We start from the raw sequence: 144,179 nt of genomic DNA, 5'->3' as shown, positions 1-144,179 counted from the left end.
CCTTTATTTAGCTCCAGCCTCTCTTTATTTTCTGTTTATGGTTGTTTTGCCTGCATGTGTGTGTACACACCACTTGCATGCCTGGTACTCATGGAAGATAGAAGAAAGCATCAGATCTCCTGGAACAGGAGTTATAGACAGTTGTGATGTACTTCATAGGTCCTGGGAACCAAACCCAGATCCTCTGGAAGAGCAGCAAGTGCTCTTAACTGTTGAACTATCTCTCCAACCCAAGTCTGTCTCTATTTTAACAGAGTATAAAGTCTCTAGTCTTGGGCAGGCAAGAGAACTCAGAGGATAAAAGTGCTGACTCCAAGCTTGACAATCTAAGTTCAATGCCCAGTTCCCACATTGTGGGAGGAGGGAACCAACTCCTACAGACTATTCTCTGACCGCCATGTGTATGTCATGACAAAGACATGCCATACACATAAACACTTTTTAAAGACATATAGTAACTTTTGAAAAATAAAAATATATAGCCTGGAGAGGAATAAAGACCTAAAGAAAAAAAATTCATCACTTTGAGCCAATAATAGATTCTGAAAATAAGTTTCCAGACTGACGCCCTAGTGTTAAATGTACCCTTCATCTTACAAGTACCTTGGGTAATGCTCATCAAAATCTGTCCCTGGGCATCAATATGCCTCTAGCCAGATGCTTCATGCCAGAATGGCTCTCGTAGGCCTATTATTAAGTGCTTTGCTTTCTATAAATTTGATTGTATGTACATACCTGGAGATCTGAAGACTGTATTCTATTCTGGCATAATTCTGCTCAACTTCCTATGACCTGTACCAAGAGTAGCAGCACAACCTATCTCCTCTACACTCGTGAATGACAGTTTCATGTCTTCTATACTTGGCAAATTCTTTCAAAACTAGAAAATCAGACCTTGTTTCTCAAGGGGATAAAGTCACACAGCAAAGCAAATATGTACTCTCTCAGTGCAAGAATAAAACAGCAATTGTGTTTGATATCAAGTTAAAGAAAATGAGTGGGGCCTGAGGAGATGACTCAGTAATTTTTTCGCCTTGCAAGCATGAAATCCTGAGTTCAGTACCCCAAATGCATGTAAAAAGATAGGCATGGTAAATGCAAGATTGTAATACTAGTGTTGGGGAGATGCAGACAGGTAGGTCCCTGAGCTCACCATTCAGCCAGTGTAACACCAGACCAATGACAGACCCTGTTTCAAAAACAAGATGATGGCTACTGAATAATGGCAGACAAGATTGCCTTCTGGCCTCCATATGCATGCACAGACATATGCACGTGCAATAAAGAAAGTGAGTTACATCAATCCTCTTGCTCACAAACCCACCAACTGGAAGGTATACCAAATTAGCTGGATGTTGAGGCTATTAGGGGATTTTAAAGCTTCATCTTATATTCTGGAAGACGATAAAGCTTTTAATCCAGAAGCTTCCTTCCCAGAAGTAGATGAGAAAAAAATGTATAGAACTTTGTGCTAGTTGCTTTTATTTCAACTCGACACAGCTGGAATCAGTTTGGAAGAGGGAACTGCACTTGAGAAGACGCCCTCACCAGACTGACCTATTGGCATCCCTATGGTACATTTTCTTGATTTATGATTTATATGGTCTGTCCCAGCTCACTGTGTGTGATGTCAACCACGGGCTTTATAAGAAAGCAGGCTGAGTATGTCATGGGGAGCAAGCCAGTAAGTAGCACTCCCTCCATAGCCTCTGCATCAGCTCCTGCTTCCAGGATCCTGCCCTGACTTTCCTTTGATGAAGGACTGTGTGCAATATGGAAGTTCTAGAAACCCGAAGTAAGACAGACTACAAAATGGGTTTTCGATTCGAGAGTGTAGCCATAGTGTGGTTCAGAAGGCTGATGAAACATACCTGTTGATTTTATTTAAAGATTTTTTTTTAACCTGTGAGTCATCTGTGTGATAAATAAAGAGTCTGTCATTCCCAAACATATCTTTTTAGACTGCTCTGTTATGTGTTATAAAGATCACACAGTAACATTAACTAGAGCTAAGGACAAGATCGGTTCATAGAGTAGTGTTGGGAGAAAGAGGCTCTTGTGGCTCCACCCATTTGCCAAGGGTCTGTGGCAGTCAGTGATTTCTGGGTGTTGGAAGAGAAGTTCTCTTCAGTGGAATATCTACTAGTAAGTGGTTTATATTCTTGAAATAACCCCTCATCCTTGCTTCTGTAGGGAACCCTAATTAAAGCCATTGGTTCAATAAAATATAAGAAATGAAAGTGTGAGGGAGACTGGAGAAAGGTAAGGGATCAACAGGAGGGGCATGGGGATGAGAGGGTAACAAGAATTAAATGTAATGAAAGTACATTATATACACAATACAAGTATGAGTATATCATAATAACACCCATTAGTCTATGGAATTAATATGTGCTATAAAATATTAAGTGTGTGTGTGTGTGTGTGTGTGTGTGCGCGTGTGTGCGTGTGTAGGCCAGAAGTGTTAGGTTCTCTGGTGAGTTACAGGCAGTTGTGTATGGGTGCTGGGAACTGAACCCAAGTCAAATGCAAGAGCAATATATATTCTTCTCTCTCTCTCTCTCTCTCTCGCTCTCGCTCTCGCTCTCGCTCTCGCTCTCGCTCTCGCTCTCGCTCTCGCTCTCGCTCTCTCTCCTTCTCTTTCTTTCTTTCTTTGTTGTTTTTCAAAACAGAATTTCTCTATGTGATCTTGGCTGCCCTGAATCTTGCTCTGTAGACTGGCTCTCAGAGAAATCTGCCTGCCCTTGTCTCCTTGGCTGCAATATGTGCTCTTAACTACAGAGCCACCTCTTTAGCTCCTAATAAAAACATTTAAGAAAAGCATGAGGCAGTTTTATAATGTTTAGTTGTAAATTATGTAAAAACATCTTGTGTATTAGCTTGCTTCTCTGTTGCTATGACAAAACACTGAATAAACACAATTTGATGAGGGCTGGGGATCAGCTTTGCACTTAACTCACAGTCCATCACTTAAGGGAAGTCAGGGCAGAAACTCAAGACAGGAACCTGGAGGCAAGAGCTGATGCAGAGGCCATGGAGGGGTGCTGCTTATTAACTTGCTCCCTATGGCTTGCTCAGCCTGCTTTATTATAGAACCCAGGACCTCCACCCCAGAGGTAGCAGCACACACTTTGGGCTGGGCCTCCTGCATCAATCTTTAATAAAGAAAATACCCCTGCAGACATCCCCACAGTGCAGTCTAATGGAGGTAATTCCTCAACTGAAGTTCCTCTTCCCAGATGATTCAAATATGTGACAGAAAATGGCCAGCATAACTTGTAACATTTTTTGCAAAGAACTGTTTGTATGTTGAATATAAACTTAAACCATTCCATCATTCAATCAAGATGAATGTGAAAAGTGACCATAGGTCTAATATAGTCAATACTACCAACAAATGATTAATATGAAAAAATGGATAGGTGATAATTTTGTTGCATGTTTCTGTATATATTAATATACAGACTTGCTGGATAGTGATTATAATACTAAAACTGATTAAATACAAAGAGGTCATTTTGCAATAAGATCACCTATATAACTTAATCCAAGTAATTAATAATTGAGACTGTTAAAACTTGAACACATACTTGAGTAAGCTTTTAGAACCAGCCACTAATTTGCAGGAAGTACAAAGGACAAGGAAATATATTCAATACTACAAGGATGCTTTCAGCAAAATCAGAATTGAAAAACTGGTGGATAATCCACCTATTTCCTTCAACAAATAAGCTACAAAGAATAGAAATACAGCATAAGAGCATGATTAGTATCCTGATTCAAACATTCCAACAAATATATATATATATGACATAGAAAAAAATTTACATGCTTCATTATATTAAAAATATTTATAGTGCTAGGCTCAAGAGGTGGCTTGGCAATGAAGAGCTCTTACTGTTCAATCAGTGGACCTGATTCAGATCCAGGAATCCACATCAGAGCATCAGATGGCTCACAAAGTGAATTCAATTCCCAGCAACCACATGGTGACTCACAACCATCTGTAATGGGATCTGACGCCCTCTTCTGGTGTGTCTGAAAAGAGCAACTGTGCACTTACATACATAAAATAAATAAATCTTAAAAAAAAAAAAAAAGAATGTGGTAATACTTGCTAAGAAAATGGTCCCATAGGTAAGAGCACATGCTATGCAAGCCAGATGGTTTGAATTCAGATCCTTACTACCCATGTGGCTTCACATACATCTGTAATCCCAGTACCATTGGGGGCAGAGACAGGAAAATCCTGGGAGCTTCTTAGTCAACTAGTCTAGCTGAAAACAAGACACTCCAAGTTCAATGAGAAACTCATAAGGAAATAAGACAAGTAATAAAAGAAAATATACAGCATTCTCTGGCCTCTGCATGTTCACATGCATACACATGTATATATACATATACTACACAAACACACAAAGAATGTCATATAGTTTTAGTATTTTTCATGAGATGCAGTATCATATTTACAAATAACATTATCTACAATATTTTAGCTTGCTTCAAAATACTATAGAAAGTTATCTGTTCTCACTACTGCTACTGAACAGTGTGTTGATGATGATAAATGTAAAAGAATCTTTTAAAGTGGATATATATGACAGTTCATGAATGGAAAAGTTCAACTAGTTTTCCCACTTCTTCTCAGATTAATGTATACTTTCAACACAATTCCAATCAAACATCCCAGTGGGATATTTGGTAGAGATTGATAAACTAAGAGAAAAAATGTATATGAAAGAGTGAAACAGATGGAAATAGCTTTTAAAATTGAAAAAGACACATGAGGTTGGAGGCCAGTATAAAATTTCAAGGTGTTCTATAAAAACAGCAGTAATTAATGGAGGTGTTAGAATAGACGCATAGATCAGTGGAACACCAGGGAATTTAGAAAGAAAAATCACATATATGTGATGAGCGTATCAACTTGTTTATTGGATGCCTGGGAATTTAACACAGTCCTTTGTACACATATGTACTGGCTATGTTTAATTTGTTGTTATTTTCTTTACTTTTGAGACAGAGTTTTGTTAAGTTACCCAAGTTATCTTTGATTTGTTCTGTGTTTATACATGGGATCCTCTTGCCTCAGTCTCTGAAGTAACTAGGAATACATGACTTGGCTCTACTGAATGTTTATGAAAGTACAAAGACAATAATACAGTTAAGAAAGTACAGTATAAGCCAGGCGGTGGTGGCGCACGCCTTTAATTCCAGCACTTGGGAGGCAGAGGCAGGTGGATTTCTGAGTTCGAGGCCAGCCTGGTCTACAAAGTGAGTTCCAGGACAGCCCGGCTATACAGAGAAACCTTGTCTCGAAAAAACCAAAAATAAATAAATAAATAAATAAATAAATAGAAAGTACAGTATATTCTTTTAATAAATAATGTTAGAAAAATTAAACATTCATATGCCTAAGACAAAATGTTGACCTACACTTCACATTGTATGAAGTTAAGATGAATAACTGATAACATAAAAGAAAACTTTATTGACTTGAGGTTCACTAAAGAGCTCTTAGACACAACACAAAAAGCACAAAAAAACACAATTAGTAAAGGAAAAGTGAGGGGCTAGGGAGATTACTCCACCAGTCAAATGCTTGCCACTTATCCCTGATGACTTGCGTTTGATACTCTGCAGTCATGTTATAGTCATGCATGGCACCATGCACCTGTAATCCCAGTGCCAGAGAAGCAGGGGGAAAAGGATCTCTGGGGCTTGGTGAGCAACCAGTGTAGCTGGATCAGCAAGCTCTGTTTCACTGAGAAACTCTGTCTCAAAATGTAAGTTAAAGAGCAATTTAAGAAGACACCCAACATCAGCCCTTGGCCTCCATATATGCCCATACATATATTATACATGCGCATGCGCACATGCACACACACACACACACACACACACACACACACACACACACTGGCATGTGCACACATACATAGATACAATAAAAGAAAAAACAGTGGCTAATTAAGACTTAACAAAGTTTTCAAATTCTAACTTATGAGAGGCACTGGTATGCAAGTGAAACCTTTCCCTCAGGGCTCAGGGAATAATGCAGAAAAGAAGGCCGAAAGATTGTTAAGAGTCAGAAGTGGTGGATGACTCCAAGGAGACAGTGTCTTCTAGACACAAGACTGATGCACATATGAACTCACAGAGACTGTGGCAGCCTTCACAAGACCTGCACAAGACCAAACCAGACAAAATCCCAGCACAGGGGAGGGGAAGTAGGCACATTGTCCCACCATGAGCCAAGAAGTTATTTGCAATTGATAGCTGCTAGGAGCAGGGAAATCGGTTTTCCTCAATGAAGTGACACTGGGTATAGATAGCAATTACACTTCAGAGCAGGTCACATACCTAGGAATTGTTGGCCAATATAATTCAGACTACATAATTTTTTTTACTGTATTTTCATACTGACTTTCTATTTAAGGGCCTGAAAAGAACAGGAAGTCGAGGTATTTTGATAGTACAGACCAGTGTTTAAAATGTTTTAAGAACAATTGCCAGAAGCTGTTAGGCTAAAGAAGGGAAGGATCATAGTATGTTGATCTTCTCTCCAATGTAAATTATAGAAATAACAGAATCTCCCAGACATAATACAAGAAGCTACAGGATGCTCTGTTGTAATCACAAACTCTTAACAAGTGAGAGCAATTGTCTTCTGCACAGTAACAAGATACCAGATACAGGAAACAAGAAACTGGCGATTCCATGAAACAGAAATGCTCCTTGGGTGCTGGATCCCATAGAAACTCCATCTCTAAAGTGAGCAAGCCCACGTATAAGATGTTCAGGTCAGGCCAGTGTGCTGAGGACAAGAGTCCAGCAAAATAAGGACAGCTGAAAGTCACTCAGGCAAAGAGAGAAAACCTGTGGTACAGGACACTTACCACAGAACTGGGGTGGTAACACATTCAAACTGTGGAATGCTTCTACAGATCATGCTTAGAAGTATATATAGTACAGGATACACAGCGCCATATCTACCATTACCTTGAAGAAGTCTAGGCCCCAAAGATATGTCATTGTCTCTAGGCATGAAGGACGGAAAGGCAGAGGTTTATTTTTTAAAGGAAGAAAGAGAGGAGAAGCAAGGAGTTCTCCTTGTTTGTGGAGTGAAATAGAATTCAACCCGCTTCTTCTTTTCTAACACCAGGAGTAGGGTTATGTTCACTAAAGTCCACAGGAGGCAGGAATAAACTATCTACTCAATACTCAAGGACTAAAATCAATCATAATATGAATGCAGCAGAATGGTGAGAATTCTTTGAGTAGGAGAGAAGGAGTTTATTAAAGTCATTCATCAGGCACCACCAGGGCTGGCAAGTAAGAAGTAGCTGAATCTGTTTTCGGGTTTTGTGAGGAAAGTTTTTCTGGGTTCATGTTCTGGCAGGAAGTTTTTTTAAAAACAGGCTCTATAAAGCCAGAAGCCCCGCAGATAGAACCTAAAAGAAAGATAATTCTTTTTTATAATATTTTTTATTATTTTTATTTTTATTTTTTATTTTTTTACACTCCAGATTTTATTTCCCTCCCAGTCCACCCTCTGACTGTTCCACATCCTCCCCACCCCTATCTCCAGGAGGATGTCCCCACCCCCCACCTCACCAGGCCTCTAAACTCCCTGGGGCCTCCAGTCTCTTGAGGGTTAGGTGCATCTTCTCTGACTGAGTCCAGACCCGGCAGTCCTCTGCTGTATATGTGTTGGGGGCCTCATATCAGCTGCTGTATGCTGCCTGGTTGGTGGCTTGGTGTTTCAGAGATCTCAGGGGTCCAGAGTAATTGAGACTGCTGGTCCTCCTACAAGGTCGCCCTCCTCCTCAGCTTCTTCCAGCCTTTCCCTAATTCAACCACAGGATTGAGCAGCTTCTTTCCATTGGTTTTGGTACAAATAACTGCATCTGACTGTTTCAGCTGCTTGTTGGGTCTTTTGGAGCACAGTCATGATAGGGCCCTTTCAGAAAGAAAGAAAGAAAGAAAGAAAGAAAGAAAGAAAGAAAGAAAGAAAGAAAGAAAGAAAGAAAGAAAGAAAGAAAATCCTATACAATAGGCAAAAGACAAGCACTAAACCCAAATGGAGGTGGGGGGAGACTTTTCAAACTTAAAATAATAAATTTAGATGTATTATCAACAAATGTGTCTAGGTCTGGACCTTTTCAAATCACAGACCTCTAAGACAATTTAATGATAGGTGTGTGTGTGTGTGTGTGTGTGTGTGTGTGTGTGTGTGTGTGTGTGTGTCTGTGTGTCTGTGTGTCTGTGTGTGTGTTTTAAGAATACTCTAAGCGAACTGCTGGTGGCTCGGCCCTTAAGGCGCCCGCCCGCAGAGGGTGCGCGTCTCTTGGTGCGCGCGTTCAAATCCCGTCCTCTTCCTCCCGCGTCTTGTGGGAAAAAAAAAAAGAATACTCTAAACCAGTCATAGTGGCATATACTTGTTCTTAGCCTGAAGCTGTAGGATCTCACATTCCAAGCCAGCCTGGGGCTGTATAGGAAGATTCTGTGTCTAAAAGGCAAACAAAAGATTTTCTAAAAAGTATTTTGAGTATCTGTAGCATATGGGTGTATGCACAAATGTGGTTGCAGGTGTGGGTGCTCTACTGCTTTTGGATGCCAGAGGAGAGCACTGAGTGTTCTGCTGGTTTGAGTAAAATATGTATCAGTCTGGACATACTGGTGCATACCTTTGATCTCAGCATTCAGGAGGCAGAGGTAGAAGAATCTCTGTTAGTTTGAGGCCAGCCTGATCTATGTAACAAGTTCCAGGACAGCTGGGACTACATAGAAAGATGCTATTGAAAGAAAAAAGAAAGAAAGAAAGAAAGAAAGAAAGAAAGAAAGAAAGAAAGAAAGAAAGAAAGAAAGAAAGAAAGAAAGAAAGAAAGAGAGGGAGGGAGGGAATTAGCAAAAAGAAAATAAAATTTAAAAATAATTACTAAGAAATATCCCCCACTTGGGTTGGGATGGGGCACATTTGGTCCTTGGTTGGTGATGCTATGTGAGAAAGTTATAAACCTTTAGGAGGTGAAGCCTTGCTAAAGGAAGTACATCATTGGGAACAGGCTTTGAGAGTTTATAGCCTCACACTACATCCAATTCATTCTATCTTCTGCATCTAGTTAAAGCTGTTGTCCTCAGCTTCCTTCTCCTTCCACCATGCTTCATCTGCCATTAAGGGCTCTCCCACTAGAACCATAAACCAAAATAAATTCTCTGTTCCTTACATTGCCTTTAGTCATAGTGATTTATCATAGCAACAAAAAGTTACTAAAACAGGTGTCCTGCTCTATCACCCTCCACTGTCCTCTTTTCAGACAGTGTCTCTCACTAGATCTGGAGTTAGGCTGGTGGAAAGCAAGTCCCAGTGATCCTCCTGTCTCTGCTCGCCACAAAATTAGGGTAACAGGCATGTGTACGACCACACTCACCTTTTTCCCCTGGGTGCTAGGGATTTGAACTCAGAGTCTTGTTCTTGCACAGCAACTGTTCATACCTCCCGAGTCATCTTCTCAGCCCTGAGAAAAAGAAAAAATCTGTTACATGCATAAAAGAAAGCACAATGGAGTACAAACAGAAACGATTTTACAGGTGACATAGTAACATGTGTTTCCTCACTATAAGTATATGTAACAGTATAAGTAGCAATAGCTACTGCTGAGTCCCATAACTACCATAATGTAAAGTCAGTGGTAAGAGGCATGTAGCTCAGTAGGAGAATCCTTGCCTAGTAAGCATGGGGCCCTAGATTCTAACCCCAGCAAGAAGAACAAAGAAAAGGGTTACTGATGTGTATAGAAGGGATTTAGAACCTCTATAACTTCTATCATTTAGTTAATTAAAACATGTTTACTGTTGTCTGTTGCTCATGTTATAGAAGAAAATGGCAAACATCAGAGAAACTAGAGAAAATAAAAAAATAAAAAAATAAAGCAGTTTGTTTCCATACAAGACTAAGACTATAGATCCTGTTATAGTTGGATGTGGAATACCCTCCAAAAGGCTCATGTGTTGAAGACTTGGTCCTTGGCTGGTAGATACAATCATTGAAAGGTGATTAGAAGCCAGACGTGGTATCATGTGCCTGTAATACCAGCACTCAAGAGGTGAGAAATGAAGATTTCAACTTTGGACCAAACTGGCTATATATGGAGACCTTGTCTTGGAGGCGGGCAGCGGAGGGCCTCTGGCCTAATTTGAGGGTTCATTTTTTTTTTTTTAAAGAAGATTTAGTGTGTATAGTTGCATTGCTGGAAGGTGGTAGAAAAACAGGAAGTAAACTTAACTAAAATATGTAAGTCATTGGGGACATGCCCTGGAAAGACACAGCTTGTCACTGGTTCTGTCACAGTGCTCTCTGCTTCCTGGTGAAGGTGAGCAGCCTCTGCCACATATCCCCACTACCATGATATCCTGCCTTGCCTCAGGCCCAGTGCAAAGGACTCAGCTGTGAAAACTCAGAAACCATAAGCCAAAATCAGTCTTTCCTCCTTTCAGGTTGTTTCTCTTGGTAACAACATCAAAAAAAAAAAAATCCTGAGTGAAACAGACCCCTTGCTATAAATGTGCTCCTTATGTGTATGGGCTGGGGCCTGAACTTAAAGACTATGCATGTATCTGTTAGTCTGTGTTCTAAGTGAACCACTAAATGTACCACTTACTCTGACAAAATTCCATATAGGTGGCTTGTTTAGTAGAAAAGAAAATATATATTTCTTACAGGTCTGGATTCTGGGTAGTGCAAATTCAAGGCAGGATATTTTTGTATCTGGGGAGGGCTCATTTCCTGTACTAGATGAAGCTTTCTCCCTAGATCCTCGTGCGGTGCTATAAAAAACAATCCAGCCCTCTGGGGGTCTTCTTTAATTAGAGCACTAATCCTGTTGGTGAGGGTCTATGAGCTAACCATTTCTCAAAGGCCTCACTTCCTAAAACCACTATACTAGTGACAAGGTTTCAATGTATGAATTGTGAGTAAGAGAGAACAAACGTTCAGACCATGGCACCCATAATGCCCTTGTTGGTCTGAACTCCATTCACTTAAAGAAATTAGAGAAGAATAGCTGTATGGTGATAGTCATTAAAACTGGGTCACGTGTTCTTTGCTTTCAGTATGTATGAAATGTTTCATACCAAAAGTACCTTAGGAGTAATTTAAATAAATGCGATTTGATTCTCAGAATTCCTCAAATCTATACATTTATTTATCCATCAAGCACATACTGTTGCCTCTGGCACAATGTATTAAAAATTAAAATGATTAAAGCAAGGCTTTAGTCAGTATAGAACACATACCAAGCCAGAAGAAACAGTAAGGAGGAGTCCAGTACAGTGTAAAGGGAAAGAAAGAGAAAGGTAGGAGGCGCCCAAGAAGCCAAGGAGAAGGCTCCAGACAGAACATGTGGCCAGGTGTTAAGTTCTTGAAAAAGAAAGGAATTAGGCACCTAAGTGGTGTCCTGCCATAGAGAGGGGAGATGGAAAAGTCCATGGGACTGAGCTGACTATAAGTGGAAATAGGGAACTGGAGAAAATTGCTGAAGTCGCCACCAATGACATCTTTTGTAGCCTCCTCCCTCCACAACTACGCCCAGCCCTGTGCGGAAGGATCTGCTCAGTGGTTGTTTCACACTCAAAACTGCACTGAAGAAGACATCATTTAGACAAACAGAAGCAAACAACTTCCAGAACTGAGCTTTGTTTCTGAAGTGTGAGGTTTAAGGCTCATTGTCGATCTCAAAAGCAAAAGAAATCAATCTGAACGTTTATTTTTTAGAATAGGGCCTTTAAAAAAATAGAATATAACTTGGAGCTAATGTAAATCAAATGTCAGGAAGTTGAAATTAACTTTGGTTTGTATTTCATTTCCTCTAGCATTTGCTTAATTTGGAAAAGAGCAATTAGGTTTCAATAACACTGGAAGAGCACAAATTCCCAGGCTAGGACCCTCGAAACACATTTTCTCCCAAACCCAGTCCAGTAATAAGCTGGTAATTCTGGCGCGCTCATAAGGACTGCTCTAATGGTGGGCTGCAGGCCTCTGCTGAAAGCCAGATGCCCACATGCCAAGCTCCTCACTCAGTCAAAAAAAGAAAAAAGAGAAAAGAGAAAAAAGTTGAAAAGAAATGCTATCCAGATTTGGTTTCATCAGGAACGCCTTTGGGAGAGCTTGGCAAACAAACAGAACTTTGTTTCAATGTCTACTAGCTGCAACACCATCTGACTGTCCTGTGACTCTGGTGGCCAGAACACAGTGACTTGTACTCCTCACTCAGTGGCCAAGTGCTTCACTCCCTCCAAGAGTCCCTGCTACATCTGCTAGAACAACTCAATAGTGAGGTGCCCAGTCCCTGTCCACAAAGACACACAATTCAAGGTTGGGAATAGCAATATCTCTAAAACTGCTAATATCTTAGCAACTTTCATTTGAAAAAAAAAATAGAATTCAAAACAATCAGAATTATTTTTCTTAAAAACAAAACTACTTAAGCAGAGGAAACAGCCCCATCTCCTATCAACCCTGAAGTCCTAGATTCAAACAAGAGAACCAACACCCAAAATTGTCCTCTAACCTCTCCAGAAATGTCATGGCACATGTGTATGCATACACACTAAATGTTTGCCATGCTTTAATTTAAAAATTCATTAAAATAAATTGTTAAAGCTGTCTTAATGTCTAAGGTCAGCAGCAAGAAAAGTTGTATTTGCAGTTCTGAGGTTTCAAATCCTTCATGTATTTACAAATTGGCTTAACCTGACCTGGTTAAGAACACAAGCTCAGCTGGACACGGTGGTGCACAGGTTTAATCCCAGCACTAGGAAGGCAGAGGCCAGCAGAGGGAGTTTGAGACTAGCCTGGTCTACAGAGTGGATTCCAGGACAGCCAGGGCTACACAGAGAAACTGTCTTGGAGCTGGGGGAACCAGGTGGTTCTGGTGCACACCTTTAACCCCCCACCCCCATACTCAGAAGAGGCAGGTAGTTAGAAGTCAGTCTTTTCTACATAGTGAGTTACAGTACAGGACAGCCAGTGTTATATAGGGAGACTCTTGTCTTAAGAAAAGGAAAAAGAGCCGGTGGTGGCGCACGCCTTTAATCCCAGCACTTGGGAGGCAGAGGCTGGAGGATTTCTGAGTTCGAGGCCAGCCTGGTCTACAGAGTGAGTTCCAGGACAGCCAGGGCTACACAGAGAAACCCTGTCTCGAAAAAAAAAAGAAAGAAAGAAAGAAAAGAAAAATGAGAAAAGAGAAGAGGGGAGGAAAGGAGAGAAAAGGAAAGAAGAGAGGAGAGGCAATAGGAGAGGAGGGGAGAGAAAAAAGGAGAGGTGATAAGGAAAAGACAAAACAAGAAGATGCTAAGGCAGATGGATTGTAATCGCAAAGCTAAGTTGAGCAATATAGAAAGATTTTGCCTGGAAAGAAAGAAAGTGAAAGTGAGGTGGGGTGTTGTTTCCCTGGAAACAAACTGGTCTTAATTAAAGAGAACACACACACACACACACACACACACACACACACACACTTGCAAGCTTTAAGACCATAGACAAGTTAGCTCCTCTGAAAGTCAGTTTTGTGGTCAATGAATGGGAATAGCCATACCTAGCTATCATAGTATTAGCTTACAAATTCAATGAGATGTTTTGATATAACTCCTCCTATAGCCTTTAGTAACATGGCACCATCCTTCCACTACCCAGTCAGATCCTGAGAGCCTCCTTCCAGAAACATAATCTGGGGAGGCTCTGAGTATCTTCAAGCAAATCCCTCCATATGAGCATAAGGAGCCCAAAGCCAGGGGAGAGGAAAAGGATCACCTGAAAAGCAGTGAAAGGCTAACATTCCCAGGCAAAAGAGAATTTCTCTACTCCAACTAGAAGAGATGAGGTGGACCTGGCAACTGAGATATCAATGAATCAGTGCCCGCCATAATGTTGGCTTCAAGGAGAGCCCCCCAAGAGACTTAGAAGAAGAAAGAGAACGAAGGAAGAGAACACAGAGTAGGAAAGGGGGTAAATGGCAAATGGAAGAGGAAAAGACTAAGAAAGGGGGGTTAAAAGAAAGATAAATAACCCATCCCTCTAGAAATCTCCTATAAGCTATTCATATCAGGACCAAATGCTATGTTCAAACCTAATCTTCAATGTGATGGTATTCATAAGCGGGAGTCTTTGGAAGGTCCTCAGTTCATAAGCAATGAGTCAAATTACTGTCCTTACAGAAGAGGCTCCAAAGACTTCCTTCTCTTCTTCCTTCACGTGATATTATAGCAAGAAGATGCTAGCTCTCTACAGACACTATCCCTGATAGTGACTTTATCTTGGAATTCCCAGCCTTTAGAACTACGAGCAATAAATTTCTTTGTTTATAAACAACTCAATCTGTGGTCTTCTGCTATAGTGGCCTGGGTGGATCATGGAAGAATTCTTCAAATTCAGGCTTCTCTTTCAGCAGACACCAGAAAGAAGTTAAATCTGCATTCCTACATAACTATGAGAACAGTGGGCCAGGAACAAATGTCACCACCACCACCTCTTCCCAAGAGTGCAGTCCCAGGCAGAGCCACTTCTGTTAGTGATACCTAAACTCATACAAGATAAGACAGAAGTCTGGCTCACAGACTTGTCCACTCTTTCAGACCAAAGACCAGGCCAGACACCAAGAGCTGGAGAGCAGACTAAGAAGTTGGGGTGGAAGCATCAGATGATTCTAGCCTACAAAATTTGTTCTGTCATTGCAGAGTCACTGGCTAGACAGACCTGGAGCTTTGTTGTTGTTGTTGTTATTGCTGCTGCTGCTGCTGCTGCTGCTCTTGCTCTTGCTCTTGCTCTTGCTCTTGCTCTTGCTCTTGCTCTTGCTCTTGCTCTTGCTCTTGCTCTTGCTCTTGCTCTTGCTCTTGCTCTTGCTCTTGCTCTTGCTCTTGTTCTGGGGTGTAGGTGACAGAGATAGGTAAATCCTGGAAGTTTGGTGGCCAGCCTGTCTTGCCAAAGCAATGAATTCCAGGTTCAATCAGAGATCCTGTCTCCAAAAACCCAAAAGTACGTAGAAAAGACTAGATGGATGGTGCAGTGGTAAGAGCACTTGCCACTTTTGCAGAAGACCTGAATTGGGTTGCCAGCACCCATATTGGGCAGCTCACAACTACTTGTAACTCCAACCTAGAGAATCTGGTACCCTGTGAGGTTCTAGGTGCACATAAATTCACCTAGTCACAAATATGTACCAGTGAATTTTTTTTAAAAAATGAACAAATACATCTTTTAAAATAATAAGGTGGAGAGTAACAGAGGAAGACACCTAACATTTACCTATCTCGGGCTTCCACAAGTGCTAACATAGGCATATGCACTTGTATGCACACAAGCACACATGTGTACAGCACATGCACACAAAAGAAATACAAGGGATCTACATGCAAATCTCACACTATAAGATGGACATGTGTGGCTGGAGAGAGATGGCTCAGCAGTTAAGACCACTGACTACTCTTCCAGAAGACCTGAGTTTTCAATCCCCAGCAACCAAATGGTGGTTCACAACCATGTAATGGTGATCCAATGCCCTCCTCTGGTGTGTCTGAAGCCAGTGATGGTGTACTCAAGTACATGAAATAAATAAGTAAATCTTTTTTAAAAAATGAACATGTGTAAGCAGAGAGCAGAATTCTCAGAGGAAACCAATCCCATGGACACCTTTGTTTAAAATTTCCACATTTTAGAACTGTGAGAAAATAAATAAATAAATGTAACCCACCTATTCTGTGGTATGTAAAGCGATATCAAAAGACACAGAAGATTATATAGTGATTTCCCCCCAATCCCATTGAAATCAACCAACGATATCAATTTTTATAAATACCCACCCCCAGAGATGCTTAATCCATGTAAAAGCAATATACAATTTGATACAGTCATGGCACATATTAGAAACTGTGGACAACAGGGGAAGTAGACCCTATGAACTATGGGAAAACTGTCAGGCATTTCAGCAACTAAGTGGCATGGCAATGAGGTAGGCATGCCTGACAGCAGGAGGAAGATGAGAGTGATGCCTTCCAGCTGGACCTTGGGTCCAGGACTCCCCTCAGATAGTTTATATAAAACAGTGTAGCATTTTTGTACCACCTATGTACATCCTCCTATATACCTTAAATCATCTCCAGATCATTTATAATACCCATGACAGTGTAAAGACTACACCAATCACTCTTGTAATGTACTATTTAGGAAAGGAGTACAAAAAAAAAAAAAATCTGTACTTGTTCAGTACAGATGCAAGTTTTCCTAATAATTTTGATTTGTGCTTGATTGAATCTCTAGATATAGGAGACTGCCTTTGCATAAGCTATTCTTTTTGCTACTAAGCTCTCCCCTCCCCCCAACTCCTTTGTTTGAATAACTTTTGCTTACTCTTTAGGGCCCGATTTAAGTGTTATCTCCTTGTTTTCTATCACCTTCTTTTCCCACATAACATTTTTATTGGGGGGGGGGAGAGGCAGAAGAGAGACAGGGTCTCCTGTGCCCCAGGCTGCCCTTCAAATTACTGAGTAGCTGATACTGGCCTTGAACTCCTGATCTTCTAGCTACCATATCCCAAAGAAGCAATACAAGTGTGCCCTAGGAATGCACCACCCTCTGTGAATGCCTAGTACTGCAACCACCAGAAACAACAAGCATGATACATTACTTGCTCTTACTGTTTGCAAGTCGCCGGTTTTTCCAAAATTTTTACATTCATTTTTATATTCATACAGATGTAATACACTGCATGAAATATCTAAGATTGTGATAGACTTGGTAGGATATGTCTATGCCCCCAGTGTCCACAGTGGGACTAAAAGCTCAAAGTTGTCGGTTGTAGTGGCACACGCCTTTAATCCTAGCACTTGGGAGGCAGAGGTAGGCGGATCTCTGTGAGTACAAGGCCAGTCTGGTCTACAGAGGGAGTTCCAGGAGAGCCAGGACTACACAGAAAAACCCTGTCTCGAAAAAAACAAAGATGAGAGAGACAGAGAGAGAGGAGAGAAAGAGAAAGCATGTGTGTGTTTAAAATCATCCTCAGCCTCACAATGAGTTTGAGAACAGTCTAAACTACACCAGACTCCTCAAAGACTCCTCACCTCAGAATAATATATATATATATATATAAAATTACAAATACTAACAAATTATTTTCCAAATATTAAAATGTTGGGCTAGAGAGATGACTCAGTGGTTAAGAGCACTGACTGCTCTTCCAGAGGTCCTGAGTTCAGTTCCCAGCAACCACATGGTGGCTCACAACCATCTGTAATGGAATCTGATGCCCTCTTCTGGTGTGTGTGAAGACAGCTACAGTGTACTCATATACATAAAATAAATAAATCTTTTTTTTTAATTTCACCGATATTTGAGTCCATGCAACTGAGAAGTATGTTATTTGTTCCCCTCTGGCCTTGCTGCAGACACACTTCAGACTGAAGCCTCCTAAAGGGTTAAAATTGTTCTTCCATAGTTGCAATTCACTATCTCCTTCCATAAAAGTTGCCTCTCTGCTATCTTCCCTGTTCCCCAGTGAAAAATGTCTGTTGTATCTTAATGATTAACTGTAGATTAAGCTATTCCTGGGAAAATGAGTTAAAAAGACATGAGTCACGAGCCTTCTAATCAGTAGCTTTTTTGTAGGCTTCCAGAACCCAAGGCATCTGGTGATATACAGATAACAGTACCATAATCTGTAAATACCCTAGCACTCACATCCCTCCCCCCACCCAAGAAAGAAATCACCACTACTAACTCTTGCTCTCTTGCTCTGCACCCCCTAGACAAGCTATTCTTTGCTGGTAATAGCTTCCATGTTTTGCTAGTTTCCCAACTTAATGTTTTTCTTCACCATATAATAACTTTCCTCAAATAATTGGCCTGGTTTTTTTGTTTGTTTTTTTGTTTTTTTGTTTTTTTGTTTTTTTGTTTTTTTGTTGTTGTTTTTTTTTTTTTTTTTTTTTTTTTTTTTTTTTTTTTTGAGACAAGGTTCCTCTGTGTAGCTCTAGCTGCCTGGGAACTCACTCTGTGGACCAGGCTGGCCTTGAACTCACAGAGCTCTGCCTGCCTCTGCCTCCTGAGTGCTGGCATTAATGACGAGCACCCACGACACCTGGCATAATTGGCCTTTTCAATTGACAAGTCATTAAGTTGAGTTTGGTAGCAGTAAGAGAAATGGCCTAACTCCATCAGCAGCTTTCTCACTTTTCCTTCTCAACCAATGTGACCAAGATCCCATGCCTAGCCACATGTTCTCTTGGCAACCTCCCCCTCTCTGCTCTAGTGTTTCAGCGATTTTCCCATTTGATTTCTTTGGTGCTGCTAACTGTTGGCTTGGTTTGTTTTCGTGCCGACCTAACACAGGGCTTTTGAGCATTCTAAACACTCTACCCTGAGACCTACACTCTTGGTTCTCCCTTTTCATAGAAAAAGAATTCATTTTTTTCCCTGAAGAACAGAAATGCCAGCCAGTTCCATGAAAAATAGTAAGTGACTTTCAAATCCAATGTTGAGGTGATGGTCCTGGCATTCATGGAGCAGGTTCAACTAGTCCTGGCAACAAGGAAACTGCAGTTCTGTGTATCACGCTCCTTGTTTTCAGAAGTCAGCAATTTGTTGTACAAACTTCCTTGTTTTTTTTTTTTTTTAAAGCTTGGTGGTTACTTTTTGATGTACACCTGGTTAGTCAAATGAATTATATTTACAGACTAGAGATGCCCCATATAACTATTTTGCTTTGTCTTAACTGTTATAGATTTGACTCAGTACTATACCAGGAGTAAAAGTAGCATGCCATCTAGGTATGGTGGCATATACCCTAGAACCCCAGTACTTTATTAGGTTAAGGCAGGATGAGCTTGACCTCTAGACCAGCCTGGGCTACATAGCAAGTTCCAGACCAGCCTAAGCTACACAGTAATATCTTGTCTCAAAAATAAAACAAAAAAACAAAGCCCTAGGTCTGGGGATGGGAATGGACTGGACAGATAATGCAGCAGTTAAAAGCACTGGCTGTTCTTCCTCTGAGAACCCACAAGGCGGCTCACAACCATCTATAACTCCAGTTTCAGAAGATCCAACACCATCTTCTGACCTCTACATGTACTCAATATACAGGCTTACATGGACACAAAATATCCACGCATATAAAATGAAAGCAAATGTTTTAACAACAACAAAATAAAACCTAGGATGAGCATAATGGCACAAACCATTCCAGTACTTAAGAAGCTGAAGCAGGAAACTATGTCCAAGGTCCGACTGAGCTATATAGACCTAGCAAAAAAAAAAACTCAAAAAAGTAAAGAAGTATTTAATAATAATAATAAAGTAAATAAAAGCAGCATATTACAGAGAAACAGAGTCACAAAATTTATATTGTCATATTTATGGATACATATTTTTTTTTATTTTTTGAAAATAAATAGGCTAAGAGATACTGTAACCAAAGCACACTTCTCAAGCCCCCAACCTCCGTTTGAAAGTCCTGAGTCACAGGTTATCTCGCCGTAGGCCATGACCTGCTCTGCTGCCAATGTTTAGCCTCCTTCATCCCAGCAATAAATCCAAGGAAATGACGACCAAACTACAGTCAGCTTAGGAAGGAGCCTTGTTCTGCAGAAAATGAAGTCTACAAAATTTATTCTTAGGCCTTTGAATTTGTTAATAGTTGACTCCTGGCTCTACCTGTTGATTGTAGACACTTTTATTATAATTTCCAATATTGTGCTTTAAAAACCCTTGCTTAAGAACCTGGCCTGAGGCAGGCATGGTAAAGCATGCTTTTAATCCCAGCACTTGGGAGGCAGAGATAGAGGCAGATGGATCCCTGTGGGTTCAAGGCCAGCCTGGTCTACAGAGTGAGTTCCAGGACAGCCAGGGCTACACAGAGAAACCGTCTCAAAAACACAAAAAAAGGAAGGAAGGGAGGAAGAAAGGAGGGAAGGAAGGAAGGAAGGAGGGAGGGAGGGAGGGAGGGAGGAAGGGAGGAAGGGAGGAAGGGAGGAAGGGAGGAAGGGAGGGAAGGAGGAAGGGAGGGAAGGAGGGAGGAAGGGAGAAAGGGAGGAAGGGAGGAAGGGAAGGAGGGAGGGAAGAAGGGAGGGAAGGAGGGAGGGAAGGAGGGAGGGAGGGAGGGAGGGAGGGAGGGAGGGAGGGAAGGAGGGAGGGAAGAAGGGAGGGAAGGAGGGAGGGAAGGAGGGAGGGAGGGAGGGAGGGAGGGAGAAAGGGAGGGACTGAGAGAGGGATAGGGAACCTGGCCTTATATGTTTAAGTTCCCTAATTTAGCAAAACACCACAACCTATATAACTCAATATTCTGCCCCTCCTCCACCAAAAGCAATCCTTAGTGCTTTTTAACTCCACCCACTGCTTATCTCACTATTGGCAGTAAGTCATTTCTGCACTCATTCTTCATCCGTCCATTTCCCTCAGCTGTAACTCTTCTGGTACTGTCTCTGAGTAGCTCCATAATTCATGGACTCTTTCATGATTTATTTTTGGCAATTAGTTTCCTGGAACGTAGTCATTTTCCATAAAAGTCATGTTCATAGCTGTGTCTAGAGAATGCCTTCAGGAAAAAGCATCCATACCTCTATGCCAGCCAGTCCAATGGCTCTCAAAAGTGTGGCTACTTCATTTTCTCTGCCATATAGTTGCCCAAAACAAAGGAGTCATGAGTCCCTTGGAGAAATAACAGAATGACTCATTGCTATGTATCTTTTTGATGTTACTTTACAGTCCATTCTTCTGGGGGACATAGAACAGCCCATGTCACTGCCACTTAGTCTATGAGTTTCAGATTTGAAAACTGATTCCTGTTGAAACTCAAGAAAAAGAATTTGCCCATCTATATTCCTCCTATGGATGTCATAGTTTAGGGTTTTGTTTGGAGGTGTGTGTGTGTGTGTGTGTGTGTGTGTGTGTGTGTGTGTGTGTGTTGAGATGGATGTCTCTCACATAGTTTTGACTGTTCTGAAACTCTCACTCTGTAGACCAGACTGGCCTCAAACTCAGAGATTCACAGGTCTCTGCCTCCCAAGAGATTTAAGGTGGGCCCTACAATGCCCAGCCTCTTTTTATTTTGTTTAATATTTATCTACTTACTTTTGTGGGGTATGAATGTGTGGCTGAGTGTATGCATGAACACCACATACATACACAGAGGTAGAAAGAGGCATTTGACGTCTAAGAACTGATATCACAGATGGTTGTGAGCCACACCATGTGTGTACTGGTCCTCTGCAAGAGCAGGAAATGCTAACTGCTGAGCTGTCTGTAGGCCACCTCTTAACCACCTCTCTGCTCAGTGAGGGCCCTTGCCTGCTGGTCTCTGACACCTTACTACTACTTCTGTCCCCACCTAGAACACCTACTGAGCGATCTGCTCTGCTGCTTTGGTTTTCCCCACCATCCTTTTTTCCTAGTTGTGACAGGTAATCTTGACTGTCAACTTAATTGCAACTGTATTCGGGATGGATCTCTTTCTTTCTTGTCTGTGGGGACAGTTCCATGAAGGATTAACTGTAAGGAGAAAATCCTCTCTCCAACTGGGCAGCGCCTCCCTATAGTGGCCTAGATATAAAGAGGTCCCCAGGGAAAAGAGTGCTGCCTATCTGCCAACCTTCACTTCTCACTGGCAAGCTCGTCTATCACACAGTTGCTCCTGTCACCCTTTGATGCCATCAGGACCCACCTTCTTCAGACTGAAGACCTGGGACTCCTTCAGACTCTCAGTACCATATTGGGACTGCTGACACATCCAGCTGTTTGGTTCTCCACCTCACCACCATTCAGATGGCCACTGTTGAACTACCCAACGAATGTTGTGTAAACTAGACTGATAAATCCTCCTTTTAACATATACCCATTCTATTGGCTCTGTTCCTTTTGAGACCTCTAATACACCAGCTTTGAGCTCACCTCTGTGTTGGTTCCTTTTCTCATCTGTACTGGCCTGAAAGAGAACCACCAAACTGAACTTCTAAATGATGTAACCCCTCTTACTAGTACATTTCTCATGGTGTGGTGAACAGAATGTTCCCATAATCTCTCCACGTGGTATCTGACATCGTATCTCTACTGAAACATTTCTGCCTCCCTGTCCCTCTAGCTCACTGTCAGCCACAGCAGTTCAGGCAAGCATAGTTGCAAGCATAGTTTCCCAGCTTCTGGGATCCATCTTAGCAATGTGAATACTCATCTCAGGTCCTTCATACAGTGTTAGACTCTACTATTCAGGATAACATTCATATTTTATCTATCATATGAGCTCATATTATACTATTTATAAATTATCTTTTATTTTTGAATTTTAACTCTATCCCCCTCTTGGCTCAGCAGTATAAACTTGTTTGTCCGAGCCTAGTTCTCAGATCACCTTGATACTTATTTGTTGACAAGGAGTTGTAGTTTTATCAGAGTTCTGTCTTTTTCTGGTTTTGCTCCCGTATCGTGCCCCTAGTTGTGTTACATTGTGATTTGATCGTGTTATTGGCTTCTTTCAGGAGAACAGTAGGGTGTCTTGTAAGAGACTGGCCTTCTTTACATGGTTTTAAGAGAACAGGATTTGCTAGTTCTTTGAAGGAGGGCCGGGATCACCTCCACAAACTCAGATGGCTCAAAAAAATATATAGGAGCTTCAGGTTTTCAGGCCCTGAAGTTTATACCCTATGGCTCATGGTACTATTCTGTTTCAACAAGATCCCTGAGTCAGAAAGCAGGCCTGCCTTACTCTCCCTCTCCCAAACCACGGCTCCTGTCCTCTGGCTTTTGCTCCTCAGTGGTTTCCATATGCCATTTGTTCTCTCCTCTTTAATCTTTCCTGACCCGGTCCTGACATCATGGACCCTGCCTCTGCCCTCCTATGTGTGCTAGTTTCCATATTAGCTAAGACAAATTTGATCACTAAACATGTTGTTGCTTTTCTGTTAAAGTCATCAATTGATACTATTTTTTTAATTACCATTCGAATGCCGGTTTCTGTGACACACACCTATAGTCTCAGCTACTCACAAGTCTGAGGCAGGGAAATTACTTAAGTCTAGAAGTTCAGGATAACAGGGTGAGATTTTTTAAAAAAAAAAAAAAGGAAGGAAGGAAGGAAAGGAGGGAGAGGGAGGAAGAGAGAGAATGGGGAGAAATGGGGTTGGAGAGAAAGAAAGGTGATTTATATAAATAGAGAGGAAGCAATAGAGAGAAAAAGGAACAAAGGGAGAAGGAATGATCACTATCCCCCCATACTCCTCCAATGACTAAGATATCCCAATAGTATTCCTTTCTACCACTGAAAGGCTGAGTCTGCACTGTGCAGTGAAAGATCTCTAGGTCTAAATTCCATTGCTGTACCTGCTTCCTCAGACCACTCCTGCAAAGTCTGGGCTCCAGGCTGTTTATTAAGACCTATACTTGGAATGGAGACTTATGGGAAGGCAGTGAAGAAAAGACGACTAGACAGGGAAGAAGCTAAGCTATAAGGCAATCACACTAATAGCTTTAGCTCACCCCAGTGGGAGGCTCTAAATGATGGGCTTGTACGGCCCTACATTGATTAGTCATTCATTGGATAGCCCCTGGGCATTGAGTGAGACAGTTTTCTTTAGCAAAGGCAATTCCTACAGATGGTTGATTTTCGGGCTGGAGAGATGGCTCAGCAGTTAAGCACACTGGCTACTCTTCCAGAGAATCTGGATTCAATTCCCAGCACCCACAGGACGGCTTACAGCCATCTGTAACTCCAGTCCCAGTGGATCCAATGACCTCTTCTGGCTGAAGACAACAAGCAGGCAAAATACCCATACACATTTCTTTTCTTTTTTTTAAGGCCTGCACCACCACACCAAGCTAGGAATTAAAGAGGTTTTATTTTTAAAAATATATATATTTATTTAATGCATATGAGCACACCACCATTGCTGTCTTCAGACACACCAGAAGAGGGCACCAGACCCCATTACAGATGGTTGTGAGCCACCATGTGGTTGCTGGGAATTGAACTCAGGACCTTTGGAAGAGCAGTCAGTGCTCTTAACCACTGAGCCATCTCTCCAGCCCATTTTTTTTTTTTTCATTTAAGAGGTGACTGATACCAATGACCATCTTCTAAACATGCTCCCATAAACTGGAGGGAAATCTCTTTTTTTTTTCTTTCTCCTAATAGGTATGGAAAATTACACATTCACTTCAAACAATAACCACAAACATGGCTGTGTTACTAAAGATACATTGGACACAGAAGTCATAACCAGTCAAACCATTTCATTAAAATAGTATTTTTTCATTAGCTGCAATTCACCTACATATTTGGGGGTGGGGGGACTACATTCCTGAATTAAATAGGTATAAGTTGCATTTATTTTTCTACTGCTATCTGGGTGGGTAAAGAAATGTCTGAGGCAGCTACTTGGCTTTTCCTACTACAAATAGCTCTTGCTTTACTGGAGAGTATACCAGTGTAAGGCTTTTGCCAACTTCTCAGGGATCCACATTTAGTTGTATATTTTAGAACCAGGAAAGTGACCTTCAGGAAAAAGCCCATGATAGCCTGCTCTTTGGGCCAACCCACACGTTACCCCTCAAGTTAAAATGGCTGGGTTTCTTTGTTTAAAAGTTACTAATTTGCCTTTTTAACATTAATTATTTTTTATATGTATGAGTGGTTTTTTTCCCTACAGGTAGGAATGTAGTGTTTTTCCTACAGGTTTGTGCACCCTATGAATCCATATGAATGCAGTTCCAGTAGTGGCCAGAAGAGGGCGTCAGAATCCCTGACAATGGCAGTTGTGAGCTGGAAACCAAACTTGGATCCTTTGGAAGACCAGCAATAAGGCTTGGTGTTGGTGGCGCACGCCTTTAGTCCCAGCACTTGGGATGCAGAGGCAGATGGATTTCTGAGTTCGAGGCCAGCCTGGTCTACAGAGAGAGGTCCAGGGCTACACAGAGAAACTTTGTCTTGAAAAACCAAAAAAAAAAAAAAAAAAAAAAAACCAGCAATAAGTGCTCTTAAAAGCTGAACAGAGACTCCAGCTTCTGTAATTAACTAACCAATTAATTATTTCTTTTTATTTAATAATTATATTAGGAATAAGTTTTTGAGTGCAGAAATATTCTACTTCTCTTAAACTTTCTCCAAGTTTTTTTTAGAATTTCATAGCTGAGTATCATATTTTACATCATTTCCACCCCTTCCTATTCTCTGTTTAACTCCTGCCATTTCCTCCGACTCTCCACTGACCACTTGTGATTGGACAATCTATCAGAGTGCTTGTCCCTAAAGACTGATCCTCCCTCTCTTAACAACCAGTAATTACTTGTAGTTCTCCATATAGCCTTTTAAATTTTCCCCCATCCACACTGGCACATCAGCTGGTTTTGTCATTATGCAGGTCATTTTTAGAACAGCATGTCGAGATCCCATTAATGCATTTCCTTGTCATATATAAAACACATCATCTCATGGCAAACTGCCTGGCCCTCTGATTTGAACAATCTTTCTGCCCTCTCTCTGATGATGGTCCCTGAACCTTAAGTGTATGCGTTATAGGCAAAAGGTGGTGGCACAGACTTTTAATTCCAGCACTTAGGAGGCAGAAGCAGGCAGATCTCTGTGAGTTAAAAGCCAGCCTGGTCTACACAACAAGTTTCAGAACAGCCAGGGCTGCATAGAGAAACCCTGTCTAGAAAAAAAAGCCAAAAAGGTGTAGAAGCTATGTTATAGAGGTACCATTTGGGATTGGTCTGGGTTTTTTGGTTTTTTTTTTTTTTTTTTTTTTTTTGCATTTTTTAAAGACTGATTTATTTCCTGAGTCTTCTAACCCCAGAAAATCAATTAACCTGGGCTCATAAGGGCTCCCAGAGACTGAATTGCCAACCAGGGAGCCCCATGGGATGGGCTGACGCCCTTTACACATATGCTACAGTTGTATAGCTTGATCTTCATGTGGGACTCCTAACAGTGGGATCAGGGGCTGTCTCTGACTCTGTTGCCTGCCTTTGGGACACTTCTCCATAACTGGGCTGCCTCAATAGGAGAAGATGCACCTAGTCTTACTGCAACTTGATACTCCATGGCTGGTTAATGTCTACGGGAGGTCTGCCTTTTTCTGAAGAGAAACAGAGGAAGAGTGGATGGAGGCAAGAGGGGAGCAGGGGAAAGAACTGGGAGGAGAGAAGAAAGGGGGAAACTACAGTCAGGATGTAAGAAAAGCCTTTTAAAAATATTGATCTATTTTATGTGTATGCATGAGTTTCTGAGTCTGTGCTTCGTGTTTCTGCAGTACCCACAGAGGCCAGAAGAGGGCATTAGATCCCCCTGGAACTGGAGTTACAGGCAGTTGTCAACTGCTCAACCTGACTGCTGGAAATTGAACCCAGCTCTTCTAGAAAAGCAGCAAGTGCTCTTAAGCACCAAGCCCTCTCTCCAGCCCTGTTCTCTGCATTCTAACAGACGGACACTACTTTCACAGGGTCACTGTACATTCCTGGCTTGTCTGGATCCCACCATGTAGACCAAGTTAGCCTTGAACTTTTGATTCCTGATTCGGCCTTTCAAGTACCAGAATTACAAGCCACCATGCCCGGCTTTCCACTGATTCCTTTTTGTTTCAGTGACATAGATCAAAACACAGCCTGTATACATGCCAGACAAGTACTCTACCAATTAAGCTGTACCCCCCGGACCTACACTTGCTATACCAATTATTGCATTGCCTAATTGTGGTCTTATGTCTTTTTCACTTCTTCTACATTAATTTTATCTCTTCTATAAACCCACCCATTCTCCTGAATGCCTACATGATTTCCAGGCTCACATGGGGGTGACATGCAATTTGCAATGCACTTGATTTTCCTGTATGATTGTGTGTGTTCAATATCAACTGGTCAAGCAGGCAACAGTGTGCTGGCAGCCATTAAAGTTAGCATACTGCATTTCCACTAACTCAGCCAGGAAGAAAACAATTATCCCAAACAGAGTCAGTTCACTGTACAAGCAGTGGCCACAAACTCAGCATGGTATCCTTGGTCACATAGGATGACACTGAGTTAGAGAGGCCCAGTAACAGATGCTGTGAGCAGTGGATTCTTTTTCTGGGGAGTGGCCAACTCTAAGCTCCAGCCAAGTAGTTTATATGCTGTGTGGCCTAGGATATTAAGGAGGTAGGAGGAGCAGTTCAAGGTCACTGGAGCATCATCGTGGAAAGAGCCATTCCCCCTATTCTCACAGCTTAAATGTATGATTCACGAGTGTTAAATCTGTACATAGTATAGCCCTAGTGCCCTAAAAAGTGGTTGCAACATAGTAGTTGCTCAGTAAATGTTTCATTAATTAATAAGTGAATAAATGAATGAATGAGTGAGGGAATGTAATGTGAGTACCTGTGAAGCAAGAACTGTCTGCCACTCCTCTCTTTTCTAACTCAAAATGTGCTGTGTCCTGATTCTTCCTTAGCTTCAGGGCTTCACCCATAGGTAGTGGTAGCTTCACCCATAGCTACCACTGGTCATCCTAGTTGCAGTACTAAAGTCAGATTCGAGGTATTTCTCTTCAGCTCTTCCTGCTTCCTGGATGAACGCTCTTGAGATTTGCCAGAATTGGTCTCTGAGAAAAGCTAGATTGGCTCTTAGGTTGCTGGGTCACTGACCTTTCTGCTAGAGCTATAGCGTGGGTCTCAGCCCTGATTACACATTAAAATTGGCTTTTTTTGTTTGGTTTGGTTTGGTTTGGTTTGGTTTGGTTTGGTTTTTCGAGACAGAGTTTCTCTGTATAGCCCTGGCTGTCCTGGAACTCACTCTGTAGACCAGGCTGGCCTCGAACTCAGAAATCCACCTGCCTCTGCCTCCCAAAAGTGCTGAGATTAAAGGCGTGCGCCACCACTGCCCGGCTAAAATTGGCTTTAAAAAGTCTTTCCCTAGGGCTGGAGATGGTTCAGCGGTTAAGAGCACTGATTGCTCTTCCAGAGGTGCTGAGTTCAATTCCCAGCAACCACATGGTGGCTCACAACCATCTGTAATGGGATCTGATGCCCTCTTCTGGTGTGTCTGAAGACAGCTACAGTGTACTCACACACATAAAATAAATCTTTAAAAAAATCTTTCCCTAGACATTCCCAGAATCTTTAACGTTACTTAGTTGTGGGCAATGGTTTCCTAAATCCTTAAGTGGTATTAATGTACAACTCTGGATCAGAATTACAGGCTAGAATCCAGCCTTGCAGCCCAGCACATCAAGGGCCTTTTTTTTCCAAGAATCATTTATTTTTTTTTTTTATGTATGTGAGTACACTGTTGCTGTCTTCAGACACACCAGAAGAGGGCATCAGATCTCATTACAGATGGTTGTGAGCCACCATGTAATTGCTGGGAATTGAACCCAAGAGTTTCTGGAAGAGCAGCCAGTGCTCTTAACCACTGAGCCTTTTCTCCAGCCCCCAAGGGCCTTTTTGATGTACCTACTTCTAAGGCCTTAAACACCTTCCTTGGGGAACAAAACATTTCCTTCCACAGAAGGAGAACCATAAAAATGCAAATATTCCTAGGAGGGGAATTCAAGCATCTAAAGCCCTAACTGTTTGATCACTGGGCCCCTTAGATGAGCTGGGTGGTAGCACGGAGTGCCATTAATCAGCCATGTGACCTTGGACAATGAACCTTTCTAGCGTGTAAAATCACCTATTACTATGCCTGGCATGAAACAGATCCTCAACATGTGTGTGTGTGTTGACTCTCATTGTGAACCTCTGGGCTTCAACTGGAAATTGAGGGCAATATAGCTGCCTCCCTCCGAGGACTGCTGTGAGTCTAAAAACTAGATAAAGTGCCTGGAGGCCCTCAAGTGCTGAACAGATGGGAGCTATAAACATTGCTTGTCTTTTATGGAAATGGCAAATGTGGATACCACTTTAAGAGAACTTCTCTAGAAAGTTTCATGCCTCCAGCCCTGCCAGCAAATTGAGTGGCACTTGGGCTGACAGGCCAACTGAGACAAGATAGGTTATATAGTTTATGCCAGGCAAAACTAAAAGTGAATTCTTTCTAGGCCCATTAACTCTAGGGCAGCCGTTCTCTTCAGCCAGTGACTGTAAATTCCCTTAAATAACTATGGTGGTCATTTGAGCATAGGTCCAGACTGGGCATGTTCCCTCACTTGATGCATTTACTCAATTCCCCAGGTACAAAGTCAGCCTGTGGCTATACATTGCACTTCGCTTTCTGGTTGCATATCAACTGTTTTCTCTTGTAAGCTACTATCAGTGAGCATGCTTTGACTGCACCCATCAAAACCAAAGAGACCTTCCCAACTCATCGTCTGCACAGTAGCTTCGTGACTGTGCGTATGTCACTTTGAAAATTTCAACACTGAGGGAAAACATGCAATGAACCAGCAACACTAAAGACTAATAGCCACAAGAGGGCAGAGTTTAGCGTTTCGTTTGCTTTATTGTATCATTTAGTTATTCGTTTATTCATTCAAGAATTATCTTTGAGTGAAGTGTGATAGGACACCCCTGCAATCCCAGCACACAGAACTCAAAAGACTGAGGCAGGAAGATCATGAGTTCGGTGACAGCTTGGGCTACATATGGAGACCCTGTGTCAAAAACATGTGAGTGTGAGTGAGGGTGTGTGTGTGTGTGTGTGTGTGTGTGTGTGTTGTATCTAGGGCTTTCCTAGAAGTCAAGAAGAATATAAAAAACATACATGCATGTGTTCCTGGTCCTGATAATCTTGCAGTTGGACAATCTATGAGGCAGAAATGACAAAACTGAGGACATTCGACTGAAAATAAAGTCACTGAAGGAGGTAATTGTATGTGGGTGGCTGGTCCCAGAAACCTCCGTACATATAAAATTGTATTCAAGCTTCAAGGTGCCATTCCAAATAAACTATGAATAATACACAATTTCCTGTCAATTTTAAATCATCTATGTGTTACTTACACAACTTAATGCCAGGACTTAGAAGGCAGATCTGTCAGGAAAGTGCTTGTCAAGAGGCCTTAATTTCAATTCTCAGAACCTATGGGAAAATATCAAGCAAGTGGCGTGCTGTGCTTCTCCCTTCACTGGAGAGACAGAGACAAGCAGAACTCTGGAGCTCAGTGGCTAGCCAACCTAAACTAATCAGTGAGCTATGGGCCAATCAGGCATCTCCCTCCCCCTCTCTCTGGCACACACACACACACACACACACACACACACACACACTGCACCCAACATGGATCTTTGGCTTCCACACACCAACACACGTGCATGCACCTGCTCACACATGAACACCTACACACAAAAGAAAAATAAATAACACAATTCCAATTCTAGTCATCTATTCCAAAACTATTCATCATACTGTACTACTTAATAAATAATAGAAAGGGAACAGGCTCAAGTGCTTTGGGTGACTGTTTCAATTACTTTTTCAATTATTTTCAGCCCATGCTTGGTTGATTGAATTCGATGGTGTAAAATTCAAGGATATGGGGGTTTACTGAACTGACAGGGTATGATTCACAGGCCGAGTGAGTGATACAGATTGTATGTGAGTTTACAATTGGCCAGATATAGAAAAGGGGCAAGAACTGAGATGGAACTTGAAGAAAAGGTAAAATGAAGAAAGAATAAATTATAACCAAAGCAAACAGTATAGATCATGCCACTAAGTCAAAAACACAAGCAATGTGTCCAGGTCAGTGACAGGACTTGCTTATAGTAAGTATTGACTAATATGCTTATAGATTATGGAAATAGACTTACACACAACTGAGAAGGCTGTAAGCCACAGAAACAAGAAAGGTGCCCCCATTTAGTCCAATTACGAAGGCCTAAGAAACCAGAAAAATCAGTAGTGTAAGTTCTGGTCTGAGTCCAATTCCTAAGAACCAGGACCACTAATGCCCAGGAACAAGAGGAGCTATCCAAGTTCGAATAGACTGAATGTGCTTTTTGTCTAAACTCAGGCCCTCACTAGATTAGAGGCTACCTACTCATACCTACTCAGATTGGTGAGGACCATCTACTTTATAGTCAACTCATTCCAATGCCCTCATGGATCCAGAAATAGTGTTTTACCCGTTGTCTAGGCATTCCTTAGCATAGTAAAGATGACACATGAACTTAGCCATCATGTTTTCTATACGCTAAACCCTACACTGAAACCAACACGGGCCTATTACCACAGCACTCAGGAAGCCAAGGCAGGAGAATCATGAGCTGAAGGTCAGCCGAGTGATATCATGGGCTACCTTGGGTTAAATACTGAGACCCAATCTCAAGTAATAAGTAGTAGTAAGTAGTAGTAGTAGTTGTTGTTGTTGTTGTTGTTGTTGTTGTTGTTGTTGTTATTATTTGCCCTATGCCACTCACTGGGAATAGAGGAATAATGTAAGCAAGATAAAGAAAGAGGACTCACAGCTTTGTAAAGAAGATGGTCTAAAAAATAGTTACATGACAAACTAGATGTAGAACGCAGTTGTTGAGGTATACTCCTATAATAACCTCAGCACTTAGAGGCCAAGAGAGAAGGGTCACAAGCTCAAGGCCAGCCTAGCTTAAATAGGGTAGCCCAAGGGATATGAGACTTTGGCTCAAATGGAGTGAATTTGGGGAGGGGAAGTAGGGGGGCGAAGAACTAGGAGGAGAGTAGGGGGTGGAAACTCCTATCAGGATGTAATGTTTACTCATCAAAATAAATAATAAAAAGATGCTTTGCTTAGCCAGGTGGTGGTGGTACACACTTTTAATCCCAGTACTCAAGAGGCAGAGGCAGGTGGATCTCTGTTAGTTTGAGATCAGCCTGGTGGTCTACAGAGCTAGTTTAGGACAACCAGGGTTGTTATACAGAGAAACCCTGTCTTATCTGGGGAGGGGGGCAGGAACGCTTCAGCTCTGAGATCCATCTCTGGGACCAAAAAGGAGGAAGAAGACGAAACCAGATAACTAGACACAACCGCAATTCATTCCAAAGTACAGTGCTTTGCAAAGAGATAAAGCAATGGACTGTCCCAGTCTTGTAGATCAGAGGTTCCCCCCACCCACCCAAGAAAGTGTAAGCGGGACAAAGAACAAGGAAGTAGTTCAGGTAAAGGGAACTGAAGGAAAAATGACTGCAAGATCAGGAGGAGCCCGGCCTGTCGGGGAACTGGAAGGCCACTGTAGCTAGATGTAACACTCCTGGAACTTGTTGATCAAACTTTGTACTTACACCATGATTTTTCAAGTTCTCTCTGTTGTAGTCTGGCCTGAGTAGCTTGGTGAGACATTGCCTCAAAGGAGAACAAGAAAGAACAACTCAGGGTACAGCCTAGTGGTAGGGCACTTCCTTACCATGTACAAAGCCCTGGGTTTGATCTAACACAGCACAGGAAAGAGAAAAACAGGCTGAGAAAAAGACATGCCTTAAGTGTTGAAAAGGAATGAGTGTCTCAAAATGATGAAATTATTGATACTTTGGAGACTACATTATTTAAAGAAAATGGAGGTTTATTTTGACTTTAGTTTTTTCCCTGACGTGCTAGGCAAAGAACCCAGGGTCTCACACTGGTTGGACAAGTACTCTAACATTAAGCTACACCCCAGCCAAGTTTATTGATTTTTGAGGTCAAATGTTCCCTGAAAGGGACTGTGTTTACAGTGCCTTTAAACCCAGCACTTGGGAGGTAACACAGAAATACAAAGTGCCTGAAGCTTATTGGCCAGCCTGGTCTCAAAAAATAATGGTGGAGAACGATCAAGGAAAAAGACTCAAGACTGGGGCTAAAGAAATAGCTCAGTGGTTATGAACACTTACCAGCAGATGACCTGGGTTCAGTTCTTAACGTCCACACAGTGGAACTCCAGTTCCAAGGCATCCAATGGCCTCTCCTGACCTCCACTGTCACTGCACATGCATGGTGCTCCTATGATCACTCAGACACACATACACAAAAAACAATTACCTGTTTTTTTTAATACACCTAACATTGATCTGTCTTCTACGTATAGTTGCACACACAACACGAACACAAGTATATGCAACACACACACACACACCACGTCACATAACACAAAATTTCCCGTATTTTCTTGTTGAATTGCAGCTTTTTAAAATCTGTCTTCGCCCCTTGGCTGTTGTGGTTACTTGAATAGGAACGGGCCCCCATAGACTCATATATTTGAATGCTTGCCCATTAGGAAGCAGCCCGACTTGAGAGGGATTAGGAAGAATGGCCTTGCCGGGTGGCGCACGCCTTTAAGCCCAGCACTCGGAAGGCAGCGGCAGGTGGATTTCTGAGTTCGAGGCCAGCCTGGTCTACAGAGTGAGGTCCAGGACAGCCAGGGCTACACAGAGAAACCCTGTCTCGAAAAACACACACACACACACAAAAAGGAAGAATGGCCTTGTTGGAGGAAGTATTAGTTGGGGTGGGCTTGGGTTTTCATAAGCCCAAGCCACACCCAGTGACTCAAGCTTCCTGTTGCCCTTGGATCAAGATGTAGAACACTCAGCTCCTTCTTCAACGCCCTGTCTGCCTTAGCACTGCCATGTTTCATCATCACCATGATGATGATGGACTAAACCTCTGAAATTGTAAGCCAGCCCCCAATTAAATGTTTACCCTTATAAGAGTTGCCTTGGTCCTGGTGCCTCTTCACAGCAACAGAGCACTAAGACAGCTGTGAACTACATGGAGCAGGGACTATGAATTACCTGTGTTCCTAGCTTAAATAGATATTTACAACTAATGTAGAGTAGATATTTAGAAATTGTTTGGATACCTAGTTAGGCAGGGCTTGGAGAGAGATGTTTCATAATAAGCCCCATAGATTACATGGGCAGTGGGTTTAAAAACTAATATTTGGCTGAATAACTGAATATATAACAGAAAGGAGGACAGCTCATGGCAGAAGAGGGTAGACTCGGGGCAAGGGAAGTGTTGGTATCTTTCTTCACATAAAGAGATTGCCAAGAGACAGAAGAAGATGGAACAAAAGACGGGGAGGGCAAGAGGGAGGACAGAAAGGGAGGAAAGGAGAGAAGGAGAGAGAGAAGGAGAGGAAGGAGAAGAAAGAGAGACAGAGAAGGGGAGGTTAATCTTCATGATAATCTCAAATGCTTGGTAGAGAAACAGTAACGTCCACAGTTGTCTCTGAGCTATTATTAAATCTCTATTGGCTGGGAAGAAGGCTTAGTCAGCAAAATACAAATAGTCCAAGCACAAGGACCTTTGTTTGTGTATTTGTTTTTAAAGCAGGAGTCTCTTTTTTAAAAAACGATTTTTTATGTATGAGTATTTTTGCCTGCATGTATGTATGTATATGTACTACTTCCATGCCTAGTACCCAAAGAGTCCTAAAGAGGTCATCGGATCCCCTGAAACTAAAGTGACAGATGGTTGTGACCTTGGTTCTGGGAAACAAACAAGGATCCGCTGCAAGAGCAGCAAATGTTCTTAACCACCAAGTCATCTCTCCAGTCCCACAACCTGGGCCGAGATGTGTTTATAAAAAGATAAGGAGAGGGGAGATATGTTCTATGTAGGTGTGGTGAGGCATGAGGGGAGGGGATGCCTCAGCGGGACCATGCCAAGGCATTCCTTCCCCTTGAGGGACCAGAATAGAGTTTACTCAAAGCATGGGGAGGGGAGGAGGAGGAAGAGGAGGAGGAAGAGGAAGAGGAAGAGGAGGAGGAGGAGGAGAAAAAGGAGAGTAGATGCTAGCTATGAGCATGTGGAGAGAGAAGGGGAAGAGAATGAGGAAAGAGGGAGGAAAGGGCAAGGAGACAGAGTGGGAGCAAGAAGGGAAGAGCAGGAGAGCGAGGAAGGGGCAAGCAGTTCCTTTTATAGTGGGTCAGGCCTACCTGGCTGTTGCCAGGTAACTATGGGGTGGAGCTTAGACAGACTACTAATAGGCTTACTCCCAAGAACCTACATTTTTCAAAAGCCTAAAATGGTAGTGTGCAATTGTAATCTCGGCCAGGAGAGTAGAAGAAGCAGGAGAGACAAGCAGATCCCTGGAGCTCACTGATCTGAGCAAGGCCTGGGCCAGTGAAAGATTCTTAAAGAACCAAGATAGACAGCTCCTAAGAAATAACATCTAAGGACAACCTCTGGTTTCCACATACATGTGCATGCATGTTGTACCCACACAGATAACATGTGTGTGCACATGCTCACACATGCAAGTATATACCATGCATCCCAAATAGGCAACTGGGGCAAAGAAGAGCGATTTCACTGTGAGGCTTTATGTCACTGCCTCATACATTGTTTGTCCCTTGGACACCTTCCAGAATTTGATGTAGAAGGCCATAGTAGATTTGTAGAAGATTTGCCTAGCGTGGATGGCATGGTCTGGGACCCCACCCCAAGAAATAAAAAACAATTGGTGATAAGGATTACCATATGGCATTTGTATGTTTTAATGGTGTCATGGTAAACCTTAACAAATCCTGTCAGACCCTGACCAAGGAACTTCTCATTCCCCTAAGTCTTGATGAAATCCCCTGCTCCTGTGTTGAAACTGCAGCCCATCCCCCTCCTTCCCCTTGCCTAACTCAACCTCAAATGTTCTGACAGCCAGAGCAAGGCAGTTTCTGAAGATAAATCATCCTTGTCTGGACAAACAACTCCAGGAAGTAGAAACTATAGACTCCTGTGGCTGCATTTAATTTCCATCCTCCAAACCCTCTGTATACACTCCAAGGACCACGTTACCCCTTTTCAGGCAGTCCTGGCCCTGGAGGAGAATGTCTACCCATTGCTGTTCTGAGATCAGCCTGGTCTCATACTTTTTGTCTCTCTACACAGCCCCAGACATCTAACAAATGGCAAGATCACACTTGGCAGAGATTTGGAAGTAAGCAACAGTAACTCCCTTATATTATATGCTGGTTCGCCTGAAAAAGCAGCATAAAATTGTTCCTTGACAGGTGTGGGCTCTGCCAGAGCTCATGGAAATATGTTGGACATGTAAAATCCCAGCATAAATCTGGAATCAACCCTGGAAAGATCACTGTGTGGCCAGGACTCCACATTGGAAGACACTTGATGCATTCGGCAGATAAAAGAGAAAAGACCACCAAAGTCAGAAATAAAGCAAAAGCAACTTTATTCACCCCTGAAAAATGCTTCTAACAGGTTTAGGGTCGAGATCAGGCAGGCAGCTGACAGCAACAACCTTGAAAGGTCGAGGGCAGTCTCCTTTTGAAGCACAAACCCAGGAGCAGATGTTCAAGGGATAATAAAGAAGGAATTCGCAAGTGGAGGGTTAATTCTTGAGCTCAGGGTGTGGCAGAGAGCAGGAAGGTGGTTGAGGCTCAAGGGCATTCTAAGGCAGAGGTCTTATCTCAACTTTTATGGGGCTCTTGCAGACCAGATGGCTTTACAGCAACAGAAAAGAATGTAGCAGGGCCTGGGGACATGCCGGATGGAGCAGCAGACCAATGCCTGGAATTACTCTGGGCTCTTTCTCCTTTTCATTTGATGCTGAGTCTCGAAAATTCCATGTCAGTCCTGTCAATATATAGCTTACCTGCTCAGTTTGAATCACTATGAGCACGCAATGCTTCCATTTCCCTTCCTTTAAACTCAAGCAGAAAAAAAGAACCCTCTTAGTAAAGTAGCTTCCAACTCTTTGTTTCATATTACTTTTTAATTTTTTCATATTTTAATAAAAGTGTGTGTGTGCACATGTGGAGGTCAAAGGGCATCTTCTAGGAGTCAGTCTTCGAATTCTAATTGAAGCCAGGCGGTGGTGGCGCATGCCTTTAATCCTAGCACTTGGGAGGCAGAGACAGGCAGATTTCTGAGTTCGAGGCCAGCCTGGTCTACCGAGTGAGTTCCAGGACAGCCAGGACTACACAGAGAAACCCTGTCTTGAAAAACCCAAAAAAAAAAAAAAAAAAAAAAAAGAATTCTAATTGAAGTCATCAAGTTTGATCTGGAAGCACTTCCTTCCTTTCTTTCTTTCTTTCTGTTTTTTTGTTTTTGTGTTTTTGTTTTGTATTTTGTTTTGTTTTTCAAGTCAGGGTTTCTCTGTGTAACAACCCTGGCTGGCCTGGACTTGCTTTGTAGCTGGCCTCCAACTCACAGAAATCCTATCTGCCTGCCTTTGCTTTTCTGCCTCAGCCTCTTAAGGTCTAGGATTGAAGGCGTGTGCAAGGACTTGCAGCAGAGATAGGTGGAAAGCACTTTCACCCACAAATCGCCTCTCCTCTCTCCTTCCCTCTCCTTGCTCCCACCCTGACTCTTTTTTATGTATCCCTTGAAAAGTTTGGTTCCACACTCTCCACAAACCACTATTCTTAGCATTCTGACTAAACTCCACCCCCACAGTTACCTGGCAATAGCCAGGTAAGCCTGGCCCACTATAAAAGGGGCTGCTTGCCCCCCACCCCTTGTTCTCTTGCCTCTTTCTTTTCCTTGTCCCCTCGCCTCTTCTCTTCCCCCTCTCTCTACGTGCTCATGGCTGGCCTCTACTTCTCTACTCTCTCCCTCTCTTTGCCTCTACTACCCTCTTAACTCCCCTCCCCATGCCCTGAAAAACTCAATTCTATACTATACCGTCCTGTGGTTGGTCCTTCAGGGGAAAGAGATGCCTCTGCATGGGCCCACTGAGACATCCCCTTCCCCCATACACACACACACACCTCACCACACACACCCACAGAACATATTCTCATTCTCTTTATCTTTTTATAAACACATTAACTAACAATCGATTATGGGTGTTCATAGAGTCAGCCCTACATATAAATGATTCCATATCCATATAGCCAACCAAGAATTTAAAAATCCTTGAAAAAAAAAAGGCTGTCTGAGGACCAAGTGTAGTGGGGCACACTTTTAATACTAGCGTTTGGAAAAACAGTGCAGTGGCACATGCCTTTAATCCCAGCACTTGGGAGGCAGAGGCAGGTGGATTTCTGAGTTCGAGGCCAGCCTGGTCTACAGAGTGAGTTCCAGGACAGCCAGGGCTACACAGAGAAACCCTGTCTCAAAAAACCAAAAAAAAAAAAAAAAAAAAAAGAATTCCAGAAGTGGTTATGACATCTTGTCAAAAGCTTTTTGAAGTTATTTTAAATTATAGCTACCAAATGCTTTAACTGTGTTCCTTTGAATACTTCAAAGACATCCATGAATCAGGCGAGCATCATGAAGCTCACCACGACTCCTCTATTAGCCTCTTGTCTTTGTCATGACATACACATAACAGTCAAACATCCTAATTCTTGAGTGACCTCCTTGTTATATGAATGAAAATGTTTAATTATGACTTTTTTCCCTTTGAGATGGGGTCTCACTATGTAGCCCTGGCTGAACTCAAATGCCCTGTCTCTGCCTCCCAACTATTGGGATTAAAGGTTTACAGCACCATGCCAACCTCCAATTACAGGTATTTTCTAAAACATACATTGAGACATAGAGAGTAGTATGAAGTTCAAAGTATCCATGAGACATCTTCAGTGATTACATCCTGCCAATCTAATCACTGCTATTTCTTTTGGCAGAACTAGGCTGAACCCAGGGCCTTGCACACATTAGTTACCCAGGCCCACAGCATGAGGCCTTGCCCCCAATCTTCTCTGGAAATGTTAGCACTCTCTGTCTCTCTGTCTCTCTGTCTGTCTGTCTCTCTCTGTCTCTCTGTCTCTCTGTCTCTCTGTCTCTCTGTCTCTCTGTCTCTCTCTCTCTCTCTCTCTCTCTCTCACACACACACACACACACACACACACACTTTACTAATCACCTAGAGGCTTCTCAGTACCATCAAGTTTAATTATCACAGACACTTGAGTTCAAAGTTTTAAAGCAAAGCTATGCATGTGCACTGGATCTTATGCAAAGGAAATGAGAAAAACAAGGCTTGGGCCTGATTTCACCAGTACTGCATGCTGAACTGTTGGCACCATGCCACCAGTGATGCCGTCCAGAGCACAATATGAAGCAAGCAATTTTGTTCCTTAGAAATAAGAACCAAACCTGGTTCTGAGCAAACAGCAGTCTCAGCCTGGTGGTGGCCTTGACCTTGTAGTCCTTTTAGTTGAATGATAAGTCTGACTTACAGAAAGTGGAAAAGTAGAGGTTGGAGATTTAGCTCAGTGGTAGAGCACTTGCCTAGCAAGCACAAGGCCCTGGGTTCAGTCCTCAGCTAAAAAAAAAAAAAAAAAAAAAAAAAAAAAAAAAAAAAAAAAAACGAAATAGAAAGTAGAAAAGTTTAACAAATCAAAATTCAAGAAAACTAATCCTCTTTTTCCAAGTTGACTTCGAACTCACTGAAATCCTCCTGCCTCTGCCTCCTAACTGCTAGGATCGGATCAAAGGTGTATACTACTATTGCCAGGCTGAAAACTAATCCTTAAAAAAAGAAAAAGAAGGAAAGAAAGAAGGAAGGAAGGAAGGAAGGTAAGACAGAAGGAAAGAGAGAGAGAGAGAGAGAGAGAGAGAGAGAGAGAGAGAGAGAGAGAGAGAAAGAAAGCAAGCAAAAAAGAAAAACAAAATTCATCTGGCAAAGAAATTATCCAGCATAGTGTGTTGAAAGATTATAAAACGAGGATTTCCTCTTCAGATGAAACTTCAATACTGATTGAGAGTCTTGGTTTTAGGGTTGTTTTGTAAACTGTGTGTTTGTTAATTTTCAGCACTCAGTGGTGGCATCTCACCTATCCAACCTGGCTAAGAGCTCAGCAGTAGACAATGTGTCCTAAAGCTGTTTCAACTTCCCACTGGTGTGGAGACTCCCTCCACTCATTTGAATCTACAAAGGAAACTTCAATTGCTGAGATCTTCATGAGACTGCTCCTTGAGATGATCTGCATTGCTAATATTAGCATTTAATTACATATAATCGCACACCCAGAAAAATAAGAATCAACACTCAGGGCCTTTGCAGAAATGAATACAGTCCAGTTGGACAGTAAAATTGATCATCCTTGTTCCCTGTCAAATAGTGTGCTACCAGCAAAGAAGAGAAAGGACACTGCTGGCCATAGAAGGTTATAGAATGAGGAACATTTTTCCTAGCCATCTCTGGGAATGAGTCCAGTTTAGTAAAAACTATGAGAAAGCATTGGAAATGAATAGATGAAAATTGAATTTACTGGCCCAGCTCCATTCAACACAAATGTAAGTAGATATTTGGCAAAAATAACCCAGTACCTAATTCAAATTAGAAAATTTTCACTGTGGTGGAGGACAGCTGGTCCTTTGAGTAAGAAGATCAAAAAAAAAAAAAAAAAAAAGGAAAGGCCCTTAATGCAGAGCAAAAAGACAAAGCACTCTTCTAGGGCCTGCTGCAGACAAACCAGGCTTGTGTAGAATAAGTGCAGGACACAGACAGAACCACTCGTCTTTGCCTTGTAAACAGGACTGAACACTGAATGTCTTTAGCTCAAACATACCCCCCCCCCCTAAAAAGAAAAGCAAGGTTCATCAGGAATATGGCCCCCAGATTAAGATACTACAGCCAGAATAATAATATCTTGTAATCTAGGTGTCATTATAAGACTTCTTGAACTTTTCATTGTACTTAAGGCATTGCCAGTCACCACTCAAATGTTTTTTGTTTTCAGGAATTCAAGCCCAAGTCACTTCTCAGTGTTACCCAAACCAAATCTGGAACATTGTGAATAACTATAAGGCTGGACTTAACTTTTAATCCCTCTATCTTGGCCTCCCTGGTGATGACATTACAACTGTGACTGAACAGCAGCACCAGCTACAAGAGAGCACTTCAGGAAACTAGGCATTTATTGGGGGATTCTGTAGTCCTAATTTAACCGGAGTCTACACTCAGCTCTGCATTTATTGGGTAGTCCTTTGAAAGCAAACCTTATCCTGTACCGAGCTTGATTCTCCATCTGTATTTCTAACATTCATTAACTCCACAAATATTTGCCTATTGCATACTGGGACTGTGTGCTAGCAATACAGGGTGGAATACTTAGAACCAACATTTACTGAACACTAGGGGAGTTATGTACACTGTGAGATAGGCACTATGGTGATATTTTCCAAACACAACGAAGGAAGGAACAGCGGCAGCGTGAAAATAAAGTCACTTCTTCGGGATACCAAAGGACTTGGCTAAAGTTTAGATCGAGACTAGGTTATGCGGCTTCAAAACCTACCACCCTTGTAACCACAGCCAATTTTTGCTCGCTAAAGCGATGACAATTTCAATGACTTGCATTTTAGTTCCAGGCCAGGAATACTGGGAGGAACACCCTCGTGTCACCACAAGGGTACCAACACATTGGAGTGGGTTAGAGAAATGATCCAGAAATCTACATCAGGTAGGCAGCAACTCTCTTTCGTACTCAGGCAGTTTCCCCGCCCAGTAGGCAAAACGAGGAAAAGCGGGTGGGCGGGCCTAACAGACTCGCGTGGCATCTCATTGGGTACAGCTGAGCGTGCCGGTTACGTCAGGTCTGAATTACGCACGGCGCGGGGGCGGACCCTTTCCGCATCTCGCGGAGCCCGTCCCTTACCCCGTACCCCGCTCCCGCCCCGCCCCCGGCCCGCCCCCACTCTCGTCAGCTTCCTGTGTTCTACGTCATTAATGAAACCAACGAGAGGACACCGCCTGCGTCTAGAGCAGCTTGGTCGAGAGCATAACTGAGTGGGCCTTGGACGTGAGAGGAAAGCCGCATAAGGCAGCGCTTTCCTGCCCTGGAGCCATTCTAGATGCGGTGAGTGCCAAAATTTCGGCCCCCACTTCAAGCACAACCCAGGGTTACTGTTCCTCTCCCTCCCCTGGGAAGGCCTAGGCCCTAGCCTGGGCCCTAGCCCATTCCCAACATGCTCCGCTAGTGATGCCTTGGCAGGTGCGGCGGGAGGACCCAGAGGGAGTGGGGGAAAGCAGCCTTCCTAAAGATTCTCCCTTGGCCCTTCAATGGGACACTTAAATCCATCCTGGTACCCAGTCTACATTTTGATCTCCATCTACTTTCTCCTTCTAAAAAAAAAAAAGAAAGAAAGTTTGTCTCAAAAACATACTTTCTGCTTTCTCTTGTGTGTGCAGTTTAAGTTCCCTTCTCTGTACAAAAATATCCTATCAGGCGGATTGTTGGTGTTACATTTTTTTTTTTATTCCTCAGGGGAGAAAAAAACTGTTAGGATAATTTCTACAAATAATTTTGTGTAGAATTTGTAGACGTTTTTGAGTTTTAATATTTTTGCCGTTAGGAGGAAAATTTTGACACAAAATCAAATGAAGGTACTTGTCTGATTGTTGTGTACTGACCAGAAATAATGATCATGTGATAAGAGCTGCAATTACAACAATTAATATAAAGTGAACTTTACAATACTATTTTGAGGCATAGCTTTTCTGTTGTTTCTCCTTTCCTATGGGAAATGTTTACTGACCAAGTTCTCTGGATTATATAGGAAACTACCATCTTGCCTTTCCCCACCCACTTCCCCAAACAGTCTCAGAAATTGCACCTGTCCTTCAGACAGCTGTCTTTGTGGTAGAAGTCAAAGTTCATTTCTTTTCTAAGAAAACAGGAGGAGCGAGAAGTGGTGCCACACACAAGTAATACAAGCACGTGGGCAAATGAAATTCGAGGATCACAAGTTCAAGACCAGCTGGAGCTACATAGTAAGACCCTATCTTAGAAAAGGAGAGAGAAAAAGAGAGAAAGAAAGAGAGAGAGAGAACACTCAGAAAAGGAGGGGAGGGAGGGAAGGAGAGATAGAATGAGAGAAAGAGAGAACTGTCAGTGTAGTATCCTTGTAGCATTATAGCAAAATGTAACGCAAGCATCAATTATGTTTACTAGATCCACATGTCTCATTTATAGGTCACTTCTTCCCACTGATAGCCTTTGTGACTTTAGGTCAGTTACTTAACCTTTATGGTCCTCCATTTCCCCCATTTAAAAGAAATATGTGTGTGGCACTAGAGCGAATCACAGCATTGAGTATTAAGGACAGATAAGGGCAGGCTTTAGGTAGTCTGCTCTATCACTCTCCCCTTTATTCTTCCTGAACCAGGAAATATGCTAAAGGCCAGCAGGCCCCAATAATCTCCTGTCTCCAACCCCATAGTGCTGGGATTAGACATGGCTTCCGCCCTTGCCCAGCTTTTTATTTGGGCACTGGGTCTGGAACTCAGGTCTTCAAGCACTCATATCCTCTGAATCATCTTTCCAGCCCCATTTTTTTTTTTAAATTGGCACATAACTGGGCATATTCTTTAAATGAGAGAAATGACCTCAGGTAGCTTCTCGGATCCTTTTCAGCCATAAGAGACAAAGTGGAAGTCGGAGCACAGTGGAACTTTGAAGAGTTGCAACCATAACAGTTTCCAGCTATTTTATTGACATTGGCTTTCCTTTTACTTTCTAATTGAAGTTAAAACACAGGAGGTCCCCCTTCCCCCCCCCCCTTTTTTACCTTCTCAAGGAATTATCTTTTTGAGGAGATAAAGATAGTCACAAATACTCCCCCAAATATGTCTATATTGACTTCTTTCTCCAACTTTCCATTGTGGGCTTTTATTACATCAATAGTTGATATACTATATAGTAAAACATTTAGTCTTAGGGGCATAATATTAATTAATATCTTATCTTAATATTAACTAATTAATATTAAGATACGATACTAGCCACAAGAAATCTGTTTTAGATTGCTTAAAATACCTAAGGACATTAACTACCAGTTAAATCAAGCAGTAGGTTGAAAGAGAAATTTGAGACTGATGGTGGTGGTGGTGGTGGTCATGGTGGAGGAGGTGGAGGTGGTGGTGGTGGCAGCGGTGGTGGTGGCAGTGGTGGCAGCATCGCGGCAAAAGTTGTGGTGGCTGTAGCTGAGGTGTGGTGGGAAACCTTTAATCCCAGCACCCAGGAGGCAGAGGCAAGTGGATCTCTGAGTTCAAGGCCAGCCAGGGCTACACAAAGAAACCATGTCTTGAAAAAAAAAAAAACAAAAGAAAGAAAGAAAAGAAAAAGAAAGAAAGAAAGAAAAAAAAGGAAGAAAGGAAGAAAGAAAATGAAGAAAGAAAAGAGAAATTTGAGTTTAAATTGAGTTCAACTTAAAAGTCTTGATCTAGAAGCTCTTTTATATATAATAGCCAGAAGTATGTACTAACTGCAAATTTGTCATACGAAATTTTTAGAGAATGATGGAAAAACAATGTTTATCACATTAGTGTCTAAGCTAATGCTTTGACTTGTCACTTGATTAAGTAAATGATGTACAAAATTACTCCTCTACACACACACACACTGCAAATTCCACTCCGTGAATGAGTTTCTATAATGTTGCAGTTTCTACCTAATGGTGACCCAATGCCAGTGGAAGGATACTGAGAGTCCTTGTCACAGTATGCTTCTCACCTGGTTTCAAGCATGTGGACCTTTGGTTTTTAAACATGAAGAACAAATGTAAGTATATAAGAAATAACCAAGTAAAATTATTAGACTATGTATTTGAAAAGTCTTTTTCTTTGCAGGAAAAATGCTTTCAGAAAGCAGTTCATTTTTGAAGGGTGTGATGCTTGGAAGCATCTTCTGTGCCTTGATCACTATGCTAGGCCACATTAGGATTGGAAACAGAATGCACCACCATGAGCATCACCATCTGCAAGCCCCTAACAAAGACGATATCTTGAAAATTTCAGAGGCCGAACGCATGGAGCTCAGTAAGAGTTTCCGGGTATACTGTATAGTTCTTGTAAAACCTAAAGATGTGAGTCTTTGGGCTGCAGTGAAGGAGACTTGGACCAAACACTGTGACAAAGCAGAATTCTTCAGTTCTGAAAATGTTAAAGTGTTTGAGTCAATTAATTTGGACACAAATGACATGTGGTTGATGATGAGGAAAGCTTACAAATATGCTTATGATAAATACAGGGACCAATACAACTGGTTCTTCCTTGCACGCCCCACTACTTTTGCTGTTATTGAAAACCTCAAATATTTTTTGTTAAAAAAGGATCCATCACAACCTTTCTATCTAGGACACACTATAAAATCTGGAGACCTTGAATATGTGAGTGTGGATGGAGGAATTGTCTTAAGCATAGAATCAATGAAAAGACTCAACAGCCTTCTCAGTGTTCCTGAAAAGTGTCCCGAACAAGGAGGAATGATTTGGAAGATATCTGAAGATAAGCAGCTAGCAGTCTGCCTGAAATATGCTGGAGTATTTGCAGAAAATGCAGAAGACGCCGATGGGAAAGATGTGTTTAATACCAAATCTGTTGGCCTTTTCATTAAAGAGGCAATGACTAACCAACCAAACCAGGTAGTAGAAGGATGTTGCTCTGATATGGCTGTTACTTTCAATGGACTGACTCCTAATCAGATGCATGTGATGATGTATGGGGTATACCGGCTTAGGGCATTTGGACATGTTTTCAATGATGCATTGGTTTTCTTACCTCCAAATGGTTCTGAGAATGACTGACAGAAAGCAAGAGCATGTGTTTAGTAACTACATTAAGATATGATATCAGATCTAACACATTAGTGTGTTTCTTTTTCTTATCTGGTTACACTGGCATAATCACACATTGAAGTCTACTTGTACAGTGTCAAATAGAATGCTGTTTTCCCCGTATCATTCATGAGAAATTTAAATGTATTAAAAATAAATGTTTTAAGAATAGTAATTTTCAAATACGTATTTATAAATATTATATTTATGTGATAAAGGCTAAATTATAGACATTAAAATCTGTGGTATTTCTTTGCTTATTGGTTTTAAACTCATGTATCATTTTAGCTTTCTAATATGTGCAAATGAGAACTCTAGGGAATTTGTGATTAAAGAATACTTGTAGCTCTGTGTTTCCTTTACTTTTCTGTGGGAGCCTGGGTGCTTGAGAAAGGTAGGAACAGGATCTCACTGTGTAATTCAAGCTGGTCTAGAACTGGCAGTTCTTCTTAGCCTCCCGAGTGCTAGTGTTAATGCTGTGTGCCACTGTGTGCAATTGTTTCCTTTACTTCTGATGCAGATTTATACTCTGTTAGGCATACCAGTGCCAGTGGATTTGCTCTCCCAAAATCTATAACCAAGCAATTAAGAAAGTGTTCCTTAACACTGTTAAGACTTCAGTTGTTTCCTTGAGAGGAAGTACAGTTTATTTACGTAGGTTAAGCAATATTCCTGAAAGTTAATTAAGTAGCATTTCTTAGCATTTACAGTTTCTATTAACTCTGTACTTCAGCATTCAGATCTTGCATTTGAAATGTGACTATAAAAAAATGTCATTTAACTGGTTTCCCCCTTAAGCTCTGAGCTGTACCTTGGATTACATATATAATGTATTCATGCCTACTGGACAGTCAGTTCTGTGCACATCACCTTTGAAAAACTTGGTTTTGTTTATCTGGGTGATTCAGTTTCCTAAGCTAAATGTGGAAGTGGTTGTTGTTTTAGTTTCGGTTACTTGTGAACATTCTAATGTTTTTTTTTTTTTTTTTTTTTTTTTCTCCAGAATCATGATTGTATCATACATGACTGGTTTGGTTTTGTTTCTGTTTATGGTGGGTAGGCATTAACCTCACCATCCATGTTGGATTACCATATCATCTGCTTAATTTCAAGTGGATACCTAAAATGCCTGTCTTGTAGATATAGCTATTTCTGCCCTCCTAAATGTGTAATATGCTTGGTTCTGGCATGTCCTATAATATTCGCTCATAAATTTGATCCATAAGCCCCTTTAGGACATGAGACTATTTTTAAATATAGTATTCCTTGTACTTGGCCTCATGACTCTAATATCGTCTTCAGATGTAGCAAAGCAGTATGCATTTCCTCAGGAAGGCACTGCATTTCACATTATTGATCCTTAAGGTAGTATGTCAAGCCTTTGTTTTAAATACCCTCTGACCTTCTTCCTTGGGATTTTTGCTCAAGCTGAAGCATTATTAATTTCAAAGAATCATAAATCCTATTTAATAAGCACTATATTATGTGGTTGCAGGTGCAATTTCTACAGATCAAGTCATGTTCCTGTGTGAGTATAGTGATTAAAAAAAACTCTGAATGACTCATTATCCCTAACGCTAATGTTTAATTATTTTATTACATTTATTTTATTGAGGGGAGCGGTGCTATGCAAGCCACAGTGCACATGTAGAAGTCAGAGGGCAACTTATGAGAGTTAGTTTTCTCCTTTCACCATGTGGAATCTGGGGATCAAATTTCTATTGTCAAGTTTCACAACAAGTGCCTTTACCTATTAAGCCATCTGGCTTTTGTTGTTGGTTTTTTTGTTTGTTTGTTTTTGTTTTTGTTTTTCGAGACAGGGTTTCTCTGTATAGCCCTGGCTATCCTGGAACTCACTCTGTAGACCAGGCTGGCCTCGAACTCAGAAATCCACCTGCCTCTGCCTCCCAAGTGCTGGGATTAAAGGCATGTGCCACCACTGCCCGGCTGGCTTTTTTTTTTTTTTTTTTTAATTTTCTATTTTAGGGAACCAGAAAAATGTCTCATGGTCTAGAGAACTCAAGTTCAGTTCCCAGTACCCATATTATGTAGCTGACAACTTCCTTTAACACAGGGATTCATTACCTTGTGGCCTTCACAGACACCTGCATACTCGTAACATAGAAACACACATACATGTAAAACATAATTATTTCTATTTTTGTTGTGTCACCTTGCCAGCACCCAGGTATTTACATTTTTTCAACTTTAATTACATTAGCTTATCAAGATACTGGAATTGCCACCACCTAGCATTCAGGAGACAGAAGCAGGGGGATCACTGTGAGTTAAAAGGTCAGCCTTGTCTACGTATGGAGTTCTGGAACAGGCAGGGAGCTACATAAAGTAATCTTGTTGCAAAAATATTGGGAAACTTGTCAGTCAGTAGATGACAAGGTAAATATGGGCATTTAAAATCAAATTCATGCTCAATTAAGTTTTTACACATGGTATTGGATTATAAAATGTCTCCAGTAGTATGTTGCCTTTTTGAAATTATGTATATCCAGGTTTGTAGATTTTAAAAGTCACTAATAAAATGGTAATATACTGTGGTTTTAGATACAGATATACTTTTTATACATGTCAGGTGACTACATGTGGAAAATACACATTTAGTAGCTAGAAGCTAACCCTGGGCACATTCTGAAATTAGGGAGTGAGGTGAGGAAAAGTGGAGGTCCAATGCAAATTGATCATGAATGTGAATAGCTGTGTTAGTCATATGGCTAATAACTAACAGAATAGATCCACCAGTTTAAACAAGCACTTGTAATTGAGACACCTCATTCAGCCATAGCTAAGACGTAAATGTCTTCTAAAAATTGAAATTGTATTTATTTTTCTGCTTAAGAAGACACTGGAACATAGCTTTAGCAAACCTCAGGCCATTTCCTTATGTGAGCTGAATCCTCAAAATGAAAACATGTCTACAATAAAAAAGAAATTACACTCCTTGGCTTTCTCTTTTTGATGTGGCAAAAATGTTACTGTGTATCAAATCTGGCTTATGAGACAGAGTTTTCTGGAGTGCATTTAAATAAACCTATCAGGTTTTCTTAAAGCAGAACATACCTACATTAGAAAATTTGTAAACAGTGGAGTCTAGTGATGTGCTATCATTCATTTCTGCTTCCTCCGTTAAGTGTTTTTTGTTTGCAAAATTCAGTGCATGCAATGCATGCATGAGTGGTTATATGTAAGTGAGAGCAGGTGCCTTGGGAGGCCAGAAAAGAATATCCAGTCCCTTGGAACTGGAGTTCCAGGCAGTTGTGAGCCACCCAATGTTTGTGCTGGGAATGCTGGTCCTGGTTCTCTCAAAGAACAGTACATACTCTTAAACTCGAAGCCATCTCTCCAGGCACTTTGGGGAGTTGTACTGTTTTCATCACGTTTATTTTATGTGAGTTGATGTACAGGTACTTGGCCACAGCACATGTGTGGAGGTCAGAGAAAACTTGAAAGAGCCAGTTCTCTCCTTCCACCATATGAGTTCCTGGGATCATGCTCTGGTCTTCAGGCTTAGCAGCAAGCACCTTTACCTGCTCAACCATCTATTCACCAGCATTGTTTGTTTCTTTGTTTTTTAAACTGTTGTTTTATTTTTAAACATAGGCTTTCTTTGGATGACATCAAACTCAAGGGAATTGTCCTACCCCAAACTCCTAAGTGTTGAAATTATAGGCAGGAGCCACAATGCCTGGACTTTTTTTTTTTCCTTTTGGTTTTTCGAGAAAGCCTGGACTTTTAAAAGAATTTTTTATTAAGAGTCTAAAATAACAGGAATGTATCATTATACTTGCTTATATTCACCTTCCCAGTATACTTTCTTATGCATCCTGTTCTTTCCTTCTTCCCTCAAATAGCCCCTCTGCTTTCATGAAACACGAAATTCCAGATAGGAGAAAAACGTGTGATATTTTTGTCATCCTCCAACCTACTCTGTTGTACCTCCCCCTCCCTTTAGATTCCTTGACCCTGGACAGTCTCTAGTAGAAAGGAGTTTTCCTTTAGCATGGGAACAGTTCTTAAGAGTTAACTTACTTTCCTAAAAATAATTCTTCCAGATTTTAAAATTAATCATTGTATCAGGGTTTAGTCCACACCTATAATCCCAGCTGAAGGGCTGAGGCAGGAAGATCTCAAGTTAAAATTAAGCCTATACTACACAGTGAAATCCTTTTTTCAAACAAATTTAATAATCATGGGCTAGCAAGATGGCTTACTGGCTAAAGGTTCTTGACATGCCACCAAGCCTTGTGACAAATTCAATTCCCTGGACTCAAAGGGAACTAAAATCTGCCCATAGAGGTTAGGATTTTTTTTTTGTTGTTTTGTTTTTTTGAGACAGGATTTCTCTGTGTCGAAAAACCAAAAATAAATAGATAGATAGATAAATAAAATCAGCTAAATGTTGTGGTACAATCCTTTAATCTGAGCATCTAGGAAGCAGGGGCAGGCAGATCTTTGTGAGTTTGAGTTCAGCCTCAAGTTCAGGGCTACATAGTGGGACCCTATCTAAAAAAACCAAAAACAATCACATTCAACATGCATCATCATCAAAATTAAACACAATAAAATGTCTGATGGGTGGTGGGGAAATGACTTGTTTGGAAAATATAACATGATATGTGTCTGGGAGTCCAGTCTTTCATTTTACTTTTTTTTCCCCATGAGACTCGGGCAGAGTCACACGGGGAAAGCGGGATTCGAACCTGGAAAGAGAGAGCAAAGGGCGAGGGCTTGCCTAAGCCGCTGCGCCACCGCTGGCTTGCTCAGTCTTTCATTTTACAAAAACAAAAATTTTAATTGTATTATTGTGGCATCTTTACAAATTGTTCTTACACATACCAAACATTTTTGAGCTGAACACTAGGCCTAGTGCCTTGTGGAATGCATTAAGAATCCAAAGTTATGATTCATTACAAGGATTCAATCTATTTGTGTGAGATTCTCATGGGAGTAAAACAAGCCATTGTTTATATTGTATAACACTATCCTCTGTGCATGCCATGGCCATTACCTCTTAGCAGCTGTGATTACCCTCAGAAGTCCCAGACAAGATTTAGTTCATTAATTCTATCACAAGGAGAGAAGCTCATGACATCCCATCTATTCCTAAAGATATGTAGGTAGTTAATAGTTGCTTACTGGGACCAACTCACAAGGCCCCACTCTTCCCTGAGAATATATTGGTAGTTAACAGTTGCTGAGAGTAGGATTCAGGAGGACCATACTCTCAAAGAAAGACAGGCAGTTAACAGTTGCTGAGCATGGGACTCAGGAGCTCCTCCCTAACCAAGGATAGGCAAGCATTCAAGAGAATGGGGCTCCTGGGAGGATACCCCTCCACAACCAAGGATAGGCCATTAAGAGTTGAGGTAGAGTCATGAGTCCCCACCCCTCCTAGATAATAGGCAGTCAGTAGTTTAACCAGGCATAAAATTGCCCATGTTCCTATAAATAACTCCCATTAAGCTCATTGGTTCACCAAGCTAGACGAAATCTTTTCTTTGGTCTGTAGTTGGTGTACTATATGAGGTAAATAGGTATTTGTTCATCTTCCTAGGAAGTCTCACAAAAATTAGAATATGGTAGTCCTTTTGCCTTAAAAATCCTGGATTTTGAGAGATGCTATTTCTTTAAATTGGCATAATAGCCATGTCTTTGGAATTTTTTTTTAGTGATTCCACACAAGAATAGTCATATCATTTATGCCATCGCATTATATCATTGGCAAAAGTTCTGGCAGGAAGAGCAGGACTTAAAGTTTTGGGGTTTGTTTTGTTTTATTCTTGGATCAGGGTAGAAGAGGTGTCAGTGGTTAAGACCACTGACTGCTCTTGCAAAGGACCCAGGTTCAGTTTCCAACACCCACATGGTGGCTCACAACCTCCTATAACTCCAGTTCCAAGGAATCAAATGTCTTCTGGCCTCTGCAGGCACTAGGCATGCGGTACAGGTGCATGGACATGCATGCAAGCAAAACACCCATACATGTAAAATATATATTTTAAAAAAGTCTTGGATCTGATAAGACACATGTAGGTACCCAAAATACTAAATAAATGAGAACTGTCAGAATAGGAGTTGAGTACTACCTGAGGAAGAAGGGACGAATGGACTGGCCAACTGGTACTGATCATTTTTCTTCCTGTATTTCTCTAAAGTACATGGGAGGAAGCTTAAAGAAACATTGCGTTTTCATGAGCCCATTGCTGTGTATATATTAAACATGAGCTCGAAAAAAAAAAAAAACATGAGCACCACATATACAGTTTTAAATTTTTACTAACCACATTAAAGAGCAAAAAGACATAGGGAAAGTTACTTTTCAGTATTGTTTTATTAACCCAAATATATCTAAAGTACTGTCATTTCACTGTGTAATCCACAAGAATAATTACAGTTAACATTCTTTGAAATGCAGTGTGTGTTTGACAGTTATAACAGAATAATTCATTTACCACATTTCCAGTGCTCAGTAGCACATACGGCCAGAGACCACCATACTATTTAGCAAGGGCTAAACAGTTAGAGAAATGTGCCAGACAGGTTTAAATGTGAATGGGAGAAAACATCCAAAAGTCCTGTTTGGGGTTGTGTTGAATGAAATGGAAACTTTAAATTGGCTGCAGTGGTGCACACCCTTAATGCCAACATGAAGGAGGCAGAGGCAGGTGGATCTCTGAGTTCAAAGCCAGCCCAGTCTACAAACTAAGACCAGGACAGTCAGGGTGATGTTACACAGAGAAACCCTGTCTCAAAACAAAAATGGAAACTGGAACCTTTTAGTAGGCTCTAGGCCACTACCTTGCATGAGTTCAATCCCAGGGCCATCCCCTTCAAATGAAATCATTGTATTTGTAGCAAAACATTAATTAGACATCTCAACTTTTCCCCGTATATAAATGAACCCAAACTATCCATTAACTTTCATCATCAGTAATATTTTCTCCCAGCTATCTTCAAAGCAATTGTTAGGCCTGCCCTTGCAGGTTGCACACTTCTCTAATTATCATGCTTTAAAAAAAAAAAAAGACAGTAGTGAATAGCTTGGGCTAGCCTCAGAAAGATCCTCCACTCTCTGGAGGAGAGGCAGTCTCCTAAGTATTGGAATTACTCCCACATAACTAGCTATTCCCTTGGATCTGTTTTAAAGGACCCAGCAAAAGCTTCCTAGATGCATAACCTCTAAATTACAATAAATTTACCAGTGCCATAAATCACCTGGTTTCAAGGTGACTGAGAAGTAGGAATAGCTCAACTCTTAGAACTGAGCTCAATTTCAAAGAATTCTCCTAGAATATCTATTGAAGAGGAAAAGAGCATCCCTTCGGCAGCATAAACGACTGTGTACCCACGTACCTCAAACAAACCCTACCCACTGTTAGCCAACTGTGAAACAGAAGATTATCAGTGTACACTCTCATGACCCACAGTGATTTAACTGTGGGCTGAGATTAACATGTTATGAAATGTTATAGGAGCATATACAGGCTTTGTAGTTGGGTAGACTTAGGTTCAGATTCCATTCCTGCCATTTACTAGCTATGTATCTTTGGGGAATTTAAATATTCTCTGAGCAGAACATTAGTGTCCTCATTTGTAAAAATCAAACTCAAAAGCTACCCGCATGGAATCATAAAGATTAATAAAAATATGTAATGTAAGGAGAGCTTGTGCATAGTGAACACCTAGGGGAATGCTATTTCCCATTTTCTCTAATTTGCACACATTTAGTACTATAAATAATTATGTACCAATCCTTTGCATTAAATATCTTTTTATTTATTTAAATATTTTATGTATATGGGTTCTTTGCACATACATGTACACACCAGAAGATAGTATCAAGCAGTTGTGAGTTGCCATGTAGGTGCTGGGACTTGAACTCAAGACCATTAGAAGACTAGTGAGTGGTCTTAACCACTAAGCCATCTCTCCATCCCCTGCATTAAATATCTTGATGGTAAAAATATTAAACTACTGATATGAGTAACAGCTGCTATTGCATATTCAAACTAACAGGGAAACTAATAGTTTTAAGATAATATCTGTATACTTAATCTGTATAAAATAGCTTTGCCTGAGTTTTTAAACAAGTATTTTTAGCATTAAGCCATAAGTTACCATTTAAAACATAAGCTTAGATTATGTTTTCCATTCACAATAAATTAGATACTGCTGAAGTCTAAATTGCTTTAATTGATGTGGTTCTTATTTTCCACACTTTAATCAAGAGGTTTCTGTTCATATTGGAGAAAATCCTGCATAAATGAGACCCCTCCCTCTTTGTAAATGCTCTTAAGTGGCTGGTACTTGGGAGAGGATGTGACACCAGGAAAAGGGCACTAACGCCATGGGCCTCTCCTCAGACCTCATTCATATATATATATATATATAGATATAGATATAGATATAGATATATAGATATATATGTAGATATATATATGTAGATATATATACTTTAACCTTATAAAATACAACATAAATACAAGTACCTCAGTTTCTAATATATTTTATCTTGTATTATTTTTAAAACAATAAGGCAATATTTGAAAAAGCTACTTACTAGATATGTTAAATATAGCTATTATACTAAATGAAGCTATTTTAAGTCTGTATTCAAATTTATTTAAAGAAAACCAATATTCTTTAAGTTGAATTTTGTCTAAATGCTTATACCAGCAAACTTACAAAAATCTTTAGGGACTGGGATGTAGCTTAATTAGTATAGTGCCTGCCTAGTATGCAGGAAACTTGGAGTTTGTTCCCCAGCACTGTGTTAGAGCTGGCCCTAGTGGTGCACACCTATAGTCTCAGAACTTAAGATGTGGAGGCCAGAGTTTGAGGTCACACTCTACTACACAGGTCTAACCCTACTACACAGAGTTAACTTCCATGATAACTTAAGCCTAAGCTTCACTGAAGCAGCTTCATTAAAAAAGAAATGAAGGGAAGAAAGGGAAGAACATAATCATGAATTGTGCCCTAATTCTCAATAGCTTAACTTTAAGAAAGCTGTACAGGACAAAAAATACTCTTCACCCTGACCAATTAAGGTCAGATACATTATGTGAAGTGAATTTGTACTTTAAAATTTAAATTTTAATAGAACGGCATTTCCAAATCATCTTTTTTTTTTAATTTACTTCTTTAATGTGTGCATGGGGTGGTCAAAGAACAACTAAAGTCATTTTCCTCCTTCCACCATGTGGGTCCTGGGGACTAAACTCAGATTGTCAGTCTTGGCAGCAAGTACCCTGACCTGCTGAGCCATCTTCCCAAGTCCCTGGAGCACCAATTGAGTGGGTAAAAACCATTATACATAGAAAATGTTTCATATCATGACAAACTTTAGAATGTCAATATACAAACAGAAGGTTTAAGCCTTAAATAATAAATAAGCAAAATTAAACAAACACATTTTTTACAAGTCACGTTGGGCAAGGTGCCTCCAGACTCTTATTCTAAATTCTGTAGGCAACAGGTTTATAAAACCAAGGCTAGCCTAGGCTATAAAGCCGCCCTACCACTACCAGTTGCCTAGGGCTAGGGATGAATCTGAAACAAAGTGCCTACCATGAGTGAGGCCCTAGTTGAGACCCTAGGTTTGATCCTCAACACCAGGGAAAAGTTTTCTAATTTAAGGGCTCAAAGACTATTAATGCACACTGCCCTTCAAGCATGCAGTTGCATCGTAACATCATTTTACTGGTTTGCAAGTTTCCAGGCATCAGGGCATCAGTATAAGGCACCTTCAATCTTGGGGGACAAAAAGGAAATACCCACTTTCAAGATAGAAACTGGTAAGAAAAATGGGCTGCCAGATCTTAGAAGATGTCCCAGTAGGTTTCATCTGACCAACAAGGAAACTGAATTTGTGTTTAAGGCTTATGTTAAAATGGCACTTTCTCCAAACAATACCTTAGTTCCAACCAATATTGCTGAAAAGCAAGCCCCTTGCTTTCATGCTTGTATAAGCCAGAAGCTACTTACTACACTACCAAAAATTAATAACTAATTACAATTATCACTGACAAGCTGTATGATTAAAGATTAAAATAGGAAAAGGTACAGCTTTGTATCTTGTAAATCTAGATGGTTTTCCTATGGTAGAATTCTAAGAATACTTAAGTGAACTTGAAGGGAGTAAATAATTTATTATGCCCTATCAGTTATTGTTTCCCATTCACCCTGGCTGGAATTAAACTATTTGAAAAGCTTGACATGGTGCTACACACTGGTAATCCAGGTACTCAGGGGGCTAAGGCAGGAGGATCAGGAGTTCAGGGCAGCTTGGACTATATACATAGCAAAACCTTTCCTCAAGGGGAAAAGAGGAATCCTGAAAATGTTTGGATGGTCTGATGTTGGTTTTGCCTAAAGAAAAGCCAATGTAATGCACGTTGATATTAAGATATGTGCAGTGGGTTAGAGACATAGCTTAATGGTTGAAAGCAACTGTTGCTCTTGTAAAAGAATCAGAGTTTGTTCTTGGAACCCACAAGGTGGCTCACAAAGATCTTAACTCCAATTTCAGGGTATCTGATGCCTTCTTCTGACCTGTCCAGACACAAGCACATATGTGGTACATATACATGCAGGCAAAACACTCATATAAGATTTTTAAAAATAAGTTGCTACACATTGAACTAGTCTTCCACATAAAACTGATGCCTATACTTCTATTTTTAATTAACTACTTCTGATGGTTAACACACCTTTTCTTCTTCTAATCAAGTTTTTTTTTTAATCAATTTGAGGCATCAAGTTTTATTACTACTTGTACTTGCTGCATTTCCCACAGTAACTGACAAAACTATGTAACTATAATCGAACATTAGTAGGGAGGCACATCATTCTAACTAGGATTCTAAGTGAAAATTATTTTTACTACTTTTTGTCTTTTATTTCTTGGAATATTCAAGGACAAAATTTAGTGTTCTTCAATTGTTACTGTAAAGCAAATGTTAATACCCTCCATGTGACTTTTTTGTTTCAGGGTTTTATTGTTGGAAATAGCATCTATGTATTGCAGGCTGGCCTAGAACTCACATTCATCTGGGGTTAATGAACTGTTTACAATATCAGAAGAAATTCCTGAGAGTTTCTTCCTTAGTCCATTCTAAGTTTTATTCAGTAAAAGGTTAGCTTTATAGACAATGTAAAATAAGCTGGTTTCCAAGCCATACTCTGCCTTCTCCTGCCTTCTGAGTACAGGGATTATAGGCAATTGTACAGGTGCATTACCATATCTGGCTTGTTTTTTTGTTTTTCAGACAGGGCTGGCTTTGAATCAGTGGCAGTCCTACCTAGGTCTCCCAAGTGCTGGCTGGGACTTGCGGCATGTACCACTACAGTCAATGTCCTACTTCTAATGTTGAATTTAAAATTGACCCTCAGTTTTAAAATTGACCCTTCTGATCTGGTGTCATTGTAGTCCTTTATTAGGAATTAATTGGTTTTAATACAGTACTAAGCAATTGATGTTATAGTTGGTAAATCTCACTTTTCTTGCCATAGAAAGTTTACAAAAAATAGATGGAAAGCATAAAATATAAAAATATATATCATTCAGTTACATGCATCAGTCTTCACAGAGACCGGTATGGCTTCATTGCAAACTGCTATAAGACTATGATATTACAAGTAGTTACATTTGATCTAATTTTTGCTGGGCTAAAATGATGGAACGTATTTAATATATATGCTTTACAGTTTCCACAAAATATTTTAATGGCCTACCCTTAAAGCAACTTGCTGAATGCTTGAGACCTCAGAAGTGATAGTTAAATTGACATGGGATTTATGTCTCTTTTTCTTTCATTACAAATCAGCTTCAGTAGATACTCCTTTAGAAACTGCAATCATTTTGAGTTTCCTGAAGAACACTAAAAGAGATGTTCTCAGTATTAAGCAACCTAGGTAAACAAAATTAAAATGTTTACCACATTTTGTTTGGGTATACATTCATTTCATATTTCCATTAATACATAATCGCTGTGTTTGTTACCGTGACCAACAAAAAGAATGAAATACCTCTGTAAATTAGTTTTTGTTTGTTTGTTTTCTTTTTTGAGACAGGGTTTCTCTGTATAGCTCTGGCTGTCCTGGAACTCACTCTGTAGACCAGGCTGGCCTCGAACTTAGAAATCCACCTGCCTCTGCCTCCCAAGTGCTGGGATTAAAGGCGTGCGCCACCACTGCCGGTCTTCCTCTGTAAATTAGTAAATTGCTATTTTATCTTCTTCTGAAGCACTTTATCTAGGAATAGTGAGTGTATCCTCAGTTATAATGTATATAGATGGGTAACTTGCTTGTATAGAATTATTATTCAACAAATATATGACCTATATTTGAGAAATACCAAATCTCTCAATTTGGAAATGTTCATGACTACCCATGAGATAAATCCATCTGGTTTTGTTTAAAATTGATAATGCTTTTTTTTTTGATAATGCTTTTTAATGAAAAGAGGACATGGTGGTGTATCCCATAATCCTAGCTTCTTGGGAGGCTGAAGCAGAAGGAACATAGGTTCAAAACTGTTGGGTTATATAGTGAGTTCAAGGCCAGCTTAGGTAACTTAATGAGACCCTGTCTCAAAATAAAAAGACTATAGCCCAGTGTAAGAGCACTTGCTTAGCACATACAAAGTCTTCGGTTCAACCTCAACTACCCAGAGTAGGGTAGCTACTAACAAAACTTCAAAATATGAATCTGCTAAAATCAGACTGATTACTCAAGCTTTAAGCCACTGAATGTGAAACAACCATCTAACTTGGAATGGTGAAAATTACAACTCTTTAAGGCATATGTGTTAAAATAATTGGTTTCTGTCTATTGTGTGTATAGGTATTTTGCATGCCTGTAGGTCTATGTACCACATATATGCTGGGTACCCATGGAGGATTTTCTGGATGCCCTGGAACTAGTTAGAGAGTTGTGAGCCACAACTGAGCCACAATGTAGTTTCTGGGAACTTTACCCAAGTCCTCTGCAATAGCACCCTGTGCTCTTAACCACGGAGTTATCTTTCTAGCCCTACATTTGGATTTTTATTTTATTTTATTCTTTAGTTTTTCGAGACAGGGTTTCTCTGTGTAGTCTGGGCTGTCCTGGAACTCTCTGTAGACCAGGCAGGTCTCAAACTCAAAAATCCACCTGCCTCTACCTCCCAAGTGCTGGGATTAAAGGCGTGCACCACCACTGCCCGGCTGGATTTTTTAAAAACTTCATACTGAATACAATATAAGGGATTCTTTTATAGTTAGTCTATATGTAATCTGTAATATTTGAGACAGGGTCTCACTCTGTAGCCCTGACCAACCTGGAATCTGCGAATATATCTGTGTCTGCCTCCAAAGTGCTAGGAGCTACCATGCCTAACACAAATTTGCAAAATTCTGATGACTAAAATTGGAAAAAGTATTATAATTAATACTAACTTTATAAATTGGTCTTGGGGCAATCACTGCTGCCTATTTTTTCTTCAAGAAAATTTCTATATCCACTACACTAGAAACCCTTCAATTGCAAGAGTTTTTTGTGTATTTTCTCCTTTGTGCCATTCCATATACCTATTGAGATACCTATTGAGCTCAACTGACTTAAGCTGAGGAAAAGCCAATTACATGAGAATAGTTGGAATGTAAATTGTTTGACACAGATTTAATTTTGAAACTTAAAACTAGTTTCACACTGCTTGAAAGGTAACGTGCGCTCTCTTCTATTACTGTCAGGAATATGGGTAAAGTTTCCTTCAACCATGCTGCACAATGTGGCTTATCTTTCTGGTAGTTTAGCATCTCGCTGGGCTTCCATACATGGCCTAATGTTTACAAGCTGAAAAGGCCCACACAAGTAGAGTGGTACCCCTTAAAACTGATGAGACGAAGCCTCAAATTCAGGAGAGGCAAGCAACATACAGGCATAGATAATAATGTTGAATATTTTAAAAGTGTTCTCTATGCCCACTGTTAACAGTGGTTAGGTATAAGAATATTCTAGAAACTTGGCAACAAAAAGCATTAAGTTCTCCAATCTACATTCCTGTGTGCCATGGTCTTCATTGCTGGCACCACAGAGACAGTCAACTAAAATTACTTTAGCAGCAAAAATAGAAGTTCAAAGTTTGGTTTTGGTACAAGTGGCACATACATTATTTTTAATAGGCATCAATATGAGTGCTTCTATCTCAAAGTTGGAGACATAAGAATTTGAAATCATAAGTCAGCATAAATGAAGGCTTTTTGATATAGGATCTCACTTTGCAGACTTACTTGACTGGCCTCAAACTCACAGAGCCTCCTGCCTGAGTCCTGGGATAAAAGGAATGCACCACCACACCCAGCAAGACTTTTTTTTTTTTTTAAAGAAACCTTCCTTGAAAAATGATTTCTAAACTGATGAGAAAATTTACACTTTTATCCACAGGATTAAGTATGAACATCAAGCAATATAAAATACAATTGTTACTATAAGAGGAAAATATTAGCCATAGAACTTGAAAAAGGATGTAGAAAATAAAATATCAGAACACCTCTACAGGCTAGGAAAGACAAGATTTTGGTGGTGATAAGCATTCTAATTCAGGAAGAAGCAGGACAAATTCCCCAAGCCTTACTCCAGCCCAGATGGAATATTACTATCCCAACTTATCAACTGTTCCTTGGTCTTTATATTTACCAAGAAACTTCTTGTTTATTAGTCATGTACTCTATGTAGGCCAATTATACAAGTTAATATATTTATATTGTAATTGTGAAATCTCTAAGTCTTACAAGGTCCATCAGTCCCCATTGATGGTTTGCCAATCTGAGGATCAGATCTTATATCTGTATTCATCTATGTTATGTCCTGGGGGGGGGGGGGAAGCCCAGCTGGAACAGCCAGCTGAATGATTTGTGTGTGTGTGTGTGTGTGTGTGTGTGTGTGTTTCTCTCCTATCTACCCTCACCATTCTCTCCAACTTCTAACTGTAACATGGGTCACCACAATCTTGTAAATATCTAAATGTCTGTATCCATCTGAAAAATAAAATCACATGTCAGGATTGGTAAACAACCAAGAAAGATGGCTGAGACACTAGCATAGCAAGGTCACTGGGAAGACAAGTTAACTCCAAAACAGATTACTGTTCTTTCTAAAGGATAGGAGACATAAATTTTGAAAGGAATATAGTGGAACCCAAATCTGAAAATATCTTATGGTATGATTTGACTTAAGGTACTATAAATGAACCTTATCTGATAAAACCTGTTTTTCACAGGATTATATACTGTATATTGCTGTATACAAGGGGCAGTGATAAAATGAAAAAATAGAATATATCAACTTCATAAGATAAAACTACATTTCTTAAATTATTTAAAATATAAAGGAAACAAATTTTTTAATTAAGATGCAAATAACTAGCAAGTACAATATAAGGATCTTATCTGACCCCTAACTCAAAGAAAACTTAACAGTTTATAAAACTTGAAAAGAGACAACTGAAGGAATCCTACAAGTTTTCATAGTTGATCATATTAGAAAATAACTTTTTAAGTATTTTCAGAGTATTGTAGCTGTACTTTTTAAAGACTATTTTTTTTTCTTCTTAAAGACACATATTAAAGTAGTTAAAGGTAAAATAATAGACTAACCTTTGTTTCACAGAACTGGGGAATAGGGATGAAAGCTGAGGTATAGGTAAAAAGGAGTACTCATAGAGCAAAGGAGGGTGATGGAGGAAGGCTAGTCTATTATACTATACCCAGACTTCATACTATGTCTGAGACATTCCATAGTGGAATTTAAAACAACAAACACACATTCACACATACACACAGAGGGAATGCTTCTGGGTGCTCTGAATAGTGGAATAAAATTCTAAATCTAGCTTCTGGTCCCATAACTAGACAAACTATCTAGGAGTCCACCATAAAGTGGCAAACATGTTTACCAAGCCATCTTATATCATTAGCCTAAATAGGACATTTGGGTTGTCTGTTGAGTTACTTACCAGATACCTTTTAATAGCTAAATTTGCTACCTAATCGTAATTTGTGTTTTAGTAAAGTTAAAATAATTTCTGAAACTAGCAGAATTTTAGCATTCGCAGAATTTTTATTCAGCATAACCATAGAGGCATTGTCTTCATGCTGTCACACAGACACAGACACAGCACAGTATCCATCTTCATGCTGTCACACAGACACAGATACAGCACAGTATCCATAGTTAGCCCAAGCACATTTCTTTTGAGGCTCATTTATATGTCTTCATATGCCACAGCCCATCATTTAGATAATGGATATTTTCAATGCCAATTCCTTTGTTGACTTTCTCACTATAGAAGGAAAAAACACAGAAACATGCTTTATGAATTTTATAGGTTTATACATTGATGATAAACACAATCTAAAGTATCTTGATACTTCATAATCATTGAGCAACACGTAGGAAATTTATTGTCATTATATTATTGCCTACATTAAAGTACAGACTCTGTGGCAGTTTGTGGGGTTTGGATATTTGCTTGGTCTAATACCTCTTTTAGTTGGCTATTTGTTTCTTTTTTGTGGTACCAGGGCCTCATACCTGCTACACAAGCATTTCACCATTAAGCCATATAACCACCTCTGAAATTCATAGTCACAGTGATTCTAAAGCTGAGTTGCAGCACAGATCTGTAATCCCAACACTGGAGGCAGAATAGGAATTCAAGGTCAACTTGGGCTACAAGAGACCTATCTCAAAAACCCAAAAATTAGCCAGGCAGTGATAGCAAATTTTTCTAATCAGAGCACTTGGGAAAGCAGAAGCTGGTAGATCTCTGTGAGTTCAGGAGCAGCCTGCTCTACTGAGCTAGCGCCATGACAGCCAAGGCTTCACAAAGAAACCTGTCTAGAAAAACCAAAACAAACCAAATTAAATTAAAATACTAATTTTAGCAGTCTAGAAAACAAAATAATACCAACAGCACAGGCAAATATCAACATACTAAATCTTGAAACAAATACAATTTTAGTTGTATATGTTGGAAACATGCTACATTTCTTCTATCAGCAGATCAGAATGTAAAATAGTATATAATCCTGAACTGTATCATTATTTGTTTTGGAGACAGTCTCATTTTACAATCTCAGGTACACACAATCTCCTGCCTCCACCTCCCAAGTGCTAGGATTATAGTCATGTGCTACTATATCAGCTATATGTGTGTTTTAAAAACTATCAGTAAAACACACACCCCTCTATTACCAATTTAAATCTAGATATTAAAGAGAAAATCCTAAAGCACCATATACATAGGTATAAAATACTTGTTTTAGCATGTTTTCTTTCAAAATGCTTAAGAATGTAACCCTGAAGACAAAGGGCTTAAGTGCTAGGAAAAAAAAAATAAGAAATGAGCTACTCAGCATAGGTACTTGTAAGATGTGGCATGAATGACATCAAATTCCACCTGTAACAGATGCTTCCTGAACTACCACTCATGTCAGTTAAAGGAGCTTAAAGTGAAACTTACATATCTTCTGCAGACATCTTCATAACACCCACACATAAAGCATGTTGTTTTCCTTCTGCCATGATTGCCTGAAAACAAGCTAAGAAAACTATTTCTCAATTTGGGGAAGAGAAGTGTGAGAAACAATGATCCTTTTGCCATTTGAACTAATCTTTTGTCCTCTCCTAGGCCAGTGACTCCTTAGGAGCAGGAACCTGTGAGTCTGTGGGTACAATGTAAATATCCAAGAAGTCCTAAATGAATCAGTCCCTTTAGTTTCAAGCCAAATATCAGTACTGCACCTTCATATGTGCCAAACCAGGAATCAGGCAAAAAGATAAAAATTATTGTGGACAAATACTAAAATCTGTGAAATATATAGCAACTGTTTTAGCTGTTTTAGTAATTTCCACTGCCAAATGGTGGCTTTATAATAAATAACACTTAAGATAAAGATAATAATGATATTCCCAGCTGGGCAAGGTACAACCTGATAATCACCACACTCAGAAAGTTGGAGAAGAAAAACCATAAATTTCAGGAAAGCCTGGGCTGCATAGCTAGTTTAAGGCCAGCTCCATGTTATATAGCAAGACACTGTCTGAGAAAAAAAATTTCCATTCTGTTTAGAAGAGCCCCTTATAACGTTTCAACCTGTATACAAAGAAAACAATGATCATTTAAAGTTTCTATGTTTCATGCTGTAATGTTTGTTTTATAATTCAGATATATACAAACTATCTCGCTATAATTTTTTATAATTCCTCTAAATCTGTTATTTCAAATGAGTAAAAAAAAATGCATCTCTGAAAGAGGATAGGGGGTGATGATAAAGTTTAATACTAGGAAGATCTTCCAGTCAAGAAAAACTCCAGAATTAAAAACATACCACTGTTTAAATCTATAAACATAAAAGATAAGCTTGTCCTCATAGAATACTTTTTTTTTTTGGCTTTCCAGTGGTCTATTCAGTGTAGCAAAAATATTTGAGTACCTAGTATGTGACTAGCATCTATGTCAATACAACGTGTGTCTAACATACATAACTTATTCTATCCTTAAGCTATAAATATCACAAAAGGAGGCATTTTGAGCACAAGGCACAGAATATAGCTTTTCTTTTTTTTTTTTTTTTTTTTTTGGTAGTGTCACACTATGTACCATTCACAAAGATCCTCCTGAGTGCTAGGACTAAAAGCATGTATCTACCAGTACACCTTGATATTTTTGTCATTGACTACATAACTCAAGCTGGCCTCAAACTAACAGCAGTCTTCCTGTCTCAGCCTTTCAAATGCTGGGATTACAGGCTTAAACCACCACATCCAGTTAAGACATACCTTTAAACACATTCTAAAATACTAGGTTTTTTTTTAACCCCATAGTGATTTCCTTGTTCCCACCAATTACTATTCCTTTTCTCAACTTAAGGCAAATGATTGCTCTGGGTATGACAAAGCAGAAAAACCTATTTAATAGATAATATAAATGGACTATTGCTGCAAAATAGAAATGATACAGAATCACTTAGTCCTATCCATGGTATAAATACACCCTATAAACTGCATGGAGCAGAGTTGCAGTGGTGTACCTCTGTAATAGCAGTACCTGGGAGGCTGGGCAAGAATTGGAAACTCAAAACCCTGAAAGGGGTTGGGGGGCAGACCTGGTGGCTCACACTTGTAATCCAGCAGTTAGACAGTAGAGGCAGGAAGATTAAATGGGTTTCAGGCCAGCCTGGGATACATGAGACCGTGTTTCAAAAACAAACAAGAGAAAAAAGTGGGAGTGGGTTTCTTCCCTAGCAGTCCCAAAACAAAGCGGAGAATAGGAATAATGTGATCATGGCTTAAAAGACCAGCATAACCAAATGTGGTGGTGCACACCTTTACTTCCAGTGCTTAGGAGGCAGAAGCAAGAAGATCTCCAAGTTTGAGGCTAGCCTGGTCTACATAGCAACTTCTATGCCAGCCAAGGGTATATAGTGAAACCCTATCTCAAAAGAATAAAAAGTCCAACATAACAAGTTGTGCTATACAGGAAGACTATTTTGATTTGAAGCTGTCTCCGTTACTAGTTCTTCTATTTCTGGTTTGTTTATTTTTGAGATAAAGTCTCATGTACTGGCCTTGAACTCCTGGTACTTGTCCTATCTCAGCTTCCCAGGTGGTGGGAATAGAGGCGTATACCACTACTTACAGGTCCTTGTGCCTTTCTTTAAAAAGAGTTGAATAAGATATACTGTTTTTCACTCCTGTAATTATTTCTTATGTAGGTTTCTCTTGTTCCTTATTGTTTGAATCTACATTACAGTGTCTTTAAATGCATTTATTTGACCTATTACATTCATTATTAATATATGCTGCCTTTTTTCTTCTGAGACCTGTAATCATGCAAACTAAGATAGTTGAGCTTAGTCAAGCATATTTTAAAATGCATCCTTAGCCTTTAATCCCAGCAGTTGGGAGGCAGAGGCAGGAGGATACCTGTGAGGTAAGCCTGGTTCCTGTATGAGGTTCAGGACAACCAGAACCTCGTGAAAGAGGCCCTGATTCAAAACAGAACAAAAAGTCCCAGCCATGCATGGTAGCTCATGCCTGTGATCCAGTATTTGAGAGCTGATATAAGCATATCACCAAGAATTCAAAACTCTTTCTCAAAAAAATGGTTATTCAAATATTTTTAAGTTGGATATATTAAAAATGTTAAAACATTTTCTAAATATGCACATGTCCATGCATGCATGTGTGTTCAAGTATGTTTGGGAATCAGGAGTGGTGGTGCTCACCAGGAATCCCAGCACTTGGGAAGTTGAACTAGGAGAATCACCATGAGTTCAAAGCTAACTTGTGCTGCATATCAAAACTGTCTTCAAAAATAAAATACACATTTGTCTTAGAGAAAATGTTCTCAAGTCCAAACCACCACCAAAAAGTGAATTTTTAGACTGAGTATAAATGCATGCTGCCCAGCACTGGGAGGTTGAGACAGGAAGATTCACTGCCACCCTGGGCTACATAGTGAGTTCCAGACTAATCCAGGCTACACAGCACAAGATTCACCTCCACCCACCTCTCTCTCTTTCTCTCTCAAGCACACACAATTTAAATTTTTTTGAGAGAGAGAGTTTCTCTGTGTAGCCCTGGCTGTCCTGGAACTCTCAGAGATCCACCTGCCTCTGCCTCCTGAGTGCTGGAATTAAAGGCGTGCGCCACCATCACCAGATAGTAAAAGTGAATTTTTAAAACAAATGTTGAGCACTTTTGGTATTTCTCCTAATACAGAGTTGCTTGAGGTATAAGCATCCATACCTGCTGCCTCAATTCACTTCCCTCTTGAACGCTTTTATTCCACTGTATCTGGATAATCAAACTAAACATTAAAGCGACAAGTTCATGTGCAAAAGAGGGTCCACTCATATCACTTATAACCTATTCAGAATCAAGTTTCAGACTGCTTCCTGAGTCTGATAATAGGGTGTAAATAGGCTGCAGTGACACAGGAACTCCTTCATAACTTTTCAATTAGCTTCTATAATTAATCCTTGTAAAATAAAACATAATTTATCATTAAGAAATTAAAAGGGAGGGCATAGTTTAGAAGGTAGAAGTGTTTTCAGACACAGGCCTGACAACCTGAGTTCTAAGAAACTAGAGTAGAAAGAGAGAATTGACTCCTAAAAGTTGTCCTTTTAGGTACACACACACACACACACACACACACACACACACACACACACACAATTAATTTTTTAAAAGAAATAAAAAAGAAATCAGGCATGATAATATATGCCAGTAACCCAATGACCCATAAGGAGTTCAAGACTAATGCTGGCTATATCATATATTCAAGGCCAGTTTAAGATATATAACACTGTTGAAGGAAGAAGGGAAGGGAAGGGAGGAAGGGAGGAAGGGAGGAAGGGAGGAAGGAAGGAAGGAAGGAAAGCAGGCAGGCAGGCAGGCAGGCAAGAGGGGAACTGGGTATAGTAGTACACACCTGTAATTTCAGAACTCAAAAAGCTGTGGCAGGATTGTAGAGAAGACAAGGATAGCCTGGGCTACACAGTAAAATCTAAGCCAGCCAGGCATGCGCATATATATATATATATATATATATATATATATATATATAATATAGTGAGATATATATTAAAAAAGAAGAAGAAAGAAAAGATAGATGAGTATTATGGCACATACCTTTAAACCCAGGACTCAGGAGGCAGAGGCAGTCAGACCTTAGTTTAAGGCCATCCAAGGCTATATAGTGAGACTCTGTCTCAAAAGAAAAAAAAAAAAAGTTACCAAAACAACAACAAAACCAGAATATAACTGGGGCTTAGAAGAAGTGAATAAGATTAGAATACATTGTATACGGGTAAAACATGGTAAAAGAACCTTACTTGCTAAAAAAGGATTTTAAAAAGGGAGCCAAGGCCGGGCAGTAGTGGCACATGTCTTTAATCCCAGCACTTGGGAGGCAGAGGCAAGCAGATCTCTGAGTTCGAGGCCAGCCTGGTCTGCAGAGTGAGTTCCAGGACAGCCAGGATGAAACAGAGGCAGCCAGGGCTACACAGGGAAACCCTGTCTTGAAAAAAACAAAAACAAAAAAGGGAGCCAGGCATGGTGGCACATGACTGTAATTACAGAACATGGAAGGTAGAGGCAGGAATGTTACTTCTAGAGCATCCTTGGCCACCCACATCTTCTCATGGCCAAGAAAGACTTTAGTCCAGCATGGTGATACACACCTATAATCCCAGCATTCAGGAGGCAGAGGTAGGAGAATTGCTGTTAACCTGAGACCAATTTATGATAGATAAGTGGTACATTTTAAACCAACCTGGACCACATACTGAGTCTGAGGCCATCCAAGGCTACATAATAAGACTTGTCTCAAATAAAATGAAAAGAAAAAAAAAAAAAAAACAGTTGGTTTGAGTTTATCTGTCATTTCTCTTTGGCCAAAATTAAAAAGTTCCCTTCAACTGGGTGTGGTAGCACATGACTGATCCCAGCAGCTGGAAGACTGGGGTATCAATCACAAGTTCAAGACTAGCCTTGTCTTGTCTCTGAAAAAAATAATAACATAAATTAAAAGCACATGTAATATTCTCTTGGATAATAGGTCTTTCAGTAGTGAAAAGAATACAATGAATGGTTTTCAGCAGTTAAACCCTGGAAAGGATACAACAATAGTATCTACTGCAGCAGGATAAAGCTTAGCTCCAGGAGAAGTTAAGCCAGGACACATGATATTTGCTCCACTGAGTACAAATTTGATGGCTCCTTTATCAACCTGCTGATGTGGCAAGATAAAAGGATCTACAAGAAAAGAAATCAATTATATAAATTAATATGACTGAAGACTCAAGATAAAGGCAAAGAACATAAACAAGTATTTTCCAAAATTACAGTACTCTGATGATTGCAAAATAAAAGCCAAACCACTCTTCTTTACTGACAAAGTTGATAAATATTTTCAAGAAAAGAGTGTAGCAATAAGCATCCTCATAGACTGCTGCAAGGCTTGTAACTGGGTATGGGCCTCCTTCAGGATGACTTAGCAGCATACATTGAAAGCACTGAAAAAAGATCCACTCTTTGACCCAGTAACTCTAGTTCTATGAGACTATCCTAAAGAAAATGGATGGATATGCAGTATATTGAATAGAAAGATATTTGTTTCAGCACTAACATGTAAAACAGAAGTAAACTGAGATAGAGATCACAATGTCCAACAAATGAGATAAAATATAAACAACTTAAGGTGTATCAATGTAATGATATACCTTATATACTCTCTCTCTATATACATATAGAGTAATGTAACTATAGTAAACTGTGCTTTTAGAGAATACTTAATGCCTGGAAAATGTTTATAATATAACATTTGAATGAAAAAAGCAGAAATAAAATACTCTCAAAAAGAGAAGTGGTCATTTAGAAGAAAGAGGAGGGGTGACCAGGTAAACCAACAGGTATCTCTAAAGAAGTAAATTTATTCTATATGACATTAAATGGCAGACACTTGACATTTTGGGTCTAGCAATGCCTATATAAAAAGAACTTTTATGACTAATAATGTTATAAATAGTGGTTCACTAACTGTAAATTCGTATTAACTTATCAATGCAAAATCTTAATAGAGAAAATTAAGTAGCAGAGAGGATAATTTTAAAATAACAAAAAGGTTGTACTTAGCAGTATAGTGATATATACCTAGCATGCATGGGGTCCTGAATTCAATCTCGAGCACAAAATAAACAAAACAAAATGGAAGAGAGTATACCAATGCACTAAATATACTTAACGTTGATTATAGGAATTCATGTGCTCATTAGTTTCCTATTCCTGTGATAGCCCAGATTTATGTGCATATATTCTTTTTAAATCTGAAACAAAGTATCCCTGTGTGTATACCAGTATCTTATAAACCAATGATTAAAGAATCTCTAGGGCTAGAGAGATGGCTCAGAGGTTAAGAACACTGACTACTCTTCCAGAGGTTCTGAGTTTAATTCCCAGCAACCCCATGGTGACTTATAGCCATCTGTAATAAGATCCAATGCCCTCTTCTGGTGTGTCTGAAGACAGCTACAGTGTATTCATCTACACAAAATAAATAAATCTTAAAAAAAGGAATTTTTAGAGGCTTTCACAGGATGACTAGAAAAGTTTTGTTTGCTTGTTTTTATTTCTGAGATTTATTTAGGTATGTATTTAACCAGTGTTTTGTCTGCATATATACCCACCAGAAGAGGGAATTGGATCCCATGCGACTACAGTCAGACAGTTGTGAGCCACCATATAGATGCTGAGAATTGAACTCTGGAAGAGCAGTCAGTGCTCTTAATCACTAAGCCATCAATCCAGCCCCTAGAGAAGGAGTTTTTAAGCTTTTTAAGGTCCCTAGAAATAATGACAGTAGCCAGGTATGGTAACACAACTTTATAATCCCAGCACCTGGGAGGTGGGAGCAGGATTATTAGAAATAGAAAACCAGTCTTGGCTACCTAGTGTCTGTCTTAAGAAACAATAATAAACAAACAAAAACAAAACAAAAAATTATTCCCATTGTATCAGGATTTAATTTCTTTTTTATACATATTTAAAAATTTATATACATATATTATGTATATGACAGTCTTCCTGCATGTATGCCTGAAGGCCAGAAGAGGGTACCAGATCTCACTATAGATAGTTGTGAGCCACCATGTGGTTGCTGGGAATTGAACTCAGGACTTCTGGAAGAGCAGTCTGTGCTTTTAATCTCTAAGCCATCTCTCCAGCCCCCAGGATTTAATTTCTATCGGGTCTTAATCTGAAAAAAAAAATCAATGTTTAATTGAATAATTAGTTACTTAGTTTTATTAATATTAAAATATTTCACCTGCTTAAAAATTTGCCTAATAGTTTTGCTAGTCCTGACCTCTGTAACACTAGGCAATTAAAAATTTATCTCCTTGTTATTGAATGATTGGGGATTTTACAAGGAGATGAATTCACTCAATCACCAGTACCCATCATCAGTAGCACCTATAAGCCACTACCTTTCCTTCTGTTTCTTGGCAACAATACCAAACTGAAAAGGAATTATTTGTTTCCATTTGAAAAGGTCTTGCTCGTTGGAATTATATCCTCCTTCAACTTTTTGTAATATACTCTAACGATCTGTAAATGTACATATGAAATAACATTAGTTTCAAGACATCTATACTCAATTAGTAATATATAGTATTTCCATATTTACCCAATGCAGAGATAATTACAGAACTCTAGTAACAAACTTAAATGAAAATGTTCCAAGCCCTTTTTGGTTTATGTATATGTTCACAAATACATACTGGTCTATTCTTCCAACTACAATAAGGACAGGAAACTATGTCTGTCTTTGCTTACAACTGTACTTAGTAAGTAGCCCAGTGCCTACCACATAGAAAGTTCACTAAATAATTATTGGATTAATATTTCTGGGGTCTTTGTTTGGGGGAAAGGCATCACCCTGTACCCGAGTCTGGCCTCAAAATTGTATCAATCTCTTGTCTCAGCTTCCAAAGCTCTGTGATTACATCTGTGAGCCACCACTCACAGAGTAATAAAAAGGCTTTTATTGAATGGATGAAATGAATGCTTCCTCATGTATGGGGGGGCGCTTTCTTTAATGCATAAAAGAATTTGCATTTTTCAGACTTACCACAAGATGAGAAACCACTTTACCTTTATATCCTTATTACTTGGCACTAATAATAAATAATCAGAAGTCACTTTCCATTCCAATGGTTTTCAACTCCTTTTGTATATTTTTATATTCCAAAATGTGTATTTCTACCAAGACTTACATTTATGAAGTAATCTTAAGGTTGGATAAAAAGGCCCTTCTCTTTGTCTAAAAAACAGTAATTCTCCATTTACTGTAAGGATTTCTATGTGTTCATGGCTGTAAGACAAATGTCACAGAGAACCAAGTTAGATATCTTCTTTCAAAAATGAATATAAGTCAAACATCCTATAAAAATTATAACATGAAATATACCATACAAAGATATATTAAGCTTATTTTCCAATAAATAGTCTGACCAAAAAGTACCTGTCCAGTACAGAAAAAAGAGAGGAAATATGACCTGCTACAGCCAATTTCATTCCACAATTTATTATTGTAATTCCACTGTCAAGTATAAAATAAATCTCAAGAGCACACTGAAATAAATCCACTTATAAATAAAAACAAGTCTTTGATAAAACAGTACACAAAGTGACATTTTCATATGCATAGATAAGATTTGCAAATAGAAATACAACTTTTAGAGTTAATTCTGTCTATTCTCATCATTGGTCTACTGATAATAATTCCATTTATAATGAAAACAATCTAGCCTTTGATATTCAGCTACTCTAATCTTTACATGGAGAAAAATAAGGACTTACCATCGGACAATTTTCACAGGATCTTTCTTAGGCATGATTTGATTAAGCCATGGTTCAATACCTGGAAATTGCTCTAGCAATTGATTTTTAATACCCTTAATAACCGAGGTTTTCAACTGGATGCAGTTGGACACATTTTCTTTTTCATCAAATCTGGCAAATGATTTTTTCGAGGGAAAAAAAAAAGGGCATTGCTAAGCAGAAGAATTAGAACATCTAAAAGTAAGGTTCTAATTAATGATCTATTCCCAAGCAAGTACTCATGGTTAAAATAATTGTGAAATAGTTTTTAAAATACCAATTTCCATTTGTCTTATACAATACAAAACCAACATTTTAAAGACAGTATTACAATAAACTGTCATACATATTGCAATTAATGGGGGCAGAGCAATTATTATGCTAGAATCTGTTATCAGCTAACGAAAATGCCTTTTACTGAAAATTTCTGCTCAAAGGAAAACATACTCCCATCCACAATAAAAATCTATTTTTTTTAATCTAAAAGAACCTCACACATTAAAATACAAAAGACCAACCGAAGCAGAACAAAAGGATGAGCCCCAACTGGCTATGTAGTCTGTTGATTTTTTTTTTTTAAAGAAATAGTGGGATAATTTTAAGATCCCTGTCCAGATCTGCTCAAAATTTCATGCACAAAACCCACCTTCCTTTGCCCATGTTCCCCCCTTTTCCTTTTTCGTCTATCAAATCTGGAAGATAAACCCACTGGGTAGGTTTCCAAGGAGTTTAGTCTTCCTTACACTGACTAGCACACAGGGCTACCACGTTGTTCTCAAGACAAGGTTAATCTAGCAGCTAAGCAATAGGCTTGACAGGCCAGCCGCTTGCTTCCTGTCACCCAGACTCCTTCACTGCCATGACCCAGGAAGTCAAGCCTTCCCTTTTTCAGTTCATAACTAATAAACATATGGCAGAGATTGCAGGACTCTCCTCTCAGCTAAGGAGGATGTGCCCCTAAATCACAGTGCAAAGATGTGATTGGTAGAAAACTAGGAATGGAGATAGCACTGCTGCAGGGGGCAGAACAGGGATAAGGAGAAAGAAAATGGGAGCGGGAAAGCCAAACCCCGATTGAGGATTAAGGATGGAAAGCATAAAGAAGTGTTCCAAGTCCAGAGTGAGAGCATAGTAGTATATTTACAAAACCTTAGGAAGTCAGGATGGCAGGGGCGGGGGGAGAGAGAAAGAGGACCTTTGCTCTCTCCCTCTTCCCCACCCCCACCCCACCGCCGTTGTGAGCAGCCGATGGAGGCCACACCGTGTCCTTACTTCTTGAACATGATCCAAGGTGAAAGGGGCGACGATAGGGAAGGGCCCGGAATGGGAAGGAAATTGAATTAGGAAGGGTCCGGCACGAGGAAGGCCGGCACTGACAGTCGGAGCTGCTGTCGTTAATCCGGAAGGTGAAAACACTATCCGCTTTACGGCCCTCAGCGAAATCTGACTACTTCCGCTCCTCTCGACTCCACGTTGACGCTTTTGTCGGCTCTTTTTCAGTAACAGCTTAGTCTCCATTGGGGGTAGCTGAAGGGGCGGGGCTTCAGAAGGAAGACGTGATCAAGCAATTCTTTCTGGTTGCTGGAAGAGAATGGAGGAGGGAGGGAATCAAAGCAGAAATTGTGGCAGTCAGTTACGGGTTCCTCAAAGGGTCAGGATTCTTCAGTCTTTGCTGTCACCTACTACTATGCTAAATAGTTCGTAAAGATAATAGGCTTTGTTTCCTATCTGAAGCAACCGAGTGAATTGTTGCTTATCAAGCAGCTTGAACCTAGGCGAGCTTCATAGCTTCATGTTAAAGTAATGTCAAAATTGTCAGGTTCAGCAAATAAAATGACAAGATACCTAGTTAAATTTGAATTTCAATTAATGTGAACACCTTTCCGTGCAAGTATACTTCATCTACATTTTGAGCTTGTTTATGCTAAGAACTACTTGTATTTCTGAATTTAGTTGAACACCCTATTTTTTTAATCTGGTAGCCCTAATCGTTGAACAGTGAAGTGCTCTCACAGTATCATCAAATACGTCATCAGGTTGTTGTCTCCTGCTTCACTCTGTTAGTTAAAAACTAAACTATACATCAAGAGTGTAACAGGGCATGGTGGCACAAGCCATACCAGCACAGGGATGGCAGTTGGGGGCAGGAGGGGCAGGACAGGCTGATCTCTGACTTCAAAGCCAGCCTGGTCTACAAAACTAGTTCCAGGACAGCTAGAACTACATAGAGACCCTGTCTTGAAAGAGAAACAAAACAAATAAAATTAATTTCTTGAACACAAACAAAATGTAATTTCCTTCCAGTCATGATAAATTAAGCCCTAATCACAGCATTTGAAGGGTTGGAGAAGGCTTGAGACCCTATCCAAAAAGAAAAGAAAAAAAGTAAAATAAGGTAATTTCCTTAAAGACCACTGGTCCAGTAATAGTCACCATTTAAATGAAAAGATGAAATACATTTTGGTTATGTGGGAACCTCACATGAGCACACCACATGGTGCATATGTGGGCAGAAGGAAGCTTGTAGGAATTGGATCTCTCCTTGTACCATTGGGACCTGGAAATCAAACTCATATGGTTAGGCTTTTCTTAAGCATCTTTGCCTCTTTCACCATCTTGCTGACCCAGGACTCATCTTTAAATAAATCATTGCTATAATAACACAATGCCATAGAAGATATATTTCAAAATTATCCTCTTCAAAAATTAAAACTTAGCGCCGGGCGGTGGTGGCACATGCCTTTAATCCCAGCACTTGGTAGGTAGAGGCAGGCGGATTTCTGAGTTCGAGGCCAGCCTGGTCTACAGAGTGAGTTCCAGGACAGCCAGGGTTATACAGAGAAACCCTGTCTTGAAAAACAAAACAAAACAAAAATTAAAACGAGCCAGGTAGTGGTGGCTCACACCTTTAATCTCAGCACTCTGGAGGCAGAGACGGGTAGCTTGCTCTCTGAGTTTGAGGCCAGCCTGGTCTATAGAGGGAGTTCCAGGACAGCCAAGGTTACACAGAGAAACACTGTCTTGGGGGGAAAACTTGAAGTAATGATGACTCATCCCTGTAAGCTCGACACTGGAGAGGTAGAAGGAGGAGTCAGAAGGCTAAGGCTAGCCTAAGCTAAATGAGACTGTCTCAAAAAATACAAAAATAAAAATAAAAATGAAACTGGAGCTTCCAGGCCAGGTTGGGTGGTGTAGGTCTGAAACCCAGCACTCAGAAGATGAGGCCTTTCAAGTTTAAGGCCAGTCTAGGCAATATAGTGAGGGTATCTTAACCAAGAAAAAAAGTAGGTTTCATTTATTCATGTCATAAACAGTTATAAAGTATTTTATGCTTTTGATATACATGATTTCTGTCCTACAGTTTGTAGATAAATATTCCCTGAATCTTAGTTTACAAGAATCCAAGTGTCCACTAAGGCAGGATATAATTCCCAAGCCAATCATGTATTTTACTAAAAGTTGTAATAAGCATTTAACATGTCACAGTTTGTGTTTGCCCACTAAGAATTTTCAAAGTGTTTTACAAAATCATCATGATGTAAGGCTCTAAAGTGCAACCCAGGATAGCACTTCACAAGCAATAAGACCAGCACCCAAACCCTTTACAGGATCTAAGAAAGAAAGGTTTCCTTAGGAGATAGATAGGGCACAAGTTTGAACATTGGAGAAGCTGCTTTTACTACAAGGGAGAATTGGGCAACTGCCAGACCCTTGCTGGACCGCCTGTCTCCCAGAATCTATAGACTGTGAAGTCTCCCACAAACTGCCCACCCCCAGCCTTCTACTTTCGAGGCAGCTGCAGCCTGCCTTTCTATCCCCTACTAGATCAAAACATACCTAAGACTCCCAATAGTCCCCCTGTGCCCCCCACCAACTCTGAAAAGCTTAAGGGAGAAAGTGTATTAGTATATCTTATCCAGATACTCCTATACCAAGCAATATATGTAAAGTAAGTGAGATAAACAACTCCCACCTGCAGTCTCAAACACTCCATTTGGAGACCTGAGAGAGTGCCTATCTATTAGAAGACTATCGGGACTCACCAAACAGCCAGACTGGTGATAAGTCAAACTCCTGTGCCTCATTCACACCCCTGCTGTCTTCTATCATTGCCAGACATGAAGGCACCCAGTTTGACTGTGAGCATGCTGCTCCCTTGCCCTCTTTTAGAGGATTTCACACAATGCATTTTGATCATATTCACTCCCAAGCCCTCCCCCACACTCTTCCCAGATTCATAACTCTCTCCCTTTCTACCCACCCCCCACCACTTTCCAGTCCTCTTTTGTTTTTTTTAATAATTAGTTAACTCTAATTTGTGCTTCCTGTACTCTCGTGGGTGTGGGGCCATCCAATGGAGCATGGTTGATGTATCAGAGGTCACACCCATAAAGAAAGCTGGCTCTTTCTCTCTCAGAAGCTATCAACTGTTAATAGGCCTCAGTTAGGGATGAATCAATTACAGATGATGTGAGTTCCAGAATTCAGTAGTTCTGTCAGGTACAGAAGACATGGTTTTGCTCCAGTCCTTCCCAACCTCTGGTTCTTACAATCTTTCTGCCCCTTCTTCCATTATGTTCACTGAGCCTTCTAGAAAGGGGTCTAATATATATGTCCCATTTGTAGCTGAGCACGCCACTGATGTGTATTCTCTACACAGACCAGTTGTGAGTTTCTGTGTTAACCAGTGTTCAATGCACAAAGAAACATCATGGATGAGATCTAAGAGCTACATTCTTCTATGGGTTAAAAAATGAATTTAGGGAGCAGTTTGATACTCTGTCCATTTAGCAGGTTCACTTCTAGGGCTTGTAAGGTCCCCAAATGTTGTGTCTTGAATGATGGGGGTGATTATCTAGAGGCACAGGTAAATTCAACCTATGGGATGAACAAAGAATTGTATGTCCTAAAAAGAAGATTTACTTAGGCAAGAAAGTGAAGGGGCAGTTGGAGAAGGGCCACTGGAAGAGAGTGACATCTAGAAATCTGAGGAGTGGGAACAGCTTTAATCTCAAGAGGGAAGAGGGTGGGGTAACCCTCAAAGCCAGAGGCAGCCTGTTTTCTTACAATACCCAGGACCACCAGCCTAGTGGTGGCCCCACCCACAATGGGATGGCTTACCATTCACGAAAATGCCCTATAGGCTTGCCTACAGTCAGTTTCAATGAGGTATTTCTCAGTTGATTACTCTCCTGTCAGATGACTCTAGCTTAGGTCACTTTGACGTAAAACTAGCCAGCACATCAGATAAGGTAAACACTCTCCACGTCTGGTTTTCTGTATCTGTCCCCATCTGCTGCAGAAGGAAGCTTCTCTGATGATGACTGAATAAGAGCTGATCTATGACTATAGCAGAATATTATTAGGAGTCATTTTATCACATTTTCCCCCTCTTTTAGAGCAGTAGTAGTATTTGGTTTTACCCTAGCTATCTAGTCTCAGGTTCTTGGTCACCCACGTGTCAGGAATGGGTTCCATCTCATGAGCCTTAGGTGAAACCAGTTACTGCTTGTTTACCCCCACAAGTTCTGTGCCATCATTGCTCTAGCATGTCTTGCAGGCAGGACAGACAGATTGTAGGTCAAAGGTTTTTGGGCTGGGTTGGTGTTTCCGTTTCTCTTTTGGTAGCCTGCAGAGTGCCTTCCCACACCAAAGACACTAGAACATAGGAGTGAATGTTCTATGTAGGTACTAGCCATTTCTCCATGTTCAATGAGTTGTGGTGGGTTTTGCAGTAGGGCCCCATTGTCAGTTTTTGGAGAGCAACTAACCCATTGTCTTGGCAACAACCTGGGTTGTTTGGGCCTATCCATGGACACCCTCTCCTCCCTTAGTCAATAACTCAATTGCATGCAACCTAGTCTCAGTACAGGAAGCTTCCTTTGGAGAAGATGCTAGGAGAACTGTGAAGGGTTGATGTACAGGAGATAAGAAGGAAGAAGGAAGTTTGGGGGAGCTGGACAGATGGCTCAAGTGGTTAAGAGCACTGGCTGCTGTCTCAGCACCCATATGTCAGCTCACAAGTGTCTGTAACTCCATTTCCGGGGGACCTGACGCCGTCACACAGACACAAATGCAGGTAAAACACAAAACACCAATGCACATAAAATAAAAATAATTTTAAAAAAGAAGGATGTTCATTTTAGGCATGTTTTTTTCAAGACAGGGTTTCTCTGTGTAGCCCTGGCTGTCCTGGAACTCACTCTGTAGACCAAGCTGGCCTCTCTCAAATTTATAGAGATCTGCCTTCCTCTGCCTGTGGAGTGCTGGGATTAAAAGCACGTGCTACCACTGACTGCCCTGTTATTTTAGGCAGAGTTAAGCACAGATTCCTGGTGATAATTAACTCAATCCCATGTACACAACAAAGCTTAAAACATGACTACCTTGAAACTCTTAGTAAAATACAAGTTACATATTTCATAAAGGTTAGTTCCATAGATTAACGGAGAAAGCAGGCTCAAGATAAACAAGCACATGATAAGGGTCTGGGGGAGGCTAATGTTATAGATTGACTGAGACAAACAAACTCAAGATAAAGGCCCCAGGAATCCAGGGAGGCCTGGCCACATGGATAGCGCAAAGGTCACCAGGCTTCTGGGAAGAAAACAGGTTTTACAACTCTCTCTTTGAAGAGACAGCCCTGCATGCTTAACATTCCTGGTTCCCTAGTGCTTGTCAGTGAGCACAAGGACCTCCATGCCTCCTACAGAGGACTAAAGAAGACACTTCATATGATGTGGTGTTGTAGAGTGAAAAATTATAAAGGCCATCTTATGAAATATGTGTAAATTTTTCGCCTTAGACCTTGGGCAGAAAAGCACCTGCCAGCAGGTTTGGGTCCATCTAATTAGTTACAGAGGAGGGGGGAGTTACAGTACAAAGGCCTGTTAAGAACATCCCAGAAACTGACTGGCCAAGGGAAGAACTACACCCTGCCCCATGGTACGGCCTACTAGTGTTCAAAAAAGGTAAAACAACCAATCCTGTGCACCCGCTCGAAAGTTCGATTTTTCCCTACCCCGCCCATATATAAGCGCTATGCCCCTGAGCCACGAGGTCAGTCCCTCTATCCCCTATGTGAGATATGGGGATATGGGCTGGCCCAGAGCTCTGATTTAATAAACCACCTCATGTGCTTTACAGCAAGACGGTCTCTCGTGTGTCCTTTGGGTGCGTGCTATCCTGTGACTTAAGTGGACCCCTTTCTGGGGAGTCCCGGACCTTTCAGTGTTAGTTGAGCATTTGTTCCTCTTCTTCCATGTTCTCTCTTCCCCATCATTGCTCTGTGCTTCTCTTCTTGTACTTGACTCCTACTTCTACCTTCACTGCCAAAAGCTTCTGTTAGACTGCAAAGGGAATTCGGTGTTAGAGCATTTGGCTAGCACACAGAAAGCCCTGTGTTCAATGTTTAGTACCACATTATTTTTAAAGATGCATACATTCCTGTAATGTGTCAGCACTTGAGAGGTAGAGGCAGAGGCAGGAGGGTTACAGGATTGATGGCAACAAAGAGATGTCATTAGTGTCCTAAATACAAAATGCATACATACATACATACATACATACATACATACATACATACACTTCCACACACCCCCATTTCTGTCCTTCTCCCTAATGGTACTTATCCTACACTTCTCCTTATTCTCCAAAACTCTACCTCTTCAACTGCCCCAAATAACTTATCGCTTGAAACTGAGATGGAAATCTCTAGATGGAAAATTCAACTCCTTCTATAAAGCTAGAAATATACATCTACACACAGCCACCTGTCCCTACTGCTGAAATGAAAACTATTCCCCCTTGCAGACTGGGTGAGTCAGGGGTAGGTCTCAGCAGCATTCTTCAACTCACTAGTACTTCTCTTTTGTATTTTAGTTTTCTTTGCTTTTTTTTGAAGCAGGGTCTGGCTGTATAACCCTGGCTGGCTTCAAAGTCACAGAAATTCTCCTGCCTCTACCTTCCAAGTACTGGGGTTACGTGCAACTTCCACCATACATATGCTACTGCACCCTCTCTCTGTCATATTTTCTTTCTTTTTTTCATTATTTTTTATACTTTAAAGTTATTCATTTGTGGGTTCTGGATGTGTGAAAGTGTGTGTATGTATGTGGGTATAGACTGCCATGGTGTGTGAGTGGGGCTTAGAGGACATGTAGGCGTCAGTTCTTCCTAAACATGAGGCCCTTGGATTAAACTCGTCCATGTTACCAGGCTAGGTCACAGGCACCTTTGCAGACTGAGCCATCTTACTGGCTCTTCTAATTGTTTTTTAAATCCCTCTACTGGATTTTTTTTCTTTTGCATTTTTCAAAGAAAATTATAGCTATTTTCATATTACAAACACAAAAGTATAATGACAATAATAATAGCTCACATCTCTGGCTGGAGATGTGGCTTAGTAATACAGCACTTGCTTAAAATGTACAAAGCCCTGGGTTGTATGTATGCTCCATGCTCCAAACCAAAAACCAAACCAAACAGCAAGTGTTTTTGTAGGAGCTTCCCTAAGTGAGGCACTTTTGTTCCAAGTTATTTCATGTGTTAACTCACTTAATCCGCAGAGTAGATATTATCATTTTCACTTTGTGGGTAAAGAAAGAGAAGAAATGGAGGTTAAGAGGCTTGGCTCAATTTTCCCCAGCAAGGAATTCCCAGAACCTAGCTTTGAACACAAGTAGCTATAGTTTGATCCTATCTAAATTATATTGAAACCATACTGGCACATTCCATCCATGCACTGACTCGTAAAGCATAGTTGTAATCCTACCAGTCCAAAGACTGAAGCAGGAGGGTTGTAAATTCTAGGCCAACCTGGTTTATATAATTAGACTCTGTCTCAAAAAGAAAGAGAAACAAACAAAAAACACACAAATGAAAGTTTTGAGATTATAATATAATTTACATCATTTCCCCCTACATTTACTCCTTCCAAATTTTCCTTTAAATATACATATGTATGTGTAAGTATATTTCCTAAATATATAATATATAATGTACAAACTGCTCAGGCTGTATAAGATCACTTTGTATGCATGTGTTTTCAGGGCTGACCACTTAGTATTGGATAACTAATGGGTGCCCTTTGTCCTGGAGAAGACTACTTCTCCTGGTCTCAGCATTCCTTAGTTGCCTGTTGTCCTTTCTGTAGGGTTTTGGCCTCAGAAGATTTACTCCCATCCATATTAGCATGTCCTTTGTTGTTGTTTTTGTCCAGCTCAGGTTTAAGCAGCTATGTTGGTAAGACTTCATGAGTGTAGCTTTGGATAACTCTAAAAAACATACTCTCACAGCAAACTCTGTGCTCCTCTTGCTCTTACAGTCTTTCCTCCCCCTCCCTCTTCCCCAGTGATCCCTGAGCCTTAGATATAGAAGTTGTGTTATAGATGTATCAGTTGGGACTGTATTCAACAACTCAGAAAAAAATGAAGTTTTCAGGAAAATGAAGAAACTAGAAAAGATCATTGAGTGAAGTAACCCAGACCTAGAAAAACAAACATATGTTTTCTCTCCTCTCAGGTTCCTAGCTCCTAATCTTCAAATGTGAGGATACAACCTGAACAGATTGAAAACGAACCTGCAAGAAACAGGAAAGTAAAATGGGGTTGTGGGGGTGGTGGCAATAGAGGGGGAATAGCAGGATACAAGTGATTTGAAGGGGGGAAATGGAAAATGGGGGGTGCTGATTAAGGAAGAAGAGGAAAATAAACACAGAAGAAAGGTGATAAGATAGCCATAAGGAACCATACAATTAACTATCTACCTTAAAAACATAATGCACATGAGTCTGTGTATAAATATACATATGTAGTTTAAATAAAGACCTTCGCCGGGCAGTGGTGGCGCACACCTTTAATCCCAGCACTTGGGAGGCAGAGGCAGGTGGATCTTTGAGTTCGAGGCCAGCCTGGTCTACAGAGTGAGTTCCAGGACAGCCAGGACTACACAGAGAAACCCTGTCTCGAAAAACCAAAAAAAAAAAAAAAAAAAAGACCTTCTAACAAAAACCCCAACCGCAGGTATGAGAAGGCTACTTTTGAGTTGTTGGTTAGGGTTGTCAATCAGATTTCCCAAATATTTTAGGTTATTGTTATTTTGTTTTTTCACTCCATGGGTAAAATTCATCTTGGAGATTTCTTTTCATGTCAGATAAGAGAAAGATAGGGAAAACAAATGGGTAAGATTTCATTGCTTTGGGTGGCTAGAGGGCATTCCATAATATGTGTGACACGATATTTAACCAGTTCTCCCACTTTCATTGTTGTCTCCCTCCTCCTCCTCCCATTTAACTCCTCCTTCCTCTTCTTACCCCTCTTCCTCTGCTTCCTCCTCTTCCTCTGATTTTTTTTTTTTTTTTTTTTTTTTTTAGGTTTTTCGAGACAGGGTTTCTCTGTGTAGCTCTGGCTGTCCTGGAACTTACTCTGTAGACCAGTCTGGCCTCGAACTCAGAAATCCGCCTGCCTCTGCCTCCCAAGTACATGCACCACCACTGCCCAGCTCTTCCTCTGGTTCTTATTTTGAGTTGTTTGCTTGGTTGTTTTGAGATAGGGTCTAATGTATCTCAGGCTGGCCTTGAATTTACAATGTTGCCAACAAAGACCTTGAACTCTTGATATCTTCCTGCATCCACCTCCCCACTACAGAGATGGTAGGCATGTGCTACCATACCCAGTGTACGGGCAGCTAGAGATTCAGCCAAAAGCTTGGAGCTGGTTTAGCACTCTGCCAACTGTGCCAAACCCCAGCCATACCCAGTGTCCTTATATCAGCAGTTATTCAAGTCCCTCCAAGACTGGTAGGCACAATGAAGCCACAAAACTCCAGCACTCCTGGAGTAGCTTTTCAAATTCTGGAGTCAGAGCCCTATGCTCTGACACCCACATTACTTTCGAAGTCCTCACCTATACCAGCTGGAGCATCATCAGTGTATACACCACAGTCAATCCTATCCATAGAGGGGCAAGCTCAGGAAGAAACTTATGTGTGGAAGCGAAAAGCACACTTATTTCACAGCAGTTTTCTCCCTTCTCCAACTCTTTTTTTTGTTTTTTTCGAGACAGGGTTTCTCGGTGTAGCCCTGGCTGTCCTGGACCTCACTCTGTAGACCAGCTTGCCTCTGCCTCCCAAGTGCTGGGATTAAAGGCATGCGCCACCACTGCCCAGCCACCTTCTCCAACTCTTATATTGTTCTTGCTCTTTCTTCCAGGATTTCCCCTGAGCCTTGCAGAAAAGGGATGACAAGGATGATAAAGCCTCCCCATTAAGACTAAGCATACATAGCCACTTACTCTCAGCCCTTTAAAAAGAGAGAGAGAGAGAGCTCATGAATTTCAGAGGAGAGAGTAGGGGTAGAGTGGGGAAGGAAGGGAGAGTGGATGAGATCCAAATATATTAGTGCATGTATGAATACTAAGTATTTCTTTTAAAAAGCTTTGCTGATCAAGTTTGAAAGCAGCCCAGTTCCATGGGTGTAAATATAAATATTTAGCACCCATGCATGGAGAAGCAGCACTAATTGGATTCACTGGGAGATTTCAAAGAAAGAAGACATCAAGTTGGGATGGGAAACTCATGGGGGACAGTTTGGGGGAAGAGGGTGGGGGATAATAAGAGGTAAACATGATCCTGATGCATTTGTATGCATACATATATGAAATTCTCAAAGAGTAAAAATCCCCACACTTACCTGAAGTTCACCCTTCTGTTAACATCAGCCATGAGGAGACCCATGCACCTCAAGTATTGTGTCAGAGCAGAACAACTACCAAACTTCATCAACTATTTCCCCCCTAAACAAAGAGTGTTGTCCCAAACACTCTTTGCTCCCTATAGCCTCACCATCACTGTCTGCCTTGACTCAGTCAGGAACCATTCTCCTTAGAACATCAGTTTTATGGAAGTGGAAGAGGGACTATTTGTGGAAAGAAAGGAGGCCAGCCAGAGGGGGACAGGGGAACAGGAGAGGGTAATGTGGGGTGAGTGTGAGGACCGTGTTATACAAAATGTCGTAAGGATCTGGTCACTTTGTACACTGAATAAAAGAAGTAGAAAGTAAATAAAGAATGAGTAAAAAGAACAGCTGTCTCCATTTAAGTTAGTCAACATAAGAAGCCCTAGACTCCAAGGCCACCCAACATGTAGCCTCCATTCATCTCCATTTGACTGTCTCCATCCTCCACTCTGTCTCCGTCTCCCATGATTCCCTAATTACTGAAATTAATTTTCACTATATCTTCTGGAATTCATATCCATCATGTACAAAACCCATATTCTCAGTCTCGTTTCCCTGTGCTCCCTTCATCTTAGTCTTCAAGACTCCTACATCCTTCCTGAAGTCAAGGCTTTCTCTGCAGCTTTCAAATTATGGTTGTTTTTTCTCCCTCAGGACGTAGGGCTTTGGGACATAGGTTTCATCCTGTTCCTTACTAAAACTTACACAACATTCCTCATGTCACATATGTTAATGACATTTAATATCTTCTAATGCATTTACATGTTCCTAATATTAGAAGATATTAAAGGTCAGATGAGGTCTTTAGAGCTGGTCCCTCATGATGTAAACCCTTAGTGGCTTTACAAAAGGAAGAAAGGAAGAGTCAAGGTAGCAAGGTTAGTGTCTCATAGTGTAATGCTTTCTGCCAGATCATCACCCAACAGAAAGTCTCTCAGCAGATGCTTGCATCCTGCTCTTGCACTTCCTGGACCATGGGCTAAATAAACTTCCTTTATCCATAAAGTACACAGTTTATGGTATTTAGTTATAGCAAGAGAAAATGGACTAAGTAGCCACGAGTAAAGAAAAAAACTACTTATATTTACTTTCTAACAATTAACTGGATCTTTGAAATTAATTCCTTAGTAATATTAGCTTAAAGTCACATCTGGCTAGTGGCTATGTGATTAGACAATGTATCCTAGACAAGCATCTGTACTGATAAACTCTGTCTGTTCTCTTGTTGATATATATGTGTGTGTATGAGTATCATATGTATGTACACACACACACACACACACACACACACACACATACAAAATCAGTGGTTCTCAAGGTGTGATCTGAGGACCACAGAATGTTCATGAGGCTGATATCTGTCTTCATCCATTTGTGCTATTATAACCTAATATCTGGATCCATCCACGATCCACCATGTGAATAAACCAGTTTTGGAACCCCCCCCCCCCAAAAAAAAAAATAACCTAATATCTGAGGCATGGTAGTTTTTTACTGGAGAGGAACTCACTTCTCATTTATTTATCATTGATGGTTTGTTTATTATTGGTAAGTGAAAGTCTATTTGTTTGCGCTGATAATCCCACAAACTGGTAAGTTGTAAGAAAAGAGGCTTAATTTGACTCACAGCCTTAAAGGTCCCAAGACAATAGGATGCGTCTGGTGAAGGCAAAGTACTGCAGGTTATCACATGACAAGAAACAAGAGTCTCCCCTTGTAGCCCAGGCTGGCCTGAAAGTCATTGTCCTCTTGTCTCAACCTCCCAAGTGCTGAGACTTATAGGGATGAACCCTCTTGTAGGACACACAGAAGGTCTTGTGCTCACAGATAAATACTAGGGAAACTAGGAATGTTAAACACACAGCAGGGTTGTCTCTACAGAAGGAAAGAAGTATAACCTGTTTTCTGCCCAGAAGGCTGAGGACAGAGACGGTTAATGGCCTGGTGACCTCTGTACTATCTGTATGTCCAGGCCACACTGGATTTGTCAGACTTCTTGAGACACGTTTGTCTCAGTCAGTCCATAGTGCTATTCTACTCAAGACTTTTATGAACAGTGTTTGCCCTAAACCTGCTTCTTTAGTTAATTTATAGAACCTACCTTTATGGAGGATATTCCTTGTACTTTTCAAGACTTTTGATGTAGCTGGGTGCTAGTGGCGCACAACTTTAATCCCAGCGCTTGGGAGGCAGACGCAGGCAGATCTCTGAATTCAAGGCCAGCCTGGTCTACAGCATGAGTATGAATTCCAGGATAGCCAAGGATATACAGAGAAACCCTGTCTCAAAAACAAAACAAAAAGATGTAATCGTGCCTTAAGCTTTGTTGTACACATGGGATTGAGTTAATTATCACCGGGAAACTTTTTTTTTTCTTCAAATTGTGCTGTGCTTTAAAATGCCTGAAATAAAATGCCAAGTGTCAGACTTTCAACCAACATCAGCTGCTGAGTAGTGCTAAACAGGGCTTCCTTCTTGCCTCATACAGATATACACTCTGCTGGCTACCCCTTTCTCTCTCTTTTTTTAAAAAATTCTTTTATTATTCTTTTTTAACAAAGGGCCCCAGGGATAGGGGAGTGGGGAAGAGAAGAGGGGAAGTGAGACTCCAGACCCACGACCCCTCCCCACCCTCCCCTTTCCCCTTATATATTTATAATCTATATACAAGCCCCGGGGATGGGAGTCAAGGGGAACTCCCTCAGCGGGGTGGGGGCAATCCAGGCTCCTTCTCCCCCCCCCCCGGGACCCAGGCTCCTCTGCTCTTCGGGGAGGCCCTTCTCGAGAAGGTGGCCCTGCCCGTTCCCAAGGCTTCGGCATCCAGCGCAGGGCATCTGGTGGGGAAGCCTGCTGGTAGAGGTCAATGCGCTGAGTTCGGAATACTCCACTGTAGGTGGAAGGTGGGGCCTTGAGACGGGAATTGAGACCAGAGAAAGGCCTTTCAGATGGGGGAGTCCATGATGACCCAGGACCCCCCGAGGTTGCTGCTCAGCTTTCGGTAATCCTGGAAAGGCTTTAGTTCTACTGGGTGCAGCTCTGCTCGCCCCAAGCTAGGGGGGAAGGGCCTGACGGGTGAAGGTAAGACCCGAGCAGCAGGAGCAGGTGGGGGCCGCACAGCTAGGTTGGGGGGCTGGAGAGCAGGACCCACAGGTAACAGAGAAAGAGGGGGTGGAGCAGGGGGTGGTGCTGGTGGCAGGGAGCCAAAGTTCACCACTGGCAGCTGTGAGTCTACCACAGGTAGAAGCATCTACTGAGCAGGGGCTCCCGAAGGAAGGAAACCACTCTGGCCACCAGGCTGTAGAGGAGTAGAGTAAAAATCTGAAGGGGATGGCAGATCCTGGCATACCTGAAGCAAGGGTGGGTCAGGCAAAGGGCTGGGGCAGAAAGCTGCAGTACCCCTTTCTCTTTATGAAAACACATAAGACAAAAGCAAGTTCTACAAATACCTCAACAGACTCAGTAAAACTGTCAAAACCCATCAACATTGAACCTGTACTATTCTAGTCAACCACTACTCACTTACTGACCTGTTTGGCTTCACTTTAGGTTAAGGTGAGTAATCGCAGAAGAGACAGAAAATCTGAATGGACCTTCCCTTCATTTCTTGTATACCAACAGCAGAGAACTTTGATGTCTTTCTCTTCTGTCTGATCAAAATGGCATTATTTTACCCTACACCTTTTTTAGGTCCAGATTATAGAGTTCTGTTTTGTTTTATGTACCCTCTGCCCTGGCCTGGTTTTTTTTTTTTTACATTTTATTAGCTACTATACTATAGATCCTGGAACTGCCTCCTTCTCTCCCCTCCCTTCCTCCTATCATGGGGTCAAACCTACCCAGAAGCCACTGTCTTTACTGACTGGACCCCCCACCCCGAAGTCTTACTGCAACTGAGGACTGTGTTCCCTCCGTTGCTCTGACTGCCATTCGATGTCCCAAAGCTAGGATTCATAGTGCTTAATTTCTGCTGTGATATTGCCTAGCCCTGTCCCCACGTGGCTGGAATCTCCCCTGGCTCCTCTCTGACAACCATGGGACCCAGAAGTTTAAAAACCACGTTGGATCCATCTAGCAAGGCCAGTTCCTCCTTCATGATATTCTTTCCTATTAACTGTGTCTCAAGCTTTGGCCTTCCTGACCTACTTATTAGGTCACTGGGAACTTATCAACCCTGAACTTACTCTGGCCAGCCTGGGACTCTCTATGCTGAATTCACAGAAGTCTGCCTGCCTCTGCTTCTGGAGCTCTGGAATTCAAGACATGCACCACCTTTTGTGGCCATAGTTCTGTTTTTGTTTTTTAATGCATGTGCTCACATGTTTGTATTGGGGTATGTGTGGCATGTGCACAGGTGTGCATATGTGTCTGGAGACCAGAGGACAACCTTAACTGTCTCTCCTCAAAAATATCATCCATCTCCTCTGAGATGGCCTCTTTCATTGGCCTGAAGCTTACCAATTCTCCTTCAACTGGATGTCCAGAGAGTCCTGTGGATCCTCCTGTCTCCACTCCTGGCACTGGGATTATGGGCTCATGCATCACTACATACATAAAGCATTCTTATGTCAGTTCTGAGGCCCAAACTCAAGACTTTGTATATGTGAAGGCAACCACCATATCGACTGAGCCATCTACCTAGCCCCTGTTTGTGTCCTTCTAGGCTACTGCACTCATACTAGTCACATTTGGAAGCAAGCACTTCCCTTTTGTTACTGTTAACTGTAGGTTTTAGCTTCAGAGAAGCTTGAGGAGAGGATTGACAGGTTGGGTGGTAACAGAGGTCACCAACTGACTTTTGTTTCTGAATAGAATTTGTTTTTTTTAATGTTCTGTATGCATAATAATAGATGTCATTATGCTATTTTTATTTGGGTATACAATGTATTTTGAGCATATTCATCCTCCACTACCCTCTCTTGTTCTACTCCTGCTTAACCCCATCCTCTTCTCAGCTGGTCCCTCTACTTCCAGGTGTGTTTTTTTTTTATTTTTCTATTTTGTTTGGTGAACCAATGAGTATAATTAATCTTATTTACAAGACCTAGACCATGGGTAAGGAGTTCTTTACAGGATCACAATCAACTTACCAGTGGCTATGCCACTAAAGACAATCTCTCCTCATTCTCCAGCAGCCATTAACTGCTTATAGATCCTCAGGGAGGGTTGGGCTAGTGAGCCCACTCCCACGGGCAACTGTTAACTATAAATCCTTAGAAAGGGATGGAGCTTTGTGAGCTCCCCACCCCCATGAAGGAATGGTGACAAATCCAGTCTTATGTAGATCTTATTCAGGTCATCACATTTGCTGGGAGATAAAGAGTCCTGGGCAGAAGGTAGAGATCCAGAGTTTCCCAGCCCTTCCTCTTTCTGGTTCTTAAATTGTTTCTTCCTCCTGAGACAGACCCCGAGCCTTGCAGGAGAGAATAGATGTCTCATTTAGGGCTGACTAAAAGAAATTATTTAATTATATGCAGGTATCTCTTGCTCTTTGTGGTCATTCATTCTGAGATTTTATTTTATCTCAATTTGGTCAAACAATTTCCTCTTGTAGGTTTTTATTTACTTATTGGTTTTTTTGAAACAGGATCTCACTATGTAACTCTAGTTGTCCTGGAGCTCTATATGTAGACCAGGCTGGCCTTGAATTCACACAGACTCACCCACCTCTACTTTCCTAGTACTACTGGGTCTAAAGGCTTCTTGCTAGTTTTACACTGGGTTCTTCATTCTCTCTTATCAATATTATTGGTATTTTTGGGCTGTTAACACCTTTCTCTCTCCCTCCCTCCCTCCTTCCCTGCCTCCCTCCCTTCCTCACTCCCTCCAAATCATTGAAATAAGGTCTCATCATTCTTTACCTCAAGCTTCTTGGAACTTACTATGTGGCCCAAGCTGGACTAAAACTCACAGAGATCAACCTACCTCTGCGCTTATGTGCTGGAACTAAAGTATGTGCTACCATGCCTGGTTCGTTATCACTTTTTACACAGTTAAACTAATTATCTGTTACTGTCTTTTTCCCCTAGAGCCCTCTGTCCTTCTACGTGAATACACTGAGTCAGAGTGTCTACTTCCTGGATACCATATCTTCCTCTTTCTTGTTTTAGTCTCTAAGTTTAGTGGAGTATGTCCTCTGGTTACTTCCTGAGAATGTGTGTTAGAGAAAACACATTTATTCTACAATAACATTCAATCCATATATTGGATAAATACAGAATTCTATGTTGGAAATTACAGTTACTATGAATTTTAAGGCATGGATCCATTGTCTTTCCTCTTTACTGACTTTTGTTTTTTACAAGTTCAAGGTTGAGCTTACTCCAGCCTGATCTTTTATATGAAAGCTCATACACCTTCTCCCTTTAGAAACATTTGAAGGTCTTTTACTTAACTCTAGGATTCTGAAATTTAACAGTGTTATAACTTTATGGAAGCATTTCAATTAATCTATGAGTAGACACATATAAATTTAGAGAAAGTTTAAAACTATGTCTATTTTGCAGAATAACAGTAGGTTATCCTCTGGCATCTGTGAGCTTCCTAAACATGGATTCTTGACTAGGTTACAGTACCACAAATGTGTTTCCTTAAGGAATGCTCTTAAATCCAATCAGAAAGGATCTGGTTACTGTTATAACAACTGTGCTACTATTTCAACCATGGGTATGGACAAGATGCTTTATTTAGTTATATTAGTTGTTTTTCTAAAATAGTCCTGTAATCCAGAGAATAATATTTAGCATGTGTGTGTGTGTGTGTCTGTGTGTGTTCATATGTGTGTGTATGTGGGTACACATGTGTGTGCATGTGTAAGCCAAGAGTCTATATGTTGTCTAGTTTTCTGTCAACATGGCATGAGCCAGAGTTATCAGGAAAGAGGAACCTCAAATGAGAAAATGCCTCCATCCAGACTTGCCATAGTAAAGTCATTTTCTTGATTAATGATTGATGTTGGTTGGCCTAGTCCATGGGGAGTGGTTGGGGATGGTGCGATATAGTGCCACCCTTAGTAAGGTAGTCCTAGGTTGTATAAAAAGCCAGCTAAGCAAGTTAAACAAGCCATTGGGGAGCAAGCCAGTGAGCAGCAATCCTCCATGGCTTCTGCTTTAGTTCCCACTTCCAGGTTTCTGCCTTGAGTTCCTGCTCTGATTCCCTCAGTGACAGACTGTTACCTGGAAATGGAAGGTGAAATAAACACTTTATTCCCCAAGTTGCTTTTGGTCATAGTTTTTATCATAGCAACAGAAACCCTATTGGGACTAAAGGCCTGTACCACTACCACTCTGCCCATAAGGCACTTTTATTCATGGCATTTTACCACAAGAATGAAAAGTAATTCATATAAAATATTAATAGGTTCCACTATGGTATTTTCCTACATTACTATGTAATATACTTTGATTGTGTCCACTCCCTTATCTCCTATTCATTCCTTCCCATTCCTACTGATCCCCCTTCTCTTTCCAACTAAGCATTCCCTCATCTATGTTCATGTCTTTTTTGTTTGTTTGGCTGGTTGGTTTTTGTTTTGTTTTTGAGACAGGGTCTCACTGTATAGCTCTGGCTGTCTTGGAGCTTACAATATAGACCAGGGTAGCCTCAAACTCAGAGAGATTTGCCTGCCTCGGCCTGTTCCTCCTAGATGGTGGGATTAAAGGTGTGTGCAGTATGCCCAGTCTTATGTCTTTTTTATGACTCAGACCTAGTAAGTTTAATGAGGATTGCTTACAAGGGCATGAGTGATAGGTTATTCACAGGAGCATGAGCAGCTTACAAATTGCTATACCACTGAAGAAAATCTCTCTCCCAGTGCATAGTAACTGTCAATGGCTACACAGGGAAAGATGAAAGGAACCTCATGAACCCTTCTCCAATATTCACATATTTGCTTTTTAGTCTATTTTAAAACTTTTGATAAATAACATGAAGAAATGAACAAATGATAAATGTTCTGTTCAATTAATTTTTACAAACAAGATCAGTTGTATAATGAGCATTCAAATGTCTCTGGCTCAGTTTCTACAAGTAATAAACTGCTTTTGCTGGAACAATATACATAAAGCATTCAGGGGCCTGGAACTTGGGAGGCAGAGATCAGCATATCTCTGTGAGTTTGAGGCCAGTTTGGTCTATAGAGTAAATTCCAGGACAGCCAAGGATACATAGAGAAACCCTGTCTCGAAAGACCAAAACCAACCAACCAACCAACCAACCAACCAACCAAAAACAAAAAACAAAAAAACCAACCCCAAACACTCAAGTAGTCAGCAGCTATGATGAATGCTTTACTGGTGGTGCTAGCTAATCTCATTATGTCACCTAACTTTATAAATAGTGCTTTAATTTTAGAGTTGTCTCCTGCTTTCATGGAAACCAGTCTTCCCATTTTCCATTTATTTATGTTTATTAATTTGTTTTCCAAAACTGGATTTCACTATGTAGTTTAGCTGCAAGCTCAATCAGAAGTGTCAGCCTCCAAATACTAGAATAATAAGCATAAACCATAATAATAATAAGCATGAATAATAGGGAACTTTTTCCTTGTGGTTTTGGGTGTGGTTTTTGTATTTCATAGCCTTGTCCTAATATTGAGCCATAACTCCAGTTTAAATTTTAAAGTAAAACAAAACAATGCTCTGAGTAGAATGGAAACAAAAATTTGTTTGTTTTAATTTTTCAGGCCAGGGTTTCTCTGTATAGTCCTGGCTGTCCTTGACTTGCCTTGTAGACCAGGCTGGCCTCGAACTTACAGAGATATACCTGCCTCTGCCTCTGCCTCCTGTATGCCAGAATTAAAGGCATGCACCACTACTGCCTGGCTAGAAAGGAATTTTTTTTTTTTTGGTTTTTTGAGACAGGGTTTTTCTGTGTAGTCCTGGCTGCCTTGGAACTCACTCTGTAGACCAGGCTGGCCTCGAACTCAGAAATCCGCCTGCCTCTGCCTCCCAAGTGCTGAGATTAAAGTGTGCCACACTTTAAGGTTGTTTAATGTTGTGGTAGCTCACAACTCTCTCTTAACTCCAGCTCCATAGGATTTGACACCTTCACATAGATACCTTCATAAGACATTCACAGCTACATATAGACAAAACACCAATGCACATACAATAAATAAGTAAAAAATTTAAAAACGAGTAAGTGAACAATAGCATTTCCCCGAATTAGCAGTGGTGGTACATGCTTATAATTACAGTCAGGAGGCTGAGGCTGAGCCAGGAATATCACAAGTTCAAGGATAGCAAAACTGGAAAAAAGAAAAAGATACCAAAAAAGAAAAAGTTGTTTCCCTTAAAATCCAGGAAGAAGAGTGACAGAGATTGATGTGCACTAAGAAAATAAAATGAAATAAACTATTCACACATTTAAAAGAATGAAGAATCCAGGCAGGGTGGTGCACACTTTTGATGCCAGCACTCAGGAGGCAGAGGCAGGCAAATCCACAAGAATTCATGGCCAGCCTGGTCTACAAGTCACAGTCCAGGACAGCTAAAGCTACATAGAACAGGTCTGTAAACAAACAGCAATAATAATAATAAATAAAAGAACGAGGAAGGAAAAGGTACTTATTTGCAGTGATAGTATATGCATTTAAAATCTTTTTTTTTTGGGGGGGGGTGTTTCGAGACAGGGTTTCTCTGTGTAGCCCTGGCTGTCCTGGAACTCACTCTGTAGACCAGGCTGGCCTAGAACTCAGAAATCTGCCTGCCTCTGCCTCCCAAGTGCTGTGATTAAAGGTGTGCGCCACCACCACCACCCAGCTGCATTTAAAATCTTAACAAGTGCAATTTAAATTTTTAAAGTTAACAGTTCAAAATCTGCTCAGGCAGGCAATTTGCTCACCCTACACCTCACAGCAAGGCAGCTATCCCAGGATGGACTAGCCACAGTATTAAACATAGTATTAAATGCTGTTAGGCACCTTGGGCACTAGTGGTGATACATACCATTAGTTCCAGCACTTCGGAGGCAGAGGTAGGTGGATCTCTGAGTTTGAGGCTAGCCTGGTCTACAGAACTAGTTGCACAACAGCCAGGGCTACACAGAGAAACTGTGTCTCTAAAAACCAAAAACTAAACCAAACCGAACCAAACAACAAGCAAAATGCTGTTAAACCTAGTAGCAACTTCAAGGGATAGAGATGAGACCCAAGCTAGAGATATAACTTTGCATTTTTGTAAATCAGAACAGAAAAGTCCTTTTGTCTTGTGTTTGAATTTCTTTTGTTCCCTTTGAAAGGAGGTGTTGTGTAGTCCCCCTGTGTAGCCAAGGCTGACCTTGAACTGCAGCTCCTCCCATGTCAGCTTCCCACATTCTGGCATGCATAATCACACCAGCCTTTTTCTTCAGCTTCTGATCTGTAAATTTGGACCTAATGGCTGCCTGAAACCCAGCTGTATCTACCATAAAGGACTCCTAGAGAATAAAGCTATATAGAGAGAAGCTGAGATGAAAGATAAAGAAAGAGGGTAAGAAACAAGATAGTACTTGAGTTCCTGGCTGGGATTGAGGTTTGCCCTGTCTGGATATAGAAACCAATCGACTTCATGTTTTTCTTAAGTTTATTCAAATCAGGGTCCTAACACTTGACAAAACAGTCTCAACAAGTTAGATGTGGGCTACAAGTTAGACATGAGATGAACAGAATCTCATGACTGTCGCGCCCCCCCACACACACTTTAAAGTATATATGTATATATGGAAACATTAGACACGCTCCACTAGTAGATGAGCTGGAGGGTCCTAGCTTCCCATTCGTGAAAGTCTGAGCTCCCAGCTACGTCTTCCTCCATTTTAGCTCTCTTCAGAGACCCTGTTAAGGAGTCTGATTTCCAGTTCCCTCTAGCCTAGTGTTATATCAATAGAGACCTAGCAGGGAGTGAAAACTTTTATTATTCTTCCAATGCTAACAGAGGCCACCCTTCATCTCATCTGTCAGTTTAGGAACGTGAAATCACAGAACTTCTTAGTATCCTGGAGATATTCCTGTTGGAGCAATTTTGGGACTATACCAAATTATCACATTGTGCTGAGAGTTTTTATGTGTGCTGGTTTTTTTTTTTTTTTTTTTTTTTTTGGTTTGGTTTTTTTTTTTTTGTTTGTTTGTTTTTTCGAGACAGGGTTTCTCTGTGTAGCCCTGGCTGTCCTGGAACTCACTCTGTAGACCAGGCTGGCCTCGAACTCAGAAATCCGCCTGCCTCTGCCTCCCAAGTGCTGGGATTAAAAGGCGTGCGCCACCACCGCCCGGCTTGGTTTGGTTTTTGAGACAAGGAGTATGTGTAGCTGGTGTAGTGCACGTAGTCTGGCCTCAAACTCAACAGCCTTGGGCCACAGCATAGGGAGGCTTTCTCGGGCATCAACTTCCCCATGAATGCTGGGATATAGCCTTGCGCATTCAGCAAGGCGACCAGCTTCAGTTTGATTGGCTATGACATCACCCAAGTCCTTTGTTGTTCAGCATCGTGGTCCTGTAGGATTGGTCAGATCTGCTGTCAGTTATCTGAAAGTTCTTACTGTTGGTGGGTGGGGTTAGAAATAAAGTGACTCTGGTGTTATCAGTGAGGTGAGGACAGACATCTTCGAGAAGGTCTCTGTGATCCTCAAGGTTTGAGAGCTCCGTTGAGTGTTAGAGCAAAGTTTCTGTTGATCCTCCGGTGACTGTAAGTTAAAAGATCTTCTTGAAAGAGTGAAAAATGTTTCCTTTATAAATTAGAAAGGTGGGCCAGATTCGGGGACTCTTTAGAAAGGTGGGCCAGATTTGGGGCCTCTTTAGAAAGGTGGGCCAGATTTGGGGCCTCTTTAGAAAGCTGGGCCAGATTTAGGTCCTCTTTAGTGGATCCTAATTTTGAGGTAACTCTTTAGTCTCACTTTGTACTAAATATCACCAAATGTTTTAAAGGGGTATGTTAGAAGTCATAGTCTTATAGGTGATGTGAAGAAGTTAAGGCAAAACTTGTTAGAATCAGTTAACACAGAAAGACCCTCAAGTACAGCAGTGTCTTGGTACAGTCAAAAACCCCTTGTGGAAGCTTGAGGTATTAGAAAAAAGCCGCCATCAGGAAAGTAGTTTTGGTTTCAGTTTCGGTTTCAGTTTCTTTCTTTTTTTCTTTCTTTTTTTTTTTTTTTTTTTTTTTTTTTTTTTTTTTTTTTTTTTTTTTTTTTTTTTTTTTTTTTGTTGTTGTTGTTGTTGTTTTTCAAGACAGGGTTTCTCTGTATAGCCCTGGCTGTCCTGGAACTCACTCTGTAGACCAGGCTGGCCTCAAACTCAGAAATCCACCTGCCTCTGCCTCCCAAGTGCTGGGATTAAAAGGCGTGCACCACCACCGCCCGGCTCGGTTTCAGTTTCTATAAACCCGAACGGGAGAATCTGAGTTTGGATTCTTGTTCCCTAAACTCTTCCTTTGGGAAGGTGGAGACAAGAGGATCCCTGGAGCTTCCTAGGCAGCTGGTTGTCTAGCCTAATAAGTGAGCTCCAAGTCAGTGAGTAACCCTGTCAGAATAGTAGGGACCTCCCTGAATCTCTCTCAATGCCTTCCATTTATTCCTGACCTGTCCCCATTTCCAGGGCCGCCTCCTACCCCCTCCTTCCTTTCTCCCTCCCTTTCTCCCACCATTTCCTGTGCCCTCATCCTCCCCACCTCTCGACTTCAACCCTTTCCCCGCTTCACCTCTTCTTTTGATTTTCTACCTCATAACCTGCACACCTACACCCACTCCTGGCCTAATCTTCCTCCTCCTCCCCTTCTCCATATTCCCCCATCCCTGTCCCAGACCCTCCTCCCTGTCTACTCCCTTGTCACACTGGTACTCTATTTCTCCCCTCCTTCTTCCTCCCTCCTCCACCTCCCTTCTTCCTCTCCTTTCCCCTCCTTATCCTTACCATTCCTTCCAATCCCCTCCTTCAATCATCCTCCCATCACCCTTCTCCCTCACCCCTAGCTCAGTCCTCCACCCCCTTCATTCTCATCCTCATACCCCTCCTCCCTGCCCTCCCTTCATCCCTCCAACAACCTTCATCCCCACCTTCTTACTTCCCCCCTCCCCCTCAGTCACCCTCATTTCCCCTCCTCCCACCAACTTTCTCTTTGCCCCTCCTTCATTGCCATCCTCTTCCACTGCCCATTATCCTCTCTGTCTATCTCGAGCTCCCTCATGCTCATCCCTATTTTTCTCCCTGCCCTTCTCCAATCCACCTCCTCCCTCAACCCCTCCTCTTCTTTACTCTTCCCAGTCCACCTCTCTCACCCTCCTCTCCATCTCCTTTCCTCATACTCCTCCCTCAATTCCTCTCCTTCCTCCCTAAATCTCCCTCTTTTCTCACCCTTCTTAATAACCTTCATCCGTACCCTCTTCCCTCAATATTCCCTCCTCCCTCACCCTCCTGAATTCTCCTCAGTACATTCCTCCCTCACCATTCTCCTTAATTCCCTTCCTCAGTCTCCTTCCTCCTTTACCCTTCTTAATCCCCCTCTTTCTTCTCTTCTTCCCTCAATCTCTCTCCCCCTCTTCCTTATCCCCCCTCCCTACTCTCCTCCATAATCATCCTCCTCCTTACTCTCCTCCCTCAATCCCCCTCCTCCCTACCCTCCCTCAATCCCCCTCCTCCCTACCCTCCCTCAATCCCCCTCCTCCCTCAATCTTCCTCCTCCCTAGTTTCCATTCTCCCTTCTCTTCTCCTTCCCTCACACTCCTATTATTGTTCTTCACCCTCCCTCACACTTGTCTTTCCATTCCCTCTCTCCTCTTATCATCCTCTCTCACCCATCTACCCCTCCTTTCTCCCAGCCATCTTCCTTTTTTCTTTCTCCCTTTCCTTTTCTTCCTTTGTCTTCTTCCTCCCTCTCTCCCATACATTTCCTCTTCTTTACTCTCCTCTCTTCTTCCTACCCTCTCTCCTTCTCTGCCCTCCCTTGCCTTCTTAGTAGTCCCACACCCTCTATATTTCTCACTACATCCTCCCCTTCCTCTCTTCATTTCCCTCCTATCCTCTTGTTCCTTAGTCTATCACAGGGAAACATAATTATCAGACCCTAGAGATAGATGATTTGTGGGGAGGTGTTATTTAATTTAAGTTATTTATTTTTAGCATTCCAGTCAGGAGGTGCTCAAAGCACTGCATGCTAGATTTGTGCTTCCAATTTCAGATAGTTAAAAATCAAACATGTTTTATTCTTCAAATTAGCTTTAAATAGGCAAAGAAAATTAAGTATATGAATAGTAATGTAGGAGTTCCTGAGGTTCATCCCCAACATTTAAGAAAAGGCAGTAAAGGGGACAGTGTGATTAGTCCATCACACTTTGAGGATCTTCTTCAAACTGTCTTACAAGTGAGTTTTCTATTTTTTTCACAGCCAGCAAAGAGAGGATGTCACGTTCAACTAGGTCTAGAGAAAGAAGAGAGAATGACGCCAACTCAGAAGATAACAGTGAGTGAACTAGCAAAACCTAGTCTCAGCTACATGATGTACCCATGTGTCTAAACAGTGAATGATTAAGATAACAAAAGAGCATTTCCCAGAGGGACCTGGGATTATGGGAGAACAATCAAGAGGACACTTACGCAGTAGTTATTTTATACTGAGAATTAATTCACATAACATTTTGGAACTTTAAAGTTTGCATTGGTATGGGTGTGGGCCAATCAGCAATTCTCAGAAGATGGAGTCATATACCAACATATAACTGAAGGGTTATATGATAATCTCACAAATTTAAATATACTTTTCATTTGACCAGATTCAATTGCAAATATATCCTGCAGAATGTTCACTATAGACTGTTTTAGTTGTTATGCAGTGTTGAAAACAAATGTGCTTAGATAAGCTCTGCTCTTCTCCAGGTTAAATACAATATAACATTTGTTTTGAGAAAGGGGCTTGTTCTACATCTCAGGCTGGCCTCAATGCCTGCTATCCTCCTACCTCTGCTTCTCAGATATGTGTTTATTCTCCTAAAGTTTTAGGTGTTTATTATGGATATACACAGCCCTTAAAAGGATCCATCCCTAATGCAAAAAAAAAAAAAAATCCTCAGCGTGCTTTAAATCACCTTCTCTTTTGTCGTACAACCAAATAGTTTTCAAATCTATTTTTAGCTCTTAGTATATTCAAGTGCCAGGATCAGTATTTTTAATCTCAAGTTACTAGATATGATTTAGGCTCTGTGTGCCATATGGTCTCTGTCACAAATATGAACCCTGTTTTAACACAAATACAACTACGGAGAATATGTAACGGAATGAGTATAACCATGATCCTACAAAATTTTATTTACACAGACAGGCAAAGAGCTGGAATTGGCCTATTGGTCATAGTTTTCCAAAAGTTGGTTTTGTTGATCTGAATTCCTGATACATTAATAGCACAGCATTCTGCTTTTTTTTTTTTTTTTTTTTTTTTTTTTTTTTTTTTTTTGGTTTTTCGAGACAGGGTTTCTCTGTGTAGCCCTGGCTGTCCTGGAACTCACTCTGTAGACCAGGCTGGCCTCGAACTCAGAAATCCGCCTGCGTCTGCCTCCCAAGTGCTGGGATTACAGCATTCTGCTTCTAACAGGTCCACTTATTTTCGATGTCTTTATCCTTTTCCTGCTTTGCAGTTCTCAGCTTGATTCCTAAACCACTGGACTCAAGTAAGGCCACAGCTTCAACAGAAAGTAGGATTTATGACTAAGAGTTAGTGCTAATGTTGTATTCTAAAGATCTAATAACACGAGACACACTCCCCCAGAGATACTCAGGAACAGGATGCACTGTAATAACGTGAGGTTTATTGATGAATCGATAATAGCCGGTACCAGGGTTCTCTTGTATGAAGGCAAGAAGAACCCTGAGCCAAAATTGAAGGCAGTATTTATACCATATTCACGGGGCTCATAAAGGCAGTTATATAATTACTTCTTAAATATTAACCATAAAGGCCAAACTCCAACCACCGTTCTCAGGCTCAGTTTCCCTCCTCAGGCCTGGTTGCTAAGTCTGTTTACCCAGGTTTTATTGTGCTAAGGCCTAACTCTTATCTTGGGTCTTTCTTCCTCTGGAATGCTTCTGAAATGTGCTTCTCTCAGGATGTGTCCCTGGGGGAAGTTAATATTTGAGTTTAAAACCAAAATCAGAGCTTTTTACTAATTTTAAGTTTCTACACTAATAGACCCACGAATTGCTTAGACTGGTGACAGATGTGGCCTTGTTTCCCCTCTTTTGCTCTCCAGACTCTAGTTAGGATGGAAAGCTGTGTCCTACTAACTTCTCATATTTTGACCCTGTTGTATCTTGTGTTCTGTGGGTTTAAATGTGTTCCCTATATTCTTCCTTGATAGTTTCTGCTTCTTTTCATTCTTGCTGTCTAGCTGCTAGGCTTTCAATTTCTCATCTTTGACTCCTTTCTCCACTTCCTCTCTCTCACCAGTCTCTATGTCCGTCTTAGGCATGGCTAGGTGTCTCTAGCACAGCACCTCTCATGACTGCCCAGGAGTAATTGGCTCTTTCACCTACTAGGCCAATGGAGAACAGTTTGAGAGCAAGGGTTGTTTTTGTGTACTCTCTGACCATATCCTAATGGGTTCTCAGGCATGGTTGGTTTGCTTAGAATTTATCTAGATTTTTCCAGGAGATGGAAGAGGAGCTGGAGCTGATTTCTATCTCCCTCTGGTTGAAGGTCCAATCAGGGAATTAGCTGATTCTCTAGACTCAAATACCACACTCTACAGCTGATATGTTGATATGTCTATTTCTAGCTATATTCAAATCTTCTTCACGGGGGCCTGAACTGAACTGAACTACATGAAAGCTTGGTCTGTATATTAGTTAGTCACTCTTCTCATTGCTGTGACAACACACACACACACACACACACACACACACACACACACACAGAGAGAGAGAGAGAGAGAGAGAGACAAAAGTAGCTTGGTTCAGTCTGAGGTATAGTCCATCATGCCAGAGCATTTCTTTTGTGCTAGTAGGGATAAAACCTAGGGCTTCATACATGCTAGGCAAGTGCTCTACCAGCCCAAGACTTAAAAAATAAAAACAAAAACAAACCTCCCTAGGTGATCCTTTTGTGAAGTCAGAGTAATAGCTGATTTCAATTTAAACTGGCCTTGTTTGTGAGACAAAACCACTGAACCCATTATAAGAGCAAACATTAAAGCAGGGGGTGGAGGATTGTGAGAATCATTGATGAAGTGAGCAGAAGTATAAATGGGGCCCAGCAACTCCATAGTAAACACGTGTTTGGCTTCATCATAGGGAAAATTAACCTTTGACTAGTCTATCCCCAACATCAAATCCTCAGGTAGAATGGCCTGGTTCTTTCAGTTCCTAAATCTACATTTCCAGTGGTCCTCAGCTACGACTGAGTTGAGTGACTAAAGGTTCAAATATTTGAAGTACACAGTCCTTGTTTTTATGTATTACATTTATCTTCTTAAGAGCTTTATCTGAAATAGTGGATTGTGGTCGTTAATTATGTAATTTTTATTCTTATTGGTTTTTTGAGATAAGGTTTCTCTGTTTAATAGCCTTATCTGTGCTGGAGCTTATTCTGTAGGCCAGGCTGGCCTCTAACTCACAGAGATCCACTTGCCTCTGCTTCCTGAGTTGGGACTAAAGTCATGCCCCACCACGATTGGCTTTGTGCTTTTGATTCTTATGGTTCTAGGTTTCTTTTAGGGCAGAGTATCACATAGCCTAAGCTGACTTGAAATTTTCTATATTGCTGAGGCTGGCTGTGGACTCCCTGATCCTTCTGCCTCTGATTTGAAAATCTAGAGCTTCAAGTGTTCCTTCATCTCTACACTATGCTTCTTGAGCTGGGGGACCTGCTTAGCCTAGACTGGCCTCAATCGCAAGATCCTCCTGCAATTTGGGGTAGAAATTTATATTTGAATGTTTATAATCACAAAACATCAACTTCAAAATGTGTACTCTTCTATCTCTCATAGAGTTTCTATCCAGCTGTCTTGCAGAAGAAGTTAGCTGCATGTGTACTGTTACCATGCAAGCCCTTGAACTTTAGGGTAACAAGGTGTCTACCAAGCTGGGTAACTTAAAGGGACAGCATACAAACATTTGGCATGAGTCCTTGGTTACAATCCCTATCATTCAGCTTGACTCTGAATTCTTAAGCCTGAAACTGGAAGTGCAGGAGAAGACATCAATGCAACTCACCATAGTAATTCCTAACTTTAAACACTTTTCTGTATCTCACATATTCTTAATACTTGCTTTAGGGACATTCTGCTTTCTCCAGCACATGCAGCCTCCTATTTTCAAGGATAATCCCACATGCACTGTAACAAAACTAGAACTGTCTGTCTAATAGCAAAATCTGCTATGATTTGTCTGAAGAGGGTGTAAAACCAAGTATCCTGGAGAACCTCTATAATCAAAAAAGGGAGACATCCAGGGGTAGTGGCTATAATCCCAGCTGCAGGAGGCTGAGGCTGGCTAATGGCTCTGAATTCAAGACTAACCTGGTTTACAAAGTGAGACCATCTTATTTCACAAAAACCAACAAACCTAACAAAAAAACAAACAAAATTATATATATATTTACATAATGTATGTACTACATAGAATTACATAATACAAGAATAGAAATAAATAAGGGAATGAACAAGAGAAAAAAACTAGTTTTTCTTTTCTTTTTTTTTTTTTTTTTTTGAGACAGGGTTTTTCTGTGTAGCCCTGGCTGCCCTGGAACTCACTCTGTAGACCAGGCTGGCCTCGAACTCAGAAATCCGCCTGACTCTGCCTCCCAAGTGCTGGGATTAAAAGTATGCACCACCACTGCCTGGCTTAGTTTTTCTTTATATTTTCCTGTATGCATATATTTGTTTTTATAAATGAAAGTTGCTTAAAAAAAACTACCCATAATAATTGTGCCTCATCTGACAACACTGTAAAGTACAGTGGAGATTCCTGAGGTAATGAGTTGAACTCCCAAGATACAAGGTTCTATATGTGGAACATGTTTTCAAGTGCCCAAACTGGTTTTGTTTAATATTATTGGCCATACTTCTTTTTTCCTCCTCCTCTTCTTCTTCTTCCTCCCCCCCCTTTGCTTTTTTTTTTTTGTTTTTGTTTTTGGTTTTTTTTGAGACAAGGTTTCTCTGTGTGGTATTGGCTGTTCTGGAATTTGCTTTGTAAACCAGGCTGGCCTCAAACTCAGAGATCTGCCTGCCTCTGCCTCCTGAGTGTTGGGACTAAAGGTGTGCGCCACCACTGCCCAGCATTTGTATGTTTTTCTGTGTTACACATCTTGACTACTGTGAGTTCAGTGAATTCAACCTTAAAATGTATTTTAGGGGGATGGAGAGATGGCCCAGAGAATTAAGAGTACCTAAGTTAGATTCCCTAGCACCTACATGAAGGCTCCACATGTAACTACAGTCCCAGGGGATTTGATGGCCTCTTCTAATATCAGCAGGCTCTTGCACACACACATGTGTTACCCATAAATACATACATACACTCAGGTGCATATACATACTGATAAATATTCTTTTAAAAACCTATTTGGGGCGTATCAAGCCATGATATTCAGAGTCCTAAGAGTAGGGAGGGGCTGTAGAGAGCCACAGGGTAGACCATCCTGGTTTCCTCATAACTAAAAACAAAATGTAGAAGTTCATGTTAATGCCTGCTGTATATATGTCCCTGGCTAGCCTAGAATTTGCTGTATAGATCAGGCTGGTCTTGATCTCATAGAGTTGGAGCTGCCTCTGCCTCCTGAGATCTTCAAATAAAAGGTGCACTCCTTAGTGAGAAATGTATTATTTATTTTATTTATTTATTTAGTTAGTTAGTTTTTCAAGACAAGGTTTTTCTTTATAGATCTGACTGTCATGGAACTCACTCTGTAGACCAGGCTGGCCTCGAACTCAGAAATCTGTCTGCCTCTGCCTCCCAAGTGCTGGGATTAAAGGCATGCACCACCACTGCCAGGTGAAAATGTATTTTAATGTTGAGAATGTGTTTAATTCTGGTTGGCAAGTGTTTTGAGTGTGTAGAAATATTTTAGCTATCCCCAGTTAGTTGAGTTTTGATACAAAAGACACTTCATAAGGCATATTTTTTTCTCTTTGGTCTGAGGGTCTAATAACAAAATTCAGCCCTTTCATGACACAGTGCTATTTAAGTTGTGCAACAAAATGTACACTTAAGAAAAAATTAACATTTGAAATGTAAATAAAAGAAAATATCCAATTTTTTCAAAAAATAAAAATTATTAAAATTCCATATCCTTATTAAAATATGCTAAATATATAAGGGTTGACCTGGCACAAAATTAGGTTATGTCAAAAGAAAGATAATTATTAGTCATTTTAAGGAAAAGGTTATTTTTGCCCTAAACCTCAGGAATAATTCTTGGAGAATTTCCACAAGCACGTCATTCAATGAGTAAGCTGGCTTGGAAGCCTGAGGCAGAATTGCAATACAGTCCACCTGAGCTACCAAATAAGTTCAAATCTGGCCAGAGACACTTAACCACACCCAGTCCACAGCTGCTGGGGGTGGGGCTCCTGGGATTCCTCAACTCCCTCGAGGTCCTGCTGGCAGTTTATCCTTTCTGGGGAAAGGGTGACCTTTAACAAACCCTGCAGGATGTATTGAAACACAAATTCTTTCCCCAGGTCACCTCTCTGGCCTACTGTTTTTCTTCTTTTCATGGTTGTTTTTCTTCCTCATGGCCCAGTAGCTTAAATTCTTTAGAGCTTTTTGGCATGAGGGTCAACTACCAGGACAAAGGTGTGGAATAGTTTTTATTTTTCGAGATAGGGTCTCTTGAGTCTATTCTGGCTTTGAACTCAAGGCAATCCTCCTGACTCAGCCTCTTAAGTGCTGGGATTACAAGTGTGAGCCAACGTGTCCAGTTTAAAATGGCAACTTTCCAGGAAAATTTGCACGTTAAGGGCTTTTTAGGACATAGAGGAGTAGTCGCTAGAAATGTGATTTATTTGCAAAGTTCTTATTTCTTTACTTTACAAAGCTGCTTTTATTCTATCCACAACCTGTCAATTATCTGACTACAAAAGCCTAGCTTGCTTAGTCTTGCGATCTACCATTTCTTACATAGTAGACTTAAAAGTTTGGTGTAACAAACATTTTTATAGGGTCTTGTTATGTAGCCTAGGCTGGTCTCGAACTCAAACTGGCAATCCTTCTGTCTCTCCTTCCAAAATACTGGGATTACAAGCATATAGAATCACAAGGCACTTTTGAAGCGTTATTTTCCATACTTCTAACCTGACATCCTATCTGCTAGTCTTACTGCACTTTACATAAAAAAATTAGATAAAAACCTTGCACAGCGGAGGACTGTACTGTCTCCTCACTCCTCCCATTTGTTGAGGATATATATTGTGTTTATCTTACCCTGACTTTCTCATTTGTGCATTTCTCCACAGACATTTCTAGGCTTAAACAAGAATATTAGGGAAATTGGTTTTGAGGGTTTTTATCCCTCGATGCCTTTTCAGAGGTCGTTATCTGGGGTGGTATCCGGCGTGCACACTCTTTCCACACAAGCTGTTTACTGTGTCTGCAGTTACAATTGAGCAGTATGTTGGTACTGTAGTTTTGAGTTTGTCTCTCCTGCTGAGAATGTCCTAAGATTAATTTTTTTTGTTGTTTTTGAGTGTGTGCAGCACAGCCTGGCCTCAAACTAGCTCTACTCCAGCCTTAGCCTCCAGAGCACTGGAATGACAGGTATTTGCCAGTGCTCTGTCTAAAAAAACATCCCGAAGGTTAAGTTTAAAAAAAAAAAAAAAGACTTTACAGAGTTTATTGCTAAAATTTAACTAAATTCCGAGTTATTTTTTTTATCAATAGTCATATGTAAAACTTGGTCTCATGGAACACACTGGTAGGGAAACAGACTTTTGCCAACAGTGTCTCTAAACTGAGAGTTGGTAAATGAAGTGGGTCTTAGCTTTGTTTGGTTTCTGACTGATAGGGTGGGAGGAGGAGTGGACCCTGAAATTGGGCTGGATGGGGCTACTTGGCCTTCGAATGTACCTCTACTTTTGCCAGTAATCTTAGAAAATGCTCTTGGTAGAAAGGTAACAGAATTTACAGCTGTTATTATTGAGGCAATCAAAATGCGGGCCCTGTGGGATGTTGTGTTACAGACAAAACTGAGAGATTGTGTTGCTGCACTGAGTAAAAAACTCCTAGCTAAGCCTTCTCCGCTCCCTGAACGTAGTGATAGTCCTCTCTAGCAGTGGGCATGCTTAGGTTTTCCTCTTATTTAGGCTTCCTCCCTTGGCCTTGCAACTTCCTCATTAGTCCTTCATCTCTTTAAAGTTTCCCTTCCTCTTACTTTTTCTTCCCACCCTCCTCTTTTCCCTAGATAGCTTACCCCGCCCCTAGCCCGCACCACCTACTCTGCCTCACCGGCGGCTTCCCGCTTCTTCTCCCGCCCCCCCCCAACCCTATCTCCCCGCCCTCCGCAGGTTCAGAAACCTCCAATCAAGAGCGCCGAAGGTGTCGCCAAGGCCCGCCCCGCCCTCCCTATCCACCTCTTTTACCCCCCGTGTTCCCTCCCCCAGCCCCCCCACCTCAAGTCCGGCGGACCCGGGGGCTTCAGGATCTGGGAGCTATGAAAAGTGTCTGCCCAGGTACTTCCGGTAAGAGCAATGTGGCGCGAAGCTCCCCGCGGGACCCTTAAGGAACGGGTGGCTGACGGTGAGGGAGCCCGGTGGGGACGGTGCCGGCAGGGAAGGGGTGCGGGAACGGGAGCCCTAGCGAGCTGCCCTGAGCGAGCGTTCCGGGCGCTTCAAGCCGCCCCACGGTGAGTCTGCGCCCCCGCCTCCCAGGCCGCTCGGGTCCTCCTCTCCACCCCCCACTCCGCGAGGGTGACGCCGCCTCTCCACGGGCGCCGCGTGACCGGAAGTGGCGCCATCTTTAGCCTCTTGTGCTATTGACAATAACAAGCTTTGGCTCACTCCCCCTCCCCCCTCCAGCCCTGCAGCTCCCCTCCCTGAGAGAGGGAGAAAAGGAGGAGGAGCTGCAAGCTTCTTCCTCTCCCTGAGTCGCTCCTGCAGAAAGTGGGGAAGAGAGGACGAAAAGCAGGGGAGGGGGACGGCAGGGCTGTTTACCTGTCTGCCTCCTTCGCCACCCCCAACCCGTTCTGTTCACTGCCTGTGTCAGCCTATCCGCCTTCCCAAGCCCTCCCATTCCCCCGGCGTGCCCCCCCCCCACTTTCCTTTTCGTCCTCTGTGTTTCTCCTCTTTCTTCCCTTCCCCCTCCAGCATTGCCACCTCTCCTACAAGCAGGCAGGCACATAAACGTAGGCTTTTGATGCTCCTCTGCCTGTTGACCCCGCTATTTTCATGTTTCCAACAGGTTTTTCTTCCCCCAATCCCTCTGCTGCTTCTGCTGCTGCTCAGGAGGTCAGATCTGCCACTGATGGTAATACCAGCACCACTCCGCCCACCTCTGCCAAGAAGAGAAAGTTAAACAGCAGCAGCAGTAGCAGCAGTAACAGTAGTAACGAGAGAGAAGACTTTGATTCCACCTCTTCCTCTTCCACCCCTCCACAACCCAGAGATTCAGCATCCCCTTCAACCTCGTCCTTCTGCCTCGGGGTTCCAGTGGCCAGTTCCAGCCACGTACCTATACAGAAGAAGCTGCGTTTTGAAGACACCCTGGAGTTGGTAGGGTTTGATACGAAAATGGCTGAGGAATCTTCATCTTCATCATCGCCAACTGCTGCAACCTCACAGCAGCAGCAGCAACTTAAAACTAAGAGTATGTTAATTTCTTCTGTGGCATCAGTGCACCATGCAAACGGCCTGGCTAAATCTTCTACCACCACGGTCTCTAGCTTTGCTAACAGCAAGCCTGGCTCAGCTAAGAAGTTAGTGATCAAGAACTTTAAAGGTAACCAAGGCCCAAATCCATAATCACCTACTAAGAATTTGACACTTGAGCAGTCACATGTGTGCTGTTAATGTTAATATATTGAACAGTATAGAGGTCGCCTGATGTTTAATGTGTGATCAATGAGTGGAAGGGAGGTCCTATTTTTGGTGGAGGGTTCTTTTAGTTTGTTCCTGAGGTGTTTGTGTCCTTGCTGTGAAGCATACTCTTGAGTGTTTCCATGCAATGTTTTTGAGGTCTGTCCCATTCTATCTGATTGCTGATCTTACCACATGACAGTATGGTTGATACAGATTTTACTGGTGAGAAACTTGTTTTCTAATGAGGTCCATCTCAGATGCATAGTGAGCCTTGGCACGACTGAGATTTTTATTTTTATACGCCACATACTTCAGTCCCTAAAAATGCAGGTAGCATGGGTGACAGGTTCATGTTTAAATGAGATTTATGGTTAGATTCTTAGTGTAGAGTACTGTATTTGTGACACTAGCAGTGTTTGGTGAAACATCTTCTGGGTTTCTGCAATTCATTCCAAAGGTAAGGTCTGAAAATCAAAACTGCTGTGTTTATACAGAGAAGTAGTGACTCTATCACTAGTCTAAAGATAGAAACAGTTAACTCCATCTTTCCTCACTAAAATGGGCTCTCAAGTATTGACCTGCAGATATTAGGAAATTTATGCATACTGTTGTGTTTGAAATTACTGATTGGGAGTGTGATGTATGCGTCAGTGAAAATAGAAATTCAGCATTTAAAATTATTTTGAGTTAAGTTCGTATCTGTTGAATGTGTTTCTGTTTTTCTGATTTTTTTTACCCTCAGCTTTTGCAGGTAATTAGATGCTAGTGAATGAATGAACTTAAGGCAGGCTTATCATATGAGTGCCTTGTTTTATTAGCATGCAGAGAATTGATTACTCTGTGCTTGCAATTGATATGTTGATGTGAAAAAGAGCAATGTGCTACCTGTCTCAAGCAGGGGGTTATAGTATTGTTTATTTTTAACCCTTTCTTTTTTATATGACCCTCTTTTCATACTCATGCTCTCAAAAGTGTTACATCCTTTTTGATTCATTAGTACAGCTTTCTAAAGTGAATATGAACTGTATTTACAGATTTATTCATTCATTGTTTCATTTAAAGATAACCAATGTAATAGAGAAGGGTTTTTCAAAAAATATTGATTTCAGAGACTTTATTTTTCTTTCTCCTGAAGGCATTAAGGCCTTTGAAATCTTTAATTTGTTTAATTTATGGATGATGAGTGAAGTTTAAAGTCTAGATTAAGATTTCTTTCCATTCTGAAAATGCTGCATAGATTCTGGAGTCATTTAGGTGTTAGTTCATTTTTGTTTTGTTTTGTTTTAAATTTTATTCTGTTCCTTTAAAACTAAGAACTGTTCTCTGTTTCTGTGATTGCTGCATACATTAGGGAGTCAAACAGACCTGAATTGGAATCCCAGCTTTGGGATTGACTAGTTATGGTGACCTTGGGCAAGCTTACCAAATGAGTTCCAGGCTCAGTTTCTTTAATTGTAAAGTAGGGTTGCTAATATTCCCTGTGGTTAAGACAATTTCTATGAAGTTTTTAAAATACTTTTCACATAGTGGATACTCAGTATTTTAAATCTTTCCTACAAGATTCATGTCAGCTTCTGTTTTACACGTGATAAAACACAATCAGAACTGCTATTTTTATGTCATTCCCGAATTTTTATTTTTGAAGCAATACAATCTATAGGAGAGTAAAACTTACCTTCAATTTTTATAGGTGTGTCAAAGTGACGTAACAGTATTTTGGCATTTTAAAATTTGTTTATATTGAACTTTTAAATACCATGGTTACTTTAACATTTAGGTATTAAAAAGATCCTAAAATAGTACTGTTTTATTTTATAGTTCTTTAGTTACTATATCCTTAATATTTTTCTATGTTTTTTCATATTATTTAGATAAGCCTAAATTACCAGAAAACTATACAGATGAGACATGGCAAAAGCTAAAAGAAGCAGTGGAAGCCATTCAGAATAGTACTTCAATTAAGTACAATTTAGAAGAACTCTACCAGGTATGTAAAACCACATTTTACTAACATAAGTCGAGATGGAATATATTCGTATTTTGCTTTCTTTAACGATTGACTTTTTTGTGTGTCTGTGTGTGTGCATGCACACACTTGTACACATATATGAGTGCAAGTGTCCTTGGAGACCAGAGGCTTCAGTTCCCTCTATAGCTGGAATTATAGGCAGTTTTGAGCTGTTTGACATGGGTGCTAGGAATCAAATTTGGGTCATAAGAGGCTGGAGAGATGGCTCAGTGGTTAAGAGCACTGGCTGCTATTCTGGAGAGAGGTCCTGAGTTCAATTCCCAGCAACCACACGGTAGCTCACAACCATCTGTAATGGGATCTGATGCCCTCTTCTGGTGTGTCCAAAGATAGCAACAGTGTACTCACATAAAATAAACATCTTACTAAAAAAAATATCCTTTTAAAAAATGGGTCATGAAAGAGTTCTCTTAACTGCTTATCCGTTTCCAGCCCCCTGTGGTTTAACTCTCTGAAATACATTCTTTAGTAGACTTTTTGGTCACTTACGAGTTAAATGGTGCCTTCTATTTTATGATCACAGCACATAGTATTACTTGAACTGGGGATACATAATTGGACAGTTCTGATAAGGCCTTATTAATATTTTGGTATAGTAGCAGTATGACCTAGACTGGAATGTTACAGCATAGATCCTAAAAATGTTTTCTGTGGGATGTCATTTCTGTTGTGGCAATTCTTGTTTAGTTCTATCACCCACCTATAGGAAAGGCCTCAAGACATGCAGCTCTTTACATTCTTGCATCCTTTTTTTCTGCCTTATTTTTTTTTAATTACGTTTATTTGTTCTGTGTGTGGGTAAGCCATGTGTGGAGGTCAGAGGACAATTTATCTGAGTCCGTTCTTTCCTCCTACCTTTTGGGTACCAGGGATTGAACACAAGTTATTAGGCTCGACGGTAAGTATCTTTACCTGCTGACCCATCTTGGCCACCATCCCCTCCTTTAAATAACTTAATTTTAAAAATTTTCATGTGTGCTTATGAAAGAGAGGGGAGAGAAAACAGTGTGTGTGTTTTCACATCTGTGTTGCAGCACACATGTGGAAGTCAGAGGACAAATGCAGAAATTGGCCTCTTTTTCTACCTTGTATGTCCCAAGATCAGACTCACATAGTGATGTTTGTTGCCAAGCACCTTTTCCTAATGAGCCTTCTTGTTGGCCCTGCCTCATTCTTTTCTTCTTTTTCCTCTGGATACATGGTTTCTCTGTGTAGTCATGGCTGTCTTGAAACTTACTATGTAGACCAGGCTGGCCTCGAACTATCAGAGATAACTTACTGTGTGTGCCACCAAAGTGATAGGATTAAAGATATGCACCACCATCACCCTGCACCTGACTCATTTTTAATTTATTTTAATTTCATTTTTTTAATTTAAAAGCATCTGTACAAAGGAAGCTTTTTTAAAAAAAAGATTTATTTATTTAGTTTAGTATATGAGTACACTCTTGCTGTCTCCAGACACACCAGAAGAGGGCATCGGATTCCATTACAGATGGTTGTGAGCCACCATGTGGTTGCTGGGAATTGAACTCAGGACCTCTGGAAGAGAAGTCAGTGCTCATAACCGCTGAGATATCTCTCTAGCCCTGTTTTATGTTTTTAATTCTTGTTTTGTAAATGTTCCTTGATTTCAAAAAGACTATTTTGCTATAAGTTTAATTTCTGAAGAAGAGCACACTACTGCCATTGTGTTTTCAGTAAGCATGTATTGTTTTTATTAATTACATTTTTTTGAGATGGTTCCTTTATATAGCCCTGGTTGTCCTGGAATTCACAATTATATTGTATTATATTATAATTAGAGTAGGTTGGCCTCAAAATCACAAGACATCTGTCTGGCTTTGTGTATGCACCCCCCCCCAGTGCTGGGATTAAAGGTATGTATGTACCCCACCACATTCGGCTGTCTTTTAATTATTATTATTTTTCTTTTTGGTTTTTCGAGACAGGGTTTCTCTGTGTAGCCCTGGCTGTCCTGGAACTCTCTCTGTAGACCAGGCTGGCCTCGAACTCAGAAATCCGCCTGCCTCTGCCTCCCAAGTGCTGGGGTTAAAGGTGTGCACCACCACTGCCTGACCTTATTTTTTAAGTTTATTTTTATTTTATTTCTGAGATAGGGGGTATCATTGTATATATCTAGCTGTCCTCGAACTCATGTAGACCAGACTGGCCTCACTGAAATCTATCTGCCTCTGCCTTCCAAGTACTGGGATTAACATGTCTTTTTAAAACAGTACTTTAAATGATAATTGTTCTTGAGTTTTAAAATTTCCTTTCTGAAGAGCCTTAAAATCTTTTAAAATGAGGCTGTGTATCTCTCTCAGTAAGTAGATGATCATTGTAAATTGTGATTACTTAAGCAGTCTGGTTATAGCAGAACAAATAAAATTTTTAGCAGTTTTGATAACTAGCTATTAGTGTCTCAAAATTTAACTGCTGTCACCTGTTCATGTTTATTTTGTAGTATTTTAAGATTTGTTTTAATTACAATTTATATTTATATAAATTTTATTAAATTTATATATGTAATATTTATAATTATATTTATATAATTTAATATATTTGGGTATTTTGTCTGCATGTTTATCTGTGTACTACATGTGTACAATGTCCTTAGACTCCAGAAGCAAGCATTAGATCCCCTTGGAACTGTAATTATAGATAGTAGTCTTCTGAATGCTCCAAATGAAACCTGGGTCCTGTGCAAGAATAAGAAGTACATCTCTCCAGCCCTGTTTTGATTTTTGAAATTTGATTTTTTTGAGATACCCAGGCTGGCATAGAACTCTCATGGTCTTGAACTCATGAAAGCCTTCTTGTTTCAATGTAGGATTACAGGCATGAGCACACTTTTTTTTGTTAATGAAACATTTACATTCCTTTTAGTATTTATATTTTTCCAAATAAGTTGTTAGGGCATGTTGTTTTGTGTTTTTAATGTGATAAATGGGTTTTGGAGGGTAGGACCTGGGATTTGGAGGAATAAGGGTTAAAAGCTTGCTAAATGTTTGTATTTTATGCCTGTCTTGAAAAGCTTTAAGACCCTGTGTTTACACTCCATCTTTTAGGTTGTTAGGTGTGAACCCAGGGCCTCATACATGCTAAGCAAACAGTATGCCACTGAGCTCTTAGTCCTAGCCCACTTGAAAAGTCCTCTACCATCTTCCAGCTAAGCATAAATGAGGATATGTGTAAAACTCAGCTTTGTTTTCAGTTTCTTACTATTCTCATTAGTATTCTATCCATTTCTCTCTGGGTCTTTGGGAGACTTGGAGACTTTTCCTAACTTCCCTCTCCTAAAGGCTATGGTAGGGAGCTTTATCTCTCTGATTATGACCATAAAAACACTTAGTTCATACTCTAGTTTTCTGATCATGTTTCTCATTCTACTATGCAGGGTGTAATGTAATATCACATACACACAGACTTTAAAACTCAAAGTATTAAAAAATAATGACTATATGATCACTCTGTCATTAAGCAAAATCAAGGAGACCAGATACACATAAAAAGTAAGAGTATTGATACCGTGACAAGTCAGTGAGGTGTGATGGGTGGGAGCATTAGGCAAATTTGACCATGAAAGGAGTTAACCTTATTTGGAAGAAGTGGTACCCAGTTGAAGAGTAACAGAAAATGTGTTATCTTGTGGGAGAAGATAATAGATGTGTCAAGAACTGTTTTATGAGATAAAGGAGAACACAGAAAGAAGTAGGATAAATAAGATTTATTGGAGAATAAGAAGTAGGGAAAGTAAAAAAGATGAAGTGTGTATTATGTCATTGACAACCTAAGCAGGAAATGAGAAGTGCTTGAGAACATGAGTCAGCCATACAGAAAGAACAAGATACAGTAAAAAGAAGTGCCATAAGGGAAGAGGACACCCCATCTAGGATCAATATGAATAGAGGAGCACATGAAATAAATCAGTGCATCCTTAGGCATTTGTGACCTAAGTTCAGGTCACATGGACTGTATTTTTCCATAGCTGTTAAATCTGAGGGATCTGTTCTTTTCTGTTGAGGATTGATGGTTTTCCTTTTAAACTTTATTTAAAAAAAAAAAAAGTAAACTTACATTCTAGCAATGTGACTTCGAGCTTCATGTTTAAAAAATTCCACCTAGACCAGCAGAGTTTGGACTCTCCCAGTCCTTTTTAATGGGATTTTGTCTTCCATTTTGAGTTGAGAGAGGTATTATACTTTAGCCGTTACCAATTGTGATTAACATTAGAGTGACCATACATGTTGTTTTAAACTTGAAAGGCTTTTGATACCCATAATAAGAAACACAAAATCTGAACTTGTTAAGATTTGAGGATGAATTCAAGTATTCTAATGAAGTAAAAATATATTCATTTTGTTGTATGGATTGTGGGGCTTCAAGCTGGTTAGGCAAGTATTCTACCACTAAGCCCAATTTGCAATCCCTATTTCAACTGTTTATAAACTGAAAAATTAGAGAAAATGTCATGGTATTTATTTATATCATACTGATTTAAATACTGCTAGCAATAGTTTCTTGTATTCAGGAATATCCAAGGAACTATAAGCTTTAATTGAGTTATAGTAGTCATTTCTGGCCCATCTCATAATACAAAACAGGTGAATTATTTTTAAATTTAATGGCATTCTGCTTATGAAAATTATTTGTAACAAAGCTTTTGTATGTAGTAGTTGCTCTGAATTGGATTATCTTCACGGGGAAAAACTTCGCATGATTCCCTTCAGCCTTTACTTTTAATGTAGTCATCATAAACATACAAATGTGGACTTAAATTTTGTTTTTCACCCACATTGGTTTATTTTCGTGTGTGTGTGTGTGTGTGTGTGTGTGTAAATGTGTAAATAAAGTTTTCTAGGCTAGCCCAAAATCCCTAATACTCCTGCATCAGCATCCTGGGTTGATGCCATGCTTTTGTTTTTTAAAATTGACAAATACTTTTATTTTCAATGAGCTGATACAGTGTATAACAAAATAATGACTTCATGTGATCATTGAGACCCCTACTGCAACTCTATCTTGTCCTAACAAATTACCTATTTCATCTTGCAGGCTGTAGAAAATCTTTGTTCTTACAAGATATCTGCGAATTTATATAAGCAGCTGAGGCAGATCTGTGAAGATCACATCAAAGCACAGATTCATCAGTTCAGAGAATATCCTTTTCAAAACAAAATGTCACATTTATGTATGTATTTTATGTATGTTCTACTTAACATGTGTGCCTGCATGACGGAAGAGGGCATCAGAAAGAAAAGATAGTAGTAGACTCCATTGTTGTGATGGTTGTGAGCCATCATGTGGTTGCTAGAAATTTAACTAAGGCCCTCTGGAAGAGCAGCCAGTACTCCTAACTGCTGAACCATCTCTCCAGCCCCTCAAGACAACAAAGTATCTTAATTTTTTTCATTACTCATTACCTCTCACTGCTTACTTAGCTCAGTTTGAAATGGAATGCTTGTGCTGGTAGATTTATTTTTGTCCTGGTATCTCTAAAGGAAAGAACAAAGTTTTAAAACATTTTACTGTTAGAGTCAAAATCTACATGTCTGTTATTTATTTAAGTAAAAACTTCCTGTCATTAACCTTCTGTCCTGGCAGATTTCCATTTAAGGGAAATCTTACGTAGAAAACATAATGCTCAGTTATGTTGAAGACTAGTTTTAAAGATAGGCTAAGGGGGGTCAAATTTGTTTCTGCAGCTTAAAAAATAGAATTATGTTTTAGAATTTGTATTTACTTAATATCAGTTAGTATATGGGGTATTCTATATTTAAGACAAATAACGTTTTTATATTAAGCATAGTACTTATATGAAATATTTTAAAATATCCTTAACATCTGTCTCATGGATTCATTGGATAGTGTTCTTTTTCTAAAAAAGATCGATAGATGCTGGCAAAATCATTGTAGGCAAATGGTAAGTTGGAAATAGCACTACATACTTTATTTCAAAACCATTCAGGTGCTAGAATGTTTTGATAGCTTTGTTGGAAGAATTGGGATATAGCTGAGTGGTAAAATCTGGTATTCTTTATATGAATGCAAATAGAAATTTTGAACTCTACTTCTCACCTCTGAAGTACCATGGGTACAAGTTTAAGATAGCTTTACCCCCTAGCACTGCTGCTAAGGAAGACTAAGTGTACCTTAGATTCCCTCTTTTTTTTTCTGAGACAAGATCTCATTGTGTAGTACAGGTTGGCCTGAAATTCAAGATCTTTCTGTCTTAGCCTCTTGAGTGCTGGGATTATAGGCATACACCCTATGCCTACCTCCAGTTTTTCTTTTCAGTTATTTAAGTAGCAAAGATGTCAGAGGACCATCTTAATTCTCTGTTCTTTAGAAACCACAAGAAGGATTAATAGACTAGTTTAAAGATAAATATATGGGACATAGTCTCAGTTAGATGTATTTATTTGCAAGTTGGATCCTAGTAGTCTATTTAATGTAAAATCTTCCAAATTCTCATTTTATTAAGAGCTACTACTGCAGTTTCAAATTTACAAAAATTGCTTATTTTTTTCTTTTGACAGATAATGATCAGGAGCATTTTTTTGTTTCTGGATAGAACTTATGTTCTTCAGAATTCAATGCTACCCTCCATTTGGTAAGGATGCCAGAAGATTATTATGAAAAATTTTGTTAAATATTGTACGTAGTCTTAATTATTATAACAAGAGAACAAGCTGTATTCAGAATATTCTCCTAAAAATTAACATTTGGATTCTAACATTTTTGGGGTTTTTGTTTCGCCTACTCTAATACAGCAGATAGCTAACTTTCCCTCATAGTATATGAAGAAATTTCTTCATTAGGTATGGAGATTAAAGTTTACTCTAGAATTTCTGTCTCTGAATCTTATTGCTGCTGATCATTAACGTTTTGCTCTTTTATTTTTCTTGTGACATTATACTAAAAGTCTTGTTTGTTTATGAAAATAAGATAGCATAATGTCTTGGTCCTTCAGCAGGTGCTTAGCATATACCTACAGTAATCACTGTAATGTACTGATTTAGAGTTTTGAAGCCATTTATGAAGGACTAAATAAGCTGCTCAATGCCAGTATAGTGGAAAGTATTTTTTCTTTGAACTAATTTTATTTCTGATTTCACTAAGGTCACCACCAGAGGAAATGAGACACTAAAACCTAGTTATAGAGAAAGCCAGGAATTCAGCTTCAGTTCTCATTTAACACAAAATGGATTTCCTATATGCTTTAATCTAATAATGTTACTCAAAATTAAATGTGGATTTTATCCTTTTTATAATTACTGCTTCAAAGTCTGGGGTCCCAGTTAACATGTGATAAGTTAACTCAGCCTGTTTCTATATGGTATTACCAGTTCAGATAATACTTTTTTGTTTTTAATTTTAGGGACATGGGATTAGAGTTATTTAGGGCTCATATTATAAGTGACCAAAAAGTCCAGACAAAAACAATTGATGGCATCCTTCTCTTGATTGAGAGAGAGCGGAATGGTGAAGCAATTGATAGAAGTTTACTTCGAAGCCTTTTAAGTATGCTATCTGATTTGCAGGTAAGTTGCACTTAACACTCACTTCACTACCTACAAATCTGATTACTGTTCATAGGTTGATGTCTGAAATACACAGAATGTTGTTCAAATAGAGTTCTGAAGTCGTTAAGTAAATAGTTAATGAATAAGCAAATACTTTTGTTTTTTTTTCCCTCTCCTAGATTTACCAAGACTCTTTTGAACAACGATTTTTGCAAGAAACTAATCGGCTTTATGCAGCTGAAGGTCAGAAGTTAATGCAAGAAAGAGAGGTATTTTAAAATGATTAATGAATCCACTGTCTCTTACAATAGACATTACATTGTAGAACACAAACTTCCCTTTGTATTTATATTCCCAACATTGTAATGCTCTTCTCTCACTTAGGTGCTCCTTTTTCTTCTCTCTCCTTAAAGGCCAGAATTCTGGATCATAAACTCTACCTCTAATTTTACATATGATTCTACCCTGTCACATTTGATGGGGCTCTTCCCTGGATCTTTTGGACTTGACATTTTCTGAATGATTTAAGGGGAGGAAAACAATAATATAAAAAACTATCTTTGTAGGTTCCTGAGTATCTTCATCATGTTAATAAACGCCTAGAAGAAGAAGCAGACAGACTTATTACTTACTTAGATCAGACCACCCAGTAAGTATTACATGCTCAGCCTAATAGTCTTAAAACTGTTGATAAAGCACTTTAGGCATCTTAAACTTGTAACAATTTTCAGGTATGATTGAGTCTTTAACAGTTGTTTTCATAATGTGAACTTCAAGTTATTATCTTTCCTGGCTAATTAGATTTAATCAAGGATTTGATTATTGGTTTGGTGTGTGTTTAGTGTTTAATTTTAAAATAGTATTAAAGGTTGATGGGATCTTTAAAAGTTGGTGTTTTTCAGTCAGAGTTTCACTAAAACCCAACTTGCCCTGGAACTCGTGGTCCTCCCAAGTTCTGGGATTATAGGCATGCATCACCATGCCCGGCTTTTAAAATCCTTAGACTGATTAAAATTCAGGGAGTGGGTGTTCAGAGAGAAACTGCTTCTGTATTTTCTAAATCTCAGCAACCAAGTGGTTCAATTAAGCAGCATAACTGTTTCACTTCAGTAAAAAGCAGAGAAACTTGGGAAAAAATCCTAGGCTCAGCAAGACCATGGAGATTATTACTTTGAACAAATTCTGAAATATATTATTTTTCTTCCTTTAGGCATAATGTAAAATATTTTGACATACATCATAGAAATGGCAAAATTAATGTAAAATGACATTTTTGCTTTTTTTCTAGAAGCTTTAAATTTTCAAGGTCAAGTCTCAATAATTCTGTTTTTCTCCCTTTTAGGAAGTCACTAATTGCTTCTGTTGAAAAACAACTTCTAGGTGAACACTTAACAGCAATTCTTCAGAAAGGTAATTTGTAATTTGTAAATAACAGGTTACTAGGGCTGGAGAAATGGCTCAGTAGTTAAGGGTAGTTGTTGCTTTTGCAGAGGACTCAAATTTAATTCCCAGTGCCCACATGGCAAGTCACAACCATTAGGAATTGCAGTTTCAGGGGATATAATACTCTTCTTCTATCTTCTCTGTGCACCAGGCATGTACACAGTGTACATACATGCAGGATAAACACTCATACATGTTGTTGCTGTTTTATTTTTAGCATGTAGAACCAAGAACTTCTAGGCATTAGTGATATTACAGGATACTCTGAATTTACTCACATAAATTCTAGTTATAGTTCAGACCAGTATCACAATAGTAATTTCAACTTAACATTTTATTGAAGTGCATGTCAATTTTATTTACTTTTTGATTCTCATATTTTAATACCAAAATATTTCAAACCAGGTTTAAATAGCCTCCTTGATGAAAACCGAATTCAAGATTTGTGTCTCCTGTATCAGCTTTTCAGTAGAGTTCGGGGTGGAGTTCAGGTTCTCTTACAGCAGTGGATTGAGTATATCAAGGTATAAACAGTTTGCTTGTTGACTTTTCTCTTGACTGTTTTATAATCTATGTACGAAGATTATCAGAAAGCTTTTCTTGTTAGATGGGAGTTTCTTTTAAGAGTGAAAAAATTAAAACGCCAGTCGGAGAATGGCAGCTGTGTGGTATATCAGCAATAAAACTTGAGTGATACTTAATATGGGAATATGGGAAATTAAAAAATTGAGTTCTGAAGCCATTTGGTTAAGATAAAGTGTAAGATCTGTTCTTACAAGTTTAAACCACAAATCCTTCCTTCTCTCTTCCTCCCTCCCTCTACCTTCCTCCCTGACCACATTCCTATTTTCAAAAGTACAGATCTAACTTACTTAAGAATGAAAAAACGGTTCTAGAGTCTTCTAATACTGTCCTAGTAGGATATCGTATACCCAATGATAGCTTGTTGTTTTGTTTATAAGTGAATATTATCTGTTCAGGTTTCTCATTTCTTCAGAGACAGGTGTACCTTTTATGACTGTTAAGTACATGTGACAACTTAGAATATGACTTGCTGAATATTTTCACTGTAGAAAAGTCAATTACCATAAAATTACACCATTTTCATTCTCAGGCTTTTGGAAGTACCATTGTTATTAATCCTGAAAAGGATAAAACTATGGTTCAAGAATTATTGGACTTTAAAGATAAAGTTGACTATATAATTGATACCTGCTTTCTGAAAAATGAAAAATTTATCAATGCCATGAAAGAAGCATTTGAAACATTCATTAATAAAAGACCAAATAAGCCAGCTGAACTGATAGGTATGTTTCACATTCTTTTCTGGTTGTGTGATGTTCTTTTATTGATAAACTCTGGGGTAAAATCATATTGTACCCATTCCTGGTTGGTTTGATGTTGCTTAGTCAGTAATACTAAGTCTGAGAAGTGTCTCTAAGGATATGGATGCAAGAACGAGTCTGTCAAGCTGAACAGCGTATCATAGTCTTCATGTCAAACATGCTATAAGCTCTTTGTGAAGTAGAACATTGGACCCCATTTACTTTTAGTAAGTAAGCTTGATTCTGTGCTTTCCAAGCCTATAGTGATTTAGACATTCAACAGAGTGCTATTATCCAAAATCTCCAGTTACAGCTACAGGAAAAGCGCAGCATGAAATTCCAATGCAAATGAATAAAAAGTCTAGGATGAAAAAAAATCTAATGATACAGTCTCACTTGAGAGTATACAGGTGTGTTACAGTGTTTCTCAAGTATATGCACTCACTGATGTTAGGTGTATATGTGCCCTAGAAAACTAGGTCCTCTGAAAGGATGGAGTTGGATTTGGTTAAAGTCAAATTTTATTTAAATTTAAACATTTTATAAATTGTGCCTTCTGCTCTGTTGTTTCTGGTTATTCAAATACAAAAGTAATGTGTAAGAATGCTAACCATCTGTGTAAAATAGAAACTTTAGAGAATACCCGTGTTTTCTGGTGACTTTGTTTCCCTCCACACAGGGCTACTTGAAGTCTCTTCCACCATGAGCTGTCTCTATGTCATTTTAATTTTTTTCTTTTTTCTTTTTTTTTAACTGTGAAAATAAGGGTTTGAACCTAGAGACCTGCACATGGTAGGCAGGAACTCTATGTAGCCTTTGCATTTATACTAGAAAGTATACTCACTCTGGAGTTCAATCTAATGCATTTGGGTTGTGGTATTAGCCCTGTGACATTGACAAGTTAACTTGATCTCCCTTTTGTTGGAGGCCCTAAAATGCATGTACATATAGCAGAAATACTGAAAGAGTATTTTATTTTTCTTTTTGGGTATTTGTTGTGGTCAGTACCTTTCAGACACCCATGTTCATTAAACTACAATTTTTCTCCATTTTAGCTAAGTATGTGGATTCAAAACTTCGTGCAGGTAACAAAGAAGCTACAGATGAAGAGCTTGAGAAAATGTTGGATAAGATAATGATTATATTTAGATTTATCTATGGTGAGTGTTTATTACTGCTTTCATGTTTTTCTTTTAAAACAAAGCACTCTGAGCCATGCATAGTGATAGACACCTACAATCCAGAATTCAGGAGGCTGAGGCAGTATTGCTGTGTAGGTCGTCACATAGTATCAGACCAGCTAGGGCAACATAACAAGGCCCTGTCCCAAAACAAACAGAAAACAAAACAAATAAAGCATTCCTATAGGAACTAAAACTTTTATATAACCCAGAGAGACTGAGAACTACAGGTTATATTTCATTTATTGCATATTTTAGATCCTTAAAAATAGTTGAGGAATGTAACTAAATTGTCTTGTGTTTTGACCTTTCCACTATTAAGAACCTGGGAATTTACTGCTTGTTTTAATCTCTTTGAGTTTTGGTGCTAACAGTACCAATGTACTAAAGATTTTTTTTTTTTTTTTGAAAAATAGTTAATACAGTCTTAATTTTTTTGTAGTAAAGAACTTTGAAATGTCTGGCACAGACATGGACCTCCAGTGTTCTTGAGTTTAATAAACTTGGATAAAATGTATAAAATTAAGTAACTTGGCGTGTTGTAATACACTTTTTAAAGCCATTTTTTTTTTTACAGCTTTACTTCTTGGCATATCATGAATGTTATCTTTTTTATTTAATACAGGCAAAGATGTTTTTGAGGCATTCTATAAGAAAGATTTAGCCAAACGCCTATTAGTTGGCAAGAGTGCATCAGTAGATGCTGAAAAATCAATGCTGTCCAAACTGAAACATGGTATGTTCGTCATTCTTTATTTTTTTTAATATTGGTTTTTCATTTTTTATTATTTGAGGGAAATAATGGCTTAATTATACTATTTTCATTGATTGCTTCCTTGGTCAATCACTTTCTGTGCACATGATGAAAACATAAGTTGAAGAGATGGGGAGGATGGCTCAGAGGGTACAGAGGTCTTTGTGCACAAGCATGAGGACGTGAGTTTGAATCTCTAACACCCATATAAAAAAGTCATATGTATAAGTCCAGTGGCTAGGGTGGGGTAGGGGTAGGGAACAGGAAAATCTTTGGGGATTCCTGGACACCAGCCTAGCTCTGGGTTCAAAGGAGTAAGGTACACTGTGGTAGAGCAGTACAGCCAGTAACCTCTGACTTGAACGTGCATGGTGTCCATACCTGTGCGCACTTACCCCAACACATACACACAAATTAAGTGAGGTATGAGGGTCATAGCCTCTTGCTGATAGCCATAATTATTGGCTTGTTTTAAAGATAAAGAATTATTTTGTTTATTTGTATAAAATATTCCCAACTATTCTATACCTGGATTAAAGAGTTTACCTCTGAATTACTAGGGCATGCTGAGAGGTAAGACTTTGCATTTCATTCTTACAAGTGGTTACAGATCATATTTTATGCCCAAGTTAAGTTTTCTGTTTTATTTTCTGATTTTACGTTTTTGTTTGTTGTACTACCTTGAAATATACTTATTTAAACATCTTTAACAGAATGTGGAGCTGCTTTTACCAGCAAGCTTGAAGGAATGTTTAAAGACATGGAGCTTTCTAAAGACATCATGATTCAGTTCAAACAGGTAAAAGTGAGTTAACCTCTTACTTAGTTCCTTAAACTCAAGGATACTTAAGTTATGTCCTTGCAGCAGTTTGTATTGAAGAAGATAGAAACCCATATATTTTTTTACAAATACTTCTTGGCAACTTAAACAGTACAGTATAGGGAAAAGATAATCAATGAATTTAAAGTATATTTAGCTTACTTCAGGATTTAGTCATAATTAACATCCAGAATAAGACAGAAACATAAGTAAAATGTATTAGACTAAAGTTAGTATTAGAAGAATTGGACAGTAAGAGCAGGGCTTTTCTAATCAGTTGGAGTATTTGCCTATTAGGAGCTTGTAATGGGGATAGAAGGGAGGTGATCAAGGATGAGGGTGGTATATGCTATCTCTATTGACATTTGGGATGAGAATTTGGATCTATAGTTTTAAAGACATAAATAGAAGGTGGTTTTAAAATATTGGAAAAACATAAACAACCAGATGTAGTTTGTGTATTTTCAGTCCCAGCTGCATAAGATGCTGAAATAATATGTGGGCAATATAGTGAGACCCTGCCTCAAACAGCAGCAGCAGTAACGATTAGGCAGTAGTGATGGCAAATTAGATTTTATTCCTCAAGGATTCAATAATGACTTCTTGACTACTATATTGAAGGTGTTAAAGGAACCCAAAGACTCAAAGTTCATAATCATGGATCTTACAGTAGCCACAGAATAGGATTTATTTGCCTTGCCCTTTCCCCTTTTTTCCTTTCCCACTTCAAACAGGGAATGGAGCAATTGAAAAACCAGAGACTTAGGCTGGCTGGTAGGGTGAGGAATGGGAGTTGCTACAAGGTGTTCTAATCCATGTAGGGTCTCTAAAGGTGGGGATTAAAGGTAGCATTGGGGGAAAAGAATGGAGAAGAGATGCTATAACAGCATAACTATGTGTGAGAGAAGTTGAGTTGTTAATACCTAGGAAGTTTTCGTGGGATTTTTGTATGCTGCTATATCAAAATGGCCACCTGTGTATTTTTTCACTGCATTTTGTGTAGCCTTCATTTCAAGTCTTAATAATTGTTTTTATTTGTAGGATGGTCAGTATCCACATATATTTTTAGAAAAAGGAAATTCTTAATTTAGTCGATATTATGGTATAAGATATATATAATCTCTGTATGTGTTGATCTTATAGTATATGCAGAACCAGAATGTACCTGGCAATATTGAATTAACTGTAAATATCCTGACAATGGGTTACTGGCCAACATACGTGCCTATGGAAGTCCATTTGCCACCAGAGGTAAGATAAACTTTCAGAACTAAGCTATAGGCATAGAAACCATATTTTTTCTGTTTTTCATTTTAAAATATGTGAGTTTTAAAGGGTTATGTCAACAAATAGAGCAACAAAATATGACTGTTAATATTTCATTCTTTTACTTCATTTTCAACTAAGTTTCTAAATTGAGTCCTATTTTCCCCAATTATTCTGTTTCTTAGCTTATGACCCCTTAGTCTTCCCAGCTGTAAAAATGTTGCCCATATTTCACCTGAAGGCGGGATTGGTGGATGTGATGGACACATGACTTATCCCTTCATGCCTTGGAAACTGTCTTATTCAGGACCAAAACCTAGAATGTTGAATAAAGATACAGAGAGTCTGTGGAAAGAGTCATGGGTGCCCAAAAGAGTAGATTTTCCTCAATAAGGGAAGAATATGGTGAAGAAGAAGGGAAAGGCCAAAGCTTCAACTTTAGAAAAGAGTCACATTTAGCAGATGGTAAAAAGAGGAACCTGTAAAAGAAATGTAGGCAGAAGCAGCAGTGAGAGAAAGGCGTCAGTACAGTGTAGAAGCCCAAATCACCAGAGTGAAGGAATGATTGAATAACAGGGCAGAGAAGATGAAAGAGTGTGAAGTTCAAGGGCTGTTAGATCCGGTAGTCAGATTTTTGCTTTACATTAAAGGGATTGATACCTACTGATATAGTCATGAAAAGTATCAAAAGCTATTCCAGGTGGTGGTAAAGGATTGAGAGGGAGATCATTGATGTGGCCCAGGAGTCAAGGCACCTGCCACCAAGCTTGACCTCCTAGTTCAACCCCTGACCCCACATAGTGGAAAGAGGTAACTGACCCCCGAAAGTTGTCCTCTGACCTTCATTATTAGCACACGATGCATTTATACCCCACGTCATACATTCAATACGTAGTTAACAAAAACAGTGCTAAAGGTGGCATTGCATATGCAGCTTAAAGAAACACTTATTTTATTTGCTTTAGATGGTAAAGCTTCAGGAAATTTTCAAGACATTTTACTTAGGCAAGCACAGTGGCAGGAAACTCCAGTGGCAGTCAACCTTGGGACACTGTGTGCTAAAAGCTGAATTTAAAGAGGTAAGTGGATATTTCCAAATCTTAAGTTCTGTCTTCATCTTTAATATGGCTTATCCGTTGGTTTGAAGGTTCAAGCTGCTGTTTTATGAGTGTATCCTTGACACCTGCATAGCGACAGTGATAGGCTATTACAGCTTTGTGTGTATTTTAAGATGGTTACCTTTTCAGCAGTTGAGTTAGTCCTTGTCTAAAATTAAAAGCCTCCCTCTGTCTTTCTCTTTCCCTGTGGATGCAGAGTTTATACTATCTTATCAGAAATCATTTGGCTAGAAGCTAAAGAACAGAGTGGGAGATATAGGCAAACAGTATCCATTGGAAAAGGATCTGTATCTGTTATGAATGATCTGAATCAAGTAAAAATATATTTGAAAGTGGGGCATAGTGACACAGGACTATAATCCTACCACTTGGGAGACAGAGGCAGGAAGATTGGAGTTCAAGAACATATTTGGCTACAAAAGGAAGTCTGGATTGGGCTGCGAGAAACCCTGTCAAAAAAATGCATTTGGAATAGTAATTTCTTGCTGCTTATGGTGAATGATACATAGGGCTGACTTATTTTCATTACTTTGTTCTGTTTTAATGAGGATTATAGAAGACATTAATAGGCTAACTAATCCTTCACCCCATTTTCTGTAGACTCACACGTAAATCTCACACACATATTGCCATCTAAAGAAGCACTGTGGATACTGTTAATCGTCTAATGTTAATCATCTGTGCTTAACTCACTAATTAAAAGTGGGTTTCCTGTGAGAGATTATTACTTTTTGATTAATTTTTCATGTGTTTTAAAAAACAGGCAAAAAACCTCTGCTTTTTCTCCAACAGGGCAAAAAAGAACTTCAGGTCTCTCTTTTTCAAACCCTGGTGCTGCTAATGTTTAATGAAGGAGAGGAGTTCAGTTTAGAAGAGATCAAGCAAGCTACTGGGATAGGTTTGTACTGTGTCTGTCTAGTAGCAAGCGATTAATCTTAGTTCTTTATTCTTTGTAGTCACTGTGATCAGAGCTCTGAACATATAAGTTAATGATTCTCTCCTGTACTTTTAAAAAAAGATTTATTTCTTTGTGTGTAGCCTTTGTGTATACCACACATGTGCAGGAATCTGTGGGGTCCAGAAGGGGGCATTGTATCCCCTGGAACTTGAGTTTTAGGTGTTTGTGAGTCATCGTGTTAGGTGCTGGGAACTGTCTTCTGGTCCTCTGAAAGACCAGACAATAGACTTCAATGGTAAGATGTCTCTCCAGTCCCCTCCTCTGTATTCTTAATATTTCAAAACTAGTAAGTACCAGTATGTAGTGCTAACAAGAATTGTGGTAAGAGTAAAGTGAAGTGAGTAATGATTGTGGAAGGAAGTAGGACTTGAATTGGGCCTTCAAATTTTGATTGGAGAGATGGCATATGAAATAAAGGAAGTAGTGGGAGAAAAGATTTGAAAATAGGAGTGGCTAGTGTAGGTAGCAAGCCTGAAATGTGTGGTTGTAGCTTTGAATGGTGAGCTGTAAAATTCAATGTGAGAAGATTCTAGTCTAGAAGCTACGAAGATAACTCTGACATAAAGTCCTAAAAGAGGCTTCTGGTAGAATGTTTCCAACAGCAATGGAATTACTAGAGGTACAGCACAATGGAGAATGAAGACTTAAAAGATGATTCTGGGCTTTTCATAGGATTAGGTTAGAGTTAACCATCATTAGCAATGGAGCAGAGGGTTAATGGAGAACATATATATATAGTAAACATATATAGTAAACAGCCAAGTTGAGTGTCCTTTTAGTGACTGACTTGAGAGAAGGGAAATGTTGCATCAGAGGTTTTGGTACTTGTTTGCATGGATAATAATAGTTGCTTTTAGAAGACAAGTGGGAAAATGTTACTGGATAGCACAAAGAGCAGATGTTGGTGACAGTAGGGAAAACAAAGCAGTTTAGTAGAGAATGTCAGAGTTAGAGTGACACTGAATGTGGTGCTCATGCTAATAAGCTATGAACAAATAACTAACCATTATTTCTTTTTCAGAGGATGGAGAATTAAGAAGAACGCTGCAATCACTAGCTTGTGGCAAAGCTAGAGTTCTGGCTAAAAATCCAAAGGGCAAAGATATCGAAGATGGTGACAAATTTATTTGTAATGACGATTTCAAACACAAACTATTCAGGATAAAGATCAATCAAATCCAGATGAAAGAAACGGTAAACTTTTTGCTTTCTCCTAGTCCTACTATATAGGGTTAAATGTATTTATAGTAGAAATTTACAAATTAAAAGATACATATGCTTGAGTGTTTTAGCTGCTTGTACATTGCATCAGGGCTGGGACCCACATGTAAGAAGGGGGCATTGGATCCATTGGGACTGAAATTGCATGTGAACAGCCATATGGATGCTGGGATTCTAACTCATGTCCTCTTTGGCTGCTAAGCCATCTTTCCAGCTTCAAAATTTACAGTTTATTTTCTCAATGCTACCATTTCATGTAACATTTTCTGTGCCTATATCTGGCCTAATACATTTCAGTATTTGATATATTTCTTTTTGTCAAAAAGTAAACATAATATGGTTCACAGTCAATGTAGTTTTGTTCTGTTTGTTTTGCTTGGTTGGATTTTTTTTCTTGCATTGCCAGGGATGGGGAATGCAGGACCATGTTTGTTCTTCCATTGAGCTATTTCTGTATCCCATCAGTATAATTTCGTTTTTTCTTCCTGATTAATTTCCCTACATGTAGTGTTTCTTGCTCATATTCAGTTCCTCATTGTCCTGTACCACCATCACTTGCTGGTCTCCTTTCTCCCAAATAGTTGTCTTGCTTTAACATGTCTGTCTCTTGCACAAGTACACATGCACACATAATGCATATATAATCAAACCCAGATTTTATATGAGAGACATTGAGCTAGTTTGCATTTTTCTTTCTCCTTCAGTACTGATTTCTACTTTAATGTCGTGTGTGTGTGTGTGTGTGTGTGTGTGTGTGTGTGTGTGTGTGTGTGTGATATACATACATACATAAATACATACATATTTAAATCTGGATTTCACTTATCAAGCAAAATGTGATACTTGTCTTAAATCTGGCTTATTTTGCTTACCAAGATATCATTCATGATCCTACAGATTGTATCATTTTATTCTTTATGGCTGAGTAAATTTCTGTAGATTTCATCTGTTGATAGATATTTAGAATGATTGCATATGTTTATTCTTTTTTTTAAATAAGAGTGTCATTCCTGTAATCTCAGTGATAGGAAATGGAAGTCAGAGTAAAGTATATCCTTGGAGGCTCATGGAACAGGTAGCCTAGGCTATAGGGCAAAGTTCCAAGCTTATAAAGAAACCCTGTCTCAAACAGAAAATGAAAGGCACCTGAGCTTCAATGTCCAAGGTTGTCTTCTGATGTCCCCAACCAGACCCACATAATAGGAGGATACCCCCCCTACATACACATTAAAAAGAATCAACAGAATGGGCTAAATAGTTATATAATATTCTTGAACATACCTAAATCTTAATCTCTGATCTTTCTCTTAAAATGGCTTCCTGGGGGATGGAGAGATGGCGCAACAAGATTAAGAGCACTGCCTCCTGTTCCAGAGGATCCAGGTTCCTAGTACCCACATAGCAGCTCACAACTATCTGTAACTTCAGTTCTAGAAGATCTGTTACTCTCACATAGATAGACATATATGCAAGCAAAAGACCAGTGCACATGAAATAAAAATAGACATTTTTAAAAAGATGAATTTATGGAAGTAAATTTTTGGATCACTGAGTATAAACATTTTAAATTTTAGGGAAGGCCAGTAGACAACCTCCAATGTTATTCCTTTGGAGCTATCTACCCTTTTTCTTGACATGGTCTCTTACTTGCCTAGAACTCACTAATTAGCTAGACTGGCAGGCTGTCCATCAGGTACTAGGAATCCTGTTTTTACATGAATTCACAAAAAATCTAAATTTAAAAAATAGGTCCTCATGTTTGTAGGGAAAGCACTTGACCAACTGAATCTACCTCCCAGTGCTCAGAGGTGGTATTTTTCTCTTCTATATTGCATTACTTTGGTACAGAGCAGTAATGACAACAGAAAGGAACCATGTTTGTCAAGTTTTTTTTTTTTCTCATTTAGATAAGTCAGGTTCTTTAGAACAATAACATTGTTGTGATGTTCCTAATATACGGTTTGTGTTCCTAATTAAGTTTGACTTTATTTGAAAACTTGTTTTAGGTTGAAGAACAAGCAAGCACTACAGAAAGAGTATTTCAAGATAGACAGTACCAAATTGATGCTGCGATTGTCCGAATTATGAAGATGAGAAAAACACTTAGCCACAATCTTCTTGTTTCAGAAGTCTACAATCAGCTAAAATTTCCAGTAAAAGTAGGTGTTTCTGTGTCTCCATACTAAACGTGTTAATAGGTGAAATTTTTAGACACTAATCTTGCAAATATAGATGAAAGGCTTAAAGCCATTTGGAACAACATGTATTCATTTCCTATATTTGTATATGGGATTCACAAAAGAACTTTGTTTAGCAAAAGTGAGAACTGGTTTCCAAATCTACTCTCTGTACTTGCAAGTTTAATGAGTAAATATGATTGAAAATTTCAAAGTTACTATATATCTTTTGAATGTTACTTCTTTTCTGGAGATATCTTGACATTTGACAGATTTGGTTATTAGACTGAGTTATATCTTATACTTGGTTACCTATATAAATATTTACTGAAATCTGTTACAGAGGCTTCTGACTATATCTTAGTGGTAAAACACTTTTTGTGTCTTTTGAAAATGTCTAGCAGTGGGTCTAGTAAACTCGAATTGGTTAATATATGGGCACGATCCAATCCAAATGTCCAGTAGCAAAGGTGCTTAGATAATGAGGTGTTATACTAGACTGTTGTTCAAATTTTAAAATATTTTAAAACGTCTGTAATAAACATTTGATAGAGGTTGCCTAGACTCCTGGCTGTTAGGATTCCTGGCAGCTTTGGACTTTGATAAGTCACTTAATTTTGCTGAGCTGTTTGGAATTGATGGATATACTTACCTCCTAGTATTATTAATCATTTTATTTGTTTACATTTTAAATGATATCTCTCCCCCCCCCCCCCGCTTTCCAGGTTCCCCTTCACAGACCCCCCCCATCCCATCACTCCTAGTATTATTTTGAGGCTTATTGAAATAGGAAGTATAAAACACTTGATAGTGAGTTTAGTATGTATAGAGGTTTACTTGCAGTAGCTGTTACTTCTACTATTATAAAGTAGGATGCTGTTTCAAACTGCCTCTTCGTTACTACACCTGTACACATGCTCACTTAATCATTTCACCTACAGCAAGATTGTTTACTAATGCTAGAACATAGGAAATAACTAGAACTTTGATCATAACTAAAACCAATTTGATACTTAAACCTGGGGTTATTAGATGGAATTTTACTTCCTTTGTTTTCCGGTTTGGTTTGGATTGATTTTGGGATAGGGTCTTGCTGTTTTCCAAGGCTGACTTCACAATCAGTCCTTCATTTTTATCGATTCCATATCTGTGAATTCAACAAGCCAAAAGTTGAAAATGTCCTTTAAGAATGCAGTAGCTGGCCGGGCGGTGGGCAGAGGCAGGTGGATTTCTGAGTTCGAGGCCAGCCTGGTCTACAGAGTGAGTTCCAGGACAGCCAGGGCTATACAGAGAAACCCTGTGTCGAAAAACCAAAAAACAAAAAAACAAAAAATAATGCAGTAGCTGACTGGGAAGAAGACGAAGGCAGATACCTTGTAAATTGTAGGTTAACCTGGTCTACATAGTAAATACCAGGACAGCCAGGACTACAAAGAGAGACCCTGTCTCAAACACCCACGTCCATGCACACATACACTCACACATACTCTCTCCAGACACACTCCAAACAGATGCAGTAGCTGTGTAAGGCCATGTATTCCTAGCTACCAGCTGAGGCAGCAGCAATATTACTTGAGCTTCTCATCCTAACAAGAAATTGCATCTGTATTGAATATTCAATTTCTTTTCCTTTCTATCTCAGGTATTTTAAGTGATGTAGAGATATGTTTATGTCAGGGTCATTCATTCAAGAGAGAAGTGTAATTATCAACACAAGACTATTTATAGCTGGGCGGTGGTGGCGCACGGCTTTAATCCCAGCACTTGGGAGGCAGAGACAGGCGGATTTCTGAGTTCGAGGCCAGCCTGGTCTACAGAATGAGTTCCAGGACAGCCAGGACTACACAGAGAAACCCTGTCTCGAAAAAACAAACAAACAAAAAAGACTATTTATAAAAAAGATTGTATTTCTAATTATGTGTCTCTGGGGCATTTCCATGTGTGGACAGTTCTATTCAGTTCCACCTGGAGCTGGAGGTCCACGCAGTTGTGAACCACCTGACATCAGTGCCAGAGCCGAACTCCTCCTCTTCAACAGCAGTACACGCTAAGAGCCACCTCTCCAGCACTGAGACTTTGTTGCTGTTGTTTGTGACAATGTCTAATATATCCCAGGCTGGCCTTCAGTTCCCTTTGTAGCCGTGTCTGAATATAGGCATGTTCTACCATGCCCAGTTCTAAATTGTCATAATGAAATTTTAACTACAAGATTCAGAGATCCAAATCGCTTCTATAAATCGTTAAAATTCATAGTAAACCAGAAACATACAGGTATGAATTAATGTGATACTTTTCAAATTTCCTGTAGTTTTGTGAATGTGTGTTATTGAGGAATAGCACCTAGGCCCCTTCCATATGCTAGTAAAAGCCTTAACTGCCCCAACCCTTTTGTTTGTTTTTTTTTTTTTGCCAACTTTCATGAACTGACTATTGCCATTCCTCAAGTTCCCCAGGTAGCAAGGATTATGTAGACGTATGCCAGTAGGTCCAGTATTTTATATAGTTCACACAGCAGTTTCTCTTACACATTTTAATTCATGTGTTGTTTATTTACTTCATTTTAGGTTTGTTTGTTCGTTTGTGACAGAGAGTCTTATTGTGTACCCCAAGCAGGTCTTACTCTTGAATCCTCTTGGGTCTGGCCTCCCACTTGCTGGGATTTTAGAAGTATGCTACAATGCTCCAGCTATATTTAATTTAAGTTTATTTAATTTAGAGACAGGGCTTGTCATGCACTCTAGCTGTCCAGGAACTCATTATGTAGACCAGACTGGCCTCAAACTCAGAGATCTGCCTGCCTCTGTGTAGTCACTTCTGGCCTTTGTTCTCTTTTTTTTTTAAATGGGATGTTGGTAGATAGACTTAATACTGATGTTTAAAAGGGTTTTGCATTGAAAATATGCTTTCTCTTACAGCCTGCTGATCTTAAGAAGAGAATAGAATCCCTAATTGACCGGGACTACATGGAAAGAGATAAAGAAAACCCAAATCAGTACAACTATATTGCATAGAATGTTGGCCTTGGAACATTTGTTGTCATAATGCCATAGCCAATGCATAAACTAACTTGTTGAATCTCATGTTATTTGACTTCTTTTATACTTCCGATGACCAAATGAAGCAGTGTAATGGGAATAGTTGCGTGGACTTTTCTCAGTGGTTAACATACCCATTTTAAAGAGTAATACTTAACCTTTAAGAAGAATGTTGTTGAACTCTATGCATGTTATTTAGTATGATGTGCAGAAAGTACCTGGGTCTTCATGATTCCTTTTGGAACTGGGGAAGAGATCCCTATGGCCATTTAAAAGGGGAGGGTGATTCTTACACATCATCAATAAAGCAAAAGGTTTATTTGCCTAAAAGTCATTTAAAGATACTTAAACTGCATGCAAATTTTATTTACTGTACAGAGTTCTGGATGTATTTATCAAATAGAAAAACCACCCTGGACTTTGGTTGTTAACCCATTTTGTGGTTTCCCTTGAAAAGAAGAGTAAGATTTCATTGTTGGCGTTCTGTTACACTGAAAGGGAAAAAAAAACCTTATTTGGAAACAAGTTTTTCAAGTAGGGTGACTGACTGTTCCTTCCATCATACCTTAAATATTCACATCCTAAAGGTTTCCCATTATGACTCTGGGATGTGTACATAAGACTTAGCCCCAAATTCACTGTGCTGGTTAACAGGAACTTGTTAAAATAGAAAAATTGCCATTCATCTTGTGCCACAAGAACACAACATAGTAAGAGGGGAAACCCAGTTCTTTCGATTAAAACTGAATACAGTATGAAAATCACAGGAGACAGAATCAACAAGTAAGCTTTGTAAAATGCAGGAGTAAACATTTACCAGCTGCCTTTCATCGTGCTTCACTCTTTAAATGTTTGCATCATTTTGTCTACAGTTTGGGCAGATTGTCTACTGTCAGAGGGTTCCTAAGATTTGCATTCCATTTTTTTTCTACTATTTTTTTTTTTTTTTTTTTTACTGTCATGCTCCTCCTGACTTGGAGAAACTCAACATATGATAGTCTCCCTTATCTTCCTTACATACTCCGTATTTGAAACCTTCAAGTTCTGTATTCCTTTTTAAAAATTGCTTGAATTTAAGAGTTCTCATAGCCATTGGACACCTGCTTTTCAGGGAAGTATCTCCAATTGGTCACACACAGAAAATAACAAAAGTTTTTTTTTTTTTTTTTTTTTTTTTTTTTTTTTTTTTTTTGAGACAGGGTTTCTTTGTGTAGCCCTGGCTGTCTGGAACTCACTCTGTAGACTAGGCTGGCCTCGAACTCAGAAATCCTCCAGCCTCTGCCTCTCAAGCGCTGGGTTTAAAGGCATGCACCACCACCACCCGGCTAAGTATTGTTTTTCAAATTCAAAATGTTAGTAAAAGAGTTCATCACCAGAGGGTTTTGCTTTGCTTCCTGGTTTCTCTTTCCATGAAGGAAATTGATTATGGCAAAGAAGCAGACTATTTTGGTGTTTTCTTTTAAATTAGAACTTCTTCATTGTTTTCTCCACTAGCATATATCTTTGTCTTTATGGATCAATTAGGGGTACCTTGAGCTTAGAAGACTTGGGGGCTCTTATGTCTACTATTGTTTTCTTGAATTTTCAAAGACCTGTGGCCAGCTATCTGTATTTTTTTAAGTTGCCTATTTGTCTCTAATGCACCAACTTGCACGCCGTTTGACTATGTATAGTATTTAGAGTTAACTTCCCAGTTCTTTCTGAGCAGCTGTTTTGTATATTGTTTTCCAGCTCCTCCCTGATTTCCTTACAGGAGCTCTTCTGACAAGGAATGTGGCTGTTATGTTTACTGGACCATCAACATCAGTGTTCTGATTCATCCCTGTTGGTCTCTGGGATATGGAGACTATTACACCACTCACTAGTTACACTCTTTAAATAATTTTTAGGTACATTCGTTCCTACTAGGATGCTCTTGATACCACCTTCATTATCTTGAAAGCGGGTCCCTGTCCTGAAGTTCTTAACTCTTTGAAAACTTGATGGTGTTTCAGCTGAAAAATTATCCAGACTACTAAGGGAAACTGTTTATGAAACTGAAAAGTAATGGCAAACTATGTTGGGTTATTAAGAATTTCAGTTGTTCTGTATCAGTTGAATTCTTGTGTTCTTTTCCCTGTGTATGTGTGGTGGTTCTATTTTTCTCCAATAAAACTTTTATTTTAAAAAAATGTTTCTGGGGAAAGATCTTAAACTCCAAATATTATGAAAAATTTATAAAGGTAGAATATATAAAATCTTCCTAATGACTTCCTTAATTCACATTTGACGTTCATATTTGATTATTTTTAGACTTTTTCTTGGTTATTTTGCTGGTAGTTTTGAGATACTGTGGAGGAGGTTATGGTAAAAAGTAAATTTTCTAGTATTCTCAAAGTAGACAATTATTTCCACTTTAGAAAAGTCAAGGGCAAGTGTAAATATTTTTCATTCAAACTTTGCAGCAATTTCATGTCAGTATAGAAGTAGTTTATATTGAAGTTGGAAGAAAAAGAAGACATTCTTGTGTTGTGGTGCTTGATATTCTGTTCTGTTCTGAACAAAAGCCTGTCACAGATATTATTACTCAGTGTTTTCCCAATTCAGTTTTCCCAATTCAGTTCCTGAGTCTGCTGAATGGTGACTTAAACTTTATATATACTTTACCATATACTTTGCTATATTCTTTACATCTTCGCTTGTGTGTGTGTGTGTGTGTTCGTGTTCATACAGGAAAGGAAATCAGTTTATTCTGTATATCCATCAATACCTAAGGATTGACAAGTTTATGTTCTAATATCCATAAATGTTTTTTCTCTGGGACAGAGTCTTGCTGTGTAGCCCGTACTGTGTATTTATATGGTTTGACTACGTATAGTATTTAGATTTAACTTCCCAGTTCTTTCTGAGCAGCTACTTCATAATTTTTCCAGATTATAGCTGTGCGCCACCATGTCTTTCTTGCCTCACACATCTTTAATTGTATGATTTTTTTTTGTCTGTTTTAATGACCACTCTGTATAATGTTACACATGATAAAAAGTTACATATTTCACTTTTCATTCATATGAAGTTGCCAAAACAAATAGTTTATTAAGAAGAAAGACCCAAGGATACTAGAACTTTATATAACAGCACCTTTTTTTTTTTTTTTTTTTTTTTTTTTTTTTTGGTTTTTCGAGACAAAGTGTTCTTTTCTAATGCTTCATTAAAGCAGAGGAAGGTGGATGGATCTGTCAGTTCCAGGCCAGTCAGGGCTGCATAATAATGAGACCCTATCTGAGAAATAGCAATAAAACCCCAAATTCCTGTTTAACATTGACATAGTGATCTGGTTCAAATCATATACTTCAATTATTTTTTTCTTACTGTTATTAGAATGAAGTATTCTTTTAAATTGACATACACTTTTATAGTTAACATTTAAAAGTATTGTCTAGCACAGTTAAAAGAACCAATTTATTTTTATAAAACATTCTTATTTGCTATAGAATGTAAGAATGTATACTGTTGAAAACATTAGAACTTAGTAGTTTTACAAGGTACAAAACCATCTTTCACCCTCTAATTCCTGTATCTCTTTCCATTTTTATTTTCTATTATGGTAAAATACACAACATTTACCATCCTAGCCATGTGCTGTGTGGTTATCATTTTGTAGTTTCAGAATATTTCCAGCACCTATTATTGACCAGTTATTTCCCGTTTCTGCTCTACCCAGCCCCTGGAAACCACTGACCTGGATGGATGGATATATATATGTATGTATGTATATGTGTGTGTGTGTGTGTGTGTGTATTCCACATCACTGCAATCATGACTTATGTTGGATCTCTTTCCTTAGCATGATGTTTTTCAAGGTTCATTCGTACATGTCAGGTCCTCATTTTCTCTTATAACTGAATTATATATGTGTATTTACCCAAAGTAGTCATTAAATGTATGGGTTTTCACTTTTTGTTTCAGTATCTTTTGAATATACACAGAATGAAACTGCCAAGTTATATGGTGATTCTATGCTAAACTTACAAAGGAATCTTCGAATTACATTGCTGCCAGTAGCATCTAAGAGTTCTGTTATGGCTATTCTAAAGGGCATGAAGTAGGTTCATAGTGGTTTGGGGTTTTATTTCCCTAATAACTATTTTACATGTCATATGCTTGTTTGCCATTTGTAGCTTTTCTCCTTGATGTCTTCACATTGTACATTTTCACATAGTATTCCTTGTCTTTTGTTACTGAATTATAAGAGTTCCCCATATGCAGATGCTAGAGTCTTATCAAACAATAGTCTGGTAATAATTTATCTAGTTAAAAGTTGTCTTTCCCATGTATTCTTTACACAAAAATATTTCATTTTTATCACATTTATTTGTGCATGCACATGTGCCATTGCACACATGTGGAAGTCAGAAGACAACTTGTTCTCTCCTTTCACCTTGTAGATCCCAGGGATTGAACTCAAGTAGGCAAGTGCCTTTAACCTGCTAAGCCAGCTCACTAGTGCAGAAGTATTTAGGAAGTAGAGTTAATCAACTTTTTTTCTTTTGTTGCTTGTGTTTGGTATTTTGAAGAAATTCTTGGCACATCCTCATTCATTTGGGTTCTGGATTTACTTACTGTTTCTAAGAGTTTAATCTAGTTTTAATTGTCCTTTGAGTTAAATTTTCTGTGTGATATGAGACAAGTGTTCTTTATTCTTTTGTGTAGGGATATTAAGTTCTCCCACTTGAAGAGATAGTTTCCCCTCTTAAATGACATTGCCACTTCTTTCCTCTTTTCTCCACAGAGAGACAGGGTTTCTCTCTGTAGCCATGGCTGTCCTGGAACTCCCTCTGTAGACCAGGCTGGCCTGGGACTCAGAGATCCACCTGTCTCTGCCTCCTGAGTGCTGGATTTAAAGATGTATGCTACCACCACCCAGCTTATTTTATTTTTAATGTTCAGTTTTTGGTTTGGTTGGCTTAGTTTTTCTTTGTTTAGTTTTTGTTTTTTGAGTCTCACTTAAGTACCGGGCCTTTCTGTCTCCCAAGTGCTGGGATTAAAGGTGTGCACCAGTACACCCAGCTGGATCTATATATTGAATCATTATGCTAGTACTACACTGTTTTGATTAACTGTGGCTCTGTAAAACATTTTAAAGTTAGGGTGTATGAGTTACAACTTTGCTTTTCCTTTTTGAGATGATTTTTATCTATTTGAATAAACTTTTTTTTAAAGATTTATTTATTTTATGTATGTGAATACACTGCAGTAGTTGTCTTCAGACACACCAGAAGAGGGCATCAGACCCCATTACAGATGGTTGTGAGCCACCATGTGGTTGCTGGGAATTCAACTCAGGACCTCTGGAAGAGCAGTCAGTGTTCTTAACCACTGAGCCATCTCTCCAGCCCCTTGGGTAAACTTTTAACAGCAGTTTTTCCATTTAAGTCTAATGACTACAAGATGTATATATTTTAGGTCTCTTAAAATTTCAGTTAGATTTGCACTTTTCATGTAAAGTTTTATATTAGTCCCTAAATATACCTAAATATAATACTCTAATGCTCTTAGGAAACTGTCTTCTGAACTTATTCACACATGTATTTCCAGTCTATATAATCATCTACTACCAGTGGTTCTCAATCTTCCTAATACTGGAACCAGTTAATATAGTTGCTCATGTTGTGATGACCCCTAACTATAAAATTATTTTCATTGCTACTTCATAAATAATCTGCTAACATTATGAATTGTAATTTAAATATCTGATATGCAGGACACAGAGATTGAGAACTACTGGTTCTGCAACTGATTTTTTAACTTGATAATTCTGCAACTGAATTTTCACTTGATAATTTTGTATCCTCAATTTTGCGCCAGCAGTGCTGGTGCACGCCTTTAATCCCAGCACTTGGGAGGCAGAGGCAGGCAGATTTCTGAGTTCGAGGCCAGCCTGGTCTACAGAGTGAGTTCTAGGACAGCCAGGGCTATACAGAGAAACCCTGTCTCGAAAAACAACAACAAAAAACCAAAAACAATTTTGTGTTGATTTGTTGGTGCTTATATATTTTCACGGGTTTTATTTAATAGCATCTTATTTTGTCTTTTTTTTTTCCCAGAGGTTAGGACCGAACCCAGGGCCTTGTGCTTGCTAGGAGCACTCTGCCACTGAGCTAAATCCCCAACCTCTACTTTAGTATCTTAACCATGTAGTTTAGGTACCTTTTCTCTTTTGCCTGGTGTGTGAGCCTAGTGTGTGTGCTGGAGCATCTAATACAACTTTGAAAAATTTTGGGAGTTTGATAAATACCCATTTATAAGAACAGGGAGTTTCTTTTCATGCCTAGTTTGAAGAGTTTGATTTTTCTTTTCATGCCTGGAGAGTTTGATTTTTGTGTTCACTGGCATTTATACATGTGCACTTATATTACCTTTAGAGGCCACAGAAGGACATTGGATCCCCTGGAACTGGAGTTACAGTTTTGGGCCACCAGGTGGTTGCTAGTAACTGAACCTGGGGTTGTCAGCAAGAATAGCCAGATTTAACCATTGAGCCAGCTCCTGGGATTTGATTTTTAATTATTGAGCCATGTGATACTTTATCTGCTAGCTTTCTGTATCAGTTGAGGCAGTTGTGGTATTTTTTTCATTATGTTAATGTGCACTACATTGGATTCCTTTACATATGTTTCAACAATTCTAATCTTAGTAAAATGCCATGTTGGGCATGTTATTGTTTGATGTTGTGAATTTGCTTATTAGTGTTGGAGATTTCTACATAAGTGTTCATAAGAAATTTGTCTGTAGTATTCTTTTTTAAAGTATTTCATGACATTTGGGCTGTGTGGGGGAGTCCATGCCAAGGTGTTTGTGTGGAACTTAGGTGACAGCTTGCAGGAGTCAGTTTTCTTCCACCATGTTGTCCTGAGGGATTTACCTCTGGCAGCTTTGCACCTTTGTCTGCTGAGCCATAATACCAGCCTGTTGTATGCTTACTATATTTTTATTACCAGGTAATACTAGCCTCATAATACAGCTACTCTTTACTCTTCTAGCATTTGGAACACAGAGAAGATTTGGCCTTTAAATATTAATACCTTCCTTTAAATATTAATAGAATTCATTGCGAAGCTTTCTTATTCTGCTGTCTGATTCTGGACTTTTCTTTTGGTGAAGGCTTTTGGTTAGTGATTCAATTTATTTTTTTCTTTTTGTTTGCTTTTTACACACTCCACAGAGCTAACCTGGAACTCACTTTGTAGCCTAGCCTAGTCTCAAACTTGAAGCTGTTCAGCCTTTAACCTCCATGCTGAATGGTGAGGTTATATAAATGAGTCACTTTCTTTGCTTCAGCTTCTTGTGGATATTTATATTAACTTGTAAACAGCTTTTAAATTTATTTCTTGGCTATGTGTGTGCATGCGGACGTCCATGCAACATTTTGCATATGGATAGATTGTGGAAGTTAATACTCTCCAGCATGTAGATTCTGGAATTATATTCAGGTCATCGGTTTGGGTACCAAAAACCTTTGCATTTTCTATTAATTTTTCATTTATTATCTCATATCTTTGTTCTCGGTTTAGTTTGTACCTATTTGGTTTTGTGAATGTGTGTTTGTATGTGCTATTTTTGTGTGTTTGTGTGTGTCATGTGTTCGTGTGTGTCATGTGTTCGTGTGTGTGTGTGTGTGTGTGTGTGTGTGTGTGTGTGTGTGTGTGCAAGCACATATGCACTCACATGGAAAAAAGTTTTGGAGATTTTCCTTTATTGATCTCCATCTCCCTGTAGCTGGAGCTCAGCAATTGAGCAATACTGGCTGGCCAGCAAGCTTCAGAGCCCCTCCTGACTCTGTCTCTATGTCCCTGGGGTTATATGCATTCTCTCCCACATCTAGCTTTTTACATGGGTTTGGGGATTTAAGCACAGCTGCTCATGCCTGGTCACTACACAGGTTACTGACTGGATCATCTTCCCATCTCATCCCCATTGTTTTGGTTCTTGTATAAAGCTATCTTACCGATTTAATCTTTTTGTAGCATAGGTGGCATGTGTGTGGAAGTCAGAGGATGGCTTCCAGGTATTCTAAGTGTCCTGAGGATCCAACTCAGGTTGTTAGTCTTGGCAGGCTATAACACCTTTGTCTTCTAAGCCCTCCGGCTTGCCTTCACTCCTAACACCTTCTTGTAATGGAAGGAAATTATATTTGATTTCATTCTTTGTATTGTTTTTTGTTGTTGTTGTTGTTTTTATTTCATTCTTTGTAAACTTGAAACTTGTATGCCCTAATCAGTGATCTAACCCAGAGAATGTTCTGAGGAGACTTGAGGAGAGCATACATGCTGATTTGGGTGGGGTGTTCTGTTACACCTGGGAAGGCAAGTAGGTTTGAATCATTTACATTCACTGTTTCCCTATTCAGCTTCAATCTGTAGGACACTGAAGTCTCTTCAAAGCTTCATCTGCAGTTGTACCCCATTTTCCCCTTCAGTTCTAGCAGTTCTTGCTTCATGTGTTCCATCCTTTTGATGAATTGACTCCACCTAATACTGTTGTTCCTTGTGTCATATAATGTATAGAGTTCCGCTCGCATATTCTTAGCTGAAGTTAGAAATATCCTAGCTCTCAACATTTTATACTTTTTATGTCTCTGTACCAACCCTTTATTTTCATTATGTTTGTGTCTGTAGACAGGCTATAGTTAGATCATATTTTTAAAATCCATTTCTCCAATATCTACTTTTTCAAATTAGGGAGTTAAATTCTTTTTTTTTTTATCTAGAAATTACTGATAAGAGAGGGACTTCTGCCACATTCCCATTTTCTATGTCTTCTTTTGTTCATTAACATCTTTAGTAGTGATGTTTGTGTGTCTGTGCATACATATGCAGACATTTAATAGATACTGAGTACTGAAGAAGTCAGTACTGAATTTTTACATTATCTGTTTTTAAGTTGAATGTATTGTATAGTTTAAATCTTAAAACCGTAGCATATAAGGTAACTTTTTTTTTTTTTTTTTTTTTTTTTTTGGTTTTTCGAGACAGGGTTTCTCTGTGTAGCCCTGGCTGCCCGGCAAGGTAGCTATTCTTTAAAGGAGATGAGAATATGGTTTATTCTGAGAAAAGTATGAATGAATGACCATGGCCCAGGAGTATCAATTCAGGTTACTCGAGACTTTTTCCACTGTGGAAGGAAGAGGTTATGCAACCTTTTATAGTCACTGAACAAAAAACAAACCAAAATCAAAAAAAAAAAAAAAAAAAAAAAAAAAACCCTGTTAAGTGAATCCACTTACCGGGTTCCACAGATGGGGCATTGGTAGGTGGACTACATAGCTGTAGTAGGGAAGTGTCTTTAATATGTTTCCGATGTCTCAGGATTTTAAACTTTAGAGTTAGTAGAAGTGAGAGGTCACTATGCTTAATGACACAGTCCAAGAGTCTTGCTTAGTTACTAGGTTGTTAAGTCAGATGTGGAGGTTTGTAGTAAATGGCTAGTAAAGGGACTAAAGGGCTGGAGAGATGGCTCAGGAAACGTGGCCTTGCAAATGGGACCCCTAATACTCCTTGCAGAAAGCTGGGTATGGTGGTGTGCTCCTAGCACTGGGAAGGTAAAGAAGTAGGTACAAGGGGCCTGGTGGCCAGCTACCCTGTAGGTTTACTTGATGAACTCCAGTCTAGTGAGAAAGTATCTCATTAATGTGTGTGGTGCCCGAAGAAAGAACTGTTGACCTGGCCTCCACATGCATGTGGGCATGTGTGCAATGCATTGTGAACATACAACAGTGAACTAAAGGTGGTCCAAGATAATGGTCCAAGATAATGTAAGATCTGCATCACTTTTGATGCTGACAACTCTCACAGCTTTCCCATTGGTACGTGTGATGTGAGTGTGCGCATGTGTGCAGGTATGCTGGGTAACAGATTGCTGCACAGTCACAACTGGCTAGAGACTTGACTTGAATCCTGTTTACACAGAAACTCAACACTACCATTTATGAAGGCATGCCTGCCCCACTTCCAGTGTTAAAAGTTTTTGGGCTAAACCTTATTTAATGAGGATTGCAAAAGAAAGCCACGTGAACTTGGAAAGCATTTGGATTACTTCCTATAATTTCTGAGAAAATAGTCTGTTTTGGTTTGAAACAAGTAGAATTAATTTACAAACTAGTTTTGAAAGTACCAGTCAGAGGCAGAAAATATATACATACAACACAGGCAGATGCGGAGATTTGACAGGTTTCATCTAAAACTTTTAGCCAGGTGTCAGGTACTATAATACAAGTTGCACTAATTTGGGAAAGAATAGCTTAAGAGTCTTAAATTGTCTCGCATACAGAAGCTCATATACTTAATGCCTATTATCTACATCTGTGAGAAAGACAAATTACTTGTCAGTTTAAAAAAATGCCTTTCTGATGAGTATTATTCCTTTCCTGCAAGGAGTTTGGAATCTGAGGTTGTATGTGTTGCCACTCATAAGTCTTATTGAAGGATAAAGACTAAAGTTTTTGGGAGAGACCAAGGAGCTCTAACAGCTGTCTGAACAGCTTCAAACTCTGTCACGTGATTAGCAGCTAGCCTATTGTTCTGATTTGCCTTTTTTTTTTTTTTTTAACATCTTCGGGTAATTAGTGTTCAGTGGTGCCAAAGTTCTTTGGGAGCAAAAGAGTAAAAAGTTAAAGTGACTGGGGAGTTACAGCTGGGAGGAAAATGTTTTGGGACAAGTAAACAAGGGGGATGGAGTGGTGTTGGAGATTTGGAGGGGAGTAGATGGGGATTCTGATGAACTGAAGAAAGAAAGTTACAAAAAGAGAAGCAGGGTAAAGGAAAAGCTCTCCTGGGAATTTGAATTTGGAGAGAGCTCAGGTTTCCTGAAGGAGTCACTAGTGTCTGACATCATGTTATAAAAGGGTGCCCACAACATGCTTGGTAGTGTTGGCAGAACACATGGTCTATAGTAGTTCAAAACGTGTTTGGAGGTTGGGGCTGCACAGAGTTCCCTGGTACATTTGGAGTAAGTATGAGCTGAGTTTGATCCCTACTGTGGAGGATGGTTTCAGTTGCTATATTCTTATGAGAGGGGCACTCAAAGAGCACAAGTTGCCAGGCATTGTAGGTCTGTAATGATGCGGATGAGGCAAAGATTCAGGAGTAAAGGCCAACCTGAGCTGCAGAGTGACCCTGTCTCAAAGCAACACCACCAACAAAAGTATTTCTAGCAATAGTGAATTTTAAAAACTAGACATGCCTGTCAACTGACTCACTATAAACCAGTATTTCAGAATGCAAGAGGGCGCAAAAATATAGCCCTGCCAAACTTCTCAAGGTACTTTTAAAGATAGCCAATGGAAAGAAGTTTTGAGACCTACTGTAGTCAATACCTAGCTGAAAGTGGTTAGGACTCAGATTTCTGACTAGCCTTTCAGTTGGCCGTGTTTACACAAGCTTGATCACCTGTGTGCCCTGACAGAAAACAAGTAAACTCTGAGCACACAATGAAAAAGGGAAGTTTCTGGGAGGGAACAATCAATTTAATGTTTCCTCCCAAACCAAGGAATTAACTTAAAATTTTTTTTCTTCTGCTACTCTAAACTTGGGAATGAAGAAGCAAAATGTTTTTGCTGCCTTAGAAAAACAAACAAACAAAAATAACAGGGTCTCACTGTAGCTCTGGCTGTCCTGGACCTCACTCTGTAGACCAGGCTAGCCTCAAACACACAAGAGATCCATCTGCCTACCCATCCCAAATGCTGGGATTAAAGGTATGTGCCACCAAGTCTAGCTGC

General features: G+C 39.8%; 3 protein-coding genes across 10 annotated transcripts; 2 read left to right on the top strand and 1 right to left on the bottom strand.

Annotated features, from left to right (window-relative positions):
* The first annotated feature begins 41,533 nt into the window (after positions 1 to 41,533).
* C1galt1c1 (C1GALT1 specific chaperone 1) lies at positions 41,534 to 45,770 on the top strand. Its single transcript, XM_034485130.2, has 2 exons — positions 41,534 to 41,668; positions 44,440 to 45,770. The coding sequence occupies exon 2, from the start codon at positions 44,445 to 44,447 to the stop codon at positions 45,393 to 45,395; it is 951 nt and encodes a 316-aa protein (XP_034341021.1). The 5' UTR covers positions 41,534 to 41,668; positions 44,440 to 44,444; the 3' UTR covers positions 45,396 to 45,770.
* Cul4b (cullin 4B) lies at positions 41,547 to 132,768 on the top strand. Of its 4 annotated transcripts, none has more exons than XM_034486129.2 (24): positions 41,547 to 41,668; positions 81,396 to 81,466; positions 97,956 to 98,030; positions 106,060 to 106,233; positions 106,952 to 107,488; positions 109,440 to 109,555; positions 114,656 to 114,759; positions 115,454 to 115,523; positions 116,140 to 116,213; positions 116,982 to 117,144; positions 117,306 to 117,395; positions 117,693 to 117,775; positions 118,469 to 118,536; positions 118,975 to 119,093; positions 119,684 to 119,876; positions 120,950 to 121,054; positions 121,701 to 121,811; positions 122,543 to 122,628; positions 123,793 to 123,900; positions 124,881 to 124,994; positions 125,826 to 125,931; positions 127,013 to 127,185; positions 129,219 to 129,371; positions 132,305 to 132,768. In XM_034486129.2, exons 3-24 carry the CDS (start codon positions 97,970 to 97,972, stop codon positions 132,398 to 132,400), a joined length of 2,904 nt encoding a protein of 967 aa, XP_034342020.1. In that variant the 5' UTR covers positions 41,547 to 41,668; positions 81,396 to 81,466; positions 97,956 to 97,969; the 3' UTR covers positions 132,401 to 132,768. The 4 variants fall into 4 exon arrangements, with proteins under 4 accessions (XP_034342020.1, XP_076774344.1, XP_034342021.2 ...); XM_076918229.1 differs by having other exon boundaries at positions 122,543 to 122,634; XM_034486130.3 differs by lacking the exons at positions 41,547 to 41,668; positions 81,396 to 81,466 and adding an exon at positions 93,429 to 94,073 and having other exon boundaries at positions 122,543 to 122,634.
* On the bottom strand, positions 61,522 to 73,414 carry Mcts1 (MCTS1 re-initiation and release factor). Of its 5 annotated transcripts, XR_013105912.1 has the most exons (7): positions 72,520 to 72,718; positions 71,853 to 72,005; positions 71,267 to 71,364; positions 67,328 to 68,249; positions 67,125 to 67,199; positions 62,947 to 63,025; positions 61,710 to 61,764 (listed from the first exon to the last, which is right to left on the bottom strand). XR_013105912.1 is itself a non-coding variant. In XM_034485132.2 (6 exons), exons 1-6 carry the CDS (start codon positions 73,154 to 73,156, stop codon positions 61,683 to 61,685), a joined length of 546 nt encoding a protein of 181 aa, XP_034341023.1. In that variant the 5' UTR covers positions 73,157 to 73,414; the 3' UTR covers positions 61,522 to 61,682. The 5 variants fall into 5 exon arrangements, 3 of the variants coding, with proteins under 3 accessions (XP_034341023.1, XP_076774635.1, XP_034341022.1); XM_034485132.2 differs by lacking the exons at positions 67,125 to 67,199; positions 72,520 to 72,718 and adding an exon at positions 73,146 to 73,414 and having other exon boundaries at positions 61,522 to 61,764; positions 62,947 to 63,014; positions 68,116 to 68,249; XM_076918520.1 differs by lacking the exons at positions 67,125 to 67,199; positions 72,520 to 72,718 and adding an exon at positions 73,023 to 73,041 and having other exon boundaries at positions 61,522 to 61,764; positions 62,947 to 63,014; positions 68,116 to 68,249.
* Positions 132,769 to 144,179: the final 11,411 nt, after the last annotated feature.

This window comes from Arvicanthis niloticus, chromosome X (genome assembly GCF_011762505.2).
Source record: "Arvicanthis niloticus isolate mArvNil1 chromosome X, mArvNil1.pat.X, whole genome shotgun sequence".
Lineage (NCBI taxonomy): Eukaryota > Metazoa > Chordata > Mammalia > Rodentia > Muridae > Arvicanthis > Arvicanthis niloticus.
This window is presented reverse-complemented; position numbering and strand designations above follow the sequence as displayed.

What these genes read in the sequence shown, in the direction of transcription:
- C1galt1c1 (XM_034485130.2), top strand. Translation starts at nt 44,445, where the DNA reads ATGCTTTCAGAAAGCAGTTCATTTTTGAAGGGTGTGATGCTTGGAAGC.
- Cul4b (XM_076918229.1), top strand. Translation starts at nt 97,970, where the DNA reads ATGTCACGTTCAACTAGGTCTAGAGAAAGAAGAGAGAATGACGCCAAC. An exon ending in TGTCTGCCCAGGTACTTCCG is followed by an intron (nt 106,234 to 106,951) that starts GTAAGAGCAATG and finishes TGTTTCCAACAG; the next exon opens with GTTTTTCTTCCCCCAATCCC. An exon ending in TACTTAGATCAGACCACCCA is followed by an intron (nt 117,776 to 118,468) that starts GTAAGTATTACA and finishes TCTCCCTTTTAG; the next exon opens with GAAGTCACTAATTGCTTCTG.
- Mcts1 (XM_034485131.2), bottom strand. An exon ending in CTGCAGTAGATACTATTGTT is followed by an intron (nt 63,015 to 68,115) that starts GTATCCTTTCCA and finishes GCTTGTTTTCAG; the next exon opens with GCAATCATGGCAGAAGGAAA. An exon ending in AAGATGTCTGCAGAAGATAT is followed by an intron (nt 61,765 to 62,946) that starts GTAAGTTTCACT and finishes TTCCTTCTATAG; the next exon opens with TGAGAAAGTCAACAAAGGAA.